This window comes from Xenopus laevis, chromosome 7L, assembly GCF_017654675.1.
Source record: "Xenopus laevis strain J_2021 chromosome 7L, Xenopus_laevis_v10.1, whole genome shotgun sequence".
Taxonomy (NCBI): domain Eukaryota; kingdom Metazoa; phylum Chordata; class Amphibia; order Anura; family Pipidae; genus Xenopus; species Xenopus laevis.
This window is the reverse complement of record NC_054383.1, coordinates 132,160,673-132,304,851: the sequence shown is the minus strand read 5'-3', so window position 1 is coordinate 132,304,851 and position 144,179 is coordinate 132,160,673. Positions and strand designations below refer to the sequence as shown.

Sequence of the window (144,179 nt, the reverse complement as noted above, 5' to 3'; positions counted from 1 at the left end):
GAGTCAGAGAGGCAGTAGGAGAATAAGACTTAGAAGAAGCAGGGAGGACAGCCCGCAGGGATCAGTAGGGCAACAACATGTATCGGCACCTGTGTTCAGCCGGCCAACGCACCCGCCATTGCCGCCAATGCCGCCAACTTCTACTGTTACCGCCAGATCGCACACTTCCAAAAAGTCAGCAGTGTGGGATTTTTTTAATGTGTGTGCCTCTGACAAAAGCATTGTAATTTGCAATGAGTGCAGTCAGAAACTGAGCCTTGGTAAGCCCAACAGCCACATAGGTACAACTTCTATGCGAAGGCACATGAGCGGCAAGCACAAAGCACTTTGGGAGCAACACCTCAAAGGCAACAGGCAAACTAAAAGCCACACTCCTTCTGGTCCAGCATCTTACTGCTCTACCTCTGCTCTCCTTGACCCGTCTGAACCACCCTCCACTCCGCCTTCCACCTTGACCACCTGTTCCCATTCCCAGTCATCTGCCACCAGCCAAGTTTCTGTGAAGGCCATGTTTGAGCGTAAGAAGCCAATGTCTGACTGTCACCCCCTTGCCCGGCGTCTGACAGCTGGCTTGTCTGCACTCTTAGCCCGCCAGCTTTTACCATACCAGCTGGTGGACTCTGAGGCCTTCCGCAAATTTGTAGCAATTGGGACACCGCAGTGGAAGGTACCCAGCCGCAATTTTTTTTCTAAAAAGGGAATACCACACCTGTACCAACATGTGCAGAGCCAAGTTACCGCATCTCTGTCACTTAGTGTTGGGCCAAAGGTCCATATGACTACTGACGCATGGTCCTCCAAGCATGGTCAGGGCAGGTATGTCACCTACACTGCCCACTGGGTGAACTTGGTAATGGCTGGGAAGCAGGGAATGGGTAGCTCAACAACAACAGTGGAGTTGGTGTCACCGCCACGGATTGCACGCGGTTCTGCCACCACCTCTACTCCTCCATCGCTCTCTACCTCGTCTTCTTCTTCTTCTTACTCTGCTGCTGGGTCCTCCTTCTCCTCCTCCACACCTGTGCACCCCCAGCTCCCCCTAGGCTATTCGACGTGCCAGGTACGCCGTTGTCACGCTGTCTTGGGGATGACGTGCCTGGAAAGCAAAAACCATACCGGATCTGTACTCCTGTCATCTCTGCAGTCACAGGCCGATCGGTGGCTGACCCCACACCAACTGCAGATCGGAAAAGTGGTGTGTGACAATGGAAGCAATCTGTTGGCAGCGTTGAGACTAGGCAATTTAACACATGTGCCCTGCATGGCACATGTGTTAAATTTAATAGTCCAACGTTTTGTCTCCAAGTACCCAGGATTCCAGGACGTTCTCACCCAGTCCAGAAAGGTGTCGGCCCATTTCAGACGTTCCTACACAGCCATGGCACGCCTTGCTGACATTCAGCAGCGCTACAACATGCCAGTCAGGCGTTTGATTTCTGACAGCCAGACTCGCTGGAATTCAACGCTCCTTATGTTGGAACGTCTGCTGCAACAACAAAGGGCCGTCAACGAGTACCTTTTTGAACTGGGTGGTAGGACTGGATCTGCACAGCTGGGGATTTTTTTCCCCCGTTACTGGGTGCTTATGCGCGATGCCTGCAGGCTCATGCGACCTTTTGAAGAGGTGACAAATATGGTCAGTCGCACCGAAGGCACCATCAGCGACCTAATACCCTTCGCTTTCTTCCTGGAGCGTGCCGTGCGACGAGTGACAGATGAGGCTGTAGACCAGCGTGACGAGGAGCTGGAAGCGCACGATTTCTGGTCGGAATCACCAGAACGAACCCAGGCACCTGCTGCAACGCAGGGAGAGGTGCCAGAAGTGGAGTCAGAGGAGGAAGGTGGCTTTGTGGAGGAGGAGGAGGAGGACCAACAGGAGCAGGCTTCCCAGGGGGCTAGTGGTGACCTTTTGGGGACCCCTGGTCTTGTACGTGGCTGGGGGGAGGAGACCGTGGATGATGCAGTCCTTGATAATGAGGAAGCGGAGATGGATAGCTCTGCATCCAACCTTGTGAGAATGGGGTCTTTCATGCTGTCATGCCTGTTGAAGGACCCCCGTATCAAGAGGCTTAAGGAGAAGGACCTGTACTGGGTCGCAACGCTACTAGACCCTCGGTACAAGCATAAAGTGTCAGAAATGTTACCAACATACCACAAGTCCGAAAAGATGCGGCATTTACAAACCAGCCTGCAAAACATGTTGTACAATGCTTTTAAGGGTGATGTCACTTCAGGAACTCATCAACATTCCAGGGGCAGAGGTGCCAGTAATCCTGCCACGAGCACACCTGCAAGGACAAAGCCCTTTGGCCAGTCTGTAACGTCAGACATGCAAATGTTTTTCTGTCCAAGGCAGCGCCACAACCCTTCTGGATCCACCCTCAAAGAACGCCTCGACCGGCAGGTAGCGGACTACCTGGCATTAACTGCAGATATCGACACTCTGAGGAGCGATGAACCCCTGGACTACTGGGTGCGCAGGCTTGATCTGTGGCCAGAGCTGTCACAATTTGCCATGAACCTCTTGTCTTGCCCAGCCTCAAGTGTGCTCTCAGAAAGGACCTTCAGTGCAGCAGGAGGGATTGTAACTGAGAAGAGAACTCGCCTAGGTCACAAAAGTGTCGATTACCTGACCTTTATTAAAATGAATGAGGGGTGGATCTCGGAGGGTTACTGCACGCCGGAAGACTTGTTCTGACTTCTATGCAGCTGTCCTTCTCTTCAAGCCTCATGACTCCACACACAGCTGTCCTTTAGCGTCCTCCTCCTCCCTCCGCCACCGTTACAAACTAGGGTGCAAACCCTACTGGTTTAATTTTTTCTGGCCTCTGTGCTTCAGTGGCTGCAACCAAAAAAACTGGGCAAACAATGTCTACAAGGTCAACGTATGGCAAAAAATGACTATTTTCAGCATTTATATGGCATATTTTTTCTGGCAACTGTGCTTCAGTGGCTGCGTCCAAAAAAATGCATATTTTCTGCATTTATATGGCATAATTTTTCTGGCCTCTGTGCTTCAGTGGCTGCAACCAAAAAAATGCATATTTTCAGCATTTATATGGCATAATTTTTCTGGCCTCTGTGCTTCAGTGGCTGCAACCAAAAAAATTTATATTTTCAGCATTTATATGGCATAATTTTTCTGGCCTCTGTGCTTCAGTGGCTGCAACCAAAAAAATGCATATTTTCAGCATTTATATGGCATAATTTTTCTGGCAACTGTGCTTCAGTGGCTGCGACCAAAAAAATGACTATTTTCAGCATTTATATGGCATATTTTTTCTGGCCTCTGTGCTTCAGTGGCTGCGGCCAAAAAAACTGGGCAAACAATGCCTACAAGGTCAACGACGTTGACCTTGTAGGCATTGTTTGCCCAGTTTTTTTGGCCGCAGCCACTGAAGCACAGAGGCCAGAAAAAATATGCCATATAAATGCTGAAAATAGTCATTTTTTGCCATATACGTTGAGTCAACGTATGGCAAAAAATGACTATTTTCAGCATTTATATGGCATATTTTTTCTGGCCTCTGTGCTTCAGTGGCTGCGGCCAAAAAAACTGGGCAAACAATGCCTACAAGGTCAACGACGTTGACCTTGTAGGCATTGTTTGCCCAGTTTTTTTGGCCGCAGCCACTGAAGCACAGAGGCCAGAAAAAATATGCCATATAAATGCTGAAAATAGTCATTTTTTGCCATACGTTGACTCAACGTATATGGCAAAAAATGACTATTTTCAGCATTTATATGGCATATTTTTTCTGGCAACTGTGCTTCAGTGGCTGCGACCAAAAAAACTGGGCAAACAATGCCTACAAGGTCAACGTATGGCAAAAAATTACTATTTTCAGCATTTATATGGCATATTTTTTCTGGCAACTGTGCTTCAGTGGCTGCAACCAAAAAAACTGGGCAAACAATGTCTACAAGGTCAACGTATGGCGAAAAATGACTATTTTCAGCATTTATATGGCATATTTTTTCTGGCAACTGTGCTTCAGTGGCTGCGTCCAAAAAAACTGGGCAAACAATGCCTACAAGGTCAACGTATGGCAGTTGTTTAAAGAGAACAGTAGATTACTAGCCAGCAAAGCTACCTAAGCTAAAATGTCCCTCAAATCCCTGCAGACTTCTGTCCCTCCAATACAGAGCAGTATCAAGCAGATTACTAGCCAGCAAACTTACTATCATCTGTCCCTGAAATCACTAACAGCTCTCCCCCTACACTATCTCTTCCAAGCACACACAGGCAGATTTTTCAGATACATTTTTGCCCTTGATCCCCCTCTGGCATGCCACTGTCCAGGTCGTTGCACCCTTTAAACAACTTTAAAATCATTTTTCTGGCCAGAAATTTTTTTTTTAGATGTTAAAGTTCGCCTTCCCATTGAAGTCTATGGGGTTCGCGAACCGTTCGCGAACCGCTCGCGTTTTTGCGCAAGTTCGCGAATATGTTCGCGAACTTTTTTTCCGACGTTCGCTACATCCCTAGTTACCACTCTCACTAGGCACTATCCCTCCAGATGAACACTAAGGCTTGGGTTTCTTAGCCTGGGGTCTTGTATCTTGGCACCGGACTTGGTCCTCACCTCACCCACTGTATTCAGCCTGGGGTCTTGGGTCTTGGCACCCTATCTGGTCCTCAACTCACCCACTGTAGTCCCTGCTCTAGTGTTTCAAATACCACGGGGTCCTAACCCCACTATTTCTCCTCGTTGGAGCCACATCTGCTCACTAGCTACCCTGTGCTGACTCTCACTCCTATAATGACTATTACTGTATTCACTATCACTAACTCACACTTAACTAACTTCATCGGCAGACCTGGACCTGTAGTACCTCTCAGTGAGGCAAAGTCCCAGGACAGACCCCCACCACATGGTGCTAAACCCCTTTATATTATAACATAGTGCCACCTAGTGGACAAACTCCATGAACTAATGTGGACCCAGCCAGGGACATAGCTGCCTGAGTTAACTAAAGGACCCTGAGTCGTCCAAATACTAAAGGGGTACTGCCTGAGTAATTTAACACAACCTCAGGGTCCCTACATATAAATTAAAAGAAATACACTTATTTGTTCAGGAATAACATTTTATATTGTAGAGTAAATTATTTGCAGTGTTAACATTGTAATTTAGAAATAAAAACTACACCATAAAAATCGTGACAGATTCCCTTTAAAAATTACGAGTGTAAACATGCAACATTTGCAGTAGATTTCGTTGTACTGAAGAGTTCATTGACTTATATGATATGGCACCATCACAGGATGCCACCTTAAGAAATATGATGTAGCTGAAGGGCCTTAAACTTCTATTTTTTTAAAACTGTCTACAAGTTGCCCCCTTACCAGTGGAACTTACAATCACAATCAGGAAATAATGTGTAATTCCTAAACCCACCTGTTCTTGTGTATGTAACTGTTTTCCATTGGTGCTTATTAGAAAAGACTATAATCTAAAATCTGTGAAGCCCATGGTTATCCTGAGGTCTATAAAATCCTTTTGGGGTGACATCTGGTACAAAGACCTCCAGCTGACCCCCTCTAATGTAGACACCCCCAATGATATCTTGTTTCTGGTGTAGGAGGTATGAAAGTGCAAGGAGAAAAGCCTTTTGCTGAATTGCATCTGCCAATCAGATCTGCCCATACATGTCTGAACCTGTCTATTACTTGTCATTGTGTCTGTATTTAGGTTTTGGTATCATACATTATTTTGCTATTAAGCACATGCTTCACTTGCCTCATAAAACTCTGACATTGCAGTGTTTTATATATATATATATATTTATTTATATACAGATGGAAGCGAAACTACTGCTTCTTGTCAAGATTTTCATACCTCATATATTGATATAATTGGAATGAGGAATTCTGGAGAATGAGCAACCTACCTTTGACCTTACTGGAACAGTATAGCGTCTACGTGAGATTATTTAAGAGGGTAGGCACAGCTTGCTAGTATAAATGATAATATCTACACATTCCTCTTACATGGGAATACTGGGGAGTATATCTCCATCATCTTCATTGGGACTCACATAACATCCCAGAACATCCATTGTGAATTGTATCTACCTAGTAGGATGCAAATGTTGGGTCATGCAGAACAGAAGCAGGCAATATATTTCTATGTAAAATGGCCCAACTTTCTATTATATGATGTAGATTTATTAGACAGAAACCAAAGTAGGAGACCTATTGGGTTTATTCCAGTATTGACTGAAGAAGTCCCGGTAATCTTGTGCCCTTCTTGTCCAGTTTTCTGTTCTGACCTGAGTTCTTTACCCAAGTATCTGAGGACACAGCTTGAGAAATGAGCTTTTTATGGAAGGGAGTACGGGCAGGGGGTGATGGGGTACATTATATGTCTAAGTTCAAACTCATTCCTTGTTTGTTTGTTGGTGTCCCATGACCATGGCTCCCAAGAGCTTCATTTCAATCTCTGCTGGTTCAGTGAATCAGTAGGTTCAGTCTCTATGCAGGAGATTTCTCTGGTCCTTGGTGTTTGAGGTTGTGAAGGTCTGGAGTAGACATTATTAGTGATGGGCGAATTTGTCCCATTTCGCTTTGCCACGAATTTCTCAAATTTCCAGCGAAATTCACGAAACAGGTAAAAAATTCAATTTTGATGCTGGCGTCAAAATGGGCATCGGCATCAAAGCTGACGCCAGCGCCCATTAAAGTCAATGGGCGCCCATTAATCATGGCAGTGTCAAAATTGGCGCCAGTACCAATTGTTTTCGCCAGCGGATTTTTGAGGCAAATTCACAAATTTATTTGCCGGGGGAGAAACGCGCAAATTCACGCCTGGCAAATAAATTCACCCATCACTAGCCATTACTCCAAAAAAAATATTCCAAGTTTCTTAGAATATTCGGTTAGTGTTGGATAACAGGCTTGTTGGGTCCGAGGAATCAGTTCCATCCCTTCAGATACCAGCACAAAAAGGAAAACTGATCAGGGAGTACAACCTGCGCTAATATTAAATATTAAAGGAGAACTATCACGAAAATTAAAATTGTATATTAGCTTCATCATACTGAATTGAGAAGTTTTCTAAATACAACCAATTAAACTTTGTACCGTTTCTGAAAATAATCAAGTTTATCTTCACTATCCCTCTCTCAGCATCTGTTTCTCTTTGTTCTGTCTTCATCCAGGAGTTGGCGTCAGATGAATAATCCAATATATTTTATGGGGGGCTCCTTTTGCCTAGAAGATGTATTAGAGCTCACTCTATTAAACTCCCCAGACATCATATCTCTCTACATGCAGAATTTGTGCAAAGGGCAGTTATTTTGTTAGATTTTGTTTGTACTGTTCCTTTCTGCTAGGAAAGGAGCCCCCCCCTATAAGATATATTGGATCTAACGGCCAATGAATATCTGACACCCAACTGCTGCATGAAGAGAGAATGAAGAGAAACAGATGCTAAGAGGGGAATAGTGACGATAAACTTGATTATTTTGAGAAATGGTACAGCATTTTTAGTTGATTGTATTTAGAAAGTTTCTTATTTCAGTATGATGCAGCTTATATTACATTTTCATTTTAACCATAGTTCCCCTTTAAAAGAAACATTCCGACTGATAATTTACTATACTTCTTTCTAGGATTACTCATAAGCATTTCAATAAAAGTTTTGCAATCAAACTCAGTGTGTATTGTAAGGAGTATTATATGTACCCATGGAAGTACTTTGCTCTTGTTTTTTTTTTTTTAAAAAAAAAGGTGATAGTTACAGTTCAGGATCATTCAAACTTTTCTCAAACTATAGCAAGGGCTCAACTAAGAGAGAGGGGTTTTCAAAGTGTTTTGCCTGAGAAAAGCTGGATAAAGATAATGCAGTAAAGGAAGGATTACACAAACATGGAAAAGGAAGTACAGGTGGGATCTGTTATCTGGAAACTTGCTATCCAGAAAGCTCCAAATTACGGAAATGCCGCCTCTCATAAACTCCATTTTATTCAAATAATCCATATTTTTAAAAATGATTTCCTTTTTCTCTGTAATAATAAGATCAGATTTTTTTACCCTGTTTAAATTAAGTAAGTAATTGCTTACTTATTTGGGTTATTGTATGATTCATTATTTTGCTATTAATAGTAAGCACAGGGCTGGGAAACAAACCTTTAATTAGCTCCACATGACTCACTGGGGAAAGAAAGTCTGTGTACGTCAGTGCAGTGTAATTCTATCTATTTCTATGTAGATTAAGAGAAAATACAGTTTGGGGAATTCTGTAGAATGAGCATCCTGCTGAAAACCTACATGGGTCTGTTATTTATAACCCGTACCCACTCTCCCCAAGCCTTATCAGGACCCACTCACCTTGGCAATTCCACGAATTTTCACCCGACCCGCTCCCCTCAGTGTTCGTTGCTCCAACTGGAAGTGACATCACAGCGAGAGTTTTTAACCATTAGGACATATGGATTTTAGCTGTTTCCCCGGCACTGGCCAACTGTAGCTCCCCCACCTTAGAGAATCGGGTACTCGTGGAGCACCCATACACTGGACAAATGAAGAATAATCCACCCAAGTCCCAATCATATTGCGGGTACCCGCCCCGATGCAGGACTCTACGCCCTACTGGTACAGTATAGCATCTATGGGTTGAATTGAAAATTTGAATTTCAAATTCAAATTTTTTTATGGCCAAAACTGTCAACTTTGACTAGGGAATTGTTAAAATTCGATTTGAGTTTTCTGAAATATTCAAATTCGATTTTCGAAATCAATGATACTCTGGCCCTTTAAAAACTCAAATTTGACTATTCGCCACCTAAAACCTGCGAATTGCTGTTTTAGTCAATGGGAGAGGTCAACCTTCCTGACATTCAAGGTTTTTTTGGAGAAAATAACTTGAATCCAGTTTTTAAAACTCAAATCGAATTCGATTAGAATATGATTAGAGTTTTCAGGTCGATCCTATTCACCCGAGTTTAGAATTCGATTTTTAAAATTGGATTTTTTTTATATAAATTTCGATTGGTCGAATTTCGAGTTCATGGGAGTTTTAAAGAACTCCCATGAATTCAAAATATGACCCTTAATAAATCTGACCATATGTGTAGGGCCTAATGGTACTGAAAGTGGGGACGTCCGGACCAAGGAGGAAGCGATAGGCTCAGAGTCTCAAAGTCGCATATAAGGTTTCAGAGGCAGGTGGAGATCAGACGAGGTCAGGAACAAGTGATGGGTCAAAGTCCAGGAAACAGTCAATGTAGATGATTAGGAACACGATTAAGTTGAATGCCTATTGAACCCATGTCTTCAGCGTTCTTTTATTTTGAATTTTTGTGCCACTTTTGGTGTAATGACGTCACTCGAGTGGCGCAATGACATCAGTGCACGGCCCTGGGCACCTCCATCTTGTTTACAGAATGGACAAGTGTCATCTTGTGCCCTTCTTCTCCAGTTTTCTGTTCTGACCTGAATTCTTTACCCAAGTATCTGAGGACACAGCTTGAGAAATGAGTTGTTTTTTATTTGGAAAGGAGTCAGAGACAGGGCAGGGGGTGATGGGGTACATTGTCGGGGGTAATTACTAAAATCCAAATTGATCTCATACTTTATTAAAAAAAAATCACTACCAAACTCCCATGCCTGATTTTAGCAAATTAATTCATTATATTTAATCGAGGAAAAACTTGATAAAGTTGAGCAATAACCCAAATCGCTCAAATTTTTCGGGCTTACTCCCGAATTGAGTTTGTTCCTGGGCTAAACTTAGCGCAGACCACGAAAAATTGATATAGGTGCCTCTCTTATTCACTTACACAGGACCTCGACAGGTCTGAGATGGTGGATTTTCAGGTTCTGGCTTTTTGCAACATCAGCGTATACTTAATTGAAAAAAATTAGTTTTTTCCTTTAAAAAAGGAGAAGGAAAGGTTAAAACTAAGTAAGCCTTATCAGAAAGGTCCATCTAAATATACCAGTAAACCCCCAATGTAATGCTGCTCTGAGTCCCCTGTCAAAAGAAACACTGCATTTCTTTCCTTCTATTGTGTACATATGGGCTTCTGTATCAGACTTCCTGCCTTCAGCTTAAACCTCATTGCCCTGGGCAAGAGCATGCTCAGTTTGCTCCTCTCCCCCCACCCCTCCCTTCTCTACTGTAATCTGAGCCCAGAGCCGGGAGAGACTCAGGCAGGAAGTGATGTCACACCACATTAATACTGCAGCTCCTATCCTAAACAAACAGAGAGTTTCTAGAGCTTTTTACTCAGGTATGGTAAAACATTCTACAGAATAAATATAGCATTCTAGCTTGCACTATTGCAGCTAATCTATTGGCAATAAAATGCCTCCGTAGCTTTCCTTCTCCTTTAAACTGTTTTTTAGTGAAAAAAACTAGATTTTTTGGGTTGGTCACCGTTGGTCACATTTGAGTTAACTTTTAGTATGGTTTAAAGAGTGATATTCTGAAACAATTTGGAATTTTCGTTTTTTATTAATTGTTTCCAAATTCCCCTAGCAACCATGCACTGATTTGAATAAGAGACTGGAATATGAATAGGAGAGGATCTGAATAGAAGGATCAGTAATAAAAGTAGCAATAACAATACATGTGAAGCCTCACAGAGCATTTGTTTTTTAGATGGGGTCAGTGAAGAAGAAGGCAAATAATTAAAAAAAACTACACAAAATAAATAATGAAGACCAATTGAAAAGTTGCCATTAAAGGTGAACCACCCATTTAACATTCGATTTTAATAAATAACTTCCTGTATGTCTGCCTTCAAACTCATCCCTTGTTTTTTGGTGTCCCATGAGCAAGATGGTAATTAGTGATGGGCAAATTTATTCTCCAGGTATGAATTCGCGGCAAATTTCCAAGTTTTTTTGGACGCTGGCGCCATTTAGAGAATTTTTCGCTGTTTCACAAATTTCCCGCAAAATTCGCGACACAGCGTAAAATTTTCAAAATGTGATTAGATATGGGCGAAATTAGGTGCTGGCGCCATTTCGCGAATTTTTCTATGTTTCACGAATTTCGTGGGAAATTTGCAAATTTTTCGGCATAGTGAAAAGCCCCAAATTCGCCCATCACTAATGGAGATTCCATGACTCCTAAAATGTTCATTTCAATCTCTGTTGGTTCAGTGAATCAGTAGGTTCAGTCTCTGTGCAGGAGATTTCTCTGGCTCTTGGTGTTTGAGGTCGTGAAGGTCTGGAGTAGAAATTCCTCCTTCATGGAGGGGAAATATTTCTCTACGTTTCTTAGAATATTGGGTCAGTGTTGGATAGTGGACATGATGAAATGTCCAGGACAATACATGAGGACAGAACCAATGATGGGCTGAGATGGGCGATTCAATTATCCCTTTAGAGCAAAACCAAAAATAAACAAAAAGGCATATTAAAGTGGTGGTTCACCTTTAATTTAACTTTTAGAATGGCCAATTTTTTCAAACTTTCTTCATTATTTATTTTTCATAGCATTTTAATGATTTGCCTTTTTCTTCTGACTCTTTCCAGCTTTCAATATATTTGTAGCCTCTGTAAGGCTACAAATATAATGTTATTGCTAATTTTTATTACTCATCTTTCTGTTCATATTCCACTCTTATTCGTATGCATGGTTGCTAGGGTAGCCTAGCAACCAGACAGCTAAAATTGCAAACTGATTAACTGAAAAACCACAATTACCCGCAGATTTTTTTGTGGTTTTTGGTCTTCATTATTTATTTTGTGTCGTTTTTTTAATTATTTGCCTTTCTTCTTTCCAGCTTTCAAATGGAGGGTCACTGACCCCATCTAATGCTCTGTAAGGCTACAACTGTATTGTTACTGTTACTTATTCCAGTCTCTTATTGAAATCAGTGCATGGTTGCTAGGGGATTTTGACCCTAGCAACCAGATTGCTGAAATTGCAAACTGCTGAATAAAAAGCTAAATAACTCCAAAACCACAAATAATAAAAACTGAAAACCAATTGTGAATTAGGATATCCCTCTCTGCGTCATACTATGAGTTAATTTAAAGGTTAACAACTCCTTTAAGTCAAATAATTAAACTATAAAACAAATGTACTTCCCTCTTGTATTTCCAGTGACAATTTGGATTAAAATTCTGCTCACAAAAAAATCTGCTGGATGTATCATAATAAGGTCAGTAATTATGGCCTGTGTTTGTGCTGCATGATTTACATTCTAGGGTAGCAGAGAAACCTATGATTTATGTTCGAGGATAAGTATTGTGGAACTTCCTATAAGTATAAATTAAAGCAAATAGAGCTGTGCTGACAATTAAATATGGAACCAGGAAAAAGAATATGCAGGCTTGGACTGGGGGGTTTGGGGCCCACCGGCGCTACTGGCCCCGGGCCCCCCTGCCGCTATATGTTTATGCGTGTCAGTGCACATGCACAAAATTGATTTTACCGCGAACCCCGACAAGGAGGGGTCGCGCCACTGAGAAGCGGATCTGGGTCGGCCCAGTCCGACACTGGCTTGGGGTATCACATACCTCCCAACTGTCCCGTTTTCTGCCAAACAGTCCCAATTTTGACAGCTCAGCCCGCAGTCCCAGGTTTCTTACTGAAATGTCCCGACTTTCTAAAACGTAATTAAAATAAGAGGCTTTTTGGTAGAGAGCCCAGAACACTCAGCAGCTGCACTTAGATACTTTTGTAACAATTTAAGATAAGCGAAGATACAATTGTAACAATTTAAGATAAGCGAAGATACAATTGTAACTATTTAAGATAAGCAGGTCTCTTGGGTAAACTGATACAGTTTAAAGGGCAATTCACTTTCATTGTCAAAACTGTTATAACACATAAAGCATTGCATTAAAATGGCCAGAAACGTGTTCAAACTTTCATAATTTGCCAAGTTTTGTAATATGCACATGGTAATTATGGGGTGTGGTCGTAAAATGGGCGTGTCAAACCATTTTCACCACGCTATGTGCAGCACGACTTTTTGTCTCTCTTTCCACTTTTTGAATGTTGGGAGGTATGGGATCAGGTGATTATAATCACAGGGAGGATTCCTAACATTTGGCACCAGCCAGAGATTTAAGCTGGCCACAGACGCAAAGATCCAATTGTACGAATCATCGTACGATCGGACTTCCCCATCTCTCGACCCGCCACTAACCATTCCCATCATATAAAGTAGTAAAAGAACAGATCAGCCGATGTTCTGCCCCTGACAACAATCGTACGATATCTATGTCCAACCAAAGCTAGTGACAGTCTCCCACTGAAAATATATGATCAGCAATACACGCAGAGATATTATCGGCAGCCGACAGAAATCTTTTAACCTGTCCGATCAACCAAACGACCGATCTCCGCCGGACGAAAAACGTCGGGACTCTCCACACACGGTCTGAAAATCGTACGAATCCTCGATTCGTACAATCAGATCTTTGTGTCTATGGCCAGCTTAATTCTTTCTTCCACATTTAAAAGCAGGTGGGTAACTACAGAGGAAGCAGACCTTGCGGCTACAGGGGGGCCAGGAGGTATAGGGGCCCCATGAGGCCCTAATTCATATACAATTTCAATTCGTACTGGAAAAACTGGTCAACCTCTAGACATATTGGGGGCCTGAAAATAATTTGCTGTGTGTCTCAGTAATATCTAATCACGCCACTGTTTAAAAGCCTTTATGTTGCTGGCCCCAGAGATATACATGACTATGTACCTGTAGGTGGAACCTATCGTGGTTTACCTACTAGCAACATCATGTTTATTTTGGTGTGATCATTTCCAAAACAGCAGCCAGAATTAGATATTGTACGTCACATATAAAAGAAGCATCTGGCACACCCAGCAGCAGCTGCACCTTTTTTACCACTCGCTCTTTCTGTAGCTACACACTGTCATACCTCCCAGCATTTTGGAAATAGAAAGTAGAACAAAAAGATTTGCCCATTTTTGTGGCCACACCCCCTAATTACCATGTCCATTTTACAAAATTTGTCAGGTTATAGACTTTCGAACTACGGATGCACCGAAGGATTCAGCCGAACCCACGAATCCTTTGTGAAAGATTCGACTGAATATCGAACCAAATCCGAACCCTAATTTGCATATGCAAATCAGCGAGAGGAGGGAAAAAGTTAGTCGCGCATGAAATTTGCGGATAAAATTTTTTTTACTTCCTTGTTTTGTGACGAAAAGTCACATGATTTTAAGGATTCGGATTCAGTTCCACCAAGCACAAGGACTCGGCCTAATCCGAATCCTGCTGAAAATGGCCGAATCCTGGTCGAATACTGAATCAAATCCTGGATTCGGTGCATCCCTAGTTTGAACACATTTCTGTATTTTTTATGTGCTATTACAGTTTTGCTAATGAAGGTAAATTGCCCTTTGAGCTGCAAGTCACAGTTTCCCCAAGAGACCTGCTTATCTTAAATTGTTACAATTGTTTCTTTGCTTATCTTAAATTGTTACAAAAGTATCGAAGTGCACCTGCCATGTATTCTGGGTACTCTGCCAAAAGGCAATTAAGTTTTAGAAACTTATATATCTGTGTCTTATGTATCTTTTTCTAGCTGTTCACTGCAGGAGATCAAGGAGAAAGTCGGGACTAGGGATGTAGCGAACGTCGGAAAAAAAGTTCGCGAACATATTCGCGAACTTGCGCAAAAATGCGAGCGGTTCGCGAACGGTTCGCGAACCCCATAGACTTCAATGGGAAGGCGAACTTTAACATCTAGAAAAGACATTTCTGGCCAGAAAAATGATTTTAAAGTTGTTTAAAGGGTGCAACGACCTGGACAGTGGCATGCCAGAGGGGGATCAAGGGCAAAAATGTATCTGAAAAATCTGCCTGTGTGTGCTTGGAAGAGATAGTGTAGGGGGAGAGCTGTTAGTGATTTCAGGGACAGATGATAGTAAGTTTGCTGGCTAGTAATCTGCTTGATACTGCTCTGTATTGGAGGGACAGAAGTCTGCAGGGATTTGAGGGACATTTTAGCTTAGGTAGCTTTGCTGGCTAGTAATCTACTGTTCTCTTTAAACAACTGCCATACGTTGACCTTGTAGGCATTGTTTGCCCAGTTTTTTTGGACGCAGCCACTGAAGCACAGTTGCCAGAAAAAATATGCCATATAAATGCTGAAAATAGTAATTTTTCGCCATACGTTGACCTTGTAGACATTGTTTGCCCAGTTTTTTTGGACGCAGCCACTGAAGCACAGTTGCCAGAAAAAATATGCCATATAAATGCTGAAAATAGTAATTTTTCGCCATACGTTGACCTTGTAGACATTGTTTGCCCAGTTTTTTTGGTTGCAGCCACTGAAGCACAGTTGCCAGAAAAAATATGCCACATAAATGCTGAAAATAGTCATTTTTTGCCATATACGTTGAGTCAACGTATGGCAAAAAAAGACTATTTTCAGCATTTATATGGCATATTTTTTCTGGCCTCTGTGCTTCAGTGGCTGTGGCCAAAAAAACTGGGCAAACAATGCCTACAAGGTCAACGTCGTTGACCTTGTAGGCATTGTTTGCCCAGTTTTTTTGGCCACAGCCACTGAAGCACAGAGGCCAGAAAAAATATGCCATATAAATGCTGAAAATAGTCATTTTTTTGGTCGCAGCCACTGAAGCACAGTTGCCAGAAAAATTATGCCATATAAATGCTGAAAATATAAATTTTTTTGGTTGCAGCCACTGAAGCACAGAGGCCAGAAAAATTATGCCATATAAATGCAGAAAATATGCATTTTTTTGGTCGCAGCCACTGAAGCACAGTTGACAGAAAAATTATGCCATATAAATGCTGAAAATATAAATTTTTTTGGTTGCAGCCACTGAAGCACAGAGGCCAGAAAAATTATGCCATATAAATGCAGAAAATATGCATTTTTTTGGTCGCAGCCACTGAAGCACAGTTGCCAGAAAAATTATGCCATATAAATGCTGAAAATAGTAATTTTTTTGGTTGCAGCCACTGAAGCACAGAGGCCAGAAAAATTATGCCATATAAATGCAGAAAATATGCATTTTTTTGGTCGCAGCCACTGAAGCACAGTTGACAGAAAAATTATGCCATATAAATGCTGAAAATATAAATTTTTTTGGTTGCAGCCACTGAAGCACAGAGGCCAGAAAAATTATGTCATATAAATGCAGAAAATAGGCATTTTTTTGGTCGCAGCCACTGAAGCACAGAGGCCAGAAAAAATTAAACCAGTAGGGTTTGCACCCTAGTTTGTAACGGTGGCGGAGGGAGGAGGAGGACGCTAAAGGACAGCTGTGTGTGGAGTCATGAGGCTTGAAGAGAAGGACAGCTGCATAGAAGTCAGAACAAGTCTTCCGGCGTGCAGTAACCCTCCGAGATCCACCCCTCATTCATTTTAATAAAGGTCAGGTAATCGACACTTTTGTGACCTAGGCGAGTTCTCTTCTCAGTTACAATCCCTCCTGCTGCACTGAAGGTCCTTTCTGAGAGCACACTTGAGGCTGGGCAAGACAAGAGGTTCATGGCAAATTGTGACAGCTCTGGCCACAGATCAAGCCTGCGCACCCAGTAGTCCAGGGGTTCATCGCTCCTCAGAGTGTCGATATCTGCAGTTAATGCCAGGTAGTCCGCTACCTGCCGGTCGAGGCGTTCTTTGAGGGTGGATCCAGAAGGGTTGTGGCGCTGCCTTGGACAGAAAAACATTTGCATGTCTGACGTTACAGACTGGCCAAAGGGCTTTGTCCTTGCAGGTGTGCTCGTGGCAGGATTACTGGCACCTCTGCCCCTGGAATGTTGATGAGTTCCTGAAGTGACATCACCCTTAAAAGCATTGTACAACATGTTTTGCAGGCTGGTTTGTAAATGCCGCATCTTTTCGGACTTGTGGTATGTTGGTAACATTTCTGACACTTTATGCTTGTACCGAGGGTCTAGTAGCGTTGCGACCCAGTACAGGTCCTTCTCCTTAAGCCTCTTGATACGGGGGTCCTTCAACAGGCATGACAGCATGAAAGACCCCATTCTCACAAGGTTGGATGCAGAGCTATCCATCTCCGCTTCCTCATTATCAAGGACTGCATCATCCACGGTCTCCTCCCCCCAGCCACGTACAAGACCAGGGGTCCCCAAAAGGTCACCACTAGCCCCCTGGGAAGCCTGCTCCTGTTGGTCCTCCTCCTCCTCCTCCACAAAGCCACCTTCCTCCTCTGACTCCACTTCTGGCACCTCTCCCTGCGTTGCAGCATGTGCCTGGGTTCGTTCTGGTGATTCCGACCAGAAATCGTGCGCTTCCAGCTCCTCGTCACGCTGGTCTACAGCCTCATCTGTCACTCGTCGCACGGCACGCTCCAGGAATAAAGCGAAGGGTATTAGGTCGCTGATGGTGCCTTCGGTGCGACTGACCATATTTGTCACCTCTTCAAAAGGTCGCATGAGCCTGCAGGCATCGCGCATAAGCACCCAGTAACGGGGGAAAAAAATCCCCAGCTGTGCAGATCCAGTCCTACCACCCAGTTCAAAAAGGTACTCGTTGACGGCCCTTTGTTGTTGCAGCAGACGTTCCAACATAAGGAGCGTTGAATTCCAGCGAGTCTGGCTGTCAGAAATCAAACGCCTGACTGGCATGTTGTAGCGCTGCTGAATGTCAGCAAGGCGTGCCATGGCTGTGTAGGAACGTCTGAAATGGGCCGACACCTTTCTGGACTGGGTGAGAACGTCCTGGAATCCTGGGTACTTGGAGACAAAACGTTGGACTATTAAATTTAACACATGTGCCATGCAGGGCACATGTGTTAAATTGCCTAGTCTCAACGCTGCCAACAGATTGCTTCCATTGTCACACACCACTTTTCCGATCTGCAGTTGGTGTGGGGTCAGCCACCGATCGGCCTGTGACTGCAGAGATGACAGGAGTACAGATCCGGTATGGTTTTTGCTTTCCAGGCACGTCATCCCCAAGACAGCGTGACAACGGCGTACCTGGCACGTCGAATAGCCTAGGGGGAGCTGGGGGTGCACAGGTGTGGAGGAGGAGAAGGAGGACCCAGCAGCAGAGTAAGAAGAAGAAGAAGACGAGGTAGAGAGCGATGGAGGAGTAGAGGTGGTGGCAGAACCGCGTGCAATCCGTGGCGGTGACACCAACTCCACTGTTGTTGTTGAGCTACCCATTCCCTGCTTCCCAGCCATTACCAAGTTCACCCAGTGGGCAGTGTAGGTGACATACCTGCCCTGACCATGCTTGGAGGACCATGCGTCAGTAGTCATATGGACCTTTGGCCCAACACTAAGTGACAGAGATGCGGTAACTTGGCTCTGCACATGTTGGTACAGGTGTGGTATTCCCTTTTTAGAAAAAAAATTGCGGCTGGGTACCTTCCACTGCGGTGTCCCAATTGCTACAAATTTGCGGAAGGCCTCAGAGTCCACCAGCTGGTATGGTAAAAGCTGGCGGGCTAAGAGTGCAGACAAGCCAGCTGTCAGACGCCGGGCAAGGGGGTGACAGTCAGACATTGGCTTCTTACGCTCAAACATGGCCTTCACAGAAACTTGGCTGGTGGCAGATGACTGGGAATGGGAACAGGTGGTCAAGGTGGAAGGCGGAGTGGAGGGTGGTTCAGACGGGTCAAGGAGAGCAGAGGTAGAGCAGTAAGATGCTGGACCAGAAGGAGTGTGGCTTTTAGTTTGCCTGTTGCCTTTGAGGTGTTGCTCCCAAAGTGCTTTGTGCTTGCCGCTCATGTGCCTTCGCATAGAAGTTGTACCTATGTGGCTGTTGGGCTTACCAAGGCTCAGTTTCTGACTGCACTCATTGCAAATTACAATGCTTTTGTCAGAGGCACACACATTAAAAAAATCCCACACTGCTGACTTTTTGGAAGTGTGCGATCTGGCGGTAACAGTAGAAGTTGGCGGAGTTGGCGGTATTGGCGGCAATGGCGGGTGCGTTGGCCGGCTGAACACAGGTGCCGATACATGTTGTTGCCCTACTGATCCCTGCGGGCTGTCCTCCCTGCTTCTTCTAAGTCTTATTCTCCTACTGCCTCTCTGACTCTCCGTCTCTCCATCTGAACTACCCTCCTCTTGCTCTCTTCTACTAGGCACCCACAAAACATCAATCTCCTCATCATCATTCTCCTCAGATGCATCAATTTCTTCTGACACATCACAGAAGGAAGCAGCAGCGGGGACCTCCTCCTCATCACTCATTATGTCCATCTCTATCGTGTTCTCTGCCAGAATTAAATCTGGTGTAAGGTCCTCATCTCCTTCATCTTCTTCTGGCAATAATGGTTGCGCATTACTCAGTTCAAGAAACTCATGGGAAAATAACTCCTCTGACCCCAGTGAAGAAGGGGCACCGGTGGTGGAGGAAGTGTTACGTGGGGTGGCCATAGCAGTGGAGGATGAGGAGGATGTTGTGGTAAAGTTAGAAACGGTAGAGGATGGGGTGTGCTGTGTAAGCCAGTCAACTACCTCTTCAGCATTTTGGGAGTTCAGGGTCATTGGCTTTTTAAAACTGGGCAATTTGCTAGGGCCACAGGATTGCATAGCAGCACGGCCCCTAGCACGGCCTCTGCGTGGCGGCCTGCCTTTGCCTGGCATTATTTTTAAAAAAACAACAACAACAACAAAAACTCAGTTGGTTTTTCTGGAAACGATAATACACACAGCTAGATGGCGGGTTGAAGAAAACACTGTGCAAATAATGCCTACAAAGTCAACGTATACACTACTACAGCGGTGGATACGGATTACGTAAAATATATGAATGCTGCTTGAAAAAAAGTAACTCAAGTGGTTTTTCTAGAGACGATAATATTATCAATATTTAGACAAAATGTGAACAAGGTCACACAGCTCGATGGCGGGTTGAAGAAAACAGTGTGCAAATAATGCCTACAAGGTCAACGTATACACTACTACAGCGGTGGATACGGATTACGTAAAATATATGAATGCTGCTTGAAAAAAAGTAACTCAAGTGGTTTTTCTAGAGACGATAATATTATCAATATTTAGACAAAATGTGAACAAGCTCACACAGCTCGATGGCGGGTTGAAGAAAACAGTGTGCAAATAATGCCTACAAGGTCAACGTATACACTACTACAGCGGTGGATACGGATTACGTAAAATATATGAATGCTGCTTGAAAAAAAGTAACTCAAGTGGTTTTTCTAGAGACGATAATATTATCAATATTTAGACAAAATGTGAACAAGCTCACACAGCTCGATGGCGGGTTGAAGAAAACAGTGTGCAAATAATGCCTACAAGGTCAACGTATACACTACTACAGCGGTGGATACGGATTACGTAAAATATATGAATGCTGCTTGAAAAAAAGTAACTCAAGTGGTTTTTCTAGAGACGATAATATTATCAATATTTAGACAAAATGTGAACAAGGTCACACAGCTCGATGGCGGGTTGAAGAAAACAGTGTGCAAATAATGCCTACAAGGTCAACGTATACACTACTACAGCGGTGGATACGGATTACGTAAAATATATGAATGCTGCTTGAAAAAAAGTAACTCAAGTGGTTTTTCTAGAGACGATAATATTATCAATATTTAGACAAAATGTGAACAAGGTCACACAGCTCGATGGCGGGTTGAAGAAAACAGTGTGCAAATAATGCCTACAAGGTCAACGTATACACTACTACAGCGGTGGATACGGATTACGTAAAATATATGAATGCTGCTTGAAAAAAAGTAACTCAAGTGGTTTTTCTAGAGACGATAATATTATCAATATTTAGACAAAATGTGAACAAGGTCACACAGCTCGATGGCGGGTTGAAGAAAACAGTGTGCAAATAATGCCTACAAGGTCAACGTATACACTACTACAGCGGTGGATACGGATTACGTAAAATATATTATGGCTGCTTGAAAAAAGTGACTCCGGTGTTTTTTCTGGAGACGGTAATATTATGGATATTTAGACAGAATGTGAACAAGGTCACACAGCTCGATGGCGGGTTGAAGAAAACAGTGTGCAAATAATGCCTACAAGGCCAACGTATACACTACTACAGCGGTGGATACGGATTACGTAAAATATATGAATGCTGCTTGAAAAAAGTGACTCCGGTGTTTTTTCTGGAGACGGTAATATTATGGATATTTAGACAGAATGTGAACAAGGTCACACAGCTCGATGGCGGGTTGAAGAAAACAGTGTGCAAATAATGCCTACAAGGCCAACGTATACACTACTACAGCGGTGGATACGGATTACGTAAAATATATGAATGCTGCTTGAAAAAAGTGACTCCGGTGTTTTTTCTGGAGACGGTAATATTATGGATATTTAGACAGAATGTGAACAAGGTCACACAGCTCGATGGCGGGTTGAAGAAAACAGTGTGCAAATAATGCCTACAAGGCCAACGTATACACTACTACAGCGGTGGATACGGATTACGTAAAATATATGAATGCTGCTTGAAAAAAGTGACTCCAGTGTTTTTTCTGGAGACGGTAATATTATGGATATTTAGACAGAATGGGAACAAGGTCACACAGCTCGATGGCGGGTTGAAGAAAACAGTGTGCAAATAATGCCTACAAGGCCAACGTATACACTACTACAGCGGTGGATACGGATTACGTAAAATATATTATGGCTGCTTGAAAAAAGTGACTCCGGTGTTTTTTCTGGAGACGGTAATATTATGGATATTTAGACAGAATGTGAACAAGGTCACACAGCTCGATGGCGGGTTGAAGAAAACAGTGTGCAAATAATGCCTACAAGGCCAACGTATACACTACTACAGCGGTGGATACGGATTACGTAAAATATATGAATGCTGCTTGAAAAAAGTGACTCCGGTGTTTTTTCTGGAGACGGTAATATTATGGATATTTAGACAGAATGTGAACAAGGTCACACAGCTCGATGGCGGGTTGAAGAAAACAGTGTGCAAATAATGCCTACAAGGCCAACGTATACACTACTACAGCGGTGGATACGGATTACGTAAAATATATTATGGCTGCTTGAAAAAAGTGACTCCGGTGTTTTTTCTGGAGACGGTAATATTATGGATATTTAGACAGAATGTGAACAAGGTCACACAGCTCGATGGCGGGTTGAAGAAAACAGTGTGCAAATAATGCCTACAAGGCCAACGTATACACTACTACAGCGGTGGATACGGATTACGTAAAATATATTATGGCTGCTTGAAAAAAGTGACTCCGGTGTTTTTTCTGGAGACGGTAATATTATGGATATTTAGACAGAATGTGAACAAGGTCACACAGCTCGATGGCGGGTTGAAGAAAACAGTGTGCAAATAATGCCTACAGGGCAAATAATGCCTAAAAGGTCAACTTATACACTACTACAGCGGTAGTAAAATAAAAAAAAGTAAAATAAAAAAAAAATGAATATTAAAAAAAAAAAATTAAAGTTGGTGCTGCTGAACTACTAGGAGCAGCAGATTAGCACACCAGTCCCACTCCCCAACACTGCTAGACTAATAGCACTGGGCTCTTATAGTAGTAGTAGTAGTAGTAGTAGTAGAACAACAAAAAAATAAATAAAAGCAGTCCTTACAAGGACTACTGTTATTGCAGCAGTCAGCAGATGAGATCAGAAGCAGGACAGCTGCCCACTGCAGCTACATACAGAGCACTGCAGTAGAAGGTAGATTACTAGCCAGCAAAGCTACCTAAGCTTAAATGTCCCTCAAACCCCTGCAGACTTCTGTCCCTCCAATAACAGAGCAGTATCAAAACGATTACTAGCCAGCAAACTTTCAACTGTCCCTGAAATCACTAACAGGCAGCAGCTCTCTCCCTACACTATCTCTTCAGCACACACAGGCAGAGTGAAAAAACGCTGCAGGGCTTCGGTTTTTATAGGGAAGGGGAGTGGTCCAGGGGAGAGCTTCCTGATTGGCTGCCATGTACCTGCTGGTCTGGGGTGAGAGGGCAAAAAAAAGCGCCAACAATGGCGAACCCAAAATGGCGAACGTCGCGCGACGTTCGCGAACTTCCGGCGAGCGCGAACACCCGATGTTCGCGCGAACAAGTTCGCCGGCGAACAGTTCGCGACATCTCTAGTCGGGACTAGTGATGGGTGAATTTGTCCCGTTGTCCCGCGAAATTTTGACGCTGGCGACAACCGACATGCATTAAAGTTAATGGGCGTCCGTTTAATTGTCGACAGCGTCAGGACTGTAGCCAGCGTCAAAAAAATTTGACGCGGGTGAATTTTCGCGGCAACTTTATTTGCCAGCGGAAATGAGCGGTGAATTCGTGCCTGGCGAATACATGCGCCCATCACTAGTCGGGACATTTCAGTAACAAACCCAGGACTGCGGGATGAGCTGTCAAAATCGGGACTGTTCTGCGAAAAACAGGACAGTTGGGAGGTACTGTATGCACTGTGAATCCCAGGCTATAAAGATCCAGTTTATAGTTAACAGAGCCTGAGCTTGACTTATTATGTTCAGCACCTTGATCTTCCTAATAACAAGCGTAATTACTACATGTTATAGGATGTTGCAACACAGCAAAGCCAAGTGACTTGCAAGAATTACACCGTCATTTCGAAATCTGGGGAAATACTGGCGTTGCGATCAGATAAGAGCAAGCGACCGGCTCATTGCAGGGACTCATTTCTTATTTGCCGTTCTCAGAACAACTCAAAGGTAAAGTCTGTCCAAAGTTTATTGCTTTTAGGCAAACATATCTTTTATTTAATGAGGATTTCTACACTGGGGTTCATGAGTCATTCATTCTGGGTGAGGCTGATACTTTTTATTATTATTATCTCTCACCTACAGTGAATATTATGTGTGTTTCACGTTACCTTGCCTGTGTATTGAGTTAGCTCTGTCAAATCAATTTAATTTATGCTAAAACTCAAGGTTAATACTATTATTGTACTTCATAGTGATCATAGTAATATACTGTAACCTTGTCAAAATTATTAAAGGACCAGTAACATAAATTTTTTTAAAAAAAAATTGTTTAATTTTAACGAAAAAAATACCAAGACAGTTTTAACTGTTAAATCGCAAAACTTTTATTAAGAAATTACTTATTGATTCTCTGCATGCACTCCTTTTCAAACATGGTGACAGGGCAACAATCCATTGTGCGGCGCTCAATTTCTCCTCCCAAAAAAGAAACCCACCGATGCAGTTCCACTGTGCAAGGTTTATGCCCTTGAACACTGGGAGGCTCATTTTTTAACATTGGGCATATTTGCCCATGGGCAGTTACCTATAGCAACCAATCAGTGATTAGCTTTTTGAAGCTAGCTGCAATGAATGCAGCAATCTGATTGGTTGCCATGGGTTACTGCCCATGGGCAAATTTGCCCAGTGTTGATAAATGACCCCCAGTGATTGGTATATTCAAAGAAGTGGTTCACCTTTACATTAACTCTTATGTTATAGAATGGCCAATTCTAAGCAACTTTTCAGTTGGTCTTCATTATTGATTTCTTATAGTTTTTTTAAATTTGCCTTCTTCTTCTGACTCTTTCCAGCTTTCAAATGGGGGGGAGGGGGTCACTGACCCCATCTAAAAAACAAATGCTCTGTAAGGCTACACATTTATTGTTATTGTTACTTTTTATTCCTCATCTTTCTATTCAGGCCTCTCCTATTCATATTCCAGTCTCTTATTCAAATCAATGCATGGTTGCTAGGGGAATTTGGACCCTACCAACCAGATGGCTGAAATCACAAACTGGAGAGCTGCTGAATAAAAAGCCAAATAACTATAAAAACACAAATAAAAAAAATGAAAACCAATTGCAAATTGTCTTAAAATATCCCTCTCTACATCATAGTAACAGTTAAATTAGACTTTACTATGTGGGGGTGGGTAAAAAGATTGTACATTGTAGCTTGTCTGTATGTCAGAAAATGAATGTTGCGTAAGCCATAAAATGGTGATGGGGGCTTGTCCAGTATTTATCTTTTGTTTATATCCTCAATTACTTCTCTTTTCTTCTGAAAACATCCCAGCGGGGTAACGGGGGGGGGGGGGGCTCTTTATCAACACCAAGTCATTGACCAATGGCAATTGACGATTTTATATAATTAGCAGAATGATGAAAGTCATTTATGTTTGTTTACATATATTTATTTTCTCTTTGATTATTTGTGACCCAACAGTATGTGGCGTTACTACCAGTCCCTCGGAACCTTTGCTTTTGGTAAGTTCTGTATCAGATTAACTGTTTTATACATTTCCTTCCCTCCATCCTGTGTATAACGGTCTCTTTCTTACTTCAGTGCTGCCAGTCTGTTGGGTGATCATTGCAGAGACTAAATCCATAGGTGAGTTATCACTAGTATTTGTATTGCTAATAATTGTACTGAATGATACATGGGGGACCCTGATATAATGTGGGGCGTCTAATTAAAATGGCAAAAAGCAGAGGGCAGAGTGGGGGGAAAGCAGATATAGTAGGGCCTAATAGAGATAGCAGGGCAATAAATATAATTGGGTAAAATAGTGATGGTAGAACAAGATGAAGACAGTGTAGCAAGAGTAGGGTAAAACAGCGACAGTATAATGAACTCATGACAATAAAGCAGGATAAAAACAGTAGGGCAATGTGACAACAATATAAAAAGCAGAGGACAGAGTTGGGGGGGCAGGTTTAATAGGACAAGAGACTATAGGGCCAAATAGAGGAAGATAAAGACAGTAAGGACAGTAGGGTAATATAGAGAACATTTGATAAAATAAAGAAAGACAGAGACAGTAGGGTCAAATAAGGACAGGTGGGTAAGATAGAGAAAGTTGGACCAAATAGATTGAGACAGTTGCATCAAATAGAGAAAGACAGAGATGGTAGGGTAAAATAAGGACAGTAGGGTAAGATAGAGACAGTTGGACCAAACAGAGAAAGATTGAGACAGTAAGGACTATAGGGTAATATAGAGACAGACCAACTAGAGAAGACAGAGACAGTAGGGTAAAATAAGGATAGTAGGGTAAGATAAAGACAGTTGGACCAAACAGAGAAAGACAGAGACAGTAGGGTCAAATAAGGACAGGTGGGTGAGATAGAGACAGTTGGAACAAACAGAAAAAGACTGAGACAGTAGGGTCAAATAAGGACTGGGGGGTAAGATAGAGACAGTTGGACCAAACAAAGATAGATATATAAGATAGAGACAGTAAGGTGGAAATAGTAGAATGCCAGGATAGCTAGAGTAGGGTAAGACAGAGAAAGTAGGATGAGCTGGTGACAATTGGAACGATAGGAACAGTAGGGTAATATGGCAGCACAATGACAAGATGACAAGAGTGGGGTAAGGTAGACAGTAGGCAATAGTAGGGCATGATGTGACAGTCAGACAAGGTGACAGTAGGACAAGATGGCAACAGTAAGACAATGTGGTGACAGAAGGGCAAGTTGGCAAATTTAGCGTAAGTTTGTAATAGAAGGGCAAGATAGAGACGAAGATATCACCAGTAACACTTTATATCAGTGTGACCAGTCTGTAGCCTTCAAATGATTATTGGACTAGAGCTTGTACCAGCCATTGTCAGTCTTTAGTTAAGTTCACCAATAGTTAAAGGGTGATAATTTGCATACGGTGACAATGGGCCCCACTTCTCCTAAAGACAACACATAATATTATTTTAAATAGTTGGTGCTTTTTGGGTGGGGACTTTAGAAATGACTCTGGGGTTTCTCTATGATATGAATATGGGTGTGTCCTATTCACTCTCATTAAAGCTGGGTGTGATGTGTGTGAGTCAAGGGAATGTTTGTAGAATGAAGTCCATGAGGAAATAACGTGTGAGATCCAAGGACTGGGAAACAGGATAAGAGCAAGTCTGTTCTTATTATAGTTGAACCTCTCAGACACTTTATCAGTCTCTATGAATGTGCCAGACCTTCCTGCACTTACCTGGTACAGAGCTAGGTGGCGCCACTCATATGATATTATATTTACTACAGATAAGTCTATCAGTGATACTTCAAAAATCCTCCTGGTTCATCTGAAATGGGAGGGACAAGATCACCCACCTCTAAGTTGGGAAAGTTAATTGTATATTTAATTAAAAACGAGGCTGAATGGGACATGCCCTGTATGTTGGCATATAAACCCCAGATGCTGCACTTTAGTTTAAAGGAACGGTTCAATGTAAAAATAAAAACTGGGTAAATAAATTGGTTGTGCAAAATAAAAAAATGTTTCTAATATAGTTAGTTAGGCAAAAATGCAATGTATAATGATGGGCGAATAAATTCACCTGGCGAGAATTTCCGAGTTTCGCCGGCAGTGAATAATTTAGAAAATTCACTGGTGTCAAAAACTTTGGACAAGTGTCCGCAAAGTCGATCGCATCAAAATCGATGTGTGTCAACAATGTTTGGACGCCCATAACTTTTGCAAATTTTTCACCGTTATTCGTGGGAAATTCACAAATATTTCGACAAAGGGAAATCTTTAGTAATGTATAAAGGCTGGAGTGAGTGGATGTGTAACATAATAGCCAGAACACTACTTCCTGCTTTTCAGCTCTCTAACTCTGAGTTAGTCAGTGACTATAAGGGGAGCCACATGGGACATAACTGTTTAATGAGTTTGCAATTGATCCTCAGCATTCAGCTCAGATTCAAAAGCAAACTGTTATGACCCATGTGGCTTCCCCTCAAGTCTCTGATTGGTTACTGCCTGGTAACCAATCAGTGTAAACCAAGAGAGCTGAAAAGCAGGAAGTAGTGTTCTGGTTATTATGTTACACATCCAGTCACTCCAGTCTTTATACATTACATTTTTGGCTAAATAACTATATTAGATACATTTTTTATTTTGCACAGCCTATCTATTTACCCAGTTTTTATTTTTACACTGGACAATTCCTTTAAAAGGATTGAGCTACTCATCAGGCAGAATATAGATAAGGATAGGGTTGCCACCCCTATTATTTTGAACTGGGCTTCTCACATTTTCAACGGGATGTCCATTCAAAACTTTCTGTCCGGTTTAGAAATCCAGCCAGTTGTTTCAATGTGGTGCAATGACCCCACCCTGGGCATCATAACCCCTCCCACGTCATTGTGCCCTACTCTGATGTCATCATGCCCGTCCCAACATCACTGCCCCGCCCCCAATGCTATTCGTCCCGCCCCATTGTTTGGGCTGCCGTGAAATGTGGGAACCCTAATCCCTCCGCCGATGCCTACCTTCTCTTCTCTCTAAGAATTCAGATAGAAAAGGGAAAACATGACTTTAGTTGCTGGAGGACCAGAAGATATTTGCTGGGGGTGGGCAGAGTGAAACGTAATAAAAGGTGCAGAGTTTACACCGGGACTAGTAACCCATAGCAACTAGTGATGGGCGAATTTATTCGCTGCAAATTCGCCGGCGTCAAAAAAAGGCTCCGTTTCGCGAATTTTTCACCATTTCCCAAATTTCTCGAGAAATTTGCGAATTTTTTGGCGAAGCGAAACGCCCCAAATTTGCCCATCACTAATAGCAACCAATAAGCAGGTGACGTATTATGAATAATTATAGATATTATTATGAATAGTTGCTATGGGTTACTAGACCTGATGCAATTTATATTCCAGTAGCCTGGATAACCCTGACAGTCGTTGAGATGAATTCCTATTGGGATGCTGGGAGTTATAGTTCTGCAGCCACAGAGCTTTTTCTAATCTTTTCTTTCCATGACAGGTACTGAGTGCCCGGCTAATAGTTACTGGGGGTGTTTGAGGACCTGCATGGAGAGCTGTGATAAACTCGACAACGTTAACCCCGTGTGCCCTGTCATGTGCACTTGGGGTTGTGAGTGTAAACCCGGATACATCCTCCAATCACAATCGTCTAAAGTGTGTGTCCCCTACAGCGACTGCAACGTCACCTGTCCCCCCAACATGCATTTCAGGCCTTGCTCACCCCACTCTCGACTCACCTGTGAGCTAATAAATGCCGCCCTCCCCGTGCTGCCCACCTGCAGCCCCCAGTGCTTCTGTGATGAAGGATTTGCCTTTACTAGAGACCGGAGCAGACCCTGTATTCCCCTGGGAGAATGCTCCAAGCAGCAAGTGCAAAATGCGGCCCTGGACTGACAGAGATAACAACTGAAGGACCCGGGGGGCAGAACTAGAAACATAGTTTGTTCCTGAAAGTCATGTTTCCATTTAAAGGGCATTACTTTGTTAAAGGGGGTGCTTCACCTTTAAGTTAACTTTTAGTATGTTATAGAATGACTAATTCTAAGCACCTTTTCAATTGGCCTTTATTATTATTTTTTTTTTTTTTATAGTTTTTGAATTATTTACCTTCTGACTCTTTCCAGCTTTCAAATGGGGGTCACTGACCCCATCCAAAAAAAATGCTCTGTTTTAGGGGCAGATTTACCAAAGGTCAAAGGGCAAATTTGAATTTAAAAAAATCAAATTTGAGCTAATTTTTGTGTGCTTCGACTAGGGAATAGTCAAAAATTCAAATATCGAAATTTATCATGTACTGTCTCTTTAAAAATTCAACTTCGACCATTCACCATCTAAAACCTGCCAAATTGCTGTTTTAGCCTATGGGGAACCTCCTAGAAACTATCTGAAGTCAATTGGCAAACTATAAAAATATCAAAGTATTTTTTTGCAAATACTTCGAATTCGATCGAATGCGCTGTTACCTTGATTCATACGATTCGAATTTCATTGAAAACTGACCTATTTGATCAGAATCGGATCTATTAGTCCAAAAAAAAAACTTTGATTTTTTTGATAAATTTCGGTCTTTTTTAATTAGAATTTCGAAGTTATGGGAGTCCAAAAAAACTCCCATTACTTTGAAATTCGACCCTTGATAAATCTGCCCCTTATTGTTATTGCTGTTTTTTACTGCTCATCTTTCTATTCAGGCCTCTCCTTTTCATATTCCAGTCTCTTATTCAAATCAGTGCATGGTTGCTAGGGTAATTTGGACCCTAGCAACCAGATTGCTGAAATTTCAAACTGAAGAGCTGCTGAATAAAAATCTCAATAACTCAGAAACCACAAATAATAAAAAATTAAAACCAATTGCAAATTGTCTCAGAATATCGTTCTCTACATCTTACTAACAGTTAATTTAAAGGTGAACAACCCCTCTAATAAGCATTTCATATAATGGTATAACGTTTTTCTCTCTCGTTTTATCTCTGCTATTAAACCAAACAACACAATTAATTTATTCTATTCAGTTCTTGGCTTAATGGAAGTAGAAAAAAATATCGGTATGAGGGGATGCACCCCCAAACCCTCATTTTCAAAATGAAAGTAGGAGACAACCCAATGGTATAACATCAGACATGTCAACCTCAGTGTGTTTTAGCCACACCTTTTTACAACCTTGGTCACGCCCTTTCTCTGTCCATAGCAGCCTGAAAGTATTTTCAAATTCAGAACTAGTGTAGGGAAGTGGCACAATAAAAATAAGTAAAATGTGAGTTTTCATAGTACAGGTATGGGATCCATTATCCAGAAACTGGTTATTCAGGAAGCTCTGAATTATGGAATGGCTGTCTCCCATAGACTTCATTTTATCCAAATATTCCAAATTTTTAAACATGATTTCCTTTTTCTGTGTAATAATAAAACAGTCGCTTGTACTTGATCCCAACTAAGATATAATTAATCCTTATTGGAAGCAAAACCAGCCTATTGGGTTTATTTAATGTTTACATTATTTTCCAGTAGACTTAAGGTATGAAGATGCAAATTATAGAAAGATCTGTTCTCCAGAAAACCCCAGGTCCCAAGCATTCTGGATAACGGGTCCCATAGCTGAAGTATGTTCTGTTATTAGTAGAGGGCTAGAAAGCTAACTGTATGAGTAATGTAAGATAGGTAGTGTATTCTCTGGGAGAGCTTAGGGTAGCCCTACCAGCTTTTATGTCAGATCTTGGGACAAGCGAAATATTCTGCCTTGAAAAAATGCCCATAGACTCTAATGTATACTAAAAAATGTTACATGGTTTGAAAAGTGTCACGTGAATTTTTCGCCATTTTGCGAATTTTCAGTGAAGCGAAACAGGTCAGATTTGCCAATCACTAGACCAGATCCTTTAGTCAGGCAGTGACAGGTAAATTCTTTTTTATTATATGGGGTGGGAGTAGAGTCCAAGGAATGTGACCTCATGAGGGAGTTAGTGGTCAAGTTTGTGGGCCAACTGTTCTTTTATTATTTTTTTTTAATTTGTTTTTTATTGAGTTTGTCATTTTCCAACAGAAAAACAAGCATTAAAAACTTGAAACCAAGCGCTTTACAACAGTCTCAGCGGTTGCATTTGGGCCAACTGGTCTTTAGTGAGGACCAGTGTGCTGAGCAGCCCAAAGGCCCAACAATGTGTATAAGGGTAAAAGCACACGGAAAAGTTCAATCAGATCTTCTCTAATCCTGCCATGCAACAGTACAAGATTTGTAGGACCCCCCTATAGCTAGAATGTAAAGTCAGATCAGATGGTGTGGCTTGTTGTAGTTTGTTCAGGCATCTATACCCTACAGGCAATGTATTTCAATGAGATAAAAGTCGAAGTCGTGTTGCTTTCGATGGAAACATTTCCATGTAGTTTACACATCAGATTTTTGTATTAGTCCCATTATATTCTGACCCATCCGACTACATTCAACTTGTAGGAATGCCATCCAAACCATCCTACAAAATCTCCTGGGGTGTTTAGCCCTATGTAGTAGTGATGTGCGGTTCGAGAACAATTCGACCCACATCCGACCCTAAGCTGCCCCTCCACCACCTGCACCCAACCTTAAAGGAGAACTAAACCCCTACCTACTACCCTAGATAGTCCCCCTCCCTGTTTCCTCCATGCGTAGTTCATTACCCATGAAAGTGTCCTGAATACATTGCTCATGTATCGGTGCAGAGTAAGCGCAGTGGAGCTCATGGGCATCATCTTTTGGATCTTCGGACTTCATCTGTAAGGAATCGCCGTATTTGCGCCTGCGCAGTTGGAGCAGTATTCAAGTACGTGGCAACAGCGCATGAACCAAAAGTGCAGTGAATTGATGAAGGCAAGGAAGAGGACCTGAAGAAGACAGAAGATCTGGAATATGGTGCCCATGAGTTCCACTGCACTTACTCTGCACTGATACGTGAGCAATGTATTCGGGACACTTTTAGGGGTAATGAACTATATGGGGGGAAGCAGGGAGGGGGACTATCTAGGGTTGAAGATATGGACTTTTCTTATTGGGGTGGGGGTTAGTTCTTCTGAGTTAGGCAAGCCTCCAAATTTATAGACCCACTCCACAATGACATGACGGAAGGGGTGGGGCCATGCAGGAGCAAATCACTCACTGGAGATCGAAGCAGGCACAGTAAGGTCATGGGTGGGGAGAGCGGAAGGAGGAGCTGAATCTGAATCTGCCCACAACCCAACAATTGTATGCAGAAATCGACCCAAACCCACCCAATCCGCGGGTCCCACAGGTATCGGGTCACTACTATGTAGGGTCAGTACCTTGTTGAATATTGCCAGAATAGCTAGTGAGTGAATAATTATTTCAAGAGTTTCCCCAAAAGACATGACAATCAATGTTCCCTCCTTCCTTCACAGCCATGTGCGCAAAAAGATTCTATTGTGACAGGTGTTGTTTAACAAGGGGCCAAAGGCTAGACTAATGTTTTATAATGTTTTTAAGCAGAATTTAAATGTATTTTAAATTGACATAATAGCAAACAATTAAGAATTAAACCCCTGAGCTAGCACTCCTAAATGAAAGCATCATTTTTACATGAAATGCAAGTTAATATTATGCAAACTGGGAACTGAGCTTCTGTATGTGCTGGAAACTGCACTGTACTCTCTTAACCAGCAGGTGGAGCCCCAGATTTAATAGAATGCATTTGGTATTGGCTATATCCAATGGTCACCCTAGCCAGTGATTCTACTGAACCCATTACTGGAAATGAGTCTTTGCTCAGGAGTGAACCAGAGGCAGAGAGAGAGGCAGGAATTCTGTCCCCAGTTATCACTTAGAAAATTAAAACAAGCCCTACCATGCTCATCATTATCTGGCCACTGAGGGCGATATTCCTTCTTTGGATGAGAAACCCTTATCAGAGTAGACATGCCCGCTCACCTTTATATAAATAAATCAACATATGTGTACTGTATATATATATAATGATCCCTATGCTAATTAATCTGCATAAATCGAACATTTATAGAAAAACAGTGACTATAAACCACTCTAAAAAGTCGGTGGGGTTTATGGGTGGATTGAACAGTGTATGGTTGTAACTGGGCATGGCCATGATGTGGTCTACATAACTAAATTGTAATAAGACTGTGGGAAAACCCCTTCCAAACAGGTGCTGGGAGAGAGGGGGAACAGCAACACGTGAGACCTGAGAGAGAGGGAGAGCAGCAGGAAGTGAGAAATTAGAGAGAGAGGGGCATCAGGACTTAGGCCCGAGAGAGAGAGAGATAGAGAGAGAGAGAGAGAGAGAGAGAGAGAGAGAGAGAGAGAGGGAGAGCAGCAGAAAGTGAGAAATGTGAGAGGGAGGGGCATCAGGACGTTAGCCCTGAGAGAGAGAGAGAGAGAGAGAGAGAGAGAGAGAGAGAGAGCAGAAAGTGAAGCCGAGAGAGAGGGAGAGCAGCAGGAAGTGAGAAATGAGAGAGGGAGGGGCATCAGGATGTTAGGCGAGATTGAGAGAGAGAGAGAGAGAGAGAGAGAGAGAGAGAGAGAGAGAGAGAGAGAGAGAGAGAGAACAAGAAGTGAAGCCCGAGAGAGAGGGGAAGCAGCAGAAACTTAGGCCAGAGGGTGGGGGGCAGCAGGAAGTTAGGCCTGAGAGAGTGGGGGAGCAGCAACAAGTGAGACCTGACAGAGAGGAGGGAGCATCAGGAAGTTAGGCCTGAGAGAGAGGGGGAGCAGCAGGAAGTGAAGCCCGAGAGAGAGGGGGAGCAGAGGGAGGCCTGAGTGGGGAGGGGTCAGCAAAGAAAGGGGCCTCAGACCAATACACATGTCAAATAAATGGGGAACCCCCGTGGTAGCTAGGTGCACTATTGTCAGGGTGCAGAAGGAAAGGGAGTCCTTTGTGAGAGTGCTGAAGAAATATTCACTTTATCGGGCCCCCCAGCTGATCACATATGAAACAATGTGAAGTCTCTCCTGACTGGCAGACTATTTACAGAAGTGACTCATTGCTCATATTCTCCCTGCAAACAAACCTCTCAGCCTTGTGCTTGTGATTGAGAGAAATTCCCAGGCAGAGGAATTACAGGACAACCTGGAAGGAGGCTTGTCATTATATCATTATATATATATAGTTATATACACCTATACCCAGGTTTTCCTCCTCACTCACATACAGTATAAACATGTGAATTCATATGTGTTTAGAGAGTTATTAGAGAATATTTATAGAAACCCAAGGGTTAACTGATCTGGTACATTGGGGCATGCATAACATAATGTAGCTCAGGCAACATCAGTTAACCCTTGCATTTCTGTTGGAACACAAAAATCCACATTAACATTTGTACCTTTATTAACACTGGTTTCTGGGCCTCATACCACAGACGCCTAAATAAGTTGCTTGATTACCCCTTGTGTATATCAACTTCATTTATTGGTGCCAGAGGCCAACCCCTGTTACAATATATTTGTCTTGCCGGGATTTGTAAATATGTAAGCGAAGGTGAGAAATGTTCATAAATTATTTAAAGTTCAATTTGCATAGGGGGAGAAGCTGCTAATCTGGTAGTGCAAAGCTTCCCAGTAAAATCAATACATTCCCTAATTACCCACTTGCATTACTGGAAAAACCTGTATAGAGACTGTGCTGCAAATATCTGAGCTGAAAAGAGATTTAGTGTCACTAATTCATCTGTATGTTCTGCCCAAGCTGCAGGCTGAGCTATATAAGAAACTCTCTCATGTACTGTATTACAGGGGTTAATGTACCCCCTAGTTATACAGGGAACTCTGAGTATCACTCATGTATTATAAGGGATAATGTATCCCCCGCTGTAAATGATAAGGATATTAAAAGTCACTGAGGGGTTGTTCTGTGACCATATAAAGGCAAAAGGCTGCAGGCTGAGTTATAAAGGGAACTCTGAGTATCACTCATGTATTATAAGGGATAATGTACCCCCGACTGTAAATGATAAGGATATTAGAAGTCACTGAGGGGTTGTTCTGTGACCATATAAAGGCACAAGGCTGCAGGCTGAGTTATACAGGGAACTCTGAGGATCACTCATGTATTATAAGGGATAATGTACCCCCGACTGTAAATGATAAGGATATTAGAAGTCACTGAGGGGTTGTTCTGTGACCATATAAAGGCACAAAACTGCAGGGTGAGTTATACAGGGAACTCTGAGTATCACTCATGTATTAAAAGGGATAATGTACCCCCTACTGTAAATGATAAGGATATTAGAAGTCTCTCGGGTTCTGTGACCATATAAAGGCACCAGGCTACAGGCTGAGTTATACAGGGAACTCTGAGTATCACTCATGTATTATAAGGGATATTGTACCCCCTACTGTAAATGATAAGGATATTAGAAGTCACTGAGGGGTTGTTCTGTGACCATATAAAGGTACAAGGCTGCAGGCTGAGTTATAAAGGGAACTCTGAGTATCACTCATGTATTATAAGGGATAATGTACCCCCTACTGTAAATGATAAGGATATTAGAAGTCACTGAGGGGTTGTTCTGTGACCAAATAAAGGCACAAAACTGCAGGGTGAGTTATACAGGGAACTCTGAGTATCACTCATGTATTAAAAGGGATAATGTACCCCCTACTGTAAATGATAAGGATATTAGAAGTCTCTCGGGTTCTGTGACCATATAAAGGCACCAGGCTACAGGCTGAGTTATACAGGGAACTCTGAGTATCACTCATGTATTATAAGGGATATTGTACCCCCTACTGTAAATGATAAGGATATTAGAAATCACTGGGTGGTTGTTCTGTGACCATATAAGGACACAAGGCTGCAGGCTGAGTTATACAGGGAACTCTGAGTATCACTCATGTATTATAATGGATAATGTACCCCCTACTGTAAATGATAAGGATATTAGAAGTCACTGAGGGGTAGTTCTGTGACCATATAAAGGCACAAGGCTGCAGGCTGAGTTATACAGGGAACTCTGAGTATCACTCATGTATTATAATGGATAATGTACCCCCTACTGTAAATGATAAGGATATTAGAAGTCACTGAGGGGTTGTTCTGTGACCATATAAAGGCACAAGGCTGCAGGCTGAGTTATACAGGGAACTCTGAGGATCACTCATGTATTATAAGGGATAATGTACCCCCGACTGTAAATGATAAGGATATTAGAAGTCACTGAGGGGTTGTTCTGTGACCATATAAAGGCACAAAACTGCAGGGTGAGTTATACAGGGAACTCTGAGTATCACGCATGTATTATAAAGGATAATGTACCCCCTACTGTAAATGATAAGGATATTAGAAGTCTCTCGGGTTCTGTGACCATATAAAGGCACCAGGCTACAGGCTGAGTTATACAGGGAACTCTGAGTATCACTCATGTATTATAAGGGATATTGTACCCCCTACTGTAAATGATAAGGATATTAGAAGTCACTGAGGGGTTGTTCTGTGACCATATAAAGACACAAGGCTGCAGGCTGAGTTATACAGGGAACTCTGAGTATCACGCATGTATTATAAAGGATAATGTACCCCCTACTGTAAATGATAAGGATATTAGAAGTCACTGAGGGGTTGTTCTGTGACCATATAAAGGTACAAGGCTGCAGGCTGAGTTATAAAGGGAACTCTGAGTATCACTCATGTATTATAAGGGATAATGTACCCCCTACTGTAAATGATAAGGATATTAGAAGTCTCTCGGGTTCTGTGACCATATAAAGGCACCAGGCTACAGGCTGAGTTATACAGGGAACTCTGAGTATCACGCATGTATTATAAAGGATAATGTACCCCCTACTGTAAATGATAAGGATATTAGAAGTCACTGAGAGGTTGTTCTGTGACCATATAAAGGTACAAGGCTGCAGGCTGAGTTATAAAGGGAACTCTGAGTATCACTCATGTATTATAAGGGATAATGTACCCCCGACTGTAAATGATAAGGATATTAGAAGTCACTGAGGGGTTGTTCTGTGACCAAATAAAGGCACAAAACTGCAGGGTGAGTTATACAGGGAACTCTGAGTATCACTCATGTATTAAAAGGGATAATGTACCCCCTACTGTAAATGATAAGGATATTAGAAGTCTCTCGGGTTCTGTGACCATATAAAGGCACCAGGCTACAGGCTGAGTTATACAGGGAACTCTGAGTATCACTCATGTATTATAAGGGATATTGTACCCCCTACTGTAAATGATAAGGATATTAGAAATCACTGGGTGGTTGTTCTGTGACCATATAAGGACACAAGGCTGCAGGCTGAGTTATACAGGGAACTCTGAGTATCACTCATGTATTATAATGGATAATGTACCCCCTACTGTAAATGATAAGGATATTAGAAGTCACTGAGGGGTAGTTCTGTGACCATATAAAGGCACAAGGCTGCAGGCTGAGTTATACAGGGAACTCTGAGTATCACTCATGTATTATAATGGATAATGTACCCCCTACTGTAAATGATAAGGATATTAGAAGTCTCTGAGGGGTTCTGTGACCACAAGGATTGATTGATAGCACTAGACAGGTGCCTAATATAAGGTCTGTTCTGTGATTGTAATTAGACCCTGGCATATCAAGTAAACAGAGACCCAAAGAGGCCCAGTAAATAGTGACTGTCTTCATCATACAGCAGCTCTTCTGATATTTGTCAGAACCTACAGAGCCAATCTGAATCTGCCTAATATATAGTGTTTTATAGGGTTAATAGAGTTTAGTCTGACATGCGACTGTTGGACAAATAATAATCACATTTCCGCTCCAGACCTGGATGTCCTGACGAAGGAGTGAACATCTTGGCAAATATAATCTCAGTCTAATGTCAAGTCCAGGTATTTGTGTGGATGACCTGAAGATACTGAAGGAAAAGCAGAACTATAAACAACTGAAGAACCAGGGATTAGAAACTCTAGTTAATCTCACAATGTTACACAGGGAAGGCCTAATGTTGGGGTAATATATAAGCTGCTATTAAGATGAAAGCAAGGATAATGTATTCCTATACTTATTTGTAGGGCTGTTCTGTATCTGTTCTATTTATGAGGATATTTAGGTAAATATATTACAATTTATGATATATTTAATTAAACATTAAAGGGGCTCTTCACCTTTACACCAACTTTTAGTATGTTATAGAACGGCCAATTCTAAGCAACTTTTCAATTGGTTTTCATTATTTATTAGTTTTATAGTTATTTGCCTTTTCCTTCTGACTCTTTCCAGCTTTCAAATGGGGGTCACTGACCCCATCTAAAAACAAATGCTCTGTAAGGCTACACATGTATTATTATCGTTACTTTTTTAATACTCATCTTTCTATTCAGGCCTCTCCTGTTCATATTCCAGTTACCTATCCAAATCAATGCATGGTTGCTACAGTAATTTGGACCCTAGCAACTGGATTGTTTTAATAGGGAAGTGGAGAGCTGCTGAATAAAAAGCCAAATAACTTAAAAAATCACAAAAAATAAAAAAACAATTTGAAAATGGCCTCAGAATATCTCTCTACACTGTACTTAAAGTTAATTTAAAGGTGAACAACCCTTTTAAGGGACGGAGAATTATACTGATCAGTAAACACCAATCTTAACTGTCAGAAAAGAACAGTAGCAATTACTAAAAGCTCAGGTCAGAGTGTTCCTGTTCCTCCTGATTCTGCACTGACTGGGTCACTAAACAATGCAGGCGGGGAGCCCAATCTCTGAACTGGATCACTCTTAATTCAACTTATAATTGAACCACTCAATGGCTTTAACTGTTTGGATTCTGAACATGACGTTTAATCACTAAGCTGACATTTAGTGCTGCATTGCTCAGTTGGGCTGGGCCAACATATTGGGGTACCCAAGGCAAATCCTGGGCCTCACTCTGATCCTCACTGCTGATCCAATGTGCTCATGGCCTGAGTTAGAGGAGGCAAAAGAGGGAGGTACCTAGGGTCCTAGAACCCCCCTTGCACTCTAGATACCTGCTCTTCTGCCGACCCCTAGTTCTGGTCCTGGTATTGCCAGTAGATACTAAATTACAGTCAGTTATAATGGAGCTATAACCAAATCTAACTGCTGATTAGTTTCTCTTTGCAAGTTTTCTTTTCTGTCTTGAAGATGTCTTATGGGGGATTTGACATTTCAAATTGGCCATATGAGGCAATACGGTTCTGAATTAAGAATACAGTCATATGAAAAAGTTTGGGAACCCCTCTCAGTTGCATAATGATTTACTCCACTTTCAACAAAAAAAGATACCAGTGGTATATCTTTCATTTCCCAGGAACATCTGAGTACTGGGGTGTTTTCTGAACAAAGATTTTTAGTGAAGCAAATGTGAAAAACTGACTGTGCAAAAATGTCGATACCCTTGTTATTTTGCTAATTTGAATGCATATAAATGTTCAATACTGATTACTGGCAACACCAAATTGGTTGGATTAAGCCTTGAACTTCATAGGCAGGTGTGTCCAATCATGAGAAAAGGTATTTAAGGTGACCAATTGCAAGTTGTGCTTCTGTTTGACTCTCCCCTGAAGAGTGACAGCATGGGATCCTCAAAACAACTCTCAAAAGATCTGAAAACAAAGATTATTCAGTATCATGGTTTAGGGGAAGGCTACAAAAAGCTTCTCAGAGGTTTAAACTGTCAGTTTCAATTGTAAGGAATGTAATCAGGAAATGGAAGGCCACAGGCACAGTTGCTGTAAAACCCAGGTCTGGCAGGCCAAGAAAAATACAGGAGCGGCATATGCGGAGGATTGTGAGAATAGTTACAGACAACCCAAAGATCACCTCCAAAGACCTGCAACCTCACAAACAGAGTCGCTTGTTGTATGCAAAAGCTCATTTAGACAAGCCACTGTCATTTTGGAACAAAGTGCCTAGGACTGATAAGACAAAAATTGAGTTGTTTGGTCTTTGCGTGGCGCAAGAAGAACACGGCATTCCAAGAAAAACACCTGCTACCGACTGTCACATTTGGTGGAGGTCCCATCATGCTGTGGGGCTGTGGGGCTAGTTCAGAAACTACTGGGGCCCTTGTTAAAGTCGAGGGTCGGATAAATTCAACCCAATATCAACAAATTCTTCAGGATAATGTTCAAGCATCAGTCACAAAGTTGAAGTTCCGCTGCAGGGGTTGGATATTCCAACAAGACAATGACCCTAAACACACTTGGAAATCTACAAAGACATTTATGCAGAGGGACAAGTACAATATTCTGGAGTCCCCCGACTTGAATATCAGGGAAAATCTATGGGATGATTTGAAACAGACTGTCCATGCTCAGCAGCCATCAAATTTAACTGAACTGGAGAGATTTTGTATGGACCAATGGTCAAAAATAGCCACATCCCGAATCCAGACACTCATCAAAGGCTATAGGAGGCGTCTAGAGGCTGTTACATTTGCAAAGTATTGATGTAATATCTCTGTTGGGGTGCCCAAATTAATGCACCTGTCTAATTTTGTTATGATGCATATTTTCTGTTAATCCAATAAACTTTATGTCACTGCTGAAACACTACTGTTTCCATAGGGCATGTTATATATTAAAAGGAAGTTGCTACATTGAAAGCTCAGCCAAAACAAAACTCCAAAGAATTAAGAGGGGTTCCCAAACTTTTGCATATGACTGTATGTTGCCATGCAGCTGGCACAAATGAGTAGCCTCACTACAGGACTGCAGCAGCACACACAGCCTGGGGAGTGTTGGCACAAATATCTAGATTTATTAACAACAAAATATAAAATAATTCATCAGTAGGAAATGCTGGATTATAGAAATCTCCTGGCACCTGTGGTTGTCGGTGTTTGGGAGTGACAAGGAGTGACAAGGAGTTGGGTGGAGACTAAATGAATCACCTAGAGGCCATGTGACTATACCTCTGCACAGGTACAGAATTATGGGTAATTAATGGGTAAGGACCAGCAGTTCAGCCAGATGTGCCTTTATGTAATACCAGGAAAGTTACAGGTGGAATGTGTCCCGAGGTGCGGCCCAGTTTAATGTCAAGTTTTTATTTCCCTGTTGGCTCACAAGAATCATTTGCAATTTTATTTTGAAAATATATAATATTTCAAATTATTTTGAAATATTTTCGAATATTACTTAGTTTCAAATATTTTGCTGTGGGACACAATAACTTTAGGGTTCAGCCCCAGTGCAGGGGATCTAGGAATTAGCATTCCAGGTGAGTAAATAGACCTCCAATCTGCCTTCACTTCTAGAGGCTCCTGACTGGTTTCCCCTGTAATAATGAATATGATTTGATTTATGTGCAACTTACACGTCTGATACAGGCACCAAAGAGAATTCTGTTCTTTTCCCTTGTGTTATAATGAGGGAATAAAGATGGCCACACGCAGAGAGGTCCATTCATTTTTTGAGTTTGATTTAAAGGGATGGTTCACCTTCAAACAACTAGTTGGTTTTAGACAGATCACCAGAAATAACAACTTTTTCCAATTACTTACTTTATATTTTCTATCTGTCACCGTTTTTCTAATATTTCACCTTCTAAAGCAGCTCTTGGAGGGGGGTCGCCGACCCTGTAAACTGATCTAAATTGATACATTTAGTTCATACATTTCTTATTTGAATAAGAGACTGGAATATGAATAGGAGAGGCCTGAATAGAAAGATGAGTAATAAAAAGTAACAATAACAATAACTGTGTAGCCTTACAGAGCATTTGTTTTTCAGATGGGGCCAGTGACCCCCATTTGAATGCTGGAAAGAGTCAGAACTGGAAGGAAAATAATTTAAACACTATAAAAAACAAATAATGAAGGCAAATTGAAAAGTTACTTAGTCGTTCCATGAGATACTGGGGGACAGATTTATAAAGGGTCGAATTGCGAAGTAGTGGGAGTTTTTTGAACCCCCATAACGTCGAAATTCGAATGAAAAAAGACCAATCGAAATTTATCAAAAAATCTAAGTTTTTTTTTCGGGTTCAAAATTTGAATCATACATATTGAAGTAACCACGCATTCAATCAAATTCGATTCAAAGTTTTTCCAAAATAAAAAAACTTTGATTCCAAATAGTTTCTAGGCGGTCCCCCGTAGGCTAAAACAGCAATTCGGAAGTATTTCGATGGTGAATGGTCGAAGTCAAATTTTTAAAGAAACAGTACACAAAAATTAGCTAGAAATTCGAATTTTTTTCATTTAAATTTTCACTTTGAATGGACTGCCCCTTAATGTTAACTCAAAGGTGAACCACCAATTTTAATAGGATTTTTGCACCCAGGCTGTGGGCACAGCGGGGCCATTTAGAGTAGAGTCCAATGTAGAGACCAATGAATGAACCAAATGACACAGGACTTTGCGACACAAGACTTTCACACCTGCCTGATCTGCAAACAAATATCAGTGAGGTCTGCGACCCTATACACATACAGCCATATCAAGTGTATGAAGCAAAAGATACTCTGATAAATGTATTAAAGCTGATAAAAGGGAACCCTGCAGAACTCAGTAACTCTAAACAGAAACTCCAGTGGCTGCAAATTAACATTGGTAATTACACTGCTCTTCACTGCAAAACCAATAATAGAATGGGAGGTAACAAATTCTCATTAAAAAGCTCATTTACATGAATTCCAGTAATTGCACTGTAACTGCATCACAAGGAGAAATCTGTACATATAGAGATCATATCCGTCCCTGGATCCAGATGAAGTGCTCTCAGCTCAGGTAACGTTATCATTGTGCAGATATTCCTACATTAGACTGTATTAGGTGCATTGTATGATATTCAGCTAATGTTTTTGTTTTTGGCCATGGCAATGGCAGTTTAAAGGGGTTGTTCGCCTTTAAATTAACTGTTAGTATGATGTAGTGAGTGATATTCTGAGACAATTTGCAATTTGCTTTCATTTTTTATTATTTGTGGTTTTTGAGTTATTTAGCTTTTTATTCAGCAGCTCTCCAGTTTGCAATTTCAGCCATTGGGTTGCTAAGGTCCAAATTACCCTAGCAACCATGCATTGATTTGAATAAGAGACTGGAATATGAAGAGAAGAGAGGCCTGAATAGAAAGAGGAGTAATAAAAAGTAGCAATAACAATACATGTGAAGCCTTACAGAGCATTTGTTTTTTGAATGGGGTCAGTGGCCTCCATTTGAAAGCAGGAGAGCCAGAAGAAGAAGGCAAATAATTTAAAAAAAAACCTGTAAAAAAAAAAATAAACAATGAAGACCAATTAAAAAGTTGCTTAGAATGGGCCATTATATAACATACCAAAAGGGTTTGTTCACCTTTGAGTAAACTTTTAGTATGATGTAGAGAGTGAGAAAATGTGCTATTGGTTTTCATTTTTCATCATTTTTGTGGTATTTTGAGTTATTTAGCTTTTTATTCAGCAGCTCTCCAGTTGTAATTTCAGCCATCTGGTTGCTAGGGTCCAAATTCCCCTAGCAACCATGCATTAATTTGAATAAGAGACTGGAATATGAATAGGAGAGGCCTGAATAGAAAGATCAGTAATAAAAAATAACAATACATTTGTAGCCTTACAGAGCATTTGTTTTTAGACGGGGTCAGCGATCCCCATTTGAAAGCTGGAAAGAGTCTGAAGAAGGCGAGAAATAATTAAAAAATGATAAAAAAATAAATAATGAAGGCCAGTTGAAAAGTTGATTAGAATTGGCATAGTAAAAGTTAACTTAAAGGAACAGTAACAACAAAAAATTTAAGTGTTTTAAAATAATGAGAATATAATGTAGTTTTTCAGTTCAGTTGTTTTCAGATTGTTTCCCAGAAATAAAGACTTTTTTTCAATTACTTTCTATTGTTTAATTTTTACTGTTATTCCAAAATCTAAGTTTAACGTTAAATGCTCCTGTCTGGCAGCTCAGTAATTCAGGAGCAGACTCTGAACTGTTACAATTTTGCAACATTTAGTTGATCCATTTCTCAGCAGCATATCTGGAGTATTAGTAACTATTGTATCAAGTCTAACAGCTGCCTGTAATGAAACCCAGAGATTCTGCTCAGTAGGGACAAAGATAAGAAATGTATCAACTAAATGCATCAATTTAGAAATGTTTCCAGGGTCGGCGACCCCCGTTCCCAGAGCTGCTTTAGAAGGTGAAAAATGACACTTTACACGTCAATAATAGAAAAACGGTGACACATAGAAAATAGAAAGTAATTGGAAAAAGTCGTTATTTCTGGTGATCTATCTGAAACCAACTAGTTGTTTGAAGGTGAACAACCCCTGTTAAAACACTTTCATGTTTTATGTTACTGTTCCTTTAAGGGTGAACCTTTAAAAAAACTTTTAAAATTTGAAATATTTGATATACTCTTCTATTGCATATTATCCTGAGCATTGGCATAGCTAAAATCAGAAAGCACCCCCTATGGGAGTAGTAACACACAAACACACAGTTGCATTCATATTATCAATGCTCTGTAAATTATGCTTATTCCTCTGCCTGGTATTATTGTATTTATTCATATATCTGGGTAAATTTACTTTAGTGCAAACAGCCAGGATTCCAACGATGGGGAAAATGCATAGGAAACCTCTAGTGGGCAGGTTGTTATTAATCCATCTCCCAACAGCCTCCACCAATCTAACCAAAGACACGGTCACCCTACCCCTGCTTCTATGATTATTGTGCAGAATTTAGAGTATGTTATAGATTGGCTCATTCTAAGCATCTTTTCAATTGGTCTTCATTATTTATTTTGTATAGTTTTTTTTTTTTTTTATGTATTTGCCTTCTTCTTCTGACTCTTTCCAGCTTCCAAATGGGTGGCACTGATCCCATCGAAAAAAAAAAAAATGCTCTGTAAGGCTACAAATGTATTGCTAATTTTTATTACTCATACTTTCTTTAAATGAAGGCATGGTTGCTAGGGTGATTAGGACCCTAGCAACCAAAAATTGCAAACTGGAGAGCTGCTGAATAAAAAGCTAAATAACTCAAAAAACACAGATAATAAAAAAATGAAAACCAACTGCAAATTGTCTCAGAATATTACGCTCTACATCATACTAACAGTTATATCATAGGTGAACAACCCCTTTAAAAAGACAGATACAGCGAAAAATATCCATAGAAGCTGTGATTGAATGTGATAAGAATATTGGTTTCGGTGCTTCTTTGGCATCTTTTATATATACAAATCCAGATTTTGTCAGATTTATCTGCTATCAAAGGATGACAAATAATAACATATCTGCCATGCTCAGCTCTAATGATATAGATTATTCTCCGTCAGAAGGTAAATATGGACTTATGTTATAAATGACTAAATCTGTTCCAGGTACATATCAAGAATGGCATTCTGGGTCACCTGCTTACTGATCCATCTGTTAATACTGAGCCAGACAAATCCAACATCAGGTATGGGATCACTGGATTAATACACAGGAGCTTTACATATAGAGCAACTTTATCCATAGATTTACCCTTTGATGATGTGAGCAATAAATAGAAGACAGCTTTGCCTTATCTTTCTATATATGTAAGATAAAACATACAGCACTCAACAGGACTTTTAGAATAAAGAAAATGATTTTATTGTTAGCCCAACATGTTGGTCACCACTTATAATATATGAGTGATACTCAGAGTTCCCTGTATAACTTAGCCTGCAGCCTTGTGCCTTTATATGGTCACAGAACAACCCCTCAGTGACTTCTAATATCCTTATCATTTACAGTAGGGGGTACATTTTCCCTTATAATACATGAGTGATACTCAGAGTTCCCTGTATAACTCAGCCTGCAGCCTTGTGCCTTTATATGGTCACAGAACAACCCCTCAGTGACTTCTAATATCCTTATCATTTACAGTAGGGGGCACATTATCCCTTATAATACATGAGTGATACTCAGAGTTCCCTGTATAACTCAGCCTGCAGCCTTGTGCCTTTATATGGTCACAGAACAACCCCTCAGTGACTTCTAATATCCTTATCATTTACAGTAGGGGGCACATTATCCCTTATAATACATGAGTGATACTCAGAGTTCCCTGTATAACTCAGCCTGCAGCCTTGTGCCTTTATATGGTCACAGAACAACCCCTCAGTGACTTCTAATATCCTTATCATTTACAGTAGGGGGTACATTATCCCTTATAATACATGAGTGATACTCAGAGTTCCCTGTATAACTCAGCCTGCAGCCTTGTGCCTTTATATGGTCACAGAACCCTCAGTGACTTCTAATATCCTTATCATTTACAGTAGGGGGTACATTATCCCTTATAATACATGAGTGATACTCAGAGTTCCCTTTATAACTCAGCCTGCAGCCTTGTGTCTTTATATGGTCACAGAACAACTCCTCAGTGACTTCTAATATCCTTATCATTTACAGTAGGGGGTACATTATCCCTTATAATACATGAGTGATACTCAGAGTTCCCTGTATAACTCAGCCTGCAGCCTTGTGCCTTTATATGGTCACAGAACAACCCCTCAGTGACTTCTAATATCCTTATCATTTACAATAGGGGGTACATTATCTCTTATAATACATCAGTGATACTCAGAGTTCCCTGTATAACTCAGCCTACAGCCTTGTGCCTTTATATGGTCACAGAACAACCCCTCAGTGACTTCTAATATCCTTATCATTTACAGTAGGGGGTACATTATCCCTTATAATACATGAGTGATACTCAGAGTTCCCTGTATAACTCAGCCTGCAGCCTTGTGCCTTTATATGGTCACAGAACAACCCCTCAGTGACTTCTAATATCCTTATCATTTACAGTAGGGGGTACATTATCCCTTATAATACATGAGTGATACTCAGAGTTCCCTGTATAACTCAGCCTGCAGCCTTGTGCCTTTATATGGTCACAGAACAACCCCTCAGTGACTTATAATATCCTTATCATTTACAGTAGGGGGTACATTATTCCTTATAATACATGAGTGATACTCAGTTCCCTGTATAACTCAGCCTGCAGCCTTGTGCCTTTATATGGTCACAGAACACACTGGCATGCTGTTGAATTCAAGTTGTCCTAGAAGATGAACCATTTAATTGTTAGTCCTGCAGTGCTGCCTCATTTCCAAAATTGTTTCTTATATTAAAGTTATTTTACAGAGCACCTACTGCAAACTTACTTCTACTAGTCACCTACTAGTCCTCCTACTATACATCTTCCAGAACTGTGTCTCTAGATTCTTGGTTTCTTGGGTTAAATATGACTTACAAGTTACCCTTGAAAAGACCGGTTGTGACAGGATACCTTTCATATAACTTTGGAGAAGATATTGGTGGTGCAATGCAAGAAGATGTTGGTATTCAGAACTTTACTTGCTTGTTTGTTTCTTTTTTTGCAGCTCAAGACAGTGGAACCAATGATGCTCCTCCAGGTAACAACTGCCTGAATAATTCAACCAAACCAAAGCTTCCAAAACTTAGACCACATTTCACACTCTAACCTACTGTAGTTGGCTTTTGCCCCCAAAACAACTGAAAACAACAATATGTAGTTGAGATCAGCTGTATGAAAGGAACTTCTTCACCTATAGAAGAAGCATACAGTCATTATTAACTGCCAATATAATGAATTAAGTAATAACAGATGTATCTTCTGATGCATAAAAGTGTTCTGATGTTGCTCTTCTCAGGAAAGAGATAATCTCTTTCCTGAGCAGAGCAACATCAGAACACTTCTCTGTTTTCCTTCTAAAAATAAATTTTTTGATTGTTGTTAGAAAATTCATTATATTGGCAGTTAGTAAATAATTAAATACCTCTGAAACTGAAACAAAATTAATGGAAATTGCAAAAGTGCTTACAAAGTGTCATGAGCAATTTTACTGTGTTTTTAAGGTTTATTTGTCCTTTTGTTTCTGGGTCATAAATCCTGTAGTTAAAAGGGATATATAGTCTGCCAGAAACATCTAAGAATGTTGGTGTCCTAGTGCCATAGCCTTACCCATCTGGAAGAGAGACCTATTAAACCACTAATGAGGGGAAGCAAGCACCAACCAAGCTTATCCATAAAGGGGAAATACACACAATCTCTTTTTGGGGTGTTCCTCTTTCCCTCAAGTCACTCTATGACCATTACTCTAAATTCAATACCTACTAAGGAAGTCATGTTGAAAGTCACAAGGGAACAGCGTCTTGTTAGGGGATCTGTGCAAAGAATAATCCAGTTGTATCCCAAATGTACCAGTCAGTGTTGAGATGTTGATCAGCAGATGCACCACTTCTACTGCCCTACTCCATAATGTTCCACTACCTATTAGGGATGCACTGAATCCAGGATTCGGTTTCCGGCTAGGATTTGGCCTTTTCAGCAGGATTCGATCGTATCTTCGTGCCTGGCCTAACTCAATCCAAATCCTAATTTGCATACGCAAATTAGGGGCGGGAAGAGAAATCATATAACTTTTTGTCACAAAACAAGGAAGTAAAAACATTTTTTCCACTTTTTCCCCTTCCTGTTCCTAATAGTATTTGGCTTCCATTCGGTTTTAAGCCAAATCTTTCATGAAGGATTCAGGGATTTTGCCAAATCCCAAATAGTGGATTCGGTGCATCCCTACTATCTACCCCTTCTGGCCCCCTTTTAACTCTGTAAGGACCAGTGGGCTGGTGAGCTTGTTAGAGCACAGGGAAGGAGAATCATGCTCCTCTCCATAATAACTCCTCTAGCTCCTCCCATTGATTGATCAACAGATTTATTTCTAATAAAGTTGCATGGCCATAGGCATTATCTGCGAGAGGATACGTTATATTAGCAAGGACTCTAAAATGACCAAACTGCTACTATTTAAGCATGCAAAACCTGAACAATCTTCAATAATTATCCAATTTTTTGTTTTAATGAGGTTTTTACTTTTTAATTTGCAAATTAAAGAATCCCATTACTTTTAGCCCACTTTGCACTAACTTTTTTTGCTGCTCTGTGGACAATATGTTTAGGGTAGCCACCTTTCCCCATTCCTCCTTTCCGAGGTGATGCCGTGAAGGAGGGGTGATAATGTTATGGGGCAGGTTGATGAAATTGTGGGGCGGGTATTGACGTGTCGATCGCCATGTCAATCAAGAAGAATCTTGTCCAGTTTATCTAATTTGGAAAACAGTGCAGGCAGTTTTGCCCCAGGCAGCTAGGGTTGCCACCTGTCTGGTTTTGACACGGACAGCCCGGTTTTCTGTTTGGGTCAAAAATGGCTGCCCAGTTTTCCAGATTAGGAAAACTGGGCAGGATTTGATGCGATGTTCAGGCAATCGCTGATCATCTCGTCATAGCCCCACCGCTGATGTCATGCCCCCACAACATCATGGCCCCACCCCACTACATCACTGCCCCGCCCCCTGCTGCATCACGGCCCCGCCTCCCCCTGGAGTTCATCGAATGGCAAACCTACAAGCAGCCCTTCTGAAAACTGGGCTAATCATGTCAAAACTGGACAGGTGGTAACCCTATGTATATTCCTTCCATGTTTATATTGCACATTATAAGTGACCGATAACAAATGATTTTATTATATTTTTCAGAAATTAAATGCCCCCCTAATATGATCTTCCGGGGGTGCAAACGCAGCTGCTTCAGTACGTGTGACAATCTCAACCGCACCAGTGAGAACTGCTACGAGCCGTGCACCTTAGATTGCGACTGCATGGACGGATTTGTCTTCCAATCTGCCGAATCCAGTGTTTGCGTTGAGGTGTCCGCCTGCAAGTTTTCTTGTCCCGCAAACATGCGTTTCGACCCCTGTTTGAAAATCAATCGGCGTACCTGCGCCATGCTAAACACCGCCCCCATCTTGTATCCATCTTGTATGCCGCGCTGTGTTTGTGATGAGGGATATGTTATTGCTGATGAAAGGGAGGAAAATCCTAAATGTATAAAAATAAGCGAGTGCTCAAAAATTTCAAGTGACTGAATCTGTAGTTACATTTGCCTGGCCCTCCTTCATTGCACAATCAATCAACAACCATATCCTAACAAACAAAGGACTAGTGTGTGGTTAGGGTTGGGGTATATATAGAGAATAATGTACCCCCTATTGTAAAATATAAGGATATTATAAGTCACCTAGGAGTTCCACGACCAGATAAAAGCATAAGGACTTCTAATATCCTCATATATTTCTACAGGGGGAACTTTATTTATTATACAGTAATACACAAGTTTAAGTCACAGGACAGAAATGACATCACTAAGCTCCGATTATAACTGATGACATCTCTAAGCACCATTTATAAAGATATAAATTACAGGATATTCATGGCTCTAGTGTATTTTCAGCTACAATAAGCTATGGGCGAATTTCTCCCGTTTTGATTCCGCTAAAAATTTGCGAATTTCTCTCAAAATTCACAAAATGGTGAAAAATTCGCAAAAAGCCGGGAAATCGGAAAGAGAACGAAAAACCGTGAAATTCGAACGTTTTCACAGAAAAAAATTGTAATTCAAACGTTTTTACAAAAAAATCGTGAAATTCAAACGTTTTCACTAAAAAATCATGAAATTTGAATGTTTTCACAAAAAAATCACGTAATTCGCGAACAATTTGTGAAAATCGGAAATTGACGCCGACTAATTTTCAGCCGCAAATTTTCACGGGAGATTTGCAAATTTATTCGCCGGCGGCAAAATACGCCACAAATTCGTGCCAGGCAAATATTTTCGCCCATCACTAGTTACAATTATTACATATTTATCTAGTCAACCACTTATATCCTTTTATCCTAACTTGGGAAATCTGTAGTAGAGTTTTTATCTCACTCTAGGGATATTTTTATTATGGGATGGGAATTATTGGGGAAGGGCTAATGGATTACTGTTTGTATTAATTTCCCTGTTCTTAACCAATTGCATGTTTTGGATTTTCATAATAAAATGGGAATTATAGGTGGACTTTGTTCTTGTGATGCTTTTCTAGAAATGTGTAAAGTTTCCTGGGTTTTTAGTAGGACACTCTTCCTTTCATTGTTTAAAATATCAGAAAGGTAAAGGCCGTGGTGTTTCCTAAATATTATTATTAATATTAACATGTATTTATTTAGCACCAACATATTTTGCAGCGCTGTAAAGTTAATGGGGCAAATTCACTAAGGCGCGAAGCGCAGAACGCTAGCGTTTCTTCGCTAGCGTTCGGCATTTTCGCTACTGCGCAAACTCACTAACGAACGCTGGCGTAGTTTCGCTAGTGTTACTTCGCAACCTTACGCCAGGCGAATTTTCGCTAGCGACGAAACTACGCAAATTCACTAACTTGCGCAGTGTAGCGAACGCTACCTTTTACGCTAGACTTCCTTCGCCACCTCAGACCTGGCGAAGCGCAATAGAGTAGATAGGGATTGTTTCAAAAAAAGTCAAAATTTGTTCTAAGTCCCAAAAAACGCTGGCGTGTTTTCTACATGATGGGTGAAAGGCTGAAAAAGATCGAAATTTTTTTGGGGCTCCCCTTCCTCCCCCCTACTTTTCCTGACTCATGGCAACTTACCTAGACAGTGGGCACATGTGTAGGGCAAAATAACATTTTTATTTGCAGATTTGAAGGTTTTCTAGGCATTTGTAGTGCAGATACGTGTTCCTCCATTGAAATTTGAATTTTGCGCCGTATGCAAATTAGCGAATCAACGCTAGCACAACTTCGCAAACTTACGCTACCCCTGTGCGCAACTTCGCATTTTAGTGAATTTGCGGAGCGCTGGCGAAAATTTGCCTGGCGAAGTGCGGCGAAGTGCGGCGAAGAGCGGCGAAGTTGCGCCTGGCGCAACTTCGATTCTTAGTGAATTTGCCCCAATGTGTTTATACAACTAAATCACATGAAATACAGTTTACTGTATGTTGTGCAAGAACTCATTTCCTCATTACGTCTCTCATGGATTGGAATTAAAAGGAATACTGTCATGGGAAAAAAATGTTTTCCAAAATGAATCAGTTAATAGTGCTGCTCCAGCAGAATTCTGCACTGAAATCCATTTCTCAAAAGAGCAAACAGATTTTTTTATATTCAATTTTGAAATCTGACATGGGGCTAGACATTTTGTCAATTTCCCAGCTGCCCCCGGTCATGTGACTTGTGCCTGCACTTTAGGAGAGAAATGCTTTCTGGCAGGCTGCTGTTTTTCCTTCTCAATGTAACTGAATGTGTCTCAGTGGGACATGGGATTTTACTATTGAGTGTTGTTCTTAGATCTACCAGGCAGCTGTTATCTTGTGTTAGGGAATTTTTTATTGAGAAAATATACATATTTACATTAAAATTCAGACTTCATACGGAACAAGTCACAAGAATATTACATGCATTACAGTGACACTTTAAGAAATATCATAACAAAAAGAATTGGCCCAAGAAAAATCCAAATGAACCCATAGATTCACATTCTCTTTCATGCGGTTCACCTCCTTAAGTTTAATAAACAAAATTTCACTGAGAATTTTCCTGACAGTTGTATCTATGGTGTCACTCTCATTCCCCAGAGACTTCCTACAGCGCATCAGCCATAAATGATATCGCACAGCAGAAAACACAATAAACAGAGTCTCACTATTGTACGAGTGTCTCTTACTCACTATCCCATAGGCTCTTTCACTATAATTATTGGCACATCTCCTATAGATTCCCAGGACTCCCAGCACCTGCCTATATAACTCTCCAGAAATGGGGCAATCAACCAGAAAGTGCTCTGAGGTTTCCTCAACTGCGCACCCCCAGGGGCACTCCCTGCTGTGTTATCTTGTGTTAGGGAGCTGCTATCTGGTTACCTTCCCATTGTTCTTTTGTTTGGCTGCTGGGGGGGGAAGGGAGGGGGGTGATATCACTCCAACTTGCAGTACAGCAGTAAAGAGTGATTGAAGTTTATCAGAGCACAAGTCACATGACTTGGGGCAGCTGGGAAATTGACAATATGTCTAGCCCCATGTCAGATTTCAAAATTGAATATAAAAAAATCTGTTTGCTCTTTTGAGAAATGGATTTCAGTGCAGAATTCTGCTGGAGCAGCTCTATTAACTGATTCATTTTGAAATTTAAGATTCTAAATGTCCCTGGTGCAGGTATAGCTCCAATGCCTTGTCTTCAACAGTTACACCTCTGCCTTCCTTATAACTTCATTTTGTAGGTCACTGAGCCACCAAAAAATGCCCAATTCAGTGACAGTTTATGTGGTGCAAGAACTCGTTTCGTCATCACGTCTCTCATGTACATTTATATAATTAGTGGTACACATTGCTGGTATGGTACGACTTTAAATACACGTCGAGACCTACTGAAGCTTCACCTGCCACAGAGATTCTACCTTTCTTATGATAAACAAGTTAGGAGGACTCATTCATGAAGGAGTAGGTGCAAGTGCAATAGTGTTTAAAGGGGAAGTAAAGTCTAAGATAGAATAAGGCTAGAAAAGTTGTATTTTGTATACTAAACATAAACATGAACTTACTGCACCACAAGCCTAATCAAACAAATGATTTATGCTTTCAAAGTTGGCTACAGGGGGTCACCATCTTGTAACTTTGTTATACATCTTTGCCTGACCCTGACCCTGCACATGCTCAGTGTGGTCTGGGCTGCTTAGGGATCATCATAAATTATCAAAACGGAAACAAACAAAGCTGCTTGAGTTCTGCATGGCTGGGAAGTAAGGCGGGGGCTCCCCCTGCTGTTCATAAGTATGATTGTTTCCCTGCTCAGCAGTTAGGGACCGTCTGACAATTCCTATCCACAGCAGTAAATGAAGGGAGAATTTCACTGCATACAGTCAGGTTTCTTATAAAAACGGTACCCATTTTTTAATTAAAGTATATTGGAGATAGATTTCTTTTTCATTAAAGAAAGTAAAAATGGGATTTTATTTGTTTGCCTTTACATGTCCTTTTATGGCCTGGTAGTGGGGTTGTTGAGTGCCTCTCCATCCATACATCTACTGTACTAGGTAGGCACCTAAAGGAAGGGTTTCAACTGTTCGGCTTCCATTTCCCTCACAGAAATAAATATTTAGCATCCAGAAATCTGTCTGAATGTCAAAATGTCCTCAAAATGTGCTTGGACGGTGTCACGATAGGCACCCTAAATTCAGAACCAATGCTAGGCTCCCTGGTCTCGGCTCTTGCTTCTGCCTTTAACAGCCGCCTTTCACTTTGGTTGGAGGCCTCAGCAAGGTTTTAGGTGGAAGGTACAGTTCTAGGAGTAGACAAAGAGTAGTCAGACAAGAGGATAGTGTGTGGTGCTTGGACTAAGACATACTGTATTGTACCACTTTATTACAAAACAACAAGAAGAAAGAGGGGGTACATCAATGCAGAACAGTCAATATGTGGTTCTGGCAATGATCACGTGGGGTCTATAGTCAGGTGGACGACCCTCCAGCTATTAAACCTGCAATTTCTTGGTGGAGCAAAAGGTGCTCAGCTATGTAGTTGCATCTACAGGACCTCTACAGCCTCTCCAGATTGGGTCAACAACATATAAACCCATGTATGTGTCCAAAATAATGACCTGCCTAAGTGGGTGGGGATGAGCTACATATCTACTGGGTACATTTTAAAATCTCTTTTAGCTGGGACAGCATTAAATCAGTAATGTTGTTCTTGGCCGGGACAAGTTTGAACACTAAACTCGCACATGGAGGAAACAAGCAGAATGCAATCAAAGGCAGTAACATTTTAAGCACTTTCAACTTGATTATAACCTATATATAAGCCATTATCTGTCGCTATCAATGCCTCTTTTTGTTGGGAAATGAAATCAGATCAGGCCGTAACACTACCTACCTATTCTCTTCTGTGTTCCTATATATTAGACCCTGTCATAACTCACCACCCTGGTGGTCCAGTGGGAGGGGGTCTGTAGGGCCGCCTGCAGCATCCACGGCGGGGACAGCCGCCACGTTGTTGGATGTTTCTGTGGTCTGCCCTGTAATTAGCCCGAAAATCTGACCATTTAGGGCAAAAATCTGAGAAATTCTAGCTTTTTGGGAGAAAGCCAGAAAAATCAATTAATTCAGGAAAAAACCCTGAAAAAGTTTTATCAAGTTTTTTCCCGAATTGATGAAATCAAGCTTTTTTAATTACAAATAAGGTAAAATCGGGAATGGCAGTTTGGGTTTTTTTTTAATAATGACATAAATGAGGATTTTAGTAAATAATCCCTTAAGTGTTTTTACATGTTTCTAGTTGAACTCTTCCACTACTTTAGCAAAGACTTAAGATGGCCATTCACAGGCAGATTTAAGATGCTAATATCGGTCCTTTAGATTAGGGATGCACCAAATCCAAGAGTCGCTTTGGGATTCAGCCAGGATTCGGCCTTTTTCAGCAGGATTCTGATTCGGCCGTATCCTTCTGCCAGGCTGAACCAAATCCGAATCCTCATATGCATATGCAAATTAGGGGTCGGAAATCATGTGACTTTTTGTCACGAAACAAGTAAGTAAAAAAATGTTTCCCATCCCTAATTTGCATATGCAATTTAGAATTAGGATTCGGATTTGGTATTCGGCTGAATCTTTAGTGAAGGATTCAGGTGTACAGCTCACCCAATCTTGCACTCTCAGAATCCTAAATCTTCCTATACACACGCCCACACAATATAAAGGTGGCCCCTCATACACTAACAATACATTTAGCCTTTTATTAAAGGGCCCTAGTGCCAAGTGCAGTTTCGCTCAGGTGAACGATCGTTAATCCGCAAATTCACCAAAGTGCGAATTTTACAGAACTTTAACCCTTTCGCCAGAGTTTCCTTCTCCACCTTAGTCCTGTTGAACGGATAAGATGAAACTCCATCCTCCTCAATCTTATGTCAGTGACATCATATCCTGTATCCTGAAAAGTTATAAAAATGGGGGAAAAAAACAGTTTTTTTCATATTTTAAAGCGGTATTGCCTTCCAAGATCTAACTATTAAAGCTTTTTGTGTTAACATTTTTTTTCCAACTATTTGAGGGACACGCCACATTTGCTTTAGGGTGGGCTCATGTCTAGGACATTAGAGGATCTCTTGTCTTTATTTTGCTTCCTTGGACATGTGTAATAATAAGTGGCCACTTAAAGCATTTGCACCAATATCTCTTATAAAGACACATATATATGACCTATATATACCCACCCTATTCAAATTGACCTAAGCGTAAGTGTACTAACAGAGTTTTACTAGGCAGAAACTAACATTATTGAATGTTCCCTATGAAATCTAGTGTTACCAATCCCTATTTCTGTAGGGAAATGAGAGCAGAGCAGACAGTAACCCTTCCAACACTTTCCTCTTGTCTCTATATATTAGGTACCTATCTAGTGTTACCAATCCCTATTTCTGTAGGGAAATGAGAGAGAGCAGACAGTAACCCTTCCAACACTTTCCTCTTGTCTCTATATATTAGGTACCTATCTAGTGCTACCAATCCCTATTTCTGTAGGGAAATGAGAGAGAGCAGACAGTAACCCTTCCAACACTTTCCTCTTGTCTCTATATATTAGGTACCTATCTAGTGTTACCAATCCCTATTTCTGTAAGGAAATGAGAACAGAGCAGACAGTAACCCTTCCAACACTTTCCTCTTGTCTCTATATATTAGGTACCTATCTAGTGTTACCAATCCCTATTTCTGTAGGGAAATGAGAGAGAGCAGACAGTAACCCTTCCAACACTTTCCTCTTGTCTCTATATATTAGGTACCTATCTAGTGTTAGAAGAATTTCACCGGCACACAGGAATTGTAGTAGCAGGGCAAGCCCTTGCAATTTTATTATGCAGTAGTGCAACGTTTCGGGGTCACGCCCCTTTGTCAAGCATGCTTGACAAAGGGGCGTGACCCCGAAACGTTGCACTACTGCATAATAAAATTGCAAGGGCTTGCCCTGCTACTACAATTCCTGTGTGCCGGTGAAATTCTTCTTACCCTTGTTGTGAGGCTGCCGATTCCTCTATCACTGGGCACCAGGATAAGAACCTTTGGGAGTGTGTGGTGTGCGGCTTCTCCATATTCTATTGGACCTATCTAGTGTTACCAATCCCTATTTCTGTAGGGAAATGAGAGAGAGCAGACAGTAACCCTTCCAACACTTTCCTCTTGTCTCTATATATTAGGTACCTATCTAGTGTTACCAATCCCTATTTCTGTAGGGAAATGAGAGAGAGCAGACAGTAACCCTTCCAACACTTTCCTCTTGTCTCTATATATTAGGTACCTATCTAGTGCTACCAATCCCTATTTCTGTAGGGAAATGAGAGCAGAGCAGACAGTAACCCTTCCAACACTTTCCTCTTGTCTCTATATATTAGGTACCTATCTAGTGTTACCAATCCCTATTTCTGTAGGGAAATGAGAGAGAGCAGACAGTAACCCTTCCAACACTTTCCTCTTGTCTCTATATATTAGGTACCTATCTAGTACTACCAATCCCTATTTCTGTAGGGAAATGAGAGAGAGCAGACAGTAACCCTTCCAACACTTTCCTCTTGTCTCTATATATTAGGTACCTATCTAGTGTTACCAATCCCTATTTCTGTAGGGAAATGAGAGAGAGCAGACAGTAACCCTTCCAACACTTTCCTCTTGTCTCTATATATTAGGTACCTATCTAGTGCTACCAATCCCTATTTCTGTAGGAAAATGAGAGCAGAGCAGACAGTAACCCTTCCAACACTTTCCTCTTGTCTCTATATATTAGGTACCTATCTAGTGTTACCAATCCCTATTTCTGTAGGGAAATGAGAGAGAGCAGACAGTAACCCTTCCAACACTTTCCTCTTGTCTCTATATATTAGGTACCTATTTAGTGTTACCAATCCCTATTTCTGTAGGGAAATGAGAGCAGACAGTAACCCTTCCAACACTTTCCTCTTGTCTCTATATATTAGGTACCTATCTAGTGCTATCAATCCCTATTTCTGTAGGGAAATGAGAGCAGAGCAGACAGTAACCCTTCCAACACTTTCCTCTTGTCTCTATATATTAGGTACCTATCTAGTGTTACCAATCCCTATTTCTGTAGGGAAATGAGAGAGAGCAGACAGTAACCCTTCCAACACTTTCCTCTTGTCTCTATATATTAGGTACCTATCTAGTGTTACCAATCCCTATTTCTGTAGGGAAATGAGAGAGAGCAGACAGTAACCATTCCAACACTTTCCTCTTGTCTCTCTCCCTTGATATTGACTGTAAATATCTTGTTAATATTCTGTTGTAAAGTTCTCAATAAAAACCACAAACCCTACATGTCTGGGACCTATCTAGTGTTGAGAATTCAGGGTTGGGTCGGCACATACAATAACCTCATGACAAGGCCATTTAGCATTCCAACATTTTAGCCATTCATAAATGGGACCCATTTATAACTGCCGTCCAACCCCGTTATTAATATGAGATATTACGGATATGCAGTTATTGCTGCTCAGCCTTCAGTTTCTCCTCCTTAATTTATGCAATAACTGTCTCAAAGTACTTAATGTTATACTTACAAGAAACCCATACCAAATATAAGCTGTCATTTAATTTATTAAATCTATTAAAGCTATTTATAAGGCCGCCCATTGACCTAGAAAATGCTTTTATAAGGGAGGCAGCGGCATCATTCTGAAGCAGAAGACTTTGCAGCGACAGGATCCAGCAGCAGCAGCAGGTACCACTTTATATACTCACCCAGACTAAATGTTAAATGTTTTCATTATTCTTTTAATTGTACTTGTTCTGTTTTTACATATTGAACTCTGCTGCTGCTTTATCCAAAGGCATTTAAGAAATTTAAGACAAATACACTGTAGAAACCTCCACCAAGTATAGTTTGAGTTTTCCCTCAACAATAACAGGGATACTGAACTCAGGGTCTTTTTGGCCAAATAAATCCTAAATCTGGCCATAGACATACTGATATGACTATTTGGGACAATAGAAAGGTGCCATGGTATGTTCAGTCTTGGCCCATCCTCTGCTGTTCTAATTATTCTTATTAACTCCTTTTCCTAATCTTTTTTTTTCTATCTTCAGGCAAAAGTTCATGATGGGCACCTGGCAAATGTCTTCTTCACTGAGTCTGCTTGTTATGGGTAAGTACATTCAATTCACACGGAATACATGTGACATACAGTGGTTATAGTGTGTATACATGGGGGTTCTTGAGAGATCAATTATTTGTTGATATATCACTTTTAAATTAACTTTTAGTATCATGTAGAGCAGTGGTCCCCATCCCCAACCAATAGCTTATGAGCAACATGTTGCCCACCAACCCCTTGGATGTTGCTCCCAGTGGCCTCCAAGCTGGTGCTTAATTTTGAATTCCTGGCTATTTTTGGTTACATAAAAAACCTACTACTCTCCTGTAGGCTACCAGTCCATATAGGGGCTACCAAATAGCCAATCAAAGCCCTTATTTGTCATCCCCAACCACATTTTCATGCTTGTGTTGCTCTCCAATTCTTTTTACATTTAGATTTGGCTCACGAGTAATACAGGTTGGGGCCTCCTGAGAGTGATATTCTGATTTAATATGCAATTGGTATTCATTTTTTATCATTTGTGGCTTTTGAGTTATTTAGCTTTTTATTCAGCAGCTCTCCAGTTTGTAATTTCAGCCATCTGGTTGCTAGGGTCCAAATTCCCCTAGCAACCATGCACTGATTTGAATAAGAGACTGGAATATGAATAGGAGAGGCGTGAATAAAAGTAATAAAAAAGTAGCAATAGCAAGATCGTTGTAGCCTTACAGAGCATCTGTTTTTTAGATAGGGTCAGTGAAGAAGAAGACAAATAATTAACAAACTATAAAAAAATAATGAAAAGTTACTTAACTGTAGCCATTCTATAACATACTAAAAGTTAACTTGAAGGTGAGCCACCGCTTTAATTATGTGTCTGATCATTGGCTTCATTTCTATTTTGTTTTTGTTTCTTCTAGTCATGCTATTTGGGGTTTTTGTCCAGAGTCAGCCTAAAGTCACACGTAAGTTTGTATCTTTTCTATAACTTGAACATGAAACATACAGGGGGCCATTTATAAAGACTGTACAAATCTGCACCTAGGCAGTAACCCATAGCAACCAATGACATTTTTGCTTTTATTGTTCAACCTGCAGTTGCCTATGAAAAGACAGTTATTGATCGGCTGCTTTGGATTGCTCTCATGCAAATTTGGTCTGTGTTTATAAGTTAGCCCCACAAGGAGTTGGCTATAAGTTTTTTTTTTGTTTTTTTTTGTTTCATTATGTCCTAAACCCTGATGCTCCACATTGTGGCCAGGAGTTAATGGACTTCACAGCAGAAGATTGATGGTATCTGTGTTTCATTGTAAGATACTAGAATATACAATGAATCTTATTGAATACTTAATAACATCTTGCGTGTCGGACTGGGCCAGCAGGACACGGGAAAAAACCCGGTGGGCACTGGCACAATCCCGATTAGTGATGGGCGAATTTGCGCCGTTTCACCGAAAAATTTGCGAATTTCGCGCGAAATTCGCGAAACGGCGAAAAATTAGTGAAACGGCGCCAGCGCCCGTTTTTGACGCCGGCAAATTTTTGCCGCGAACTTTCACGGGCGTTTCGCAAATTTATTCGCTGGCGGCGAAACGCGCAAATTCGCGCCTGGCGAATAAATTCGCCCATCACTAGTCCCGATCCTTACACGGAAGCCAGAAGTGGCTTTCAAATTCCCTGCCTGGCCCCCAGTGTGGCTAAATGAAAAATAAGGTAGTCACGGGGGCTGGGGTGATGTTGTGGGTCGGGGGGCCAGAAGGCACTTTGAGTCTGGGGTTAGGGGCCCGGGGGGTTGTGGGGGGCCCTGAGGCAGCAGCCCTGGGCTCCCCAGTCCGACTCTGACATCTTGCCATTCTACTAGAAAAGTGTAGGTTCATAAGTGCAAGAGTGGCAGTGGATGTGGTTGAGACAATGCACAGTACTACTTTGTGAATTTTATATGGCACAGGTAGTCACTAATTTAGCACTTAACAATGTTTATGCTACTTTTCATGCAAGCTAAATCATTTATTCCCAATAATGCCACACTATCAAAATGAGGCCAAAACGGAGAGCTAAAAAAACGGAGCCTCTATGCATTGCTGCCTGTGCTTGGCTTCATTGCATGCATCAGAAATACAAATGTAAAGTGTATGGGTTATGCCCGTGCTTGTTGTAAGCAATACCAGTGAACTTAATTTAAATTATATTATGGATAACCCATGCAATCTCATGGTAGATGAATCTCAATAACAGGGACGTTGATTGAATTCCCATGGACATCTGAGAGAGAAGCTTCATTGAGTTAGACACTCAAAAATATTTAGGTTACCCAGGAATATAAGCATCAAAGATACATTAGGCAGCTGTCTTCTACTGTTTAGTGGACCGATTATTGTTACAACTCATTCCCAAGGTCAACTCATGTAGGGTTTATATAACATGTATAAGATGTCTCCATTAGTTAAGGCAAATCCCACTTAGTAATGCCGAGTGTGTTATATAATTCTCTTCTAGCAGGCTCCTCTGTTCTCTGATTTAGTATGGGTGTATATAATTATATAATCCTATAAATTACTTGTTACAGGTTCCACCTACAGGTTCCTTCATTGTGTATGAATGTTTCCCATAGCGTCATTAAATCATAATGAAGGCGTAACGCCAACCAAACAACATTACTGAACCCCATTACTTATCCATCATGCTGAACATGTCACATGATTGAAATAACTCATGGTTCTAAATGGTCTTTTGTAGCTTCTAAATGGCCATGGATCATCTTAGAATATTCTATGGTTTTGTAAATGTCCTTGGAACTTTTAAATCATTCCTATTCAACATCAGGTAAATTCCATTTCCAATTTTTTGTCACCATTTGCAGGAAACCCATGTCCCTCCAACATGATTTATGGTTGTGTACGTACGTGTTACGGTAACTGTGACAGTCTGAACAGCACGATTGACGTCTGCAATAAAATGTGCAAGATAGGGTGCGACTGCAAAGAGGGCTTTGTCTTCAAAGGATCCAATGATTCCAAGACCTGTGTCCGTGTATCTGCCTGTAAAGTCTCCTGCCCTAAACTCATGAAATTTATACCCTGCTATAAAGAGCTGCGCAAGACCTGTAATACCATGAACAAACCATCAGTGCATTTAAATACCTGCACGCCCCGCTGTGTCTGCAATAAAGGCTACATTCTCTCCAATGAACGCATTCCACGTTGCATCAAAATTAGTGAATGCCCTAAAAAGCCTGTTAATTAATATATCACTATCAACTCCTTTCCTGCAAAGCATAAAATACATATGGTGTGTGTAATTTGGTGCCAATTAATTCAAAAATACAGATGATCTATTGCTTGAATTTCTCTTGCCTCCTTTCTCAATGAAACTACAAGTATATATAGGTCGTGTTTTGACTCCTTATATTATCAACTTTGCAATGATAGCTTTTCACTAGGGCAGTGGTTCCTAAACATTTGGGCTGGAGAAGTGGGATGGGAGCTCAGCCTAAGGGACAGCTAGAACTATGTTAAAACTGGGGTGATGATATATTTTCTGCTGATATTCTTCAAACAATGACTGAATGAATGATGCACCAAAATTCTCCTATGGCTGTTCCCATTTGATACGGTTAAGAAGGGCGCTGACCATAAGGTTGACCTGAAAGGGGAATCTGGCCACAAGTTGGACCTCCTTGAGTAGACAAAGTTCGTCAACTGTTGCTCTAGTTCTAATCTTTCTAAGATGACCAAGCTCCATGAAATGAGCTTTGTCACACAAAGATTGATTCAAGTTTTATGAATTTTTATATTGACATTGAGAATTGTACTATCCCACCCTAAATAATACAGTTGACAATTTCTTAGACATGGCCCATAGTTTAATGGAGACCTAAACCTTCCAAAAAAATTGTCCCACTGTGCTCCCTAGTTCTCTGAAGAAGTGGATAATTAACCAATGAGAATGATGAATGCTGAAGGCTTGCTTTAATGGTGGTTGATAATTTGTGATATATATATATATATATATGAATTCAAAACACTGGGGGGTGTTTCAGTCAGGGTCCCCTTCTGTAACTCATTAACAGTAGAGTAACATTTTTAGACTTCACTAGGCCCAGGGGAGAAAGGAAGACTCAGGAGATAGTTTGGACAGAATGGATATCTCAGTGCAGAACAATAGCAGTACATTTAATATGCAGTGCTCATGGCAGATATCAGGGGCTTAACTATAAAGGAAGCCGACCTTGTGGCTGCAAGGGGGCCCAGGAGGTATAGGAGGCCCAAGGAGGGCCAAATAAAGATAATTTTCAACATATATTAATAAAATAGGACAACCTCTGGATATGTTGGGGGCTCTAAAATTAATTTGCTGTGGGACCCAGCAACATCTAGATACGCCACTAGCAATTAGTGTAGCACTTTCCACAGAATCTGGGGCTCCTGAGGTTCTCAGTGGTGTTATGTAGTATTGAACCCTATGACTGCCACTTTTGAGGACCTATTCAACAGAAACGTATCCACACAATTTCTCTTCAGTAGATTATAGAGTTTCTCTATCTTTCATCTGCTACTATAGCCCTTCAGTGTAGGAGTCATATCTATAGTTGTAATTGATGGATCTCTCCTGCAATCATCCAAGATATTCCAGCAGGGCTCTGATCTGTCATACTGCTGCTAACCCTTTCATCCGGTTAATTTGGTCCCTGTGGAAATTATAATTCCAACCTGTTATGTTTTGGGTAGCTGAGGATGAGTAGAGTATACCAGTTATTAGCAGAGACTCATGCAGGCATAACACAACGGTAACTTTCACTTTCAAGCTGTACAGCAAGTCCTGTGTATGCACAGTACAAGTCCTGTGCACAGTGACACCCGCAGGCCATTTGTATAAACACCACATATTCCCCGTATAGTACGAAAGCATTTGGGCAAATGTAATAAACAACAACAATGCATCTTAAAGCAATAGTATACATTATTCACATCACATAGTCCTGGGTCCATGCAGGTAGTTTTCTGATACTCTCAGTACGCCTTATAGGTTCACTTTCTTCAGGCCTATTGCAGTTGACATCAGGAGTAGGAAAATGTCCTTCATCAAATGGAGCTTCTCCAAAGTCATATCTAACAGGAGCAAGATGACTTGCATTCCATATGCGTCCATCAGACAGTTCATATGTGTATGGTCCTTGCTGGCGTCTCACTTCAAGTGGTGTAGTAAATTTAGATTGTCCTTGTTTCAGTATGCCTGGTTTCTTAATTCTGACTAAAGATCCAGGCTGAAAGTCTTCTTCTCTTGCAACACATTTTCTGTCAGTATAAGCCTTGCATTTGGCTTGTGGGTAATACACTGAAGATTTCCTATGCACAATATTCCTCTCTCTCAGATAGGATTAAAACTCATATGAGACAAACTGTGGTCCGTTGTCTGATATTAACTCCTGAAGACTGTAGACAGAAATGTTATTACTGTAGCTGATGTTATATGAGAAACAAATGCAATTTCAGGCCATTTACTGTAATAGTCTATCAAGGTTATAGCAAATCTACAGTCTATGGGAGCATCTGTAAAAGGACCGACAATATCAATAGCAAGTTTTTCCCATGCTGAATCAGGGAATGGTACTGGCTGAAGTGGTGGTGTATGTGTGATAGCTGTTTTGTCATGATTCTGACACGTAACACAAGAATGAATGGCAGTTACCACATCAGCATCCATTGCTGGCCACCAGTATAGTTCTCGTAGTCTTTGTTTTGTACGTACAATTCCTTGATGACTCTCATGTGCAAGTTGTAGGAGCTTTTCTCGCAAGGTCTCTGGTACCAGTGAGCTCCACGATTGGAGGAATTTATGGGATAGAGTATAACAGTGCTTTATTAGCAGAGACTCATGCAGGCATTACACAACAGTAAGCTTTCACTTTCACTTTCAAGCTGTACAGAAAGGCCTGTGTGTGCACAGTACAAGTCCTGTGCACAGTGACACCCGCAGGCCATTTGTATAAACACCACACAACCTATGTCCCATGGCGGCTGAGCCTCCCCAAACCTGCCTAACGTCTCAAACAAAAGAGAAAAGAAAGTTGCCCTTACTGAATTTCGCTGGTTAAACTCAGGGGGAAAATTCCGTTCTTGCTGGCAAGCTCTGTTGCTATAGAAACCAGCAGCACTCTGATAGGAGCTTTAGCCTTGAAGCTTCTCCAATCAAAGCACAGATCTTCTTACTGACTGTAAAATGTACCAGTAAGCAAACAGAAGTGGGCGGGCCTGAGGAAACACTACAAACTAAAGTCACGCAGATGAGAAGGCAGTGGCACTGCAGATAAGAAAGATTTTTTGAGGGCTGAGGTCAACTTAAATGAACTGCTTTACTAGCTGCAATTAAACTGCCAGCATCAATCATACCTCAGTCACCCTTGTCTCAGTCTCACATTAACCCTTTGACCTGAAAACAAAAATTGTGCTTTTCGGGTTGGTGTTTACACATGTTGTTTTTCCTTAATATTTTTTTTTGTTTTCTTCATTTAGTGTTTGTTTAGGGGAAGTCACTGCATGGCTGGGAAATATATTTAACTAAATTTAAAAACACACAAGGCTGAAGGTAACATGAGAAGAAAGGCAGATTTCTGCAGTGCATGAGAGCAAAAAGAGGAGTGGGAGAAAAAAATGCAGGCTAGAAGGGAACAAAGTTAAGACAAGCATGAAATATAGAAGAGAATGAGGAAGGTCATTCTAAATGGATGAGGCTAATACTGTAGAGCTGGGGTGCCCAAACTTTTGCAACGAGGTCCAGATTTGGTGAGGTGAAAATGTGTGGGGGTCGACCATTCAGCCTGACATTCTTTGAACCATTAACATTAAATTACAGGAATGGAGTTAAAGAAGCAGTAATATTTTGGGCACATTAGTGAAATGATCTGCCACTTGGTCTATACTGCTGCCTGTGTGCTGAAGGTGTTAGTAATAGACACGTACTTTAGTTTACTGTACTGGCACGTCAGTACGTCTATTGACAACTTCAGCCCCAAAGAAGTATGCAAAAACAACGCGTCACTACGTGCCAGTACGTGTCTATTACTAACACCTTCAGCACACAGGCAGCAGTATAGACCAAGTGGCAGATCATTTCACTAATGTGCCCAAATATTACTGCTATGGGATTCCTGATCGCACTGTGCTGGGGAGCCTCATTATTATTAATTTCATGACGGAGGATGAGGGCCAGTGTAAATTTGAATACGGGCCGCAATTAGCCCGTTTTCAAAAAGGACTCCTATCTGCACTTGTGCATGGTTTTCACTGAAATTAGAAGGAGCTACAGGAGGAAATGGTGTTAAATTTATCTGCTACATCTGATATTAGATATGTCAGCCCATGTATGGGCAACTTTAGCCTTTCCAAAGAAAAAATTCACCCTCCGCCTATGCTATGTCCCTCACAACCTCCCGCACCCCTTACAGCCTCCAACAGCTGAAGAACATCAAATTTGGATTTACTGGTTCTGGAATATTTGTGCCACTCTACCACATTTCCACGAATAGAGTGGAGAGGTGAAAACTTGCCCCCCTGCTTCCCATTTTATAATTGTGATAAGGATTGAATCAGCTAATACATGTGGAGGAGAACATGGAAAGAACCTGGAACTGCTCAAGATCCTTTTTGAGCCTTGGAAGAAAGACTCTGACCCATCTGATTCATTTTTAAAAATTTGGATAATTTGGATAAAAAAGGAGTCTATGGGAGATGGTCAATCCATAATTTGGAGCTTTCTGGGTGACGGGTTTCCCAATAAAAGATCTAATATCTGTACTGATAGGTAAACAAAAAAGACACAATATAAGCAACAGAGTCAAACAGTATGGAAACCAATGCAAGTACAGAAACCAATGCAAGATAAGCATAATTTGTTTTGCACTAATGAATTCCATTGAAGCTGCAGTAGGTTTTTAGGTAAAAATAAAGTGGCCTAGTTTCTGCACCAGACATCGACTATATGGCTTCCAAAATACCTATTTACTGTGTATAATCTAAATATCATAGGGTTCCAGAATTTCTGTTTTATTACACAATGTATAGGTGTGTTTGATACAAAACAGATGTGCATACACTATTACATTTTTAACTGGAGTAATTAAAACTGAGTGTCAGCACCATGAAAGTTCTGTACCTTATAGAACTCATAACCATCATGTCCCAACAGCAATTAAACCTGTTGAATTACTTTATCATTTGTACAAACCAGTAAATGCCGCATATATTTAATTTTAATTGATTCACTTCCAGTAAGAAAACCAAATTGGGAAATCAGAGTTTACAAAACAATCACCGGTTACTGTATTTGATTTGACTTTTTTTTTTAATGAGTTAGTGGCCTATAAAATGTTGTTGTTAGGCAGCAGCTTCTCACTCAGAGACTGGACTTTGGAGCAACAAGATCCTGAAACAGGTACATATAGAACTATATCCCTAACTGTGGACATTACTTATATTTATAATGCACCTAATTTTGTCAGGTTTGGCCACAGGTGAGTGGCTGGCAGGTAGAAGCCTCTGTTTCTATAGACAGGCAAAGATCAGGAACAAGGGCATAGGAACATGGCAAGGAACAGGAGCTCAGGACCTGGAACCAAGAACAGGAATCAAGGCAGGGGCAAAACAGGACCAGATGGGGACAAGCAGAAACAACAAATAACAGGCTGGATCTGGCTTTGGAGTGTCAATGATCAAGCACTAGGAGTTGCTGAGAGCAAGCTTATAAAGACCCTAAATTAATTCATTGGTAACACTGGAGTTTAATGAGGTAGGTGGAGTTGAGAGTGCAGCAGGGAGAGAAAACGTAAACATCAAATCGACTGACCCACACTGTCATGCCAGGGCCACCTTGCACTGGCATTTTAAAAGTTAATACTGTAATTACTCAGTCTCAGGCTCACACAGAGACCCTTAATTGTATATCTCACCAGGGGGCTGTGGAAAGGTGACATCCATATCTGTCATCTGAGACGGTCTGGAGCCACACCATTTGGGCAAGGAAGCTGGGCCAGTCTGTTCTTTGATCGGCTGATCAAAGAACAGAGCTGTGGACCTAGAGCAGCAGGGGGGATAGCTAGTAGAAAATTATGGATTATAGGAAAGTATCCATATCTCCTGTGTCATAGGATTCACAACCTCATAACTTACATATTGGTTATGAGGAGGTCACATGCTTCCTAACAATACCAAACAGGGCCAGCCTATACCCACCTGTTAGGAGGGCTGGTTCCTGGGGGACTGGAAAGTGGGAACCTATTAGTGTTTGGTATTGTTCTTCTTGCCCACATATGAATCACAGCCTGCCCATGTTTTTATTATAGTATTGGGTACTGGCAAGTACCCATATTTCATTAAGGGATATTGGGGAATATTGCCTGAGAGTAGCAAACCCCCTGCAGGGGGTCGTAAATGACATGTTCCTGGGCACTCCTACCTCATGCATAAGGTAATGAGGGGAGTGTCCCAGCAGGAAATAAAAAGGTGACATTCCCAATATCACATTGTCATACAAGGAGGCTCCATTTTTTCAGTGGATTGTATGTCCAGCTTCCAACTCGTGCCTCAGAGGAAATACACTGACAACTTCAAAACTTGGTAAAGTAAGGGTTTTCTTTGTGTTTTTACTCCCTTTTATTTTATTTACTGTATTTGCAACTGTGTGTCATCTTTGTAATATCATTTTTATATCTATACATATGCAGTGTTTCTTTTAAATATTAAATATCATTTAATACGTTAGTCCTTGTGCTCTAAACAAACTCATTGCCCATATGAATGCTTGTGCCTACGTGTGTGAACTCTTCGTATGTGTGGAAAGGGAAAGTTGCCTATTTGTATGTTGGATAACTAGTACGGCTAGCGGGAAAGTGTGTTTGAATGTAGATTAACCCTTTGGCTGCTGGAGTGCTTGTTAGACTTGTAGGATCTTACCCTGAGTAACTACCATAGGAGAGAGTGTTTGATGTATTGTGTGGTGTGAGTTATTACCTGTTATAGAGGGCAGGGGAATAGTCATATTAGGTTTCTATCGCCTGTTAAAGGGCATGTATAGGCAAAAAAATAAAATCTCATTTTTACTTTCTTTAATGAAAAAGAAACCTATCTCCAATATACTTTAATTAAAAAATGTGTCCCGTTTTTATAAGAAACCTGACTGTATGCAGTGAAATTCTCCCTTCATTTACTGCTGTGGATAGGAATTGTCAGACGGTCCCTAACTGCTGAGCAGGGAAACAATCATATTTATGAACAGCAGGGGGAGCCCCCGCCTTACTTCCCAGCCATGCAGAACTCAAGCAGCTTTGTTTATGACGATCCCTAAGCAGCCCAGACCACACTGAGCATGTGCACAGTCTTAGTCTTGCAAAGATGTTTAACAAAGTTACAAGATGGTGACCCCCTGTAGCCAACTTTGAAAGCATAACTTATTTATTTGATTAGGCTTGTGGTGCAGTAAGTTCATGTTTATATTTAGTATACAAAATACAGCATTTCTAGCCTTATTATATTTTAGACTTTACATGCCCTTTAATGATAGATGGTGGCAGCCAATGAACTTTGTTGGTGTTGGTGTGTTTTTGGGGTGTCTGATGTTAGTCTAACCTGTGTGTAAGGTGATTGAGAGACTGATTGTAACCCCTTGTAGCCAAACCCAAGAGTTAAGTGTGGTTGAGTGAGTCGCTTTTGTGACACACACCAACTCTGAAAACCTCCAGTATCTCAGTGGATTAGTGTAGGTATGGTTCAAGCCAAAGCCCAGCGTTTGATTCAAAACTGTACCTGATATATTTTAATGAATTTTCCTATGGAGACTTAAGATGTTGCACCATGTTAGCCATTGAAACAATGCAGACAAAGTAAAGTTTGGTGATACATTTTATTGGCTAACTTAATAAGTAACAATCGCAAGCTTTCTAAGCTAACAGGCCCCTTCGTCAGGCCAAAATCTATGGAGTCTTGGGAGACTGCTGGGGTCACAATGTTGGTACCCAATTTAATAGTGTGCCTGGATATTGTTTAAAACCCGTATTTGGTAGCTTGATGTGTCCACAGGTGATCAGTATGAAGTCCATTTGTATAGATACTGGCTGAGAACTTCATCAGGAGTGGTCAATTTTAGAATAATATGAGTGATACAAGACCAATTGGTCCCAGAATATAAATTCATTTCACTTTTTCATGACTTACTCCTGACTGAAAGAATATGGATCATTTTTCTTTTGCCCTGTCCTTCTCTACAGTTGAAATTCAAGATGGAATTCTGGAACAAGTATTCCTGGACAAACCTGTTGGTGCTGGGTAAGTACCACACATGATATATATCCATTTCTGACAGCAGTGTAAACAATCACTGTGCAATTCTAGCTGTTTATTTAGGTTGAGGGTGTGTTGACTTTCTTTCAAACCCATTCACTAACCCTAAATCACCAAAATGTGTTGAATAGTTTCCCTGATCTCTATCGCACTATAGGAAACATGCCTTGTAGAACATTAATGTCGTTGAGCAACGGTCTAGGTTACAAAACTTTTAGGTCTTTAATATTCAACATGTTGTAATGAAAAGATGATTACATTCTTTTTTTATCTTGTTTTACAGCTCTGATTTTCGTGACTGTTGATCGGATTCAGTCTGACGACTCAAGTAAGTTGATTTGAATAGGACATGGTTGTTGAGAAAAAGAGAGAAAAAAAATCATGTTTCCCCAAAAAAGTTTTTAAGGATAAAATTCATGGGAAATATACAGTGCATGCCTACCTACCCCACTACTGCCACATAACGTATCTCTTGTTCATTGCCCAACTAGGTTGTTAATTGGTTCTCATGGAAACCATATATTGAACATGTTATAACTAGACTAGAGTAGCACTTTCTGCATGCAAAGGCCACATTTCCTCCACTGGTACCACTATAATGGGGAGCAAGTCTTTAGCTACATTATAACAGTGTGCAGAATTTAATTACCCCACTTTTTTTAAATGTGTTTTAAGGCTGGTTCCATATTTCCTTGTTTATCCTGCCTCGGCCATACTCTTATCTCTTCCACTGTCATAACTTCATTGCACAAAGACAGAATAGTAAAAGTCCTCAGTGTGTATCCAGAATCCTTGAATTAAATGAAATAAAGCAACTCTAGACTTGGTCTGGTCTGTAAGGAAATAGAAACATGAGTCAGAATCGTTTTTTTCTCCCTTGTGTAACGCTATAGTTATGTGTATCCAGAATTCTTGAATTAAATGAAATAAAGCAACTCTAGACTTGATCTGGTCTGTAAGGAAATAGAAACATGACTCAGAATCGTTTTTTTCTCCCTTGTGTAATGCTATAGTTATATGGGAGCACCTGTTCCAATGTAGGATGGATTCATTGGCAACAATAAGGAAGTCCAGGATTGTATTTGGATGCAAGTATCTTAATAAAAATGCATCAATATGCGCTCTATATTGCGTCCATCATAAATTGGCCCTGTGCTGAAATAGCAAAATTAAGGCATTTGAGTATTAGGGGTTTATTTATCAAAATCTAAATTTTTCTGACTATTTAAATAAAAAAAGTCAGACCCAACTGGAATCCACGATTGGACCTTTTATTATTTAAAAAGCTCGATTTAATCGGTTTGCGTAAAAACTTAAGTGAAAACCTGAATTGTACAATTTTTTCCCTGAATTGCTGGATTTTTTTTGGCTTTTTCCAGATAAGCTTGAATTTTTCGTATTTTTGCCCGAAAAGGTCAGATTTTAAGACTAATTCCAACGCAAACCACAGAAACGTCAAAATAGGATAGGGCCTCTGCCATTGACTTACAGTATATACATCCTTGGCAGGTCTGAGATTTTCGGTTTCTGACTTTTTACTGCATTAAACTTTAATAAATCTCGAATTTTTTTTAGTTTTTTTAAAAAATCCAAAAAATTCGAGTTTTGCAACAAAAAGTCAGAATGGAGTTTAATAAATAACCCCTTAATGTTGGGAATATGTCCCAAAATTGGCACCATGTAATCCTTACCTATCCAGTAGTGCAGTGACTGCAGAATTAATTTATTAGTCCTTTAAAACATATCTGACATTTCAATACATCCCATCCTAGCTCACAAAAATACTAGTCCATGGTATAAATGTGTTTTTATTGTCAATGATACGTCATTAATTGTAACTTTTTCTCTAGTGTGTCCACAGGGCATGGTATACGGCTGCAAGCGGCTTTGCTACAGTAACTGTGACAATCTAAACAGCACCAGTGAAGGCTGCATTGAGATATGTGACGCGGGGTGTGACTGCAAAGAAGGCTTCGTCTTCCAATCCAAAAACTCCAACACCTGCGTCCGCCCCTCTTCTTGTCAAGTCTCCTGCCCTGAGAACATGACATTCAAACCCTGCAACAGGTTTTATCGGGAGACTTGTTCTAATAGAAACCTGAATCAGGTGCCCTCGGAATTCTGCATGCCCCGCTGTGTTTGCAATGATGGCTACATCCTCTCCGATGCTCTAAGTTGTATCAAAGTCAACCAGTGCCCTTAAATGAATTAAATCATCTGTCCCTTTTAACCGGCCTATTTCCTGAAAATGAATAAAATCAACATTCATAGAGTACGAGCCAATAAATGTCATGAACACTTCTGTCAACTCCATCTGCAAATAGAGATGATTGGCTGCAGTTGCACAGTTGTATTGTTATATTATTACCTATATTATTAGTCCGCTTAATGGGATTAATATTTAATCTTCTGCATATCAAACTCAGTAAATATTAGAAAACTGTTACTTGTGAATATAGTGACTTCACAATGGAGGAAAGTGTAAATATTAGGATTAACATTTTTGATTTCCTTTTTTATGTTTCTATAGAAAAGGTAAACATATAAGTCCATATATTACGAAGCTTACCTTCTAAGTGGTTGGGTAACAGGCTCAAATTGGAGGGCACTAAAGGTTGCCAATAGCAGTTTTTGGGAACTGAGTCCCATGTGCTGTGAGTGAATCAGATATGAGGGGTCATTTATAACCTCCTATGCAGTCGGCAAAGTTAAAAGGATAAATTATAGTATATAGAGAACAGAGACTAGAAGAATAAAGATGTTAAGTGAAGAGTGGAAGACATTTCTTTTAAGATTGGGTCAATGGTAAAGGTTTTTCTGGTGAGCCCTTGGCATCCCAGACCAACACTGGGTACAATGCAGGTGGTAAGAACAGGTTGGTTTGTACCCTATGATTCTGCGCCTTCCCCAGGAACTGGAAGAAGAAGTTTTTGCTAAATGAGCATTAAGGGGGTGCTCTTCACTTCTACACTTATCTTTCAGAAATTACCCCTATGGTGCTAGCGTTCCAAGATGTAGGATTTGATTTTAGTGTTGAAGAGGGAGAGTTCCTTATGGAGGGATTGTACAGAGAAGCAATGAGAAGGTTTAAGATGGAAGTGGTGGGGCTGAGGAGAACACAGGAAGATGCAAGTGAATAGAAGTGAGGTGTGGAAGAGTGAAGGGCTTAGCTAAGGTATCCTTTGGTTATTAGGGTGTCATAATAAGGACACTGTTAATAAGCAATGGCTTCGATTAATGCAGTCCAGGGTCAGACTGGGGTGCCCAGTCCTCACCAGGGTTGTTGTTTCGGGGGGCCCCGACACATCCCCTTGGCCCCTCACCACAACAGCAAAGATACATTAGAAACCTCAGGCCTCCCTCCCTGCCCCAGCTGCAACCCCCCTCAGGCCCCCAGTGCCTACCATCTTTCCTGCTAGTGTCCACAACTGAGGGCTGGGAGGCAGGGGTTGGTGCCAATAGCAGGTATGGGCTGGTCTCACCAGGGGCCCACCTGGTTTTTTCACGTTCTCCTGACTCTGGTCCTGTCCAACTTTTGTGTTACTGAGGCTGGAATTTTTCTGACCCATGTGGTGGAGGGCCGATAATGAAAGCCATTCTTGACCACTCCCTTTTTCAAAACCACATGCAATTTAAACCACACCACGTTATCACAAAAAATGTTAATCACAAGAAATGTTAATCAGAAGAAATGTTAATACGTAGCACACCAAAAAACCAAAAGCTGCTCACTGCAGGGATATCACTCATCACTCACAGGGCCGCCATCAGAAATCACGGGGCCCCGTATGGCAAAATTTCCTGGGCCCCCTGGTCCCCGCCCACCAGATCCTGCCCTCACTCCCAAAAAAAACATTTGTGGTCAGGGCCCCCCTATAAATTAAAAAAAATCATTGGTGGTCAGGGCCCCCCCTATAAGTTGAAAAAAATTCATTGGTGGTCAGGGCCCCCCTATAAGTTAAAAAAAAAAAATTGGTGGTCAGGGCCCCCCCTATAAGTTGAAAAAAATTCATTGGTGGTCAGGGCCCCCCTATAGGTTAAAAAAAATTCATTGGTGGTCAGGGCCCCCCTATAAGTTAAAAAAAATAATTGGTGGTCAGGGCCCCCCCTATAAGTTAAAATAATTCATTAGTGGTCAGGGCCCCCCAATAAATTAAAAAACACAGTGATGACTAAAAAATTGGTGGTCAGGGGCCCGTAGAATATAATAGAAAAAAATCATTGGTGACCAGGGGTTCAATAAACTAAAAAAACAAAAACATTAAGTCCCCCCCCTCTCAGTGAGCTGCAGAATCGGGTAGGGTGGGTGGAGCTATAGTGCTTAGTAGTCCTGGTAGCTCTACACAGGGATTGGATAGGCTTATCCAATCACCATGCGGCTCTAGGGAAACTACCAATAGTCTAGAAGCTGGGGAGGTGAAAGACATGTAGAAGAAGCACCGCCCTCCCCACACGATTCTGCAGCTTCCTGACAGCAGTGTGGGCCCGGCTACATCGTGAGTACAGCGGCTGGGCACCCCTAAGACCCAAAAATCACGGGGCCCGGGACAACTGTCCCCCCAGTCCCCCCCTGATTGCAGCCCTGATCACTCATATATGAAACAAGTTTATTCAACTATATTAAGACATACCCCATAAATCCATATCACTCCTCCTTCTATATGGATAACACAGCAAATCCCAAATTTGTTGGGGTCCAAGGGGACCAAGGGAAAAGTTGCTTAGAATTAGCCATTCAATAACATACTAAAAATGAAAGGACTAGTAACATAAAAAAAAAACAAAAAAAAAACAAAACACTATTCTTTCTGAACATGTCACATGATTGAAATAACTCATGGTTTTAAATGGTTTATCTAAAGTTTGGTAGCTTCTAAATGGTCATGGATCATCTTAGAAAGTTCTATGGTTTTGTAAATGTCGTTGGAACTTTTAAATCATTCCTATTCAACATCAGGCAAATTCCATTTCCACGTTTTTTGTTATCATTTACAGGAAACCCATGTCCTACCAACATGAATTTTTGTTGTGTACGTACATGTTACGGTAACTGTGACCATCTGAACAGCACGATTAATTCAAAAATATAGATGATCCATTGCTTGAATTTCTCCAGCCTTCTTTCTCAATTGAACTACAAGTAAATACAGGTTGTGTTTTGACTCCTTATATTATCAAATTTGCAATGATAGCTTTTCACTAGGGCAGTGGTTCCTAAACTTTTGGGCTGGAGAAGTGGCATGGGAGCTCAGCCTGAGGGACATCTAGAACTAGTGGTTACAACAAGGTTAAAACTGGGGTGATGATATATTATCTGCTGATATTCTTCGAACAATGTAGAGGTGGAGACTTGCCCCCCTGTTTCCATTTTATAATTGTGATAAGGAATGAATCTGCTAATACAGGTGGATTAAAAGGAGTCTATGGGAGATGACCAATCCTTAATTTGGAGCTTTCTGGGTGACGGGTTTCCCAATAAAAGATCCCATATCTGTACTGATAGGTAAACAAAAAGACACAATATAAGCAAGAAAGCCAAACAGTATGGAATACAGAAACCAATGCAAGATAAGCTTAATTTGTTTTTCACTAATATATTCCATTTTTTGCAGATGAAGCTGCAGTAGGTTTCTAGGTAAAGTGGCCTAGTTTCTGCACCAGATATCAACTATATAGCTTCCAAAATACCTATTTGATATGTATAATCTAAATATCATAAGGTTCCAAACTTTCTGTTTTGTTACACAATGTATAGGTGTGTTTGATACAAAACATTTTTAAGTGGAGTAATTAAAACCGAGATGAAAGTACTGTACCTAATAGAACTCATAACCATCATGTCCCAACAGCAGTTAGACCTGTTGAATTACTTTATCATTTGTACAAACCAGTAAATGCCGCATATATTTAACTTTAATTAATTCACTTCCAGTAAGAAAACAGATGTGGAAATCAGAGGTTACAAAACAGTCACCAGTTATTTAATTGGACTTTTTTAATGAGTTAGTGGCCTATAAAATGTTGTTGTTAGACAGCAGCTGATCACTCAGAGACAGAACTTTGGAGCAACAAGATCCTGAAACAGGTACATATAGACCTATATCCCTAACTGTGGACATTACTTATATTTGTAATGCACCTAATTTTTTCAGATTTGGCCACAGTTGAGTGGATGACAGGTAGAAGCCTCTGTGTCTATAGGCAGGCAAAGATCAGGAACAAGGGCATAGGAGCATGGCAAGGAACAGGAGCTCAGGTCCTGGAACCAAGAACAGGAATCAAGGCAGGGGCAAAACAGGACCAGATGGGCGACAAGCAGAAGCAACAAATAACAGGCTGGATCTGGCTTTGGAGTGTCAATGATCAAGCACCAGGAGTTGCTGAGAGCAAGCTTATAAAGACCCTAAATTAGTAAATTGGTAACACTGGAGGTTAATGAGGTAGGCGGAGTTGAGAGTGCAGCAGGTAGAGGAAACATAAGCACCAAAATGACTGACCCTCACCAACTCTGAAAAACCCATGTGGCTCAGTGGATTAGCGGAGGTACAGTGCAAGCCAGAGTTAGTTCCAAACTGTTCGTGATACATTTTAATGAAATCACCTATGGAGTTTTGGGAAAGGCTGAGGTCACAGCGTTGGTACCAAATTTAATAATGTTCCTGAATATTGTTTAAACCCTATATTTAGTATTTGGTAGCTTGATGTGTTCTTTTAATCATACGAATCATATGAATCATTTATTCATAACACACCATAGCCCCTAAGGAAAAGAACTTTGTTTTCTAAATCCAAAGATGATCAGTATGAAGTCCATTTGTATAGATACTGGCTGAGAACTTCATCAGGAGTGGTCAATTTTAGAATAATATGAGTGATACAAGACCACTGGGTCCGAGAATATAAATTAATTTCACTTTTTTACGACTTACTCCTGACTGAAAGAATATGGGTCATCTTTCTTTTGCCATGTCCTTCTCTACAGTTGAAATTCAAGATGGAATTCTGGAACAAGTATTCCTGGACAAACCTGTTGGTGCTGGGTAAGTGATATATATCCAATTGTGACAGCAGTGTAAACAATCACAGTGCAATTCCAGCTGTTTATTTAGGTTGAGGGTGTGTTGAATTTCTTTCAAACCCATTCACTAACCCTAAATCACCAAAATGTGTTGAATAGTTTCCCTGATCTCTATCATACTATAGGAAACATGCCTTGAAGAACATTGATGTCGTTGAGCAACGGTCTAGGTTACAAAACTTTTAGGCCTTTAAAATTCAACACTTTGTAATGGAAAGATGATTACATTCTTTTTTTTTCTTGTTTTATAGCTCTGATTTTCATGACCGTTGATCAGATTCAGTCTGACGACTCAAGTAAGTTGATTTGAATGTGACATGGTTGTTGAGAAAAAGAGAGAAAGAAAAATCATGTTTCCCAATATGAGAATATTTCTCTTGCACTTTTAAGGATAAAATTCATGGGAAATATACAGTGCATGCCTACCTACCCCACTACCACCACATAATGTATCTCTTGTTCATTGCCCAACTAGGTTGTTAATTGGTTCTCATGGAAACCATATATTGAACATGTTATAACTAGACTAGAGTAGCACTTTCTGCATGCAAAGGCCACATTTCCTCCATTGGTACCACTATAATGGGGAGTAAGACTTTGGCTTTATTATAAGGGGGTGCAGTATATAATTACCCCACTTTTTTTAAATGTGTTTTAAGGCTGGTTCCATATTTTCCTTGTTTATCCTGCCTCGGCCATACTCTTATTTCTTCCACTGTCATAACTCCATTGTATAAAGACAGAATAGTAAATGCAATTGAGTCAATTTTGCTGTAAGGAAATAGAAACATGAGTCAGAATATTTTTTCTCCCTTGTGTAATACTATAGTTATATGGGGACACCTGTTGCTCAGCTTTACCAATAAATCATGCATGTGGCTCTCAATCATCAGGTGTAGGGTGTAGTGAAACTACGGTACTTCTACAGTACTTCTCAGTACAGTATTATTTAATAAATGGGTGCCAGGGTTCTTGCACTTAACAATAAAGGCTTCATTAATTGGGTTTGCTAGGAGGATTTGAGTGACATATCCATTAGTATCCAGCCTACTGGGCATTAGTCTTGTGCCTATTGACTCATACAGTTACCACCAGGTCTAGTTGTACAACATTTGTCAGAAGAGACAGTATGGATGCAATACACATAAAGAGAGGGGCGCGTTCCAATAGCATAAAATCAATGGTTACGTTTTATAAGTTATTAGTACAGTAGTTCATTCAGCTCGTTCATATAACAGTCCAATGTAAAATGAATGCATTGGCAACAATAAGGAAGTCCAGGGTTGTTGGATGCAAGTTCCTTAATAAAAATGCATTAATATGCGCTCTATATTGCGTCCATCATAAATTATATATCATATATATATTATAAAGTATTTGAGTATTAGGGGTTTATTTATCAAAATCTGAATTCTTCTGATTATTTAAATAAAAAAAGTCAGACCAAACTGGAATTCACAATTGGACCTTTTATTATTTAAAAAGCTCGATTTAGTTGGGTTGGGTAAAAACACGAGCGAAAACCCGAAACCCTTTTATTTTTTTATTCCTGAATCGCTGATTTATTTCGTATTTTTGCCTGAAAAGGTCAGATTATCAGACCAATTCCAGCGCAAACTACAGAAACATCAAAATAGGATAGGGACCTCTGCCATTGACTTACAGTATATACAACCTCGGCAGGTCTGAGATGCTGGATTTTCGGATTCTGATTTTTTGCTGCGTTGAAGTTTAATAAATCGCGAAAATTTCGAGAATTTGAGTTTTGCAACAAAAAGACAGAATGGAGCTTAGTAAATAACCCCTTAATGTTGTATGTCCCAAAATTGTCGCCATATAATCCATTCCTTACCTATCCAGTAGTGCAATGGCTGCACAATAAGTTATTAGTCCTTTAAAACATATCTGACATTTCAATACGTCCCATCTTAGTTTCCAAAAATACTAACGCATGGTATAAATGTGTTATTATCGTCATTGATACGTCATTGATACGTCATTGATTGTAACTTTTTCTCTAGTGTGTCCACAGGACATGGTATACGGCTGCAAGCGGATTTGCTACAGTAACTGTGACAATCTAAACAGCACCAGTGAAGGCTGCATTGAGATATGTGAGCTGGGGTGCGACTGCAAAGAAGGCTTCGTCTTTCAATCCAAAAACTCCAACACCTGCGTCCGCCCCTCTTCTTGTCAAGTCTCCTGCCCTGAGAACATGACATTCAAACCCTGCAACAGGTTTTATCGCAAGACTTGTTCTAATAGAAACACGATAATGGTGCCCTCGGAAGTCTGCATGCCCCGCTGCGTTTGCAATGACGGCTACATCCTCTCCGATGCTCGACGTTGTATCAAAGTCAACCAGTGCCCTTAAATGAATTAAATCATCTGTCCCTTTTAACCGGTCAATTTCCTGAAAATGAATAAAATCAACATTCATAGAGTACGAGCCAATAAATGTCACGAACACTTCTGTCAACTCCATCTGCAAATAGAGATGATTGGCTGCAGTTGCACAGTTATATTGTTATATTATATTATATATTATATTATATATATTATAGATGGCCATTCCGTAATTCGGAGCTTTCTGGATAACGAGTTTCCAGATAACGGATCCCATACCTGTATGTAGAAAACAGAGACTAGAAGAATAAAGAGGTTAAGTGAAGAGAGGAAGAAATTTTCTTTTAAGATTGGGTCAATGGTAAAGGTTTTTCTGGTGAGCCCTTGGCATCCCAGACCAACACTGGGTACAACGCAGGTGGTAAGGACAGGTTGGTTTGTACCCTATGATTCTGCACCTTCCCCAGGAACTGGAAGAAGAAGTTTTTGCTAAATGAGCATTAAGGGGGTGCTCTTCACTTCTACACTTATCTTTCAGAAATTACCCCTATGGTGCTAGTGTTCCAAGATGTAAGATTTGATTTTAGTGTTGAAGAGGGAGAGTTCCTTATGGAGGGATTGTACTGAGAAGCAATGAGAAGGTTTAAGATGGAAGTGGTGGGGCTGAGGAGAACACAGGAAGATGCAAGTGAATAGAAGTGAGGTGTGGAAGAGTGAAGGGATTATCTAAATTATCCTTTGGTTAATAGGGAGTCATAATAAGGACACTGTTAATAAGCAATGGCTTTGATTAGTGCAGTCCAGGGTCCGACTGGGGTGCCCAGGCCCCACCGGGGTTGCTGCTTTGGGGGCCCCCACACACCACCTGGGCCCCCCACCACAACAGCAAAGATACATTATAAACCTCAGGCCTCCCTCCCTGCCCCAGCTGCAACCCCCCTCAGGCCCCCCGCGCCTACCATGTTTCCTGCTAGTGGCCATGACCGAGGGCTGGGAGGAAGAAAGGTGGTGCTAATAGCAGATATGGGCTGGTGTCACCAGATGCCCACCAGGTTTTGTCCCGTTCTCCTGACTATGCTGCTGTGTTACTGAGGCTGGAATTTTTCTGTCCCATGTGGTGGAAGGCCAATAATGAAAGCCATTCTTGACCACTCCCTTTTTTAAAACCACATGCAATTTAAATGACACCTACGTTATCACAAGAAATGTTAAGAAGATGCCCACATTAATGGTGGTAGCACACCAAAAAAACCAAAAGGTTGGTGCTCACTGCAGGGATATCACTCATCACTCATATGTGAAACAAGTTTATTCAACTATATTAAGACATACATACCCCTTAAATCCATGTGACTCCTCCTCCCATATTAGATAACACAACAAATCCCAGATTTGCTGGGGTCAGTGACCCCAATTTGAAAACTGGAAAGAAGTGTTAATAATGAAGACCAAGGGAAAAATTGAATTAGCCATTCAATAACATACTAAAAGTTAACTTAAAAGTGAACCACTGTCACGGCCGGCACCCAATACCAGAACAAGTGCCAAGTACCCTGGTCTCGGCTCGGCTTCACCAGTAGTGTGACCACCGTTGGGCTTCGGGAGGAGCCCTCAGCTTACTTGGGTGCCACCTGGACTTAACAAGGGGTACAAGGTGAAATGTTCTGGCTAGCAAAGGGGGTCGAAGGTCACGGTACAAAGGATTAGGCAAAATCGTAGTCAGGCAGGCTGGGTCAAGGCAGGCGGATAGCAAGGATTGTCAAACAAGCAAAGGGTCAAAACCGGGTGATCAAACAAGGGGTTAAACAGAAGCGTTGTCGAAAGCAGGCAAAGGTCAGGATCCAGAAGTAAGAATAGTCAAAATAGCCAGGCAGGGGTCAAAACAGGTTCAGAAGATAACAGACAGATTAGCACAAGGCTCAGGAGCACCAGGAAATTCAATCCTATCACGGGCAATGACAAACAGTGGGAATGCCCCTTTAATACTTTTAAATTTGGCACCATTGCGCGCTGACGTCATTACGCCAGTGCGCATGCGCCTTTAAATCCGGAAGTGTGCATGCGCGCGCGCATTAAGAAAGAGCCGGCGCAAGAAGAGGAGCAGTGCGGCATGGCGGGTGTGCACGCCGAGGGGGCCGCAGGCGTCCCTGCTGTCCCCCCACTAGACCACCAGGGTGAGACTTCGTTACAACCACCCCTTTAATGATGTATTTGATCACTGGTTTAATTTGCATTTTATTATACTTCTTCTAGCCATGCTATTTGGGGCTTTTGTCCAGATTCAGGCTGCAATCACACATAAGGTGGTATCTTTTCTGTAACCTGAACATGAAACACACAGGGGGTCATTTATAAACACTGTGCAAATCTGCATCTATTCAGTAACCCATAGCAACCAGTGAAATGTTGCTTTTATTGTTCAACCTGCAGTTGCCTGTTAAACACCAGTTGTTGATCTACTGCCTTTGATTATTGCAAACTTGGTCCGTGTTTATCAGTTCTTTTGTGTTTGTTCCATTACGTCTGCGTCTAAATCATGATGCTCCAAATAACACACACAATCTCATTGTTGCCAGGAGTTAATGGATTTCACAGCAGGAGGTTGATGGTATTTGTGTTTTATTATTTGATAGTAAAATACACACAATGCAATTTACTGAATACCTAATAACATCTTGCACTAGAAAAGTGTAGGTTCATAAATGCAAGAGTGGCAGTGGATGTGGTTGAGACAAGGCACAGTACTATTTTGTTAATTTTATATGATAAAGTCACTAATTTAGCATGTAACTATGTTTATGCTACATTTCATCCTGAGGGACAGCTTGAACTAGGGGTTACAACAAGGTTAAAACTGGGGTGATGATATATTTTCTGCTGATATTCTTCGAACAATGACTAAATGATAGATGCACCAAAATTCTCCTATGGCTGTACCCATTTGATACGGTTAAGAAGGGCTCTGACCATAAGTTTGACCTGAAAGGGGAATCTGGCCACAAGTTGGACCTTCTTGAGTAGATAAAGTTCGTCAACTCTTGCTCTAGTTCTAATCTTTCTAAGATTACCAAATTCCAAGAAATGAGCTTTGTCACACAAAGACTGATTCAAGTTTTATGACATTTTATATTGACATTGAGAATTGTGCTATCCCACCGTAATTAATACAATTTACAATTTCTTAGACATGGTTTAATGGAGATCTTAACCCACCAAAAAAAATTCCCACTGTACTCCATAGTTCTCTGAAGAAGTGGAGAATAAACCAATGAGAATGCCTAAGGAAAACAGAATATGTAAACAACCCCCAGTGAATTCAAAACACTGGGTTTTTTTTCTGTCAGGGTCCTCTTCTGTAACCCATTAACAGTAGAGTAACATTCACTAGACCCAGGGGAGAAACTAGCACTCAAGAGATAGTTTGGACAGAATGGATATATCAGTGCAGAACAGTAGCAGTACATTTAATATGCAGTGCTCATGGCAGTTACCAGGGTCGTAACTACAAAGGAAGCCGGCCCTGTGGCTGCAGGGCGGCCCAGGAGGTATTGGAGGCCCCAGGAGGCCCAAATAAAAATAATTTTCAACATATATTGATAAAATAGAACAACCTCTGGATATGTTGGGGGCTCTTAATTTAATTTGCTGTGGGAAACATCTAGATACGCCACTGGCAGTTAGTATAGCACCTTCCACAGAATCTGGGGCTCCTGAGTTTTTGGTGGTGTTATGTAGTATTTAACCCCATGACTGCCACTTTTGAGGACCATTTCACCAGAAACTTATCCACATAATTTCTCTTCAGTAGATCATACAGCTTCTTAGCTATCTTTCCTCTGCTACTATAGCCCTTCAGTGTAGGAACCAAGTCATAGCTATAGTTGTAATTGATGGATCTCTCCAGCAATCATCCAAGATATTCCAGCAGGGCTATATACCTATGATCTGTCCTACTGCTGCTAACCCTTTCATCTGGTTAATCAGTCCTCTTTACTAACTTGCCTGTGGAAATTATAATTTCAACCTATGTCTCTCACAACCTCCCGCACCCCCTTAAAGACTCCAACAGCTGAAGAACATCAATTTTGGACTTACTGGTTCTGGAATATTTGTGCCATGCTATCACATTTCCATGGATAGAGTGGAGAGGTTTTATAATTGTGAAAAGGAATAAATCAGCTAATAAAGGTGGAGGAGAATATGGAACCTGGAACTGCTCAAGATCCTTTCTGAGCCTTGGAAGAAAGACTCTGACCCACCTGATTAATTTTTAAAAATTTCAATTATTTGGATAAAAAGGAGTCTATGGGAGATGGCCAATGCATAATTTGGAGCTTTCTGGGTAACAGGCTCCCCAAAAAAGTATCCCATAGCTGTAGTGATAGGTAAACATAAAGACACAATGTAAGCAACAGAACGGAATACAGAAACCAATGCAAGATAAACTTCATTTGTTTTGTACTAAGAAATTAAATTTTTTGCAGTTGAAACTTCAGTAGGTTTCTAGGTAAAAAATAAACTGGCCAAGTTTCTGCACCAGAAACCGACTATATGGCTTCCAAAATACCTATTTACTGTGTATAATTTAAATTTCATAGGGTTCCAGACTTTCTGTTTTGTTACACAATGTATAGGTGTGTTTGATACAAAACTGATGTGCATACACTATTACATTTTTAAGTGGAGTAATTAAAACCGAATGTCACCACCATAAAAGTACTGTACCTTATAGAACTCATAACCATCATGTCCCAACAGGAATTAAACCTGTTGAATTACTTTATAATTTGTACAAACCAGTAAATGCTGCATATATTTAACTTTAATTGATTCACTTCCAGTAAGAAAACCAGATTGGGAAATCAGAGTTTACAAAACAATCACCAGTTTTTTTTAATGAGTTAGTGGCCTATAAAATGTTGTTGTTAGGCAGCAGCTTCTCACTCAGAGACGGGAGTTTGGAGCAACAAGATCCTGAAACAGGTACATATAGACCTATATCCCTAACTGTGGACATTACTTATATTTGTAATGCACCTAATTTTGTCAGGTTTGGCCACAGGTGAGTGGCTGGCAGGTAGAAGCCTATGTGTCTATAGACAGGCAAAGATCAGGAACAAGGGCATAGGAGCATGGCAAAGAACAGGAGCTCAGGACCTGGAACCAAGAACAGGAATCAAGGCAGGGGCAAAACAGGCGACAAGCAGAAACAACAAATAAAAGGCTGGATCTGGCTTTGGAGTGTCAATGATCAAGCACTAGGAGTTTCTAGAGCAAGCTTATAAAGACCCTAAATTAATTCATTGGTAACACTGGAGTTTAATGAGGTAGGCAGAGTTGAGAGTGCAGCAGGCAGAGAAAACATAAACACCAAATCAACTGACCCACACCAACTCTGAAAAACCCCCAGTATCTCAGTGGATTAGTGTAGGTATGGTTCAAGCCAAAGTCCAGAATTTGATTCAAAACTGTACCTGATAAATTTAAATGAAATTTCCTATGGAGTCTTAAGATGTTGCACCATGTTAGCCATTGAAACAATGCAGACAAAGTAAAGTTTGGTGATACATTTTATTGGCTAACTTAAAAAGTAACTTAAAAAGTAATTGCAAGTTTTCTGAGCAAACAGGCCCCTTCGTCAGGCCAAAACCTATGGGATCTTGGGAGACTGCTGGGGTCACAATGTTGGTACCCAATTTAATAATGTTACTGAATATTGTTTAAAACCCATATTTAATATTTGGTAGCTTGATATGTTCTTTTAATCATACTTTATCCCTAACACACCATAGCCCCTAAGGAAAAGAACTTGGTTTTCTAAATCCAAAGATGATCAGTATGAAGTCCATTTGTATAGATACTGGCTGAGAACTCCATCAAGAGTGGTCAATTTTAGTATAAAATGCTTGATAAAGGGCGTAGGCCCGAAACATGTTGTGTAACTCAGCTTCCCAATAAAGAACTTTGCAGACAAGTTGCTGCCCTGGATTTGTTCCACAAACTACTGAATGCATTGAACTATTGGGTATTATACACAGAATACCTGTGGAAGAAGCCAACAACGAAATTTGGTGAGCTTGCTCTGAATATTATATTTAAAATGCTTGATACAAGACCAATTGGTCCCAGAATATAAATTCATTTCACTTTTTCATGACTTATTCCTGACTGAAAGAATATGGATCATCTTTCTTTTGCCCTGTCCTTCTCTACAGGTGAAATTCAAGATGGAATTCTGGAACAAGTATTCCTGGACAAACCTGTTGGTGCTGGGTAAGTACCACACATGATATATATCCAATTGTGACAGCAGTGTAAACAATCACTGTGCAATTCTAGCTGTTTATTTAGGTAAAGGGTGTGTTGACTTTCTTTCAAACCCATTCACTAACCCTAAATCACCAAAATGTGTTGAATAGTTTCCCTGATCTCTATCATACTATAGGAAACATGCCTTGTAGAACATTGATGTCGTTGAGCAACGGTCTAGGTTACAAACCTTTTAGGTCTTTAATATTCAACACTTTGTAATGGAAAGATGATTACATTCTTTTTTTGTCTTGTTTTATAGCTCTGATTTTCGTGGCCGTTGATTGGAGTCAGTCTGATGACTCAAGTAAGTTGATTTGAATATGACTTGGTTGTTGAGAAAAAGAGAGAAAGAGAATCGTGTTTCCCAATATGAGAATATTTCTCTTTAAAGGGTAAGCACTGCGTATCTTGACAGCGCTATATAAATAAATGATGATGATGATGATGATCCTGTCATCAGAAAACATGTTTTTTTCAAAACACATCAGTTAATAGTGCTACTCCAGCAGAATTCTGCACTGAAATCCATTTCTCAAAAGAACAAACTGATTTTTTTATGTTCAATTTTGAAATCTGACATGGGGCTAGACATTTTGTCAATTTCCCAGCTGCCCCTGGTCATGTGACTTGTGCCTGCACTTTAGGAGAGAAATGCTTTCTGGCAGGCTGCAGTTTTCCCTTCTCAATGTAACTGAATGTGTCTCAGTGGGACATGGATTTTTACTATTGAGTGCTGTTCTTAGATGTTCCAGGCAGCTGTTATCTTGTGTTAGGGAGCTGTTATCTGGTTACCTTCCCATTGTTCTTTTGTTTGGCTGCTGGGGGAAAAAAGGGAGGGGGTTGATATCACTCCAACTTGCAGTACAGCAGTAAAAAGTGATTGAAGTTTATCAGAGCACAAGTCACATGACTTGGGGCAGCTGGGAAATTGACAATATGTCTAGCCCCATGTCAGATTTCAAAATGAAATATTAAAAAATCTGTTTGCTCTTTTGAGAAATGGATTTCAGTGCAGAATATGGGAAATATACAGTGCATGCCTACCTACCCCACTACCGCGGCATAACTTATCTCTAGGTTGTCAATTGGTTCTCATTTAAACCACATATTGAACATTTTACAACTAGACTAGAGAAGCACTTTCTGCATGCAAAGGTCACATTATCTCCACTGCTACCACTATAATGGGAAGCAAAAGCTATAGCTAAATGGAGTCACCTGTTGCTCAAGAGACTATCAGCTTTACCAATAAATCTTACATGCGGCTCTCAATCATCAGGTATAGGGTGTAGTGGAACTACAGTACTTCTACGGTACTTCTCAGGTACAGTATGATTTAATAAATGGGTGCCAGAGAGTCTTGCACAATAAACAATAAAGTCTTCATTAATTGGGTTTGCTAGGAGGCTTTGAGTTATATATCCAGTAGTATCCAGTCTACTGGGCATTAGTCTTGTGCCTATTGACTCATACAGTTACCACCAGGTCTAGTTGTACAACATTTGTAAGAAGAGACAGTATGGATGCAATAAACATAAAGAGAGGGGCGCGTTCCAATAGCATAAAATCAATGGTTACGTTTTATAAGTTATTAGTACAGTAGTGCATTCAGCTCATTACTATAACAGTCCAATGTAGGGTGGATGCATTGGCAACAATAAGGAAGTCCAGGATTGTATTTGGATGCAAGTTCCTTAATAAAAATGCATCAATATTGCGTCCATCATAAATTGGCCCTGTGCTGAAATAGCAAAAGTAAAGCTTTTGAGTATTAGGGGTTTATTAATCAAAAACCAAATTTTTCTGATTATTTAAATAAAAAAAAAAATCAGACCAAACTGCAATCTACAATTGGACCTTTTATTATTTAAAAAGCTTGATTTAATCGGTTCAGGTAAAAACTTGAGTGAAAACCTGAATCGTACTGTTTTTCCCAGAATTGCTTGATTTTTTTTGGCTTTTTCAAGATAAGCTTGAATTTTTCTTATTTTTGTCCGAAAAGGTCAGATTTTCAGACTAATTCCAGCGCAGACCACAGAAACGTCAAAATAGGATAGGGAACTCTCCCGTTGACTTACAATATATGCTACCTCGGCAGGTCTGAGATGCCGGATTTTTGGATTCTTACTTTTTACTGCATTGAACTTTAATAAATCTCGAAAAATTCGAGTTTTTTTAAAAAAATCCAAAAAATGTGAGTTTTGCAACAAAAGCCAGAATGGAGCATTGTAAATAACCTCCTTAATGTCGTGAGCATGTCCCTAAATTGTCACAATATAATCCTTACCTATCCCATAGTGCAACAGCTGCATAATTCAGTTATTAGTCCTTTAAAACATATCTGACATTTCAATACATCCCATCCCAGCTCACAAAAATACTAGTCCATGGTATAAATGTGTTTTTATCATCATTGATACATCATTAATTGTAACTTTTTCTCTAGTGTGTCCACAGGACATGGTATACGGCTGCAAGCGGATTTGCTACAGTAACTGTGACAATCTAAACAGCACCAGTGAAGGCTGCATTGAGATATGTAAGCTGGGGTGCGACTGCAAAGAAGGCTTCGTCTTCCAATCCAAAAACTCCAACACCTGCGTCCGCCCCTCTTCTTGTGAAGTCTCCTGCCCTGAGAACATGACATTCAAGCCCTGCAACAGGTTTCATCGGGAGACTTGTTTTTATAGAAACCCGGATCAGGTGCCCTCGGAATTCTGCATACCCCGCTGTGTTTGCAATGACGGCTACATCCTCTCCGATGAGCAAGTTCCACGTTGTATCAAAGTCAACCAGTGCCCTTAAATGAATTAAATCATCTGTCCCTTTTAACCGGTCAATTTCCTGGAAATGAATAAAATAAACATTCAGTCAACTGCAAATAGAGATGATTGGCTGCAGTTGCACAGTTATATTATTATATTATTACCTATATTATTAGTCCGCTTAATGGGATTAATATTCAATCTTCTGCATATTAAACTGAGTAAATATTAGAAAACTGTTACTTTTGAATATAGTGACTTCACAATGGAGGAAAGCGTAAATATTAGGATTAACATTTTTTATTTCCTTTTTTATGATTGATAGAAAAGGTAAACATATAAGTCCATATATTACAGAGCTCAACCTAAGTGGTTGCGAACAGGCTCAAATTGGAGGGTAATAAGAGTTGCCAATAGCAGTTTTTGGGAACTGAGTCCCATGTGCTGTGACTGAATCAGATATGAGGGGTCATTTATAACCTCCTATGCAGTCGGCAAAGTTAAAAGAAAAATGGGTGTCGGACTGGCCCATCTGGATACCAGGAAAACTCTTGCTTTTAACTATTTGGCCTATTTCATGGTCATTACCTATTTCTGTATGGCCCCTCACCCCCCCATGCCTACCATTTTTCCTGCTAGTGGCCGTGACCGAATGCTGGGAGGTAAGGGGGTGGTGCCAATAGCAGATATAGAATGGTTTTGCCCACAAGGGCCGAGACCAGTCAGATCCAGGTGCTGTCCAACTTTTGTGTTACTGAGGCTCCATGTGGTGAGGGCCGATAATGAAAGCTATTTTTGACCACTCCCTTTTTTAAAACCACATGCAATTTAAACCACACCTACGCTATCACAAGAAATGTTAAGACAATGCCCACATTAATGGTGGTAGCAATTGTGGCAATTCCATGTACCCCCAAGAACCCGTAGTAGGATGGCAAAGGGGCAATTATTCCATGTATAAATTACCCCCCAGGAACCCATAGCAGGATGGCAAAGGGGCAATTCCATGTACCCCCAGGAACCCATAGTAGGATGGCAAAGGGGTAATTATTCCATGTATAAATTACCCCCCAGGAACCCATAGCAGGATGGCAAAGAGGCAACTACTACATGTATGCATATCTCACACTGCCCATAGCCGGAGAAGAGACCACTCACCCTCACCTAGGACGATTCACGGGGGTGCCTGGTGGAGAGGTGGAATCCCAGTTGGCCACAGATCAGGAGATCAGGAGGATTCTCAGGAGTCTGAAATGCAGCAGTGTGTGACATGCCACCGCCATGCTTCTCCAAAACATAACGGTTGATTCTGGGCTGGGCCAGTGTTGGACTGGGGGGGGGTCTGGGCCCACCGGTGCTGCCTCCCTCCCACCCACTGGCCCCCCTCCCGAGCCGCAAATCCTGCTCACCTGACCGCCACTGTCTCCTCTTCCAGGATCCCTCCCTGCTGCAAGCGCACCAGCAGACACAAAAAAGGCAAAAAAATTGAAAAAAATGTTTGTAAAAAAAATTAAAAAATCTACGAAACTGGATGAGGAAAATTCTGGGGGGGGGGCATAGACCCTGTGCCCCCCCCCCGGTTCTGACGCCTATGGCTGAGAGGTAGGAAGGTGGTGCCAATAGCAGGTATGGCCTTGTGTAACCCATATGGGCCAGGGGCCCACCAGGTTTTCTCCCGTTCTGGTGCTGTCCAACTTTTGTTTTACTGAGGCTGGAATTTTTCTGACCCATGTGGTGGAAGGCCGATAATGAAAGCCATTCTTGACCACTCCATTTTTTAAAACCACATGCAATTTAAATCATACCTACGTTATTACAAGAAATGTTAAGACAATGCCCACATTAATGGTGGTAGCACAACAAAACAACCAAAAGGTTGGTGCTCACTGCAGGGATATCACTCATATGTGAAACAAGTTTATACAACTATATTAAGACATACCCCTTAAATCAATATGAATCTTCCTCCCATATGGATAACACAGCAAATCCTAGCACATGATTAAACATCTTGGGGATACCCTAATTAGCATTTTGAAATTATACCCCCCCAACCAGGTTCACCTACCACAGGCAACTTACTGTATGACACATACAGGGAGACTAGGGCAGGCAGAGTATGGCACAAACAGGGAGCATAGGGCAGGCAGAGTATGACACACACAGGGAGAATAGGGCAGGCAGAGTATGGCACAAACAGGGAGCATAGGACACGCAGAATATGGCACACACAGGGAGAGTATGGCACACACAGGGAGCATAGGACAGGCAGAGTATGGCACACACAGGGAGCATAGGGCAGGCAGAGTATGGCACACACAGGGAACATAGGGCAGGCAGAGTATGGCACACACAGGGAGCATAGGGCAGGCAGAGTATGGCACACACAGGGAACATAGGGCAGGCAGAGTATGGCACACACAGGGAGCATAGGGCAGGCAGAGTATGGCACACACAGGGAGCATAGGGCAGGCAGAGTATGGCACACACAGGGAACATAGGGCAGGCAGAGTATGGCACACACAGGGAACATAGGGCAGGCAGAGTATGGCACACACAGGGAGAAAAGTGCAGACAGAGTATGGCACACACGGGGAGCATAGGGCAGGCAGAATATGGCACACACAGGGAGAGTATGGCACACACAGGGAGCATAGGGCAGGCAACGTATGTCACACACAGGGAATATAGGACAGGCAGAGTATGGCACACACAGGGAGCATAGGGCAGACAGACTAACGCTCACACAGGGAGCATAGGACAGGCAGAGTATGACACACACAGGAAGAATAGGGCAGCAGTGTATGGCTAGGGCCACACTACATGGATCTTGACCTATGGAGAAATGCAGGCTCAGAATCTGCTGTCCCTCTGCTCCTCTTCTGCTGCTCTGCCTGCACCCGGAATCATTACTTCTGCTCAAGTTCAGGCAGTCGTGGTGGATTTTGGAGCCAAATGCAAAATATTGATTAAATGAAATCTACCACACTTTAACACAGTGTCTGTTTAGTTCTGGATCTTCCTCTTTGGATTTTGGTTGTTGACCTAGATGCATTTGTTCCAGGGTACAACAAAGCCCAATAAAGCTGTTCTGCCTTAGAGGGATCTGTACCTCTAGTAAGTCAGGGAGAAGAGACCCCAAGAATGAGGCCAGTGAGTGACAGGTCAGATCATTACATGATACTCTCATGGAGAGTAAAATAGTGAGGATACATAGAACAATCAGCCTGTGCTCCAACAAGGATTTGTAGCAGGGAGTAGCTCACCTCTAGGCTGTGAGTCTGCGTAAAGTGAAGGGAGAACAGTTGTATACGGAATCAGGCTTAAATTTACTCTCCCTGATCTTCCACTGTATGGGATCCGGACCACAATGGGGCATTCTTACCTGGAGGTGCACCTTAGCTAGCCTAACTGAATGTCCTGGCATTATATCAACTGCTATTACCTTACCTTGTGAATTTGCTGATCCATTTCTTTTTTGTTAATAAATTGTTCCTTTTGTTAATTCCAAGAACCTCCTGGAGTTCTTTATGTTTACTTTTATACACAGTAGCATTTGTTATTTGTAGATCAACTACATCTTTCCTTCAGTACTTCCATTTAGTGAAGGCCCTGCCTTACATGTTAGAGTCAAGTGTAACCCTTGCTTTACTGCATTTCTGGACATTAACTTCTTTTTCTCTAAGATTTAATGGAGGGCCACACAAGGTAGGCTGGATGCAGACCATGGGCCACTAGTTGGACAGCCCAGGCTTAGATATTAACTAAATACCACCCCATTATTTAAGGGCATGTAAAGACAAAAAAATAAAATCCCATTTTTACTTTCTTTAATGAAAAAGAAACCTATCTCCGATATACTTTAATTAAAAAATGTGTACCATTTTTATAAGAAACCTGACTGTATGCAGTGAAATTCTCCCTTCATTTACTGCTGTGGATAGGAATTGTCAGACAGTCCCTAACTGCTGTGCAGAGAAACAATCATACTTATGAACAGCAGGGGGAGCCCCTTTACTGTTTAAACCCCAGATGCAGGGAGCCAGATTTAAACAGATAAACTGGAATTCTATTTGGAGGATTATTTTGCTACAGCCACTGGTTCTGCAGAGTTGGAGAAAGTTTGTATTAAACAATCCACATTAGACAACACAGAACTCAGTGCAGTCTGCTTATTCTGATTATTAATCAGTCTTGTTGTATTGGCTTCTGTCAGATATTATTTGACTTGTGATGTTTTGATAATTTATGATGGTCCCTAAGCAGCCCAGACCACACTGAGCATGTGCACAGTCTTAGTCTTGCAAAGATGTTTAACAAAGTTACAAGAACTTGGAAAGCATAAATCCTTTGTTTGATTAGGCTTGTGGTGCAGTAAATTCCAATTTATGTTTAGTATACGAAATACAGCATTTCTAGCCTTTTTCTATTTTAGACTTTACTTGCCCTTTAAGTCATACAGTATCTGCAGTGTCGGACTGGGATACCAAAGGCCAACCAGAAAACCTTAGGCTGAGGGCCCACTTTCCAAACTTTTATACCCCCTCTCCTCACTCAACCTCTTTATTCTCATAGTATCTTTTCTCTACATACTATAGTCTATTCTTCCTATATTAAGTCTCTTTGTTTCCATAAAGAAATATTTAATGACCATGAAATAGGCCAAATAGTTAGAGGCAAGAGGCCCACTGACACCCTGGCCCACCGGGAGTTTTCCCGGTATCCTGGTGGGCCAGTCCGACACTGAGTATCTGTCACTCAAAATAGTGGGCTTGGCCTAAAACCTAAGATGGCATCTCTTGTTATTGTGCAGTAGTTTATAAGCATGCAAAGGAAAAGCAGAGGAATCTTCCCAGCCCTAGTCAGCAGTGTATCAAGTACAGTGCAAAGTTTTTGAAATTAAAGGCAGGATTAGATGATCTCATGTCCCATATATAATATACTTCAAACCAGAAAATTGGATACATCAGGAGCATGGTAAATGTTGCCGGCACCCAATTGGCACAGTTCAGCACTGGTTTTCACTTATTGTAATGCACCATCCTAAACTGCGTCAATGTCCCATGGGTGGACACCCCATATCATACTTTGTCTGCAAGTATTAATGAAAAGTAAATCAATATATTTATCAAGAGGGAGAACATGGTTAATGTTTAATTTAGACCCCCCCTTAACATCTCCTGCCCTAATACTGGTCCTTGATGGCCTTGATGTTCAGTCAGATGTAATATATTAAATTCAGTTCATGGTTGGACAACTCAACAACAATGAACACAGTTAATACACCAGTGACTAAGGTCCTAGCCAGGTAATAACTATAAGTCAGGCTGCAGACAGGTGTTTGGCAAGAAAATGATGGAGGTGGCATGTTCCCTAGGCAAAAGGAATTTGCTTATTGAGGAGCTAAAGTACAGTAGCTTCTGCGGTCAAATGCTTTGAGAGAATATGTTGTAATGATACTTCTAGGATTGCTTGACTTCATACAGAAGGTAAGATCTTTTGCTGAATCTGATCTGCAATTAAATCCATGGTTTCATTTCATTTGTTTTTCCTTTTCAGATATTTCAGAGACATTTAGAGAGCTTAGCACAGTTTTAGACCAGGACACTCCTTATATTCCAATATGGTACCTATGCATTGGAGGAAAGCTGATTTCAATTTTAAAAAATGGTATTACCATCTCAACTATAGACCCGTTAGCTTCACATCTGGGGTAGGCAAGTTATTGGCATTAAAAGTAGGAACCAGCAGGGCTTTGTGAAGGACAGATCAGATCAAATAAATGTAATCTTTATTTAGGATGAGACAAGTAGGAAATTGAACAGAGCTGGTCCAGTAAGATGTTATTTATGTGGATTAATTATTTGATACAGTTCCCCATAAATGACTGCTTTATAAACTAATGTCTTTTATGCTTGGTAATGTTGTTTCTATATGGATAGAGAACTGGCTAAAGGATTGTGTATGAAGGTGGGTGTTTATGGTTTAGTCTATGCTTGGAGTAGGATCCATAGTGGGATCTGACATGGTTCTGTATTGGGTCCACTTTTAATTTATGTGTTTGTTTATGTTTATGTGTTCATTCTTAATGTATTAAGAAGGACATTGTTTGTAACATATTAGTGTTGCAAATATGCAGCCCAATTAATTCCACCCACAATGTGGCCACCCTGCTTGAGGATCTGAACAAACTGACAGTCAGGGTGGCTAAGTGGCAGATAAGATTCAATGTTGATAAATGTAAGGGATACAAAATATGTATGATTTAATCATACCCTCAATGGGACTAAGTTAGGTAAATACTTGAATACCTTGAAGCACCTGGGGGAGCTTATGGATAGTAGGTTTGGCAGGAAGGGCCAACAAGGTATTGCCCTGTATGAAAAGGGTCATATATTTGTGGGAGAAGGAGATCATTCTTCCCCTTAACAAAGCAATGGTAAGGCTCAATCTGGAATCTGCCATGTACTTATGGACTCAGTGTTCATACAAATATTAATCAAATATAGAAAGTCAAAAGTAGAGGAAACTGAAGAATGGAAAGTCTTAGTAATGAAGAAAGGCTGGTCAAGTTGGGGTTGTTTACCTTGGTGAAGAAGGGGAAGATAAAATATTTTCACCAGTAGGTCCTTCCAGCAGCCAGAGGAGGCCTGGAAGAAAGGAGGTTCAATCTTAAGATGTAAAAAGGGTTTGTTACAGTGAAGTTGTGGAATTCTCTCCTTAAATCAGCCGTACTGGCTGATACATTAGATAGCTTTAAGAAGGGTGGGATTTTATCAAGTAAGAAAATTCAGGGTTATTGAAATGAATTCTAGTATAAGCTGATCCATGGACTCTTCTGTTTGCCATCTTGAAGTCAAGAAGAATGTCTTTGTCCCTTTTAAAGCAGATCGAGAAAGAGTCTTCAGATGGGGTTTTTTCTTCCTTTGGCTCAACTATCTGTTAGGTTTATCAATCTCACCTACTGTGTCACTGTGACATATTTTAAAAATGCTGTGATGTTGTTTCCTTGGCCTTGCTAAAATGTCTTAATCCAGGTCAAAATCTGTAAATTATAGGTTTCACATTGGACCAAAGAGCTCAGATCACTGGGATGTGAAAACATTTTTAATTACCCTCTTTCTTTCTCTTTCTCTTTGCTCTTTCTTTTCAGAGGTCCCCCACCGCACTCATAAACCATGTTGTGGAATTACTTCCTTGTCGCTAGTAAGTGAAAAAGAATGTTAAGATCTGTGAATAAGTAAATAAAATGAAACTCTTTTATGGTAATCACATCTTCAATCTGCCAACGAAATGTATTTTTCATACAAAGGTATGGAAAGTATTCTTCAGAATGTGCGGGGGCCTCCGTTTTTCTCAGTTGCATGTGAAGCACCGTGACTAACAGAATCGTTTCAATAACAACAGCGACTGTAGTGTTTATATATACTATCTTCGTTACCATCAAATAACAAAAAAACACAGTTTTCTCTTTGTTTCCATTTAGAAACATTGGCCTTTAAATAAAATTTGTTCTCTTTTTTTCTAAGACCTGATGAGTACTATTAAGTACAATCAGGGTCAGGGCACACAGGCAGATTCGGGGAGATTAGTCGCCCGGAGACAAATCTCCTCTTCTTCAGGGCGACGAATCTCCCTGATGTGCCTCTCCTCCCTTCCCGCTGGCTAAAATGTAAATCACCGGTGGGATGGCACTCAGCGTGATTCGTTTTTCAAAGTCGCCCGAAGTCTCTTCGTGAAGCAACTGTGAGGTTAGCCGGCGGGAAGGCAGAGGAGGCAGTTCGGGGAGATTAGTCACCTCAAAGAAGAGGAGATTTTGCAGCGGGCGACTAATCTCCCGTAATATGCCTATGTGCCCTGACCCTTATCTTTAAATTTTTTGCGTATCGGCACCCAGACGTTTGACTTTTAGAGCAGAAACACACGCGAATATTCGAGGATATTTAGTCACCCGACAACAAATCGCCTTTTCTTCACGGAAACTTCAAACAACTTCAGAAAACAAAGTTCTCAGAGTGCCATCCTGCCGGCGATTTAGATTCTAGCAGGCGGGAAGGCAGTTCGGGGAGATTAGTCGCCTGAAGAAGAGGCGATTTGTCACCAGGCTAAATCTCCCCAAATCTTCACCTGTGTCTCTGCCCTTAGTTCAGAGTGCTCCTTTCAGGTCTCTCTCTCTATATATATATATCAAAGTCAATGTTCCCACAGTCAATGGCAAACGAATGGTCGAGATGCACGGTCAGTTAAGCATGCATGTGTTTGGTAAGGACCAGCAATCTCTTGTATTCGATTTAAAACAACAACAAAAAAGACTCTTTATTACACATACTACTTGTGTTCAACATTTCAGTCCAAATCAGGACCTTTATCAAGGTTAACTTGTGCAAACCTTAAATACCCATAACCAATGTGAAAATGAAGTCAAATGATTATTGAATTTTTATGCCTCATTGATATATACTGTATCAAGTTGAACTGTTTTTTTACGCTAATTATATAGGGAAAACATAGATAAAAGAACCCAAGTGCTGAGCAGCTGGGAGATGTTTTTACAGACATTTTAATTGCAAAAATTAAAGTTTTATATAAGCTTCAGACAATCAATTAAAAAGTCTGTGCCATTTATGAAATAGTTAAGTTTATCTTCACTATCCCTCTCTCAGCATCTGTTTCACTCATTCTGTTGTTGGGGTTGGGTATTTTTTGACAGTTAGATTCACTATATCTTATAGGGGGGCTCCTTTTGCCTAGAAGATGTATTAGAGCTCACTCTATTAAACTCACCAGACATCATGTCTCTCTACATGCAGGATTTGTGCCAAAGGCAGTTATTTTGTTAGATTTTTTTATACTGGAATCGGTTGAGTGAGCTCTAATACATCTGCTAGGCAAAACAAACCCCCCCCCCCCTATAAGATATATTGGATCTAACTGTCAATAAATATCTGACACCCAACTCCTGAATGAAGACAGAATGAAGAGAAACAGATGCTGAGAAAGGAATAGTGATGATAAACTTGATTATTTCAGAAACAATTCAGAATATGTAATTAATTGTATTTAGAAAGTTTCTTATTTTAGTATGATGAAGCGTATATTATTTTATATATATATATAATTTTGATTTTCGCCCCTTTACGTCTAGCTTTCATACCAGCATACAAAATTGATTCCAATGACAAAAATGATTTCAGTGCCAAAAAAGTCATTTGTGTCTTGTTTTAATGACTATAGACTACAGATTTCCTAACAGGCCCCAGTATGTTTCTATTGGAAATAACAATTCTGAAATCCTTAGTCTGAGTACAGGCTCTCCTCAGGGCTGTGTGCTCAGTCCTCTGCTATTTACTCTGTTATCTTATGATTGTGTGGCCTAGTACAACTGAATCATATTATACAATTTGCAGATGATGCTACAGTAGTGGGCATTATCAGTAACAATGCTGATGTAAAGAAAGCTCAGGACGCCCACCACTTCCTTTCCACCTGACGCTCGTCTGCTTCTGATGTCATTGGCGTGAAATTTGAATATTCGAATATTTTCAATTACTGATTGCCCAACGTAGATCTATTTCTAGTAGTTCCTTGGTGCATTTCAAGTCTGTTCTGTGTATTTCTGACCTAGTCTGTTCTTGACCTTCACTAGTTTGCTGCCTGTCTTGACCATTCACTTTGATCACAATTTTGTACTATGCTACTGCTGGTTTTGACCCCTGCCTGTGACCTTGACTATGTTGCTGACTCCTGATTTTGTATTGCTCTGCTTGTTTGATATTGACATGGCCTGTCCCTAGACGTTCCTTGTTCTCTGTTCTTCGTGCACATGTTTGGTTCCCGTGTCTGCCCAGAACTCTCTCCTCGGTCCTCTCACTATAAGATCTGGTTTGATAAAGGGTCCAGTTGGGCCCGAAACGTTGCCCTATTGTGTATATGTATGGGCTAATAAAACACTGAAGATTTTTTCAATACTACCGGTGTGCTACTGGATTTCTTCCATTGGATGTGAAACTTGACCCAGCTTGCAGGCAAAGGTCCTCCAGTTTAGCACCTGGACCTACACAGGTGAATATAAGAGGGTAGAGCACTCCTAAATACTTGCTGTTGACTATAAGATCTGGTGGCATCCGAGTAACGGAGGGCTTTTTGCGTTTCCTTACGTTAAAGATGATTCCTTATATAGGAAGGAAGTTGAGAAATTGGTCAAGTGGTGTCTGGATAACAACTTAATTCTAAATGTCAAAAAGACCAAAGGAGTAGGAAGGCTTTTTAATCCATTGTAACAAGTTTATAGTTTGTAACAAGTTTATAGTTTGTATTGACAATAAAGTATCCTTGTATCCTTAAGGCTGTGGTAATGGTGACAGGTTGTGGAGAGTAGGTGTTGAAACAACTGATTTGATTATTTAAGGCTCCAAAAATAGTTTTGAAAAAAAGTTACTTTTGAGATTCCCTTCAATAATAAATAAAATTTGACACCAGTTCTACACTAGGCTTCCTAGGACCCACCAGAGAGTCTGATATCCATGGTCCACTCTTGCATTGGGGGCTTTGACAATTGGCGGGGAAGTTTCCTTCTGAAGGTCAGTCAGAGATTTCACGTACAGAGAATAGTCATTGGTAGAACAATGACTGAATGACCAATTAACCAATATATTTTTTTTTTTAAATCCAAAGCTGTTTCATGAAGTAATGGGGTCCTTAACCAAGGGTTGGACCTGCAAAGGGTGCCCTGGCCAAAGCATGGAATTTCATGGTGGCTTAAACTTAAAAAGCTTGACAAACTTTGGTATAGATGTTATATAGGCTTAAGGTGAACTCATTGAACTTGTCCTACACTGATGCACACTATGGCCTGGGTCCACCAGGAGATCCTCTGATATTCTTGCAGGCCAGTTTGACCCTGGAACAAAAACACAAGTCTGCATGGTAGCCACCACCAATGAAAAAACAGGAACTTCTAGGTCCATCTGCCTGTGTTTACTAAATATGCACAATCCTACAATGTTTATGTTCATTTTGATGTGGGTTTATAAATTCTGTTTTCTAGTTATCCCGAACATAATTTGTGTGAGAGCAGAGGGTAAGTACTGAGTTCAATTTAATTACTGAGTTAAATTTAGTTCAAGGAATTACAAGTCATAACCCTAGAGACTCAAGACTTTCTTACATTAAGGGGCCGATTCACAAAGGGTAGAATATCGAGGGTTAATTAACCCTCGATATTCGAATGGGAATTAAAATCCTTCGACTTCGAATATCGAAGTCGAAGGATTTTAGCGCAAATAGTGCGATCGAACGATCGAAGGATTATTCCTTCGACCGAACGATAAAATCCTTTGAATCGAACGATTCGAAGGATTTTAATCCAACGATCGAAGGAATATCCTTCAATCTAAAAAAGTTAGTCAAGTCTATGGGGACCTTCCCCATAGGCTAAATTGAGTTCGGTAGCTTTTAGATGTTGAACTAGGGGGTCGAAGTTTTTTCTTAAAGAGACAGTACTTCGACTATCGAATGGTCGAATGGTGGAACGATTTTTAGTTCGAATAGTTCGATTCGAAGTCGTAGTCGTAGTCGAAGGTCGTAGTAGCCCATTCGATGGTCAAAGTAGCCTAAAAAACACTTCGAAATTCGAAGTTTTTTTACTTTGAATCCTTCACTCGAAGTTAGTGAATCGGCCCCTAAGGCATTATTAATGCACTGTAGGAATATGTTATACAGTGCTCCTCCAGGCCTTGTGTTGATAAAGTAAAATCTAATTATTAAATTCTGTGTGTCCAACAATTATGTTTGGACAAATATTTTCAGACATGAATTTGCCTAATAGATTGTAATGATTTTTTTCAATAATACAGAGACCAGCTGCCCACCTGATGCTGAATGGTTCAACTGTGTAGAATGTGACTCTTATTGTGCCTCTCTGAATCTGATCTGCACTGAGGGGTGCCGAGGTGGATGTAAGTGTAAAGAAGATGGATATGTCTTATATGAAGGTGTCTGTATCCCGGCCAATAAATGTCCTGAAGAAGGTATGCTAACTCGCTGGCACTATATAAACAAATGATGATGGTATGGTGTTCACTCAACATAAACTCTGTGCACTCCTCTTTTCTTTCTATGTTTTCAACACTTTCCACATTTCCATTTCTCCTTTGTTTCATTCCCATCTGAGTTCCCATTCCTACCGTCTCTCATTCTGTGTATCATGGTCTGCTATTCCACCTCCTCCTGTGGGTGATTGAGATCTCCTGCCTCCTCCGGACACCCCATTTGATCAGCATATAATACTGTACTTACATAAAAATATTAGTAAAATATTAGTAAAATTAAATTAGAACCGCCATGATTATTTAATATCATGGTTAGGGAATAGTGATGGGCGAATTTGCGCCGTTTTGCTTCGCCAGAAAATTCTCGAATTTCGCGCTAAATTCGTGAAACAGCGAAAAATTCGCGAAACGGCGCCGGCGTCTCGTTTTTGATGCCAGCGCCCATTTTTGACGCTGGCGCCCGTTTTTTTCGACGCGGCAACATTTTTTTGGACGCGGGCGAATTTTTGCTGGCGAATTTTCGGGGTCGTTTCGCAAATTTATTCGCTGGCGGCGAATTGCGCGAATTCACCGCAAATTCGTGCCTGGCGAATAAATTCGCCCATCACTTTTAGGGAATTAAAAAAGAACAAGGGCTTAGAACAGCCATTGATGGTGATGTCAACTAAAGGCCAGCAAGTCAAATATCTTTGAAAAAGAGACAACAAAAGAGGTAAGAATTATATCAGTATTACAGCAAACAGTGAACATTTAAGGGCAGAAAAAAAAAGCTGACGGCCACGTTTACACACTAATGTACTGTGTCATTGCCTAAGCTGGAAACAGCTTAGCATATTTAGGCAGCAGTCGGATTTTTTTAAAAAACCGTGCCGCATTTCCGCGCGGTAAAACCACACGTGTGTCTGGGGAAAATAACAGCCTGTTTGATGTTCAAGAGTGTTTTGCTCAAAAACTCAAATGACTTAAGCAATTCCAGTTTGTTTTTTTGTTGAAAACTCAGGTTTTTGGCATTCGAGTTTTTTTCTTAAAGGGATACTGTCATGGGAAAAAATATTTTTTTCAAAATGCATCAGTTAATAGTGCTGCTCCAGCAGAATTCTGCACTGAAATCCATTTCTCAAAAGAGCAAATAGATTTTTGCACATTCAATTTTGAAATCTGACATGGGGCTAGACATATTGTCAATTTCCCAGCTGCCCCAAGTCATGTGACTTGTGCTCTGATAAACTTCAATAACTCTTTACTGCTGTACTGCAAGTTGGAGGGATATTACCCCTTCCTTTCCCCCCCAGCAGCCAAACAACAGAACAATGGGAAGGTAACCAGTTAGCAGCTCCCTAACACAAGATAACAGCTGCCTGGTAGATCTAAAACAGCACTCAATAGTAAAAACCCATGTCCCACTGAGACACATTCAGTTACATTGAGAAGGAAAAACAGCAGCCTGCCAGAAAGCATTTCTCTCCTAAAGTGCAGGCACAAGTCACATGAGCAGGGGCAGCTGGGAAATTGACAATATGTCTAGCCCCATGTCAGATTTCAAAATTGAATATAAAAAAATCTGTTTTTTCCCATGACAGTATCCCTTTAAATAAGATACTGTACCATTCAAATTTTGAGTTCATTCAAAGGTTCAAAAAAATGTAACACTTGACTTTTGATAAATAACCCCTCAAACGACAGTGGAGAGGTGCCACTGCAATGACAGAAACAGAGCCCTTGGTATGTACAAGCTCCACTCTTACTTTTTTTGTCAGACTCCCAGTATTCACACATTGTGTGAATGTCTATCATATATACTGTGTCCTCCAGGGCTTAATTTGAGGAGTTAAGCCTAATTATTTTGTGTCTATAAAAATTAAAATTCTACAAATATATTTCATTTTTTGAAACAAATGATTTGCATTTAGATGGCAGATTAGACTTACATCCTTTTCAATAATCCAGGAATCCTTTGCCCACCTGATGCCAAATGGAAAGACTGTGTGGAATGTGAGTCTGATTGCTCCACTCTGAATCAGGCCTGTTCTGATAAATGCCGAGGTGGATGTAAGTGTGAAGAAGAAGGATATGTCTTACATAAACGCGTCTGTATCCCGGCCAATAAATGTCCTACACAAGGTAAGGGACCAACTGAATTCAAGCTGCGTTTACTTGTTCTCCATCATTTACCTCTCCACATGTCCAAGTCTCTTTCGACCTACCTTAACTCTTCTTTACATCTCGATCACCATCTCGTCTTTGTTCCACCTTCCCTTATCCAGATTCCCAGCACTCTCTTCTATTATTTGCTTTTCTGTTCTTTCATCCTCACCCATCACTTCCTTCTCTGTGTTGCCTAGTTTATCTATTGTGCCACTCCTTTTATTTTTAACATTGCTCTTCTGTGTGTTCCTCAGTCTTCTATTCCATCTCCACCTGTGGGTTAGTAAGAACTGTTGCCTCCCCCAGTACCTCATTTAAAAAAGCACATATTTTAGTACAGGTATAGGATCCCTTATCTGGAAACCTGAGGGCAAATTCACTAAGATTCGTAGTTGCGCCAGGCGTAACTTCGCCGCACTTCGCCACACTTCGCCAGGCGTAGTTGCGCCAGCGCTCCTCTAATTCACTAAAATCCAAAGTTGCGCTCAGGGGTAGCGTAAGATTGCGAAATTGCGCTAGCGTTGATTCGCTAAGTGAAGCGAAGTTACGCTAGCGATGGTTAATTTGCATACGGCACCAAATTCAAATTTCAATGGAGGAATACGTATCAGCACTACAAATGCCTGGGAAACCTTCAAAACATCAAATAAAATTTTTATTTTGCCCTACACATGTGCCCACTGTATAGTTAAGGTGCCATGAATTAGGAAATGTAGGGGGGAAGGAGGGGAGCCCCAAAAAAAATTTTCAATCTTTTTCAGCCTATCACCCATAATATAGAAAAAACGCCAGCGTTTTTTGGGACTTAGAAAATTCTTTTGAAGAAATCCCTATCTACTCTATTGCGCTTCGCCTGGTCTGAGGTGGCGAAGGAAGTCTAGCGTAAAAGGTAGCGTTCAGTACAATGCGCGCGTTAGTGAATTTGCATAGTTACGTCCGTTGCGCAAATTCGCCAGGCGTAAGGGTACGAAGTTATGCTAGCGAAGTTACGCCAGCGTCCGTTAATTTGCGAAGTAACGAAAATGGCCAACGCTAGCGAATTGACGCTAGCGTTAGGTGCTTTGGCCCCTGATATCCAGAAAGCTCCGAATTACGGAATGGCTGTCTCCCATAGACTCCATTTATCCAAATAATCCAAATTTTTAAAAATTATTTTCTTTTTCTCTGTAAAATTAAAACAATAGCTTGTACTTGATCCCAACTAAGATATAATTAATCCTTATTGGAAGCAAAACCAGCCTATTGGGTTTATTTAATGTTTAAATGAATTTCTAGTAGACATAAGGCATGAAGACCCAAATTACAGAAAGATCCGTTATCCGTAAAACCCCAGGTCCCGAGCATTCTGGATAACAGGTCCCATACCTGTACGTAAATAATGAAAAATATGAGCAAATGAAATCAAGAATAATCCATGAATATATAACACAATGACTTAACTGTACAATTTTAAGAGACTAAAATGTTCTCCTCATTTATTCCAATCTTATTTTTTTCTAAAATAATTTACTTGTCCCTCACTATATATATATATATAAAAAACATGGGAAAGTTGTGCAATGAGGGTGTGACCACAAAATACATATAGTCAAACACAAGAGTCCTCTGCAACCCATTATCAATATATTTAAGACATAGACATTTTGTGACTTGAGCTAATAAAAAATGCCTTACCCTTTAAACAAAACAGGGATTGTTTGTCCATATATTGCAATATATTTAAGCTGAACAACTACGTCAAAGTCATCCCATATCTGGCCAGTCCTACGCTCAACTTTCATCTGATTCATTAAGAATTCTATTGCTTCATTATACATTGGAGACCTGGCTAAAAAGCAATATTGCTTTAAAGGTGAACAAAAGCCCTGTTAAAAACCCCCATCCCCTTCCATCCATTGCCCCGCTTTCCTGCTTTCTCCCTCCATAGTACTTTACTTGAAAAGTGTCTCTGGCATTAACGTTGGCTGTAGAGTAGGGATGGGCGAATTTATGCGCCAGGCGCGAATTCGCGGCGTATTCGCGGCAAATTTGCGCTATTCGCATCCAGCGAATAAATTCGCGAAATGCCCGCGAAAATTAGTCGAAAAAACGAGACGCGGGCGCCGTTTGCGCAAATTCGCCCATCACTACTGTAGAGTAGCACAACGGAGCACTTGGGCGCCATCTTCAGTCTCTTCGGATCCTCTTCTTTTCCTTTGGCAATGAGTTTTTCGGCGCATGGTCAGTAGGCACAAATACCAGACTGGCCCCAACTGCGCATGTGTGAAAAAACTCCATGTCATTGCTTGCTTTCGTGAGGAATTCCAAAAATACTGAAATACGTCCACGAGCTCCGCTGTTCTACTCTGCATAAATATGCCAATGTTAATGCCAGGGACACTTTTTCAAGTAAGGTACTATGGAGGGAGAAAGCAGGGAAAGAGGGCGATGGAGGGAAGGGGAAGGGGATGGAGATTTTTGATTCTGCTTTAAAGGAACAATTTAGTGTAAAAATAAAAACTGGGTAAATAGATAGGCTGTGCAAAAGAAATAAGGTTTCTAATATAGTTAGTGTAATGTAATGTAATGTATAAAGGCTGGAGTGACTGGATGTGTAAAATAATAGCCAGAACACTACTTCCTGCTTTTCAGCTCTCTAACTCTGAGTTAGTCAGTGACTATAAGGGGGGGCCACATGGGACATAACTGTTCAGTGAGTTTGTAATTGATCCTCAGCATTCAGCTCAGATTCAAAAGCAACAGTTATGACCCATGTGCCCCCCCCTCAAGTCTTTGATTGGTTACTGCCTGGTAACCAATCAGTGGAAAGCAAGAGAGCTGCAAAGCAGGAAGTAGTGTTCTGGCTATTATGTTACACATCCAGTCACTCCAGCCTTTATACATTACATTTTTGGCTAACTAACTATATTACAAACATTTTTTATTTTGCACAGCCTATTTACCCAGTTTTTATTTTCACACTGAACAATTCCTTTAAGAATATAGGCCTGATATAGCCACCAGCAACATCCATGATGTTTAACTTAACTAGCTACCAAATATTTATACCTTGATCATGTGTAATGATCCCGTTTAATGCATTCTGGGAGCTGCAGTCCAGCAACATTAGTGTAGCCTTAAAGCAACATGGAAATCCTCATTGCTTTCCTTGAAAAAGGGGAAATCATACTCAGAGAGAAGGAGTTTTGATTACTCTATAATGTTTCTTCTCCATATATTAAATATGCTTAGTTACCATTTTTATATCTATATTGATGCTTGCTCCGGCTTACTGGCATAAATGACAATGTTTTTTTCCATTTCAGTGCCAACTTAATTCTCTTTAAACTGCCCTTTTAATTTGTATTTTTTCCCCCCACAGCGCTCTCTTGTCCTCCAAGACAGATGCAGTCCACTTGCAATGGCTGTTGGTCATTTTGCCCCATCTTGCTTCAGAAATGTAAACCTGTTTGCGAAAAAGCTTGTGCATGTGAACAGAAAGGTTATGTGCTACATGAAAACGACTGCATTCCACTCCATGAATGTCCAATCATTCCCAAAAAAGGTCATTTTCTTTTTTTTGTACGCTTTGCAAAGTGGAATGCAGCCAATGAGTTTAATTCTAAGCAAAGATGTCAAGAGTGTTGCTATAACTGCAAAATTGTTTTTTAAAACATTGACATTATTGATATGGAGGCAAATGTTTCAAGTTCAGTCATAAAATGATATTTCCAAAATCCAAAGTTGAGTCCAAAACTTTTCTTTATACATACCCATAAGCTAATGTCCAAAAGTAGGCCTCAAATAGTTGCACATTATGATATGCTGCAAATCAAATGGATACAGTAATATCTTTAGGTCAGGATAGGGGGGATGCAGGAGAAGTGCATCATTTTTAGGTCTGCTGTCGTCCTCTTCAGGGATCTCAAGGGAAAGAGATATGGCATGAGTCATTTAGAGGTTATCCACTGATATCCTCATGGGAGTTTCTCAAAGGAAATATATGTTGTCCGTCACTTCCGTTTTAGTCACTGGCCTTTTCATAGGAGGTATTGACAATCTGGGTTTTGTGTCTGGACAAACTAACTGTCGTTTAAAGGAGAAGGAAAGGTTAAAACTAAGTAAGCCTTATCGGAAAGGTCCATCTAAATATACCAGTAAACCCCCAAAGTAATGTTGCTCTGAGTCCCCTGTCAAAAGAAATACTGCATTTCTTTCCTTCTATTGTGTACTCATGGGCTTCTGTATCAGACTTCCTGCCTTCATCTTAAACCTCATTGCCCTGGGCAAGAGCATGCTCAGTTTGCTCCTCTCCCCCCACCCCTCCCTTCTCTACTGTAATATGAGCCCAGAGCAGGGAGAGACTCAGGCAGGAAGTGATGTCACACCACATCAGTACTGCAGCTCCTATTCTAAACAAACAGAGAGTTTCTAGAGCTTTTTACTTAGGTATAGTAAATCATTCTACAGAATAAATATAGCATTCTAGCTTGTACTATTGTGGCTAATCTATTGGCAATAAAATGCCTCCGTAGCTTTCCTTCATTGCAATGTTGTCCATCAAAAAGGCCTTCCACCTGTTTGGTTTTTCTTAGGGGTGTTTGTGTCACAACTGGATGTTTGAGTTTCATAAGGCTTAAAGGAAGGAAGGCTACTGAAGCAGTTTATTATAGCCACAATAGTGCAAGCTTTAAGACTATATTTATTCTGTAGAATGCTTTTCCGTACCTGAGTAAACAGCTCTAGAAGCTCTCTCTGTTTGTTTAGGATAGCAGCTGCAATGTTAGCTTAGTGTGACATCACTTCCTGCCTGAGTCTCTCCCTGCTCACTCATAGCTCTGGGCTCAGATTACAGCAGGGAGGCAAGGAGAGGAACAAACTGATCATGCTCAAGCCCTAGCCCTGGAGGTTTAAGATGAAAACAGGAAGTCTGATACAGAAGCCCATGTGCACACAATAGGACAGAAATGGGATTTTTTTTTTGATCAAGTGGACTCAGAGCAGCATTACTTTGAGGGTTTACTGGTGTATTTATATAGGTCTTTCTGATCAAGCTTAGTTATTTTTAGCCTTTCCTTCTTCTTTAACAATAATAATCTGGCCAAAAATCACCTCGGATGTCAACTGTCATAACCCCACCCCCAAATGCCACTGCTCTGCCCATGATACCATCATCTTACCCACTTGTTTGGTTTTTTGGAACCCTATGTGCCGCACAAGTTGATGATATTGCTCCTTGTACAGACAGCTTACAATCTCATGCCTCATTCCTTTTTTCAGGTTTCCCATGTCCTCATGACACAGAGTGGAGAAACTGCTCAGACTGCAGTGCTTTCTGCCCAACTCTAGGAAGGGAATGTGACAATATCTGCAGAAAGGGCTGCGTCTGTAAGAAAAGGGACTATGTTTTACACGAAATGAAATGCATCAAAAGGAAAGAGTGTCCAGTCATGAATGTGTATGGTGAGTGAACCACTGGTATGGTGCAAAATGCAATAACCTTCACCTTATACAATGTACAATCAAGTCTCATTGCCTTGAGAATATGGGGGATGCAGCATATTGAAAGGAGATATTTACTGATGACTACAAAATTGTTTAGGGATACTTTTCCAATACTAAAGTAATTATGCTTTGGGGAAGAGTTCTACTCAATAGTGCATAGAAAAAAATGTCACAACCCAAGAATGAGGACCTGCCAGGGGCCCATAGACACAAATAGTAAGACTTACCTGTGATGCTTGTGGACTTGAGAGTTTGGCAGTTCATTGGACTGAGAATGTTGGAGGTTCTTCATGTCTGGTAATATTGCATTTTATATGGTAGCATTTTATGGATCTCAGATTTTTATCCCGTTTCTAAACACAAGATTAGGATTAGTAATACTTTGACAAACATTTCCTTGTTGGACTTGCCTTTTTACTCAACCTCAAATTTGCAGTAATGACAAAATATTTGTATTGCATTTCAAAGATCTGAATACTAAACTCAAATGGTGATGATGTCTTCTTCTACCATTGGCAGACAGGGGAAGGAACCAATGCATGGGCTTGAGGCTATCACACACTGGCATAACGAATGATTTTAGCAACTTTACTTTCAAATGTACTCTTATGTATTTGTAATTGTATATTTTAAAAATGTTTTTTTTTTTTTATTCCTTGTCTACTTAACAGTTGATTTTTGTCCTATGCACACGGAGTGGAAAATCTCCACTAAAAATAACGACTACTGCTTTCCTAAACATGACTGCAATAAGAAATATTGTAGTGGTGGATGTGTATGTAAAGACAAAGCGTTGGTCTACTATAAAGGAAAATGCATACATCGAAGGGACTGCCCCAAACTTTCCAATCAAGTAAGTGCAACTTCAGTATCTGATTTAGGGACCCTAGAATGGAGTAGCACATAGGACATCCAGATCAAGATGACTTTCTGGTTTCTATTTTAGGGCTAGAAGAAATGGATAAGATGCCTCCAAGCAGTAACATGCACAAATGAACTAAAGAACTGTTCTTTGGAATATATTCAACTGCTACTAAGGTCTTCAAAGATGGATCTTGGCAATAAGCAGCTACAGTTGCTCTTCTTCCCCTGCAAATAATTCTTCTTCATTTTCTTAGAGAATCTTGTGCATAAGTAGGGATGGGCGAATTTAACCCATTTCGCTTCACCAAAAATTTGCCGCCTGCGAAATGTCTCCGACGCCCATTATGGGCGTCAAAAATGTTTTGACACGCGTCTTTTTTTGACGCACAAATGCCATACAAGTCTATGGGAGTCATTTCCATGGAAAAACAAGGCGAAAAAATTCGCCAATCCCTATGCATAAGATATGTCACAGAACATTTATTGACTTTGTTTCTTGCTTGGATAAATATTTTTTATCTTAAATTTTCTTGAGCATAAGCCCCCAAGAACCTTTTGCTAGAGTTCAGGTTAGATTGGTTTTTCTCAGAGAAGAGAAAGATTTTCATTCAAACAAACAATGATGTGCCTCTTGGTTTGAATATATGTTGGTAGGTTTGAGTGCCTGAATATTTTAATTGAATTTATGTTGGCAAGCCAGCTCTAGCAAAAAGAGTATTTTTTTTATGGAGAATAAATAAAGCTTAAAGCTGGACCTCTGATAAAGGTGGACTTTTCAATGTGTTAACATCAGCTCTAGAGAATAAAAATAAATTGACCCATAGGCTAATGACTAAGTAAGAATCTGGTATACTCTGTAGAACCAACTAAAAAATTTCTACTGTGATTTCTCTCATTATTCAATAAATTCATGTTATTAAGCTTAATGGGTTCATTACTGAAGTTGCCTTTCTGTGTTGTTGCACGGGGTGGGGTAGTGCTTGGGGAAGTTGTGAGGTTACAGTTGCAAATTTGCACAAGGGACCATGGGACCACTGGGAGTTTTCAATTTGTGAGAATATAATAGCAGCATTCTTCAGAGAGTGTCTCCAATGGCACCACACAATGGGGCGTATTTAATAAAGGGTGAAAGTGAAAATTTGAAGTAATTTCACAAAAAATTATGAATCCCATCAATATCACGAATTTACAAAAAGGAGAATACAAAAAGTTTTGGAGAATTAACTTCGCTGTAGTGAAAATTCAATGGAATAAATTCACAACTCTTCTCCAAGTGAAATTTCTCCAAAAGAACAAATTCTCAAAAGAACAAATTTTTGTCAAGAGAAATTTCTCCAGGTTCAGGCTGGTGATCTACCATGTTAAAGGTAGAGCAGTCACTTTTGAATCTCTTTATCTACATCGCCCCCTCCAAGCTAATTCTCAATAATTAAATTTTTTATGGCAAAAATTCTCTAGAGAATTTTCCCCACTACAATTGTATGGAGAAAATATACTGGCAAATTTTCACTGAGAATTTACTCCAGGAGAATTTTTTTTAGTAACTATGAGATGTGAATTAAGGTGAACTTTGATGTGCCCAATGTCTCTGCAGGAAATGGCCTGCTGAAGGGGACCTGATCCAAACAGAAGATTTGTAATAAGAAGACTAGGAGCTATATTTTCAGAGGAAGGGTCCACTTAACTTTAGAAGGTTGGGTTAAAATTTCTCAAAGTGCAGTCAAGTACATAAATCTTCAGCTCTGAAATCTGGAATTTTGGGTTGCTAGGGCTCATGCCCTGCCAATACTTACCATAACAACTAGCCAGTAACTAGGAACTCAGAATGGAATGTCAATAGGATATGATGCAAAGAGAACAATAAATAATACCTGTATAAAGAATATGTTCATTGGGTGGACACCAAATATGTTCCCATCCATTAATTCCTAGCAGATAGCTGCTTTTATTAGTCAGATCTGTAAAAAAACACCAAAAACCACCAAAACCTTGAATACTTTTGGTTACAGCACTTTTGCACCCACTTGAATTAATAAAGGAAGCCCAGCATGTTTCCTACAGATTCAAACCAATTCACCAAATATCTATGGTTCTAGGGGCTTTATATATAAACACTTCAGATTACACAATGCAAGCAACACATGGGTTAAATATGAACGTACTCACCAGCTGGGCCTGGATTTATCAAATATTATTCCTTATCTGTGAACTCCCAATAAATGTATATACACTATGATCACTAATACTATACCAATAACTTTAGCTCTCTGTATGTGTTTCTATTAATGTCTCATTTCTGAAGTATTTGTCTTAGAGATTAATCTAAAAGCAAGTGACAACAAGAGGCCTATTGATGAAGATGAGAACACTAACACAATTGTCCTGTATGTAAAATCCCATTCATGTATCCAGTTGTGCAATGATTTTATAGGAATGTGCTGATTTAGGTCCAGGTTAACCTTCTCAAGAAGGTCACAGGACCAGAGACCTCCAAAAAAATGAAAAACCTCTATTTACACGCGTATAGACACTGGCTAATTTTCAATAATAGATACATTTAATGGCCATGGTCACAGGTTAGGAAGCATTCCAGCTAAAGGGCACAATAAGGGCTTCACATAATGGAAATGCATTGCTCCCTATTGGTCTCTTTCCCTGTAAAAGGGGTGACAAATGCAATATAAATGAAGATTTACCAGTAGATTATCACCGGAAACTAACATTTCTAAGTACTGATTAATTTTTTCACATGAAAAGTGGTATTTATAGGGATTAGCACTGACTCACAGTCTCATTTTAGTGGTTTTCGAGGTTTTTCTCTAAAACCACAAATAAACATTATTTCTCTAAAACTAAGAATAAACTTTATTTCTCTAAAACCAAGAATAAACTTTATTTCTCTAAAACCAAGAATAAACTTTATTTCTCTAAAACCATGAGTGCCATGTGATTTATTAAAAGATCCAAATATAAAAATTCTGAATGTAAAAAGACAATGCAGCAGCACCATTTCCCCTTTCCTCTCTGCCCTTAAAACTTTACTGACAGAGCAGGTTAAAGGGGTTAAAAGCTAATTCTGGTTTAAAAACCTGAAATTCGTCTCTTAAAACTTGCCCCCCTGGTAACTAGCTACTTGGGCAAGCGTCTCAAATTGTCTCACGGCAGGAGTGACCTTGTGCTGAAGAATGCTCCAAAAAAATATGAAAACCCAAATGTGAAAAAAATAGGAAAAACTCCAAAGGGCTAAAAACACAGCTCCTTTTGCCTTCTTCAGGACCTCGACTGCTCTAATTGCCGAAATTTAGGGCCTACTTATCAACTTATTCAAAAATCTATTTTATTCACAAATGTCTAAGAAATCGTGCTATTTTCTTTTTCCTCTAAAACTCTATATATGTGAGGTTTATTTAGTATAAAAACCATGAGGAACTAATAAAAAAAAATTGCCAAGTAAAAGTTTTCAAGGTCCTACAGACATCAGTGGGTGTTGCGCTGATCCTATTGGACCTTTTTTAATCAATTCAGACCTTTAGAGGTTTTCTAATTTTTTTTTCCCTAGGAATTGTCCAAAAAACACATTTTTCATTGCTTTTTTATTTCGTGCTTTTTAAATACAGATCTTTTAATAAATGACATGGCATTCCTAGTTTTAGAGATAGATGTCACAAGCCAAGAATGAGAATGTTGATAAATCTGCCCCTGGAGAGTTTTTTGAGTTTAGTTCCTGCTGACACCTTAGTTGGTTGGGACATGTGTTTCCTGACCAAACTCTGTTCAAAGAGTAATCACAAAAATCACAATGGGGTCATGACTTGCTGGTCATATGTGGTCAGTAAGTGACCCAGAAATGCAGAAGACCATGTTCTTCTTCAGATCAGATCAGTGCAATCTGTCAACAAACTGAACTTAATGTTCACCCAACTGGCCCTACGCCACATGGAAGAGCAGAGCATAAAGTGGTGTGCAGCTTAAAATGAAAGGTGTCATGTTAAGTAGAAGAAAAACATTGTGATGGACTATTATTGCCATTTTTGACCGGTGCATCAACTTTCCTTTGTCATTTTAAATCACAATCCTGCCTCAAATCATGGCTTCAAGTGAACAGAAATGAATAGACTAGGGGTGAATTATCATGGGAAAAGGATGGGGTAAAATTTGCTAGTGAATTAAAGGCTTATACAGTAACTGGCAAACAGTGAATAGTGTTATGTCATTGCCGATGGCTGAATTATAGAAGAACCATGAGAGGGAGCTCAGTCTTGGGCAGTTACCATATGTACTTTTTAGGAGGATAAATAAAAGAGGTGTGGGAATATACAATTTGACAACACCTTTTGGAAATAAGAAAGTCTATATAAATATACCTATATTACTACTGTATTACTACTGACAAACCCTCAGTGCCGCTATTTCCAGACACAAGACAAGAAGGTAAGTGGTCCTTGGGATAGAAACTATTAATACATAACTTTTAGGTCTGTTGATTTACCATTAAAAACACCACTACATCACAGGCACTTGATGAAAAGCTAACCAGTGGTGGTGAAGTTACTGCCCAAAATTTTGCTCGGGACATGGGTTTTTCCGGATAACGAATCTTTCCGTAATTTGGATCTTCATACCTTAAGTCTACTAAAAATCATGTAAACATTAAATAAACCCAATAGGCTGGTTTTGCTTCCAATAAGGATTAATTATATCTTAGTTGGGGTCAAGTAGAAGCGACTGTTTTATTATTACAGAGAAAAAGGAAATTATTTAAAAAAATTTGGATTGTTTGGATAAAATGGAGTCTGGCCTTTCTGTAACTTGGAGTATTCTGGATAATGGGTTTCTGGATAACAGATCCCATACCTGTACTCAAGACCACAAAATATCACTGAAACAGCAGTGGTGGAAACTTCACAAAACACACAGGTTCATTATTTAGGAATATCTGACAACATTTCTGGTGTAGTATAAGGGATAGGGTTAAGCATAGGAGGCCTAGGTGGTATAATAGGTCCCTACATGGTCCCAAATGGGACATAATTTCAAATGGAAAGTCCAAAAAAACTTACTACTCAACTGCTGCAGTCTATACAGGCCTGTCAAAAAAGGGCCAAAATGCTGGAATATAGCCCCCAACTCCAAAGGGCACTCAAATCAAAAATTCAAAAATATATTCCCAGTCAATTCTCAAAGTTAAAAAATCACTTTTTATTTATCATAAATATTAAAAAGTAGGCATACAGACCAATTGATGCTCCCCCTTACGCGTTTCGCACCCACAGGCACTTATTCATAGGCATTACTGTTGTTACATTTGGTCACAAAATTTATACCCCAGGAAATCCCTCCCCAAACGTTGAAACCAATCACGTGTTGCCACCTCACGTTTCTTTTCTTAAAGCAACATACATATCAAATTGGTCCTATTAGCATTGTTTTTCTGCCTATACTCTGTTTCATCTCACAACCATTTTATTAGGATACCCACATTTAAACAAGTATTTAAATGGCAATTACTGACCCATTACATTATATTCTCTCTCCTAATATTATTACTAGTATATATCACATTCTCTTATCTGCCCCTTACAATTCTATATATCCACCTCGTTGTAAACATAGCCAATTACATTATAATTTACGTAAAACATGTTACATCAAACTCTTAGTTCAAACCAAGTGGTAACCGAGTGTGCAAGTAAAAAATCCAAAAAAGTTCTCTTTTTGCTAACAGCCCTGCCAGGTTACCCCCTCTACTGCCCAATCTTACTTTTTCTATTCCCTGTACAGAGAAATATGCTACATCACTTCCATTACATCTTGAAAAATGTCTTGTTATATTACTCTTTTCAACTGTTTTTGGATTTTTTATTTGACTCAGATGTTCCCGTATTCGCTCCTTTAGCGTTCTACTTGTGCAGCCCACATATTGTTTCTGACATTTCAGACATGTTATCAAGTAAACCACTGTGGATGTATTGCAATTGATATAATCTCTTATTATTTGTCACCGTAGACTTAAATTCTTTTGAAATCTTCATATGTTGACAAGTTATTCATCTACGACTACCACACTTGTGGCTCCCTTCTACCTTCAGAAAGCTCTTATTTCTTTGGTCTCCCCTATTCGTTTCCCTGTACATACTTGGTGATAAGTGGTCCCTCAATGTATGAGACCGCCTTGGTACACTATTAACTCCTCCTTTTAATATTTTATGAAAATCATCATCTGCATATAGGATCGGGATGTATTTCTTAACTATATCTAATACCATATAGAACTGTTTACTATACCTAGTTACAAATGGGACCTTTTCTGATATCCCCTGTTTTGCTTTTTTCTTTTTTTCCACCCATTGGATTCACACTTAATAGACTCATCCTTTCTGTTTGTCTCGCTCTCTGATAGGCCCTGTCCACAATTTTTCGTCCATACCCTCGATCTAGAAATCTCTCCTTCATCTCCTCTGCTTGTTCCTGGAATGTCATATCTGTGGAGCAGTTCCTCCGGAGCCTGAGGAACTGGCCCACAGGTATCCCACCCACCAAATTTTTCGGGTGGCAGGAGGGGCATGCAGAAGTGTGTTCCCACTACATGGCTTCCTAAAGATAGTGGTTTGTATTTCTTTATCCACCACCATTAGTTTCAATCCAGAAATTCAATTGTTTTTGACCTATATTCACTTGTAAACTTTAGATTTAATTTGTTCTGGTTTAACTTCTGCACACAGGTTATGAAACTCATTTCATCCCCTTTCCAAACACATAGTAAATCGTCTATATAACGCGTGTATGATCTCAAAGATTTCCTCATATCTGCAGAGATGTGGGTCTCCTCCCACCAACCCATATATAGGTTGGCGTAGGAGGGAGCAAATTTCGCCCCCATTGCTGTCCCACATCTCTGCAGATAATATATCGAATCAAATGTAAAATAATTGTGCTCCAACAGGAATCTAATGGATGCCAACAGGAACCCCTTGAGTTCAACTGAATAACCACTATACCTATCCAAGTGATACTTTATTGCCTTTATACCATATTCATGTGGGATCGAGGAATATAGCGAGGCAACATCTAGTGTCCCCCAACCACATCCCTCCTCCCACCTGAATTGGTCCAACTTGTTAAGTACATGTGTGGTATCCCTGGTGTACAGATGGAGCCAGAATGGATTATACATTTGTCGCGCTGTAACGGTAGATAAGCGCAGCTAATGCGAAATCCTACGTTGTCTCATCTCATGCGTCGCGTTTACCTGCATGTAATACAGAGTTGTGGCCACTAGATGTCACCAAATGCTAGTTATAACAAACCACATTACATATGGTGGCTTAGTGGGTAAAGTCCCTGCCTTTGACCAGTGTGTTTAGTGTTCAATCCCCAAAGTCAAACCAAGTTAAATTCTGTTGTCACTTTCAGTGCAATGAACCATGTCCCAACATTAAAAAAAAATATTTTTTTGGTGGGGGGTGGGAGACAAATAAATGGAAAAATAATCAATGGGCTTTTGTGACCATAATTCTAGGCATTAGTAATTTGCATAGTACTGTATTAATACTTGGTTGAGTACTTTACCCCCCTATAAAAACAAATAATAATTATAAAAACAAATACATACATCAATGTTTTATAGAACCTTAAATACAGCAATATTTATTATTATTTTTTTTTAACTTTTTAATAGCTGTATGTATTAGCCTAAAAGAAACGTTTTCAGCACATGCACCAGATCAGAGGCTTCATAGCCTTGTGGTTAAGTGACTGAACTTTGAAACTGAAGGTCATGGGTTCAAATCCTAGATTTTCTTTTCCCCCTTCACAATCATGATTTTTTTTTTTTTGGTGTGTGGGACACTGCTAAATCAATTGAAATAAATGAATGGGAGTTGTGATAATAATTATCTTATAAAATAATAAGCCTAAATATGACAATGATTTTTTTTTAATTTTATTATGCTATTAGCCTTGAAAAAATGTTTTCGTCAGCCATAACCGCCAAAAGGCTTCATAGCATTGGGGTTAGCTGACTGAGCTTTGACACACAAGGTCATATGTTCTAGTCTTGCTTTTCTTTTTTAATTTGTACTGTTAAATGTTCCACAGTATATGTATTAGAGATTCTACCAGTTGATTTATTCATGTTAAAATAATATTTATATTTCTGACAGCACAAAAAAAATATTCTCCTGTTATAGATTGGATTTGTGATATACACAGCAACAGAATAAACATTGCTTTATAAAATGCACCCCATGTCCTGCCAGAGAGAGAGAGAGAGACAACATTTCCAACTTAATTGGCTTTTGGCAGAGAGGCCAGTACAGCTAACAGGTGCAACTAAGATACTTTGTAACAATTTTGAATTAAGAAAATAAGTAATTGTAACAGTTTAGATAAGGCCAAATTTTGTAAAATGAACATGGTAATTAGGGGGTGTGGCCACAAAATGGGTGTGGTCAAAAAAAATTTGCCATGCTACATGCGAAAAAAATTTTGTCCCTCTTTTTACTTATAAAATGTTGGGAGGTGTGCTGAAAGCACTCTGACCAAAGCTGCTGGGGCCACCTGTTGTTGGACCCAGTACACCCTGGACGATAAATATCCTGACATCTGGGTATGTGTTGGGGGGGTTCTCTGCAGCTCCACATGAGCCCCTGACTGCTGGTTTATGTTTTTGATATTTTCACTGCCTTTGCCAATCACCATTATCGGCTTCATTCATTAAACTCGGCTGGACAGCCTTCCCGCAGCTCCCCTGGCTGTTCCCGTCACATCACACAGCCTATAGGAAGGAAGTCACGCTACAATGCCAGTAGCTGCCCAGCTGCACACCTACAGGCAGGGCCGCCATCAGGGGGGACAGGGGGACAAGCGTACCGGGCCCGGGCATGAAGGGGGGCCCGGCAGCGCTGCATTTTTTTGAAGATCCGGGCCCCCCTTACGAGCGCCCGAGCCGTACGTCTTGCCTCTTCAGTGCCGAATGCGGAAGTGCCGAAAAGCCGAAGCCGATGCGACGAAAAGACCCGAAGTCACGGAAAAAGCCGAAGTCCCGAAGTCACGAAGCGCCGAAAAGACCCGAAGTCACGAAAACAGCCGAAGCCGAAGTCCTGAAGCAGCGCAAAGACCCGAAGTCACGAAAACAGCCGAAGCCGAAGTCCTGAAGCGGTGAAAAGACCCGAAGTCACGAAAACAGCCGAAGCCGAAGTCCTGAAGCAGCGCAAAGACCCGAAGTCACGAAAACAGCCGAAGCCGAAGTCCTGAAGCGGTGAAAAGACCCGAAGTCACGAAAACAGCCGAAGCCGAAGTCCTGAAGCGGTGAAAAGACCCGAAGTCACGAAAGGAGGCGAAGTTGAAGTACTGAAGCCATGAGTTCAATTCTACTGAACACCAGTTTGTGTTTTTTTTTTTTTTAATCCCCTGGCCACCAATGTATTATTTTAATATTCTATAGGCCCCTGCCACCAATCTTTTTTTTAAAACTTTTGTTTTTGGGGCCCCAATTTTTTTTTTAACTCGTAAGGGGCCCCTTGCCACCATTGTTTTTTTTGGGTTTTTTTTTTAAAAAAAAATTAATTTTCTTTTTGGTGGCCCCAAATTTTTTTAACTTGTAAGGGGGCCCCTGCCACCAGTTTTTTTTTTTTTTTTTCAAAAAAAAATTATTATTTTTTTAAATTTTTTTTGGGGCCCCAATTTGTTTTTAACTTGTAAGGGGGCCCCTTCCACCAATGTTTGTTTATTTTTTAGGTTTTTTTACATTTTTTTTTGTTGGGGCCCCAAGTTTTTTTTAACAGGGGGCCCCTGCCACCAATGTTTTTAAAAAAAAAAAAATTTTAATTTTTATAAGGGGGCCCTGACCATCAATAGCTTTTTACAACTTGTGTGGGGGGGGGTTACTTTTTTAGCGCTGATGTCTGTGTGGTCTTTTAACTGCGATGTGGGCGGGATATGGGGCGGAGCTTGGTCGTCAGTGTGGGCGGGGCCCAGGGGGCCCCAAAAATTTTGTTGTACGGGGCCCCGTGATTTCTAATGGCGGCCCTGCCTACAGGACCCAGAGCGGCCGATCATGGCTAAATGGCTGAATAAGTACTTCAACATGGGTAACAATAACAGCAAGAGCCCCCCGCAACCCCCCAGATCGGATTCCAAGAAGAATGGGGGGCCGAGAGCTCTTTCCACCTGCAGTACTGCAGGTAAGCTGGTGCTTGGGGGACACCATGCTCTTGTGCTCCGACCCCTCTGTCAGTTGTTGCCTGGCCGATCTCCTCTCGCTGTTGCTGCGGTACAGGTGTGGAAAAAGCATAAATGGAAAAAAAATCAATGGGCTTTTGTGACCATAATTCTAGGCATTAGTAATTTGCATGGTACTGTATTAATACTTGGTTGAGTACTTTACCCCCCCCATAAAAACAAATAATAATTATAAAAACAAATACATACATCAATGTTTTATAGAACCTTAAATACAGCAATATTTATTTTATTTTTTTACTTTTTAATAGCTGTGTGTATTAGCCTAAAAGAAACGTTTTCAGCATACATAATAGATCAGAGGCTTCATAGCCTTGTGGTTAAGTGACTGGACTTTGAAGCTGAAAGTCATGGGTTCAATTCCTCTATTTTCTTTTCCCCCTTCACAATCATGATTTTTTTTTTTTTTTTGGTGTGTGGGACACTGCTAAATGAATGGAAATAAATGAATGGGAGTTGTGATAATAATTATCTTATAAAATGATAAGCCTAAATATGACAATGATTTTTTTTTTTATGTTATTTTACTATTAGCCTTGAAAAAATGTTTTCAGCCATAACAGCCAAAAGGCTTTATAGCATTGGGGTTAGCTCACTGAGCTTTGACACACAAGGTCATAGGTTCTAGTCTTGCATTTTTTTTTAAAAAAAAAATTGTACTGTTAAATGTTCCACAGACAGCTGCAGCAACCTGCGCTACTAAAGACACAAGAGAGCAGGGCTGGACTGAGAGTCCAAATAGGCCCTGGCATTTCAGGTAAAACAGGCCCAACCAGCCTACACAGAGGCCCAAACAGACCCCACCAGCCACTAAATACTGACTTTCTATGGGACCTTATAGCAGCCCCTCTGGAATTTGCCAGAACCCACAGATTGCCAGTCCGGGCCTGCAAGAGAGGGGCCCCGGTCATAACTAACTAGGATTGCAGACACCTGTAGCGCAAAGTAATTAGGGACCCGGCTTACCGGGAACTAGTGTTGCCACCTGCCCGGTATTTTACTGGCCTGGCCGGTACATTTCATGGCTGATCCCAATGTTATTAATAGGGAAAAAAATTAAATATATAAGGGGGAGGCGGCCGACATTGATCCTCTGCTCCCCCCACCACCTTCACTACCAGGGCTTCCTCCAGAAATCACTGACAAGGGAGAGAGATTTCAAATCAGCGGCCTCGTTCTTCACAGACTCGCAAGACTCTTCTTCACGGACTTAGACCCACTAGAACGATCTCCGGAGTCGCTGGAGTCACATTTCCACTGTGCCAGTGCTACGTGCTTCTTACCAAGGACCACAGCTCCTTCACACACTGTCACGATATATGGGATAGAGCCAGGGAGGAGAAATCCAGTGCCAAACGATTGATCGTCGCCATTTCTGAAGAGGACAGGAAGTGGAGTTTCAAGTTATTTATTAATAAAGGATTTGCGATTTTAAACTTTAATTTGTGTTTGTGGGTTTTTTTGCCGTATACTAACAAATTTTTTTTAAAAAATTTTGATGTTACTTGTCCTTTAACACAGGGGTCCCTGAACTTTTTTGGACCGGGGCCGGATGCAAATTTTTTTTTCGAGGACCAGGGGGTGGGGTGGGATTGGGGTCAGCGGGGTCAGGTTGTGGGGGTCAGCAACATAGTTGGATGCGCTGGCGTCCAATTCGGGGCGCGTCGGCATCCAATTCGACGCACTGGGTTCAGTGTCCACAGGCTGCTTCTGGGCTGCAGCCCGACAATTGGGGAACCCTGCTTTAACAGACCTTCCCCCCAACAAAAGTCCTACATATGTGAACACTGTAATATAAACAAACCCTGGTGCTTTTTAAATGCAAATGAGATGAGGGCATGTAATTAGTACAAAGCTCCTAGACTCAGTAACTGGAATGCACAATTAAACAATGAGGCAGGAGTGGGGGTTGGGTGTGCTGTACTATACCATGTGCTAAGTAGGGAATTGTCAGACCATTCAAATTAATTTACAATGCCTTCAATTCTTTGAGCAGAGATTCACCTGAGATCACTAAGGGCTCATACAGAGAAGCAGGTTTAAGCTGTATAACAGAGCATTCTGTCCCAGTGGCTGCACAGATCCTATCTGATCCCCATTGTAAGCAGCAGTGCTGCCCTGCTTTATGGCTGAGATTCTAGCTATCTGTATAACAGAACATTCTGTCCCAGTGGCTGCACAGATCCTATCTGATCCCCATTGTAAGCAGCAGTCCTGTCCTGCTTTATGGCAGCTGAGATTCTAGCTATCTGTATAACAGAGCATTCTGTCCCATTGGCTGCACAGATCTTATCTGATCCCCATTGTAAGCAGCAGTCCTGTCCTGCTTTATGGCAGCTGAGATTCTAGCTATCTGTATAACAGAACATTCTGTCCCAGTGGCTGCACAGATCCTATCTGATCCCCATTGTAAGCAGCAGTCCTGTCCTGCTTTATGGCAGCTGAGATTCTAGCTATCTGTATAACAGAGATTCTATCCCAGTGGCTGCACAGATCATGTCTGATCCCCATTGTAAGCAGCAGTCCTGCCCTGCTTTATGGCAACTGGGATTCTAGCTATCTGTATAACAGAACATTCTGTCCCAGTGGCTGCACAGATCCTATCTGATCCCCATTGTAAGCAGCAGTCCTGTCCTGCTTTATGGCAGCTGAGATTCTATCAATCTGTATAACAGAGCATTCTGTTCCAGTGGGGTGGGGGGCATTACTATGCACATATGCTCATGTTATTGGTGGGGATGGGGTGCCTATATATTATTTACCTACCAGCTGACATATTTGCAGGCCCCCACGAGACTGAAAAAAGCAGGCTAATGAGGGATGTCACCGAGTAGGCCGGGACTGGCAATCTGTAGGTTCTGACAAATGCCAGAGTCCTGACCAGATACTACAAAAAAGCAAAGCATTGCGTCTGCATGCGACAGTCGCGTCGCGTCGGAACAACGCTGCGACACGATGCGATGTGACAATTCTATCTATAACCTTATTTTTGACGCATGCATCAAATTGCATGCGTTTTGACGCAGCGCGTATTATTGATGTTACAATGGAGTTCAAAAAGTAAACCCTCATCTATATTTAAGGTTTGATTTTTTGTAGTATCTGGTCAGGACTGGGAGTCAAAATAGGCCCAAACATTACCCAACCAGCCCACTAAAGAGTGACTTTCTATAGCTTGTTAGAGAAGCCCCTCCTCTGGCATTTGTCAGAACCTACAGATTGCCAGTCCCGGCCTACTCGGTGACATCCCTCATTAGCCTGCTTTTTTCAGTCTAGTGGGGGCCTGCAAATATGTCAGCTGGTAGGTAAATAATATATAGGCACCCCATCCCCCACCAATAACATGAGCATATGTGCATAGTAATGCCCCCCACCCCACTGGAACAGAATGCTCTGTTATACAGATTGATAGAATCTCAGCTGCCATAAAGCAGGACAGGACTGCTGCTTACAATGGGGATCAGATAGGATCTGTGCAGCCACTGGGACAGAATGCTCTGTTATACAGATAGCTAGAATCTCAGCTGCCATAAAGCAGGACAGGACTGCTGCTTACACTGGGGATCAGATAGGATCTGTGCAGCCACTGGGACAGAATGCTCTGTTATACAGCTTAAACCTGCTTCTCTGTATGAGCCCTTAGTGATCTCAGGTGAATCTCTGCTCAAAGAATTGAAGGCATTGTAAATTAATTTGAATGGTCTGACAATTCCCTACTTAGCACATGGTATAGTACAGCACACCCAACCCCCACTCCTGCCTCATTGTTTAATTGTGCATTCCAGTTACTGAGTCTAGGAGCTTTGTACTAATTACATGCCCTCATCTCATTTGCATTTAAAAAGCACCAGGGTTTGTTTATATTACAGTGTTCACATATGTAGGACTTTTGTTGGGGGGAAGGTCTGTTAAAGCAGGGTTCCCCAATTGTCGGGCTGCAGCCCAGAAGCAGCCTGTGGACACTGAACCCAGTGCGTCGAATTGGATGCCGACGCGCCCCGAATTGGACGCCAGCGCATCCAACTATGTTGCTGACCCCCACAACCTGACCCCGCTGACCCCAATCCCACCCCACCCCCTGGTCCTCGAAAAAAAAATTTGCATCCGGCCCCGGTCCAAAAAAGTTCAGGGACCCCTGTGTTAAAGGACAAGTAACATCAAAATTTTTTAAAAAAAATTTGTTAGTATACGGCAAAAAAACCCACAAACACAAATTAAAGTTTAAAATCGCAAATCCTTTATTAATAAATAACTTGAAACTCCACTTCCTGTCCTCTTCAGAAATGGCGACGATCAATCGTTTGGCACTGGATTTCTCCTCCCTGGCTCTATCCCATATATCGTGACAGTGTGTGAAGGAGCTGTGGTCCTTGGTAAGAAGCACGTAGCACTGGCACAGTGGAAATGTGACTCCAGCGACTCCGGAGATCGTTCTAGTGGGTCTAAGTCCGTGAAGAAGAGTCTTGCGAGTCTGTGAAGAACGAGGCCGCTGATTTGAAATCTCTCTCCCTTGTCAGTGATTTCTGGAGGAAGCCCTGGTAGTGAAGGTGGTGGGGGGAGCAGAGGATCAATGTCGGCCGCCTCCCCCTTATATATTTAATTTTTTTCCCTATTAATAACATTGGGATCAGCCATGAAATGTACCGGCCAGGCCAGTAAAATACCGGGCAGGTGGCAACACTAGTTCCCGGTAAGCCGGGTCCCTAATTACTTTGCGCTACAGGTGTCTGCAATCCTAGTTAGTTATGACCGGGGCCCCTCTCTGAGTCTCTTGTGTCTTTAGTAGCGCAGGTTGCTGCAGCTGTCTGTGGAACATTTAACAGTACAAATTTTTTTTTTAAAAAATGCAAGACTAGAACCTATGACCTTGTGTGTCAAAGCTCAGTGAGCTAACCCCAATGCTATGAAGCCTTTTGGCTGTTATGGCTGAAAACATTTTTTCAAGGCTAATAGTAAAATAACATAAAAAAAAAATCATTGTCATATTTAGGCTTATCATTTTATAAGATAATTATTATCACAACTCCCATTCATTTATTTCCATTCATTTAGCAGTGTCCCACACACCAAAAAAAAAAAAAAATCATGATTGTGAAGGGGGAAAAGAAAATAGAGGAATTGAACCCATGACCTTCATCTTCAAAGTCCAGTCACTTAACCACAGGGCTATGAAGCCTCTGATCTATTGCATGTGCTGAAAACATTTCTTTTAGGCTAATACACACAGCTATTAAAAAGTAAAATAAATAAATAAATAAATAAATAAATAAATAAATAAATAAATAAATAAATAAATAAATAAATAAATAAATAAATATTGCTATAAAACATTGATGTATGTATTTGTTTTTATAATTATTATTTGTTTTTATAGGGGGGTAAAGTACTCAACCAAGTATTAATACAGTACTATGCAAATTACTAATGCCTAGAATTATTGGCACAAAAGCCCATTGATTTTTGTTTCCATTTATTTGGCTGTGTCCCCCCAAAAACTGAATACATCAATGTAGTAAAATATTATTAATAGAAGTTGCTGACCGTTTTTACCCACTCCATATCACAGTTAGGGCTCTTACAGACGAGCGTTTCTTCATGCGCTCCCCTGCGCTCCGTTTGGCTGCGTTCAGCCGCAGGGGAGCGCAGGTCTAGACGCTGCTAATGTCTTTCTATGTGCCTGTACTGACACAGGCGCATGTAAGCGCTGAACGCAGGAAAAATGCAGCATGCTGCATTTTTCTGCGTTTTTCAATGGTTCAGCGCTTACATGCGCCTGTGTGAGTACAGGCACATAGAAAAATATTAACAGCGTCTAGACCTGCGCTCCCCTGCGGCTGAACGCAGCCAAACGGAGCGCAGGGGAGCGCATGAAGAAACGCTCGTGAGTAAGAGCCCTTAAAAGACTCAAAACTGCCACTACAATTGAAAAAAAAAAAAAAATCTAATGACTATAAAACTGCTAAAATGGGAATCGATCCACCAACCTTTTGTATCATAAAGCAGAGCATTAGCCAACTGAGCCATTTCTTAGAACAAGAGTAAAGCTGAATCACTTTATATAAGACACTGGTCAGGCTGCTACAGAACCCAAAAAAAAAACAAAAAACAAATGCACACAAGGGAAAGGGGGACTGTGGTCACTACTTAATTTAGCTCTTCTACCTTATAAGAAACTGCTACCCATTTAGCTAAGAATGTCAAGCTTAAGCCTAAAACTTCAATCACTAAAAAGGGTGATTGCAAATCACTCTGCTGTCTACAGTCAAATATTTCAGCTCAGGAAGAGGAGAGTAAAGGTACTTTCCCCGCAGAAGCCCTGTTTCTTCCCCTCAAGAGATCCTTTCTGAAATGATCTCTGCCTTTTTGTAGCAAAAACAAATAATATAACGCTTATTAAAAAAAAAAAAATAATGGTGGGCAGATTCAAACTAATAACCCTCTATTTCCCTCTATTTCCTAGACCTACACCTTAACCACTACACTATAGGTGCTGCTTATGGGGCTTCTAATAGCTCAGGCGCCACCTGGTGTCCATTGCTTGAACTGCACCTATTTAAAATTTAAGAGCAATCCTTTCTATACGCTGGGACTGTGCGTTTCCCTGCGCTTAGTGCGAACAGCGCATTTATCTTGATCCGTTACAGCGCGTCAAACGTACAATCTATTCTGGCTCCATCTGTAGCTACCTAAGCGCTTGACAAGAGACTGCAGGTGGGCATCCACCCATTCGGATAAGTGCTCATTGAGCGACCCTATCCCCGAAATTATTGGTCTCCCCCATGGTGGTCTCTCCTCTTTGTGGACCTTTGGAAGGTGGTAAAAAGTAGGTATTGTAACTCTTTTTGGGACTAAATAATCTCTCACCACGAATCAATCAAACCAGCCTCCAAAGCTCCATCTACGAGGTCCACCAGTCTCTCCATAAAGGCTTTTGTTGGATCACTCCTCAACACTACGTAAAATTCCTTATCATTAAGCTGCCTCAAAGCTTCCTCCTTGTATGTTACTGCATCCTGTACTACAACCATACCTCCCTTATCTGCATTCTTAATCACCAGACTTTTATCTTTCTTTAAATTCCATAACTCCTGTTTCTCTTTACTACTCAAGTTATCAAACTTGTTTTTCCCAGTTGTTACTTTCTCTTTCAGAGCCCATAAGTCTGCTTCCACCCTCCTTTGGAACTGCTCTACTAGAGGGCCTCTAAGTTGTACAGGGTAAAAGTTACTCTTATTTTTAAATATGCTAACATCCACAGGGTTTACCACATCAACCATGTCATTAACATCATTACCTGCCAGGGACTCCTCCCGTGCCACCTACAAAAAATATTTCTTAAGTACTATCCTTCGTACAAGGTGATTAACATCAATTACTGTTTCTAGAATATCAAAGTCCCTATCCGGGGAAAAAGAGAGTCCCTTGCTTAGCAATAGGATCTGTCCAGATGTTAATTCCTTGGACGATAGATTTAAGACTTTTTCGGATACCGATTCCGTAGACTGTACCCATCCCTTTCCTCTTTTCTGGCTTGCTCCTTCTCTTGCTTTTTCCAATGGGATTTGTTTGTTTTCTTCCGATCCCAGTTCTTGTCCTCCATTGGTTTGTCCCGTAAAAAAGGCTGATCATTCACAAAGACCTCTTTGATTTTTTCACCCTGGTTACTCTGTGAAGAAATAGGAGAAGAGCCAGACAGGGAACTATCCAAAAAGTCTTGGTCAGCACTTGAAAAACTAACTTTCTTAGGTGTACTTGTATCCTTGTATCATGTCTCCAACTACTGTATATTCTCTTTAATCAGCATATAATGAAATGAAACTGTATTAGGTCCATATTTTGTTGTATATGTGTCTAGAATAAATATGGAAAGAGGGTAAGTTGCCAACCAATCAGATCTACATGCCCATGGTTTGAGCTAATTTCCTGAAGTGAAAAAAATATATATTTGAATGCTATTTTTGGGTTACATGTGTATATTCTTTACAAATTGAAAACTGCTAAAAAGGATAAACTATTCCAGCATTCCTTAAAGGGCTTGTTCACCTTTGAGTTAACTGTTAGTATGATGTAGAGAGTGATATTCTGAGACAATTTGCAATTGGTTTTCATTTTTTATTATTTGCGGGTTTTGAGTTATTTAGCTTTTTATTCAGCAGGTCTCTCCAGTTTGTAATTTCCAAATTACCCTAGAAACCATGCATTTGAATAAAAGACTGGAATATGAATAGGAGAGGCCTGAATAGAAAGTATTAAAAGTAACAATAACAATACATTTGTAGCCTTACAGAGCATTTGCTTTTAAAGGATCAGTTCAGTGTAAAAATAAAAACTAGGTAAATAGATAGGCTGTGCAAAATAAAAAAAATTCTAATATAGTTAGTTAGCCAAAAATGTAATGTATAAAGGCTGGAGTGACTGGATGTCTAACATAATAGTCTGAACACTACTTCCTGCTTTTCAGCTCTCTAACTCTGAGTTAGTCAGTGACTATAAGGGGGGCCACATGGGACATAACTGTTAAGTGAGTTTGCAATTGATCCTTAGCATTCAGCTCAGATTCAAAAGCAACACTTTTGCCCCATGTGCCCCTCTCAAGTCACTGATTGGTTACTGCCTGGTAACCAATCAGTGGAAAGCAAGAGAGCTGAAAAGCAGGAAGTAGTGTTCTGGCTATTATGTTACACATCCAGTCACTCCAGCCTTTATACATTACATATTTGGCTAATTAACTATATTAGAAACTTTTTTATTTTTCACATCCTATCTGTTTACATAGTTTTTATTTTTATACTGAACAATTCCTTTAAGATGGGGGTCAGTGACCCCCTAATTGAAAGCCGGCGCCATGTTGTATCTAGGGCGTGCGCAGCGTGCCTGTGCGCCACTTAAAGGTGCAGGCACGCTGGCGTGATTGCGCCAGCACGTTTGCGCACGTTTTGGCGCGAATTTAAGGTATTTAAGGGCCATTCAGTGTACAGTCCCTTGCCCGTGATAGAACTTGTTTCTAGTGGGTTCTTGAGCCTTGTGCATCTGATCTGAATCTTGTCCGTTTGATTACCTGTCTTTGACCGAGCCTGTTCCTGACTATTCTACATTCTGTTTCCTGACCCTTGCCTGCCTACGACAACTCTCCTGCTTAACCCCTTGATTGACAACCCGGTTTGACCCTTGCCTGCCTGACGATTCTGATATCCGCCTGCCTCAACCCAGCCTGTCTGGCCATCCTTCTGCCTAATCCTTCGGCTCAAAAGACTCTGCTAACAGCCGTGCCCCTTTGCCAGCCAGAACATCTCGCCTTGCATCCCTCATTAAGTCCAGGTGGCACCCAAGTAAGCTGAGGGCTCCTCCCGAAGCCCAACGGTGGTCACACTACTGGTGAAGCCGAGACCAGGGTGCTTGGCACTTGTTCTGGTATTGGGTGCCGGTCGTGACAGGCAAATGAACAACTATAAAACAAATAACTAATGAAAATCAAAAAGTTGCTTAGATTTGGCCACTCTGTAACATACTAAAAGTTACATTAAAGGTGAACCACTCCTATCAGTCACTAGCAGTGATGTATAGTTGGTATTTGGATTCAAATTAAAATGTTTGCCATGATTAGCAAAACATTTTTTCCTTAAAAAAAAGTTTACATTTTAAATGAAAATATTGCCTCCTGTGGGTTCTTATGAAAAATCAATGACAAGTAGTTTTTTAGCTTTTCATTTTTTTTCTTAAATCCCAATTTTTTCAGGGTGAAAAAGCACAATACATTTTTGCCCCACAAAATTAAAGAATTTGAATATTTTTCCTACTGCCACCACTACTGGATGTACCAACGCCACCTCAAGCTCAACTTGGCCAAGACTGAGCTCATGGTCTTTCCACCCAAACTGAGCCTTTCTCTTCCTTTCACCATTACTATTGATGGCATGACCATTAACCCAGTTATCTCAGCACGCTGCATGGGGGTCATCTTTGACCAGTCCCTCTACTTCTCTAACCATATCAATAATACTGACAAAACCTGTAGTTTCTTCCTCCATAATATAGCCAAGATACACCCATTTCTTTCACAAACAACAGCCAAAACATTAACCCATGCCCTTATCTTATCCCGTTGAGACTATGGCAATCTCCTACTAACCGGTCTTCCTGACTCCCATCTCTCTCCTCTCCAATCAATCTTAAACTCTGCTACCAGGATCCTTCTGCTCTCTCCTGAAAGGGAACCTGCTCAACCCCAACTAGAATCTCTATCATGGCTGCCTGTTAAGCAAAGGATAGTATATAAAATCCTTCTACTAAAATTCAAAGCCCTTCACTCCTCTGCTCCTCACTACATTTGTCTCACTATACGTTCCTGGTCGTCTTCTCCGCTCTTCTCAGAGTCACCTTCTCTTCACACCATCCACATCCACTGCCACCTCTCGTCTCAAACCCTTCTATCTTGCTGCTCCTTCCCTCTGGAATTCCATCCCTGAATTCCACCGTAAGAAATCCTCTCTCAATCTCTTCAGGAAAGAGCTAAGAGTCTACCTTTTGGAGCACTAGAACATTAGCCTAATACTGTGCCTACTAACTATTCCTTACCTTGTGCACTTTTTCATCTCCAATTTGTGCCTGTATGCTAGCCTCCCATCCACTTAGACTGTAAGCTCTACAGGGCAGGGACCTCCTTTCCACTATGTCTCTTATAGTTATGGGCGAATTTGCGCCGGCGTCTCGTTTTTGACGCCGGCGCCTGTTTTTGACACCGGCGCCCGTTTTTCCGACGCCGGCGTCCGTTTTTTCGAAAAAAATTTTTTGACGCCGGCGAATTTTTTGCCGCGAATTTTCGCGGGTGTTTCGCGAATTTATTCGCTGGCGGCGAAATGTGCAAATTTGCCGTGAATTCGTGCCTGGCGAATAAATTCGCCCATCCCTAGTCTCTTACCACATAGCACTTAAGCCCCTTGTCCTGATATGATTCTGTATATGATTCCGTATATATTTATTATGTGATTTGTCTTCCCTGTGTATACTTATATATATATATATATATATATATATATATATATATATATATATATATATATATATATATTTATATATATATATATATATATATTGTACTTTTATGCACTGTACAGCGCTGCGGCTCTTTAACATCGCTTTACAAATGAAGTTATACATACAGTACATACATACATACATACATTATACTGTGGCCTCTCCACTGTCTAACTAGAAACTATGTGCAATGCCAGAGTCAAAGGTAACAGAAGGACAAGTTTATGGTCCCAGCCCCCTCCCGGCACATGTTTCTTCTGCCTGGCCCTATTTCTGACCCAAAATCCACATCCATCCAATTAATGAATGCTTTGGCCATAGGATGAGGGTATTATCCAGTTACTAAATGAGTTTGCATATTATAATGGGTTAATAACTTTGTCACTTTTCTTTACAGGGATCAAGATAACAAAGTGACAATGCATCTGAATTTGCTCACCCTCTTGGGTAAGTGAGATAAGCACAAATTATTACATTCTGGTACAGGTATGGGATTCGTTATACCGTTATTTTTCGCTTCGTGAATTGACAGCAAAATTAGAAAAACGGCAAAAAATTTGCGAAACGCATTGATGCCCACGACAATTTTTATACTTGCGTCTATTTTGTCCAAATGCATTAAAGTCAATGGGCATCCCAATAATTTTGATGCACGTCAATTTTTATGCGCGACTATTCTAACGTATGCCCAAATTTTTTTGACACAGCAGATTTTTTGCTGTCGATTTTTCGCCGCAGTTTCACAAATTTATTCGCTGGTGGCCAAACACGGAAATTCGGCACTAATTCGCACCTGCCAAATTTATTCACCCATCACTATAACTAATGTTAATTGTTTCATTTTGTTCTTTCAGCCGTACCAACAGTCCTTTTTTCTGTAATAAATGGTAAGTGTCGCTGCTATGTTGTCATATTATTGAAAATGTAAATAACACACTGCAAAAAGCAAAGAAGCTCTTTCTAAAATGAGTCTTCTCCGCAGCGCTGTCCTGCCCTGATGGAGCTGCTTGGGTAGAGTGCGCAGGGTGCGGAAATGACTGTCTCACTGTTGGAAAGGCTTGTGCTTTTATATGTCAACCGGGATGCAAGTGTGAACAGCAAGGATATGTCTTGCTTGAGGGGGCCTGTGTTCCAGTCAGTGAGTGTCTGGCCAAAAATGAATCTACCCCAAATGTACTTGCCTCTGAGGAAGCCGCCAGTGAGGAAGCTGCCAGTGAGGATGCCGCCAGTGATGAAGCCGCCAGTGAGGAAGCCGCCAGTGAGGAAGCCGCCAGTGATGAAGCCACCAGTGAGGAAGCCGCCAGTGATGAAGCCACCAGCGAGGCTGCTGCTAGTGAGAAAGTTGACAGTGAAGAGGCTGACAGTGGGGAACCTAAAAACGAAGAGGCTAACAATGAGCAACCTGACAGTGAGGAAGCCAGCAATGAGAAAGCTGAAACAGAAGAAGATACCAACGAAGAAAGCAGCCCTGAGGTAGCTCTCACAGCTGAACCTAGCAATGAGGAGTCTGATGAAGAAGAATCTGCTAGTGAGAAAGTTGTACCTGATAGCGAGGAACCTAGCACAGAGACTTCTTCCCAGGAGGAGCCTAATGGGGAATCTGCCACTGACGTAGCTGACAGTGAGGTGAGAAATTAATAAAACTGCAGAAATTAATATTTATAAACGTCTGTGTTTCATTTCATGCAAAAAGTGTAATAATTGTGCAACACGCTATACCTAATTATAAATTTACCCAGTTTTTATTTTTACACTGAATTGTTCCTTGAAAGGAAAGCTTTATAATTTATAAAGCTTTCCTTTAAAGGAACAATTCACTGTAAAAATAAAAACTGGGTAAATAAATAGGCTGTGCAAAATAAAAAAATGTTTCTAATATAGTTAGTTAGGCAAAAATGCCATCTATAAAGGCTGGAGTGACTGGATGTCAAATTTAATAGCCAGAACCCTACTTCCTGATTTTCAGCTCTCTAACTCTGAGTTAGTCAGTGACTATAAGGGGGGCCACATGGGACATAACTGTTCAGTGAGTTTGCAATTGATCCTCAGTATTCAGCTCAGATTCAAAAGCAACAGTTATGATCCATGTGGCCTTCCTCAAGTTTCTGAAAATCGGGTACGGGTTGGGTGCAGGCTTTAAAAAACAGACCAGTGCAGGTCTCTAGTGTAGGTTGTATCACTTCTGGCACAGCAAGGACAATTATGCAGAAGTGCAGGAGTATGTTAGGAAGGAAGCACCTTTAGTAAATATGCTGACCTGTTGAGACTGCTCTGGTTTTTACTGGTTTTGGTTTTATGTTTTTAATCTGGTCTCTCGGAAGCTAAAGGATATATGTATAGGGATCTCTCAGGACTGCAGAGTAGGGATGCACCGAATCCAGGATTTGGTTCGGTATTCAGCCAGGATTCAACCATTTTCAGCAGGATTCGAATTCGGTCGAATCCTTGTGCCTGGCCAAACCGAATCCTTAAAATCATTTGACTTTTTGTCACAAAACAAGGAAGTAAAAAAAATCTTTTTCCCTCCCCCTCACTGATTTGCAAATGCAAATTAGGGTTCGGATTCGTTTTGGTATTCAGCCGAATCTTTCACAAAGGATTCTGGGGCTCGGACGAATCTGAAAAAGTGGATTCGGTGCATCCCTACTGCAGAGAAAAAGCAATAGTCAATGAAACGATTCCTCTGTTCGTAGAGCTAACAGCCAAAATACAATTCAAAAGAATCCTCCAATAAGAATCCCATATACCTATAAATCTGGCTTCGTGTTCAAGGTTGTTGGAGCCAGAGATGGAAGCTTTAAAAACAGTTTTCCTTGTGCCTCCCCTAGAGTAATATCATGGAAGTCCAAATTACCAAAATATATCCTTATAAAAGATAACAGCAAGATGGCTGACAAAGTGCTAGTAAAATGAGTAGCCATTGCTGTAGTGCCCACATAGAAGCAATGGGGATCAGTACATATACAAATAAGGGTGAGGACATGTTACAATAAAAAAATAGCATTGCCTACTATTTCCTTATCGTTTTAGCTTTCCAAAGGCATTATTTAATTTCTCACCACAGGATCAGTAAAATTCCATGAATGTTTTTTTTTAACATAATATTACTCTCCTGTTGGAGTCAGATATTGGTGACGATTTGGTCTTTACTTGGTGACAATGCTGACGCTGATCTTTAGTACAACGACTTCCATGTGGATGTGATAATAAGCCATACTGTACATGTGTGTCGGAAAACCCACAGTTTTCAGAAGTGCACACCTTAATAAACCTGCTCTGGTTTATTACAAGTCATTATAGCTGTCTATAGCATGTTAGCAAACAGACACTAGAGTATGTAATGGTACAAGGGTAATCACGCCATGACATATTATTAATGCAGTTGAGTTCAGGACCATAGCAACAAAGGAGATCCTAAGGCTGAAATATTCTCAGATCCATGAAGTTCTCTAGAGTTCCTTGGGCTATAGTTCCTTCCCAAAATGCACCATTTACCTATAGAATAAGGTCATCACCTGTGTTTAAATGACATGTAAAGGCAAAAAAATAAAATCCAATTTTTACTTTCTTTAATGAAAAAGAAACCTATCTCCAATATACTTTAATTAAAAAATGTGTGCCATTTTTAAAAGACAGCTGACTGTATGCAGTGAAATTCTCCCTTCATTTATTGCTGTGGATAGGAATTGTCAGACGGTCCCTAACTGCTCTGCAGGGAAATAATCATATTTATGAACAACAGGGAGGCCCCCACCTTACTTCCAAGCCATGCAGAACATGCAGAACAGAAGCAGCTTTGTTTGTTTCCCTGTAGAGCAGTCGGCGACTGTGTAGAGATTTGTATTGGATTTTATATTTGCCTTTACATCCCCTTTACTGTTTCCAACTCCAGCTGCAAGGACAAAGATCATGGAGCCAGATTTAAACAGATAAACTGGGATTCTATTTGGAGGATTATTTTGCTGCAGCCACTGGTTCTGCAGAGTTGGAGAAAGTTTGTACTAAACAATACAAAAACTATAAAATCCACATTAGATTACATGACAACACAGGACCCAGTGCAGTCTGTATATTCTGATAATTATTCAGTCTGTATCAGCTTCTGGCAGATATTATTTGACTTGTGCTGTTTTGATAATTAATGATGATCCCTAAGCAGCCCAGACCACACTGAGCATGTGCATAGTCTTGGTCTTGCAAAGATGTATAACAAAGTTACAAGATGGTGACCCCCCGTGGCCAACTTTGAAAGCATAAATCATTTGTTTAATTAGGCTTGTGGTGCAGTAAGTTCATGTTTATGCTTAGTATACAAAATACAGCATTTCTAGCATTATTTTATTTTAGACTTTACTTCCCCTTTAAATGGATTCTGTTCCTCTCATTAGGAGTATCCGTGCCCTATTGTAAAATACCAGATCAGGTGCTAATCATAAAGATCTCTCATTCGTTGCCTATCCTGTCATGGTCAGACCAGGGGCCCAAAACCTTATTAAATTTGTTGTTATATCTCCTATTTTCATATGTTAACTTATATAATGGGATTGTATTGTTGACTAATTATTTTCCAGGCCTTCAGTGTTGGAGGCGTAGTGCCCATCCAAAGCATAGCTACCATTTTCTTTGCGTAGAAGAACAGTAGTCTGAATAATAATCTAGAGTGTTTCAGAGGGATTATGTCATCTAGGACACCCAGAAGGCATGTTGCTGGTGCGATCACTTTGGGAGAGAAGTACATTTTTTAGTTGTAATATTGGTGTGTAGGTGCATCTCAGGTAATTTTACCTGGTCATGTGCTTTCAGAAAGAGCCAGCACTTTAGGATGGAACTGCTTTCAGATAAGCTATTTTTTGTTGCAGTTGCAGTGGGACCTGGATTTTACTATTGAGTGCTGTTCTTAGATCTACCAGGCAGCTGTTATCTTGTGTTAGGGAGCTGTTATCTGGTTACCTTCCCATTGTTCTGTTGTTAGGCTGGGGGGGAAGAGGAGGGGGTGAAATCACTCCAACTTGCAGTACAGCAGTAAATGAAATTAAGTGACTGAAATTTATCAGAGCACAAGTCACATGACTTGGGGCAGCTGGGAAACTGACAATATGTCTCTCCCCATGTCATATTTCAAAATGAAATATAAAAGAAATCAGTTTGCTCTTTTGAGAAATGGATTTCAGGGCAGAATTCTGCTGGAGCAGCACTAATAATGACTGTTGTGTTTTGAAAAAAATATATATATTTTTTTATTAAGCTATTAACACCATAATGCCTACTAATTGAAAATCTGAGCCATGTAAAATATGGCTTAAAACATGGACAGCCGTTTTGCAGAACTAACCAGTTGTTAACAATGGAAATGTGCATTTTCCAGTGCATTGTTGGTTAATAACCCTCATGTATGGCCAGTAAAGTCCATGATTGACTAAATTGTCAAAAATTACCATTGGCTCCATTACATTTGGCATGAGAAAAAATGGCCATTGACCTCAATGCATGTGGTGTGAGAAATAATGCCCATTGACTCCAACTTCCCATTTAGCTTTACCGAAAAATGTAAAGATTTTTTTCCGTGGCTTCATGAATTGTTTTGGCAAAACAGGACAGTTTCTCGCATTTCATCGTTTTTATGTTGGGCTTCTGCTTATGACTAGTCAGTACTGTTTTAGTGATTATGATAATGATAACATAATGAATGAATGAATTGCTGAAATAGCATTATTTTTATAATTGTATTGATTTTTTTTATTACATTTTTATCATTTTTATGTATAATTGCAAACATGTTTTGTTTTGTTCTTTCAGTCCTCAGAGTGAGTAAGAGGAATAATATTTCATGTGGTTTCCTGTGAGACGTCCGTTTACTGCCTTATAGATCCAGCAAACAGATTGTTTTCAAATTTCTGTTCAACCATTACCACCGCAGAATATATTCCCTCTTACTGCGTCTAAAATGGAACCAACAACACCAACTCAAAAATAAGATGGTCCTCTTGCTTTGCTCTTTTATATCGGGATTTTCTGAATGTTTAACAATTGTGTCACAATAAAAAAAAGTTCAAATTAAAAATGTGTGGCAAAAAGTTAATTGACCGATTAAACCATTTTTTTTTACAGATAATAGTAATTAAGCTAACATACTGTAATTATTAACATTCATATGAATGTGTTTTGTCAGTTATTACATTTTACATAAAATGTCAAATAAAATAAACAAAAAATATTCAGACTTAAGGATAAAGAAAATGAAGGTAAGTGATTAACAATTTCCCCTTCAACCTGACATTCAAGTTGCTCTTGACAATATCCAAGGCTTAAAAAAGAGGCAACACAGAAAGAAAAATATTTTTAAAAAGACATAGGGGCAGATTTACTAAGCTCGAGTGAAGAATTTGAATGTAAAAAAAAAAAATCGAATTTCGAAGTATTTTTTGGATACTTCGACCATCGAATGGGTCAAATTCAATCGAATTCGATCTAAATTTAAATTTGAGGGTCAAATTAGAGGGTTTATTAACCCTCGAAATTCGACCCTTGATAAATCTGCCCCCTACTGTACATGTATTCTAAGGGGCCGATTTTCTAATATTCGGATTTCTATTTTTTGAAATAATCATATTTTTTCTCTATAATTATTTCTCTAAAAGTTTGAGGTAAGTAAAACCAGTTGAGGTCCCATAGAAGTCAATGAGAGCTGCGCTGATCCCATTGGACCTTTTTTAAGTCATTCAAACTTTTAGGGGCACATTTACTAAGGGTCGAATATCGAGGGTTAATTAACCCTCGAAGTAAAATCCTTCGACTTTGAATATCGAAGTCGAAGGATTTACCGCAAATACTTCGATCGAACGATCAAAGCATTTTAATCCATCGATCGAAGGATTTTTCTTCGATCAAAAAAAGCTTAGAAAGCTTATGGGGAAGGTCCCCATAGGCTGACATTGATGCTCGGTAGGTTTAAAGTGTCGAAGTAGGTAGTCAAAGTTTTTTTTTAAAGAGACAGTACTTCGACTATTGAATGGTCGAATAGTCAATCGATTTTTAGTTCGAATCCTTTGAGTCGAAGTTGAAGGTCGAAGTAGCCTATTCGATGGTCGAAGTACGCAACAAAAAAAACTTCGAAATTTGAAGTTTTTTTTCATTTGAATCCTTCACTCGAGCTTAGTAAATTTGCCCCTTAGAGGTTTTTCATAAGTTTTAGTGAATCTTTCAGCATTTTGTTACAGTTGTATTTTTTGTATTGACATCCTTTAATATATCACATGCCATTCATTGTTTTAGAGAAAATTAGTTTATTCATGGTTCGAAAAAAAACTCTAAAACTACTAAAATGAGTATATTGATAAATTGGCCTCCACATAATAAAAACTAATATGAGTTGCAGAGTTACTTGAATTACCACTGTCTAAAATAAGGTTTAATTCATGGAGGCCTATTTGTTAAAGGTCAGATTTTAGTGGTATTAGAGCTTTATGAAACCATGGTTAAACTCATTTTCTCTAAAGTTATTAAAGATCCGATTATAAAAAGTACAAACAGGAAATAAAGCTGAACTATGCTCTAAAAAATACAAATATCTGAAAAATCCTCTAAAAACTTTAGCTTTTTCGACAATAACTAGCCAAAAATGTCCAAAAACCTCTATCCCCCATATGTAATAAAATGCACTATGTTTGACCAGGAGCAGTAACACATAGCAACTAGTGATGGGCGAATAAATTAGCCAGGCGCGAATTCACAGTGAATTTCTGCATTTCGCCGCCAGCGAATAAATTCACAAAACTGTAGAGAAAATTTGCTGGCGAAAAATCTGCGGCGTCAAAAGAATTAGTCGTGTGCATAAAAATTTTGCACGTCAAAATTATTCGGACGCCCATTGACTTTAATGCATTTGGACAAAATAGGCGCGCGTATAAAAATTGTCATTGGCCTCGAAATTGACGAGTGTCAAAATAATTTTGACGCCCAACGAATTTCACAAATTTCATTGTAAATTCGCCCATCACTAATAGCAACCAATAAGATGTTTGCTTTTAGACAGGTGACCAGCAAATGCTATGTTCTGATTGGTTGCTATGGGTTACTGCTCCTGGGCAAACTTAGTGTCTTTTATTACATAACCCCCTAAGAGTCTGAAAAGATTTTAAAAAAGGTCTAATAGGCAGCTCCCATTCATATTACAGTTTTTAGTGTTATTTACACTTGATAAATCTTGAATTTTTTTAGAGCTTTAGAGAAATAAAAAAAACAAACATTTGTAGAAAATAATACTATACGTGGAGAAAAAAAAAAAGTAAATTCCAATATTAGTAAATCAGCTGACTTATTTAGCCATTTACTTATTTTTAGTCATTTATTTTTTAATTTTAATTGATTTAAATATACAAAAAAATCCAAAAAATATATATAGAACTTGCCTGCTGCAGTCTAGAGGCCTGTCTAAAGGGCCGTAGTTATTGAGCTATAGCCCCCAGTTCACAGGGCACATATATCAAACACAAAAAAATATCCCAGAAAGCTCTATAATAAAGTTAAAATATTTGCTTTTATTTAACATAGAATTAAAAAAGTAGGCATACAGATTAACTAGTATTCCGCCTTACACGTTTCATACCCTTTGGTACGACCTACGAATACCATTCTCAAGTCTATCACTACTGGTAGATAATCGGGGCTATGAGAAAGGGTCAAAATTGAAATCAAGACAAGATACCCAGATACTAACAAGTTAGTCTTAACAACGGGCAACAATTACATGTGATGGGCGAATTTCCCACGAAATTCGCGAAACTGCAAAAAATTTGTGAAACTTGAAAATTGACGCCCGCGGCTGGCGGGGACACACCCACTGCGACCTTTCTCCTCCAGCACCAACGGAGGAGAAAGCATGCGGCAGGCGTCCCCACTGGCCCCCTAGGCCACCAGGGTATATTACACACACACATATATATATGTATGTATATGAAACAAATATAGTATAAAAAAAAATAATAGGCAAAAAGAAACTTGATTGACGTTTCTGTGTCTCAGTTATGAGGGAGACTTCAACATATTATCAGTAATATAACTAAAAAATATATAAAAATTATGAATTATTAAATATTAAGCACATCTCTATTTTGTAACTATTAATATGCATTAGTATTTAAGAAAAAATCAGAATTTCATATTCATAGTTACATTGAACTACAAAGGAAAGAAGGAAGGGAAATGGGACCTGGTATCCAGAATGCTCGGGACCTGGGGATAATGGATCTTTCCATAATTTGGATTTTCATACCTTAAGGGGCAGATTTATCAAGGGTCGAATTTCGAAGTGATAAATACTTCGAAATTCGACCCTCGAATTGAAATACTTCGAATATCGAAGACAAAGTATTTTTCACCGAATTTGGCCATCAAACGATCAACGTAAAATCATTTGATCGAACGATTAAATTGTTCGATTTTAGCCTACGATCGAACGATTTTACTTCGATGTGTGAAGACTTAGAAAAATGGTCTAGAAGGTCCTCATAGGTTATAATTTGGCGAAGTGTTGAAGTCGAAGTTTTTTTAAAGAGACAGTACTTCTAAGTAAATTCAAAGTCGTAGTATCTCATTCGATGGTCATCCAAAAAATTACTTTGAATTTCGAATCTTTTTACTTCGAAAATTCCCTCTAATTCACGTCGACCCTTGATAAATCTGCCCCATAGTCTACTAGAAAATCATGTAAACATTAAATAAATCCCAATAGGTTGGTTTTGCCTCCAATAAGGATTAATTATATCTTAGTTGGGATCAAGTACAAGCGACTGTTTTATTATTACACAGAAAAATTTGGATTATTTGCTTAAAATGTAGTCTATGGGAGTTGGCCTTTCCGAAATTCAGAGCTTTCTGGATAACGGGTGTATTGAAAATAAATGAAAATAAAGGAATGCATCACTTCCACTTTGTTCAATACACAGTGCTGATATGAAACCACATCGTAATAAACAACTCAGATTCAGATAAAATCACTCTACAAAATAAGTCACCGAATCCCCGAATCCTTTCGCCAAAGATTTGGCCAAATACCGAATCGTATCTGAATCCTAATTTGCATATGCAAAAGTCACACGATTTCCCTTCCCACCTCGAATTTGCATATGCAAATTAGGATTCAGATTCGGTTCGCCGGACAGAAGGATTCCGCCGAATCTTGCTGAAAAACCCAGAATCCTGGCCAAATTCCAAACCGAATCCTGGATTCTGTGCATCCCTAAAAACAGGTATTTCTTTAGTATTTTTTTAAGTATAATAGAAAATGTTTTCACTGAATTAGATAGGTGAGAAGAGTTCAACAAAACCGGCTCCCTATTAACACAGGATGTGCCATTTGTGTCTGTGAAGTACTTCTCCATCCCCCGTTTTTGTAGAGAGGGTGGTTCATCTTAAAGTGAACATTTATTATGTTATAGAATGGCTAATTCTAAGCAACTGTTCAACTGACCTTCATTATTACTGATGGGCGAATTTATTCGCCAGGCGCGAATTTGCGGCAAAAAAAATGGACGCTGGTGTCAAAAAACGGGCGTCAGCGTAAAAAAAAACGGACGCCGGCGCAGTTTTGCGAATTTTTCTTAAATTCGCCAATCACTATTCATTATTTATGTTTTATAGTTTTTGAAATATTTGTCTTCTTCTTCTGATTCTTTCCAGCTTTCAAATGGTAGTCACTGACCCCATCTAAAAACAAATGCTCTGTAAGGCTACACATTTATTGTTATTGCTACTTTTTATTACTCATCTTTCTATTCAGGCCTCTCCTATTCATATTCCAGTCTCTTATCCAAATCCATGGATGGTTGCTAGGGTAACTTGGACCCTAGCAACCATATGGCTGAAATTGCAAACTGGAGAGCTGCTAAATAAAAAGCTAAATAACTCAAAAACCACAAATAATAAAAAAACGGAAACCAATTGCAAATGATCTCAGAGTATCATTCTCTACATCATACTTACAGTTAATTTAAAGGTGAACAACCCCTATATATGGAAAGTATTAACTGCCAGTCTGTTGTGCTGGAGATAATAAGAAATAGATAATGTTAGAATTCCCAGCTGTAAAACAAAAGTCTTTTTGGTATCTGTATTTCTCAGTTGCCAGGAAGTGGTTGGAAGATGAACTAATTTCACAATAAGAGAGGGGGGGGTGGGGCAGAATAGAGAGATATGAGCAATGTGGTCTATGAGCTGATTTACAATGTTTAGTTTCTAGGGATGCACCAAATCTAGGTTGGGCCGAGCAAGCAGGTAGCTAAATATACAAGTTATTAATAATGGCACTTATAGAATGAACTAGGTAGTACCAATACCAATAGTATACTGTATATCCATATAATACACAAGATCCATGAAACTTCTGTAAATTATATCCTTATTGATGTCATCAGTTATAATCTGAGTTTAGTGATGTCATTTCTGTCACATGACTCACTGAAATGTGTGTATTATAATAAATAAAGTACCCCCAGTTGCATAATATAAGGATGGTCCAGGCTCCAGGCCAATGACTTTGCCTGGAGCACCTTTGTTAAATGAGAAGAACTGAACTATGAGTATTGAACATGCTCCTCTCTGAGCTCTTTCTCATGGGCCCTTTCCCACCTCTACATGGGGTGCTGTTCTGCCAAAATGGGGTACTACCTATCCATTCCGCTCCTCCCTTATCCCAACAGTGTTTCTGTAGGATCGGGCTGAACATTGGACTGTACTTCCCAGCCTGCCCCTGGTTATGTTACTCCCATTTGTATGGGGTTCAATCCTATCCCACTTACTGTGTGGCAGTTTGGAGAATGCACCTGTGGCTCTACAAGGAACCCGTTTGCCACCAAAGAGTAATACGGTCTCTCCCCACTTCCCTGCATATTTGGCTATGGGACCTGTTATCCAGAATCCAGGGACCTGGGGTATTCCTGATAACGGATCTTCCCGTAATTTGGATCTTCATACCTTAAGTCTACTAGTAAATCATATAAACATAAAAGTGGACCTGTCACCCAGACACAAAAATCTGTATAATAAAAGTCCTTTTCAAATTAAACATGAAATCCAATTTCTATTTTTATTAAAGCATTCATAGCTGTTGTAAGCTCATTTAAACATCTCAGCTGTCAATCAAATATTGTCTGCCCCTCCTCTATGCCTTAGGCAATTACTTTCACTTTCCATTCAGCACTTCCTACATGTCACTGCTCTCCACACATTCCCCCAATCTCTTCACCATTTAATTGTGTAACCAGGACATGGGGATGGACATCAGGTCCCACATTCTGGTGCACAAACAAGATTCTGAGATGATACAAGGCTTGTCTTAATAACAGTGTCCCACAAAATGGCTGCTGCCTGCTTGTTATAATTATGAATTCCCAGACTGAAGGAAATAAGATTCAAATAATTTTTATAGTATAATTACAGTTCATTTCGCTTGACTAATGTGATAAAATAGAATTTTCAATAATTTTTTTGGGTGACAGGTCCCCTTTAAGGGGCAGATTTATCTTTATAAGGGTCGAATTTCAAGGTGATGCAAGTTTTTTGGACCATTCCCTAATCGAAGTACACTATGGGGCAGATTTACTAAGCTCGAGTGAATAATTCGAATGAAAAAATATTCGAATTTCGAAGTAATTTTTTGGGTACTTCGACCATCGAATTGATCAAATTCGATCGAATCGAATGATTCGAAGTAAAAATCTTTCGACCATTCGATAATTGAAGTACTGTCTCTTTAAAAAAAACTTCGACTTCATACTTCGCCACTTTAAACCTACCGAAGTCCAATGTTAGCCTATGGGGACCTTCCCCAGCACTTTTCTAAGTTTTTTTGGGTCAAATAAAAGTCCTTCGATCGATCGCTTAAAATCGTTCGAATCGTTAGATTCAAACGATTTCATTATTCGATTGAACGATTTTTATTAGATTGTTCAATCAAAGTGTTTGCGCTAAAATCCTTCGAATTCAAAGGATTTTACTTCGAGGGTCGAATTCGAGGGGTTTTTAACCCTCGAAATTCAACACTTGATAAATCTGCCCCTATAATTAGCTCGAAATTCGAATTTAAAAGTTACATTTTTTAATTCGACCCTTGATAAATCTGCCCCCAAATAAACCCAATAGGCTGGTTTTGCCTCCAATTATATCTTAGTTGGGATCAAGTATAAGCTACTGTTTTATAATTACAATGAAAAAGAAAAATATTTTTTTGAATTATTTCGCTAAAATGGAGTCTATGGGAGACAGCCTTTCCATAATTCTGAGCTTTCTGGGTAACAGGTTTTCGGATAAAGGATCCCATACCTGTACTTATCCCTGGTTTCTCACATAATGTACAAGTATTTATCCATGTACCAATGTCATTATTGGATCCCATAATTAGAGACACTTCGTTGCCCCAGTTTAGTCAGTCTCTCCCTACACCAACGTGGAGGTTCACTCCACGTGAGCAGATAATCGTCATTGTATCGATGAAGAAGATGGGGCTCT

The 144,179-nt window shown here is 40.4% G+C and overlaps 8 protein-coding genes across 11 annotated transcripts; all 8 read left to right on the top strand.

Annotated features, from left to right (window-relative positions):
* The first annotated feature begins 23,533 nt into the window (after positions 1–23,533).
* On the top strand, positions 23,534–29,186 carry LOC108696921 (alpha-tectorin). Its single transcript, XM_018226629.2, has 4 exons — positions 23,534–23,611; positions 25,091–25,131; positions 25,211–25,255; positions 28,622–29,186. The coding sequence occupies exons 2-4, from the start codon at positions 25,092–25,094 to the stop codon at positions 29,014–29,016; spliced, it is 480 nt and encodes a 159-aa protein (XP_018082118.1). The 5' UTR covers positions 23,534–23,611; position 25,091; the 3' UTR covers positions 29,017–29,186.
* A 13,485-nt stretch (positions 29,187–42,671) lies between these two features.
* On the top strand, positions 42,672–50,549 carry LOC108696918. Its single transcript, XM_018226622.2, has 4 exons — positions 42,672–42,798; positions 45,383–45,462; positions 47,420–47,452; positions 49,593–50,549. The coding sequence occupies exons 1-4, from the start codon at positions 42,698–42,700 to the stop codon at positions 49,979–49,981; spliced, it is 603 nt and encodes a 200-aa protein (XP_018082111.1). The 5' UTR covers positions 42,672–42,697; the 3' UTR covers positions 49,982–50,549.
* Positions 50,550–58,620: 8,071 nt separating this feature from the next.
* LOC121395788 (von Willebrand factor-like) lies at positions 58,621–62,369 on the top strand. The gene is made up of 4 exons (XM_041570072.1): positions 58,621–58,671; positions 59,037–59,095; positions 59,947–59,991; positions 61,887–62,369. Exons 2-4 carry the CDS (start codon positions 59,047–59,049, stop codon positions 62,267–62,269), a joined length of 477 nt encoding a protein of 158 aa, XP_041426006.1. The 5' UTR covers positions 58,621–58,671; positions 59,037–59,046; the 3' UTR covers positions 62,270–62,369.
* Positions 62,370–67,397: 5,028 nt separating this feature from the next.
* On the top strand, positions 67,398–72,629 carry LOC108696924 (serine protease inhibitor swm-1). 3 transcript variants are annotated; one of them, XM_018226631.2, is made up of 4 exons: positions 67,398–67,456; positions 70,284–70,341; positions 70,640–70,684; positions 72,207–72,629. In XM_018226631.2, the coding sequence occupies exons 2-4, from the start codon at positions 70,296–70,298 to the stop codon at positions 72,557–72,559; spliced, it is 444 nt and encodes a 147-aa protein (XP_018082120.1). In that variant the 5' UTR covers positions 67,398–67,456; positions 70,284–70,295; the 3' UTR covers positions 72,560–72,629. The 3 variants fall into 3 exon arrangements, with proteins under 3 accessions (XP_018082120.1, XP_041425689.1, XP_041425690.1); XM_041569755.1 differs by lacking the exon at positions 67,398–67,456 and adding an exon at positions 68,542–68,637; XM_041569756.1 differs by lacking the exon at positions 67,398–67,456 and adding an exon at positions 68,560–68,642.
* A 3,760-nt stretch (positions 72,630–76,389) lies between these two features.
* Positions 76,390–79,878, top strand: LOC108696925 (serine protease inhibitor swm-1). The gene is made up of 4 exons (XM_018226632.2): positions 76,390–76,441; positions 77,339–77,396; positions 77,686–77,730; positions 79,456–79,878. The coding sequence occupies exons 2-4, from the start codon at positions 77,351–77,353 to the stop codon at positions 79,806–79,808; spliced, it is 444 nt and encodes a 147-aa protein (XP_018082121.1). The 5' UTR covers positions 76,390–76,441; positions 77,339–77,350; the 3' UTR covers positions 79,809–79,878.
* A 4,836-nt stretch (positions 79,879–84,714) lies between these two features.
* On the top strand, positions 84,715–88,978 carry LOC108696922 (serine protease inhibitor swm-1). The gene is made up of 4 exons (XM_018226630.2): positions 84,715–84,763; positions 85,996–86,053; positions 86,352–86,396; positions 88,539–88,978. Exons 2-4 carry the CDS (start codon positions 86,008–86,010, stop codon positions 88,895–88,897), a joined length of 450 nt encoding a protein of 149 aa, XP_018082119.1. The 5' UTR covers positions 84,715–84,763; positions 85,996–86,007; the 3' UTR covers positions 88,898–88,978.
* Positions 88,979–94,268: 5,290 nt separating this feature from the next.
* LOC121395787 (zonadhesin-like) lies at positions 94,269–110,248 on the top strand. Its single transcript, XM_041570071.1, has 9 exons — positions 94,269–94,346; positions 96,011–96,063; positions 99,905–99,937; positions 100,713–100,886; positions 102,855–103,028; positions 106,414–106,596; positions 108,312–108,494; positions 109,208–109,389; positions 109,483–110,248. Exons 2-9 carry the CDS (start codon positions 96,036–96,038, stop codon positions 109,486–109,488), a joined length of 963 nt encoding a protein of 320 aa, XP_041426005.1. The 5' UTR covers positions 94,269–94,346; positions 96,011–96,035; the 3' UTR covers positions 109,489–110,248.
* A 3,524-nt stretch (positions 110,249–113,772) lies between these two features.
* Positions 113,773–136,737, top strand: LOC121395661 (sperm acrosomal protein FSA-ACR.1-like). Of its 2 annotated transcripts, XM_041569754.1 has the most exons (6): positions 113,773–113,831; positions 131,074–131,123; positions 131,531–131,563; positions 131,659–131,879; positions 131,925–132,302; positions 136,473–136,737. In XM_041569754.1, exons 2-6 carry the CDS (start codon positions 131,096–131,098, stop codon positions 136,482–136,484), a joined length of 672 nt encoding a protein of 223 aa, XP_041425688.1. In that variant the 5' UTR covers positions 113,773–113,831; positions 131,074–131,095; the 3' UTR covers positions 136,485–136,737. The 2 variants fall into 2 exon arrangements, with proteins under 2 accessions (XP_041425688.1, XP_041425687.1); XM_041569753.1 differs by having other exon boundaries at positions 131,659–132,302.
* The last annotated feature ends 7,442 nt before the right edge of the window (positions 136,738–144,179 follow it).

Coding starts and splice junctions, on each gene's coding strand:
- LOC121395661 (XM_041569753.1), top strand. CDS start 131,096: ATGCATCTGAATTTGCTCACCCTCTTGG. Junction 131,124..131,530: donor GAATTTGCTCACCCTCTTGG/GTAAGTGAGATA, acceptor TTGTTCTTTCAG/CCGTACCAACAGTCCTTTTT. Junction 131,564..131,658: donor CCTTTTTTCTGTAATAAATG/GTAAGTGTCGCT, acceptor TCTTCTCCGCAG/CGCTGTCCTGCCCTGATGGA.
- LOC121395787 (XM_041570071.1), top strand. CDS start 96,036: ATGTTGTGGAATTACTTCCTTGTCGCTA. Junction 99,938..100,712: donor AATTTGTGTGAGAGCAGAGG/GTAAGTACTGAG, acceptor TCAATAATACAG/AGACCAGCTGCCCACCTGAT. Junction 108,495..109,207: donor TCCAGTCATGAATGTGTATG/GTGAGTGAACCA, acceptor TCTACTTAACAG/TTGATTTTTGTCCTATGCAC.
- LOC108696918 (XM_018226622.2), top strand. CDS start 42,698: ATGAATTCCAGTAATTGCACTGTAACTGCATCACAAGGAGAAATCTGT. Junction 45,463..47,419: donor CCAGACAAATCCAACATCAG/GTATGGGATCAC, acceptor CTTTTTTTGCAG/CTCAAGACAGTGGAACCAAT. Junction 47,453..49,592: donor AACCAATGATGCTCCTCCAG/GTAACAACTGCC, acceptor TATATTTTTCAG/AAATTAAATGCCCCCCTAAT.
- LOC108696921 (XM_018226629.2), top strand. CDS start 25,092: ATGTGGCGTTACTACCAGTCCCTCGGAACCTTTGCTTTTG. Junction 25,132..25,210: donor CCTCGGAACCTTTGCTTTTG/GTAAGTTCTGTA, acceptor TTCTTACTTCAG/TGCTGCCAGTCTGTTGGGTG. Junction 25,256..28,621: donor TGCAGAGACTAAATCCATAG/GTGAGTTATCAC, acceptor TTTCCATGACAG/GTACTGAGTGCCCGGCTAAT.
- LOC108696922 (XM_018226630.2), top strand. CDS start 86,008: ATGGAATTCTGGAACAAGTATTCCTGGACAAACCTGTTGGTGCTGG. Junction 86,054..86,351: donor GACAAACCTGTTGGTGCTGG/GTAAGTACCACA, acceptor CTTGTTTTATAG/CTCTGATTTTCGTGGCCGTT. Junction 86,397..88,538: donor GAGTCAGTCTGATGACTCAA/GTAAGTTGATTT, acceptor CTTTTTCTCTAG/TGTGTCCACAGGACATGGTA.
- LOC121395788 (XM_041570072.1), top strand. CDS start 59,047: ATGATGGGCACCTGGCAAATGTCTTCTTCACTGAGTCTGCTTGTTATG. Junction 59,096..59,946: donor ACTGAGTCTGCTTGTTATGG/GTAAGTACATTC, acceptor TGTTTCTTCTAG/TCATGCTATTTGGGGTTTTT. Junction 59,992..61,886: donor GAGTCAGCCTAAAGTCACAC/GTAAGTTTGTAT, acceptor CACCATTTGCAG/GAAACCCATGTCCCTCCAAC.
- LOC108696925 (XM_018226632.2), top strand. CDS start 77,351: ATGGAATTCTGGAACAAGTATTCCTGGACAAACCTGTTGGTGCTGG. Junction 77,397..77,685: donor GACAAACCTGTTGGTGCTGG/GTAAGTGATATA, acceptor CTTGTTTTATAG/CTCTGATTTTCATGACCGTT. Junction 77,731..79,455: donor GATTCAGTCTGACGACTCAA/GTAAGTTGATTT, acceptor CTTTTTCTCTAG/TGTGTCCACAGGACATGGTA.
- LOC108696924 (XM_018226631.2), top strand. CDS start 70,296: ATGGAATTCTGGAACAAGTATTCCTGGACAAACCTGTTGGTGCTGG. Junction 70,342..70,639: donor GACAAACCTGTTGGTGCTGG/GTAAGTACCACA, acceptor CTTGTTTTACAG/CTCTGATTTTCGTGACTGTT. Junction 70,685..72,206: donor GATTCAGTCTGACGACTCAA/GTAAGTTGATTT, acceptor CTTTTTCTCTAG/TGTGTCCACAGGGCATGGTA.